The sequence below is a fragment of the Clupea harengus genome, chromosome 14 (assembly GCF_900700415.2).
Source record: "Clupea harengus chromosome 14, Ch_v2.0.2, whole genome shotgun sequence".
Lineage (NCBI taxonomy): Eukaryota > Metazoa > Chordata > Actinopteri > Clupeiformes > Clupeidae > Clupea > Clupea harengus.
Genome location: NC_045165.1, coordinates 26,950,653 through 27,077,109, shown reverse-complemented (window position 1 = coordinate 27,077,109; position 126,457 = coordinate 26,950,653). Strand labels below are relative to the sequence as shown.

General features: G+C 43.9%; 5 protein-coding genes across 5 annotated transcripts; 2 read left to right on the top strand and 3 right to left on the bottom strand.

Moving 5' to 3' along the window:
• Nucleotides 1-22,040: 22,040 nt before the first annotated feature.
• LOC105909435 (kelch-like protein 29) lies at nucleotides 22,041-101,276 on the bottom strand. Its single transcript, XM_012838063.3, has 14 exons — nucleotides 100,914-101,276; nucleotides 96,301-96,369; nucleotides 78,279-78,647; nucleotides 69,453-69,600; nucleotides 67,787-68,308; nucleotides 61,588-61,726; nucleotides 55,998-56,194; nucleotides 51,760-52,019; nucleotides 43,708-43,906; nucleotides 39,692-39,874; nucleotides 38,473-38,653; nucleotides 30,709-30,902; nucleotides 26,405-26,549; nucleotides 22,041-25,141 (listed from the first exon to the last, which is right to left on the bottom strand). The coding sequence occupies exons 3-14, from the start codon at nucleotides 78,582-78,584 to the stop codon at nucleotides 24,958-24,960; spliced, it is 2,658 nt and encodes an 885-aa protein (XP_012693517.2). The 5' UTR covers nucleotides 78,585-78,647; nucleotides 96,301-96,369; nucleotides 100,914-101,276; the 3' UTR covers nucleotides 22,041-24,957.
• Nucleotides 78,627-103,547, bottom strand: LOC105909483 (tribbles homolog 2-like). Its single transcript, XM_012838118.2, has 4 exons — nucleotides 103,407-103,547; nucleotides 102,964-103,256; nucleotides 102,371-102,797; nucleotides 78,627-78,647 (listed from the first exon to the last, which is right to left on the bottom strand). The coding sequence occupies exons 1-4, from the start codon at nucleotides 103,545-103,547 to the stop codon at nucleotides 78,627-78,629; spliced, it is 882 nt and encodes a 293-aa protein (XP_012693572.2).
• A 363-nt stretch (nucleotides 103,548-103,910) lies between these two features.
• On the bottom strand, nucleotides 103,911-109,861 carry napba (N-ethylmaleimide-sensitive factor attachment protein, beta a). Its single transcript, XM_012838056.3, has 11 exons — nucleotides 109,665-109,861; nucleotides 109,146-109,225; nucleotides 108,938-109,054; nucleotides 108,565-108,611; nucleotides 108,080-108,157; nucleotides 107,937-107,992; nucleotides 107,758-107,842; nucleotides 107,550-107,654; nucleotides 107,061-107,129; nucleotides 105,579-105,629; nucleotides 103,911-105,236 (listed from the first exon to the last, which is right to left on the bottom strand). The coding sequence occupies exons 1-11, from the start codon at nucleotides 109,760-109,762 to the stop codon at nucleotides 105,135-105,137; spliced, it is 888 nt and encodes a 295-aa protein (XP_012693510.1). The 5' UTR covers nucleotides 109,763-109,861; the 3' UTR covers nucleotides 103,911-105,134.
• A 257-nt stretch (nucleotides 109,862-110,118) lies between these two features.
• mcm8 (minichromosome maintenance 8 homologous recombination repair factor) lies at nucleotides 110,119-116,982 on the top strand. The gene is made up of 19 exons (XM_012838106.3): nucleotides 110,119-110,182; nucleotides 110,643-110,805; nucleotides 110,934-111,026; nucleotides 111,119-111,201; nucleotides 111,299-111,448; nucleotides 111,609-111,712; nucleotides 111,986-112,184; nucleotides 112,289-112,374; nucleotides 112,654-112,802; nucleotides 113,242-113,440; nucleotides 113,561-113,591; nucleotides 113,697-113,837; nucleotides 113,928-114,069; nucleotides 114,416-114,611; nucleotides 115,305-115,524; nucleotides 115,979-116,188; nucleotides 116,304-116,380; nucleotides 116,481-116,670; nucleotides 116,772-116,982. Exons 2-19 carry the CDS (start codon nucleotides 110,643-110,645, stop codon nucleotides 116,862-116,864), a joined length of 2,526 nt encoding a protein of 841 aa, XP_012693560.1. The 5' UTR covers nucleotides 110,119-110,182; the 3' UTR covers nucleotides 116,865-116,982.
• A 280-nt stretch (nucleotides 116,983-117,262) lies between these two features.
• crls1 (cardiolipin synthase 1) lies at nucleotides 117,263-123,206 on the top strand. Its single transcript, XM_012838111.3, has 7 exons — nucleotides 117,263-118,280; nucleotides 118,445-118,582; nucleotides 118,694-118,823; nucleotides 119,094-119,179; nucleotides 119,838-119,906; nucleotides 122,377-122,468; nucleotides 122,584-123,206. The coding sequence occupies exons 1-7, from the start codon at nucleotides 117,645-117,647 to the stop codon at nucleotides 122,672-122,674; spliced, it is 1,242 nt and encodes a 413-aa protein (XP_012693565.1). The 5' UTR covers nucleotides 117,263-117,644; the 3' UTR covers nucleotides 122,675-123,206.
• The last annotated feature ends 3,251 nt before the right edge of the window (nucleotides 123,207-126,457 follow it).

Below are 126,457 nucleotides of genomic sequence, written 5' to 3'. Positions count from 1 at the left end.
GCACCACTGTATCGTCCATTAGTTGGCAGGTGCTTATGCAATTTCCTGTGGCTGCCCCTGGCTGGAGATAGATGGCCCTGGCTGACATTGCGTGGCCTTGTGAGATTTCGCTCTCAGATGAAAGACCCCTCCCCATCCCTACACCCCCCCCCCTCCACACACACACACACACACACACACACACACACACACACCTCCCCCGCCCCTCTTCGCTCTGATTGCCAGCTCTGGCGTAGAAATGGGATGTGCTGGGCCGTGTGACACGACTCGTGTGGCCTCTTTAATCCCCTCTCCTCCTTCTTTTCCTCTCATCTCCCAGAGGACTGAAGCATTAAAGGGGGATCAATGCAGAGCAACCAGACGTTTAGGGCCTCTCCCCAGCCTGGGGGATGGACCCCCGCCCCCCCCCGGCCCCCCTCTCCCTCGGCCTGGATCCTAATGGAACACTTAAGAGCCACGCCATCTCAAAACTCCTTTATTCAGAGGTGCACCCATATTTCTGACTCCTGTCAAGGGATCAATGGCGTGGCAATTGACCACCCTGAAAATGAGGTGAGAAGGGAGTACCTGGAGTCCAGTGTTCACTCTTCCACTCGCAGTTTTGTTTTCCCTCTCAGATTGAATTCAGTATCGACTATTAGTGCATTCTGGCTAATGGTGCCTTTCCACGTGAGTGCAGTGTGAAGGGGGAGGAGTACAACCCACTCCCCTGCATTCAGCCGAAGTGGAGAGCAGAACCAGGAGAGCATTGACATTCTATAATATTGACCTGTGGGTTTTTACAACACTCCGAGCACCTAACCATCGTTTGTCTAATGCCCACCTGTTCTGCATGTCCGCGCCAGCCCAATTTAAACCATAGATTAGCGTTGTTCTCTCCGTGCTTCAGCACGCTCCTATGCATTATTAAGGGCCTGGATATGACAACTCATTTCCTCAGCTCTTCATTTGACCTCTGTTCTCCGCCCCCCCCACCCCACCCCACACCCATCTCCACCATCACCCACCTCCCCACAATAGATGTGATTACATTGAATGCACTGAGTCACTTTTAACAGCGAAGCTAAATTGACCACAAGAGCAACCAAACCCCTCATGATTAAATCATGATCTGGAGCACCTATTCCTCTCTCTTTTTTTCCCATGCTGGCAGCGGCTGCATTTGATTTAAAGCGTGTGATTCTAATATTATTGCACTGGTATGTGTAGAAGCTTCACTAAAACAGCCGCTACTCCCACCCCCCACCCCGCCCAACTCTAAGCTTCTGCAGCACATGCCTCAGATGTCTCCCCTTAAATTGTGTGCGTTGGAGGATGACTGTCTGAGCACAGGGAGTATGTGCGGTGTGGTGTGGTGTGTGTGTTTGTGTGTATGTGTGTGAGTATGCGTGGTGTGGTGTGTGTGTGCGTATGTGTTTGTGTGTATGTGCGGCTTCCGAGAGTGTACATTAAAATTCACTGTGTGGGATGCCACCCTATTTGCCTTTTGTTTTCATCAGTTTCGCGGCACTAGCAGCTCCTGCTGCTCCTTGGTTCTGTGCGAGCGAGCCAGCCACCTATGGAAGATATTAATCACCACGGAGATGAGCAACTGCTGTGCCTAAACAGAACACCAGTACACAAACACACACACTCACACACACTCACACACAAATGCACACACTCACACACACACACAGAGCCACCAACACAAAAACATAAACCCACCCACGCAAAAACATCCAAGTCTGTATAGTAACAGTAATAACGCATGCTGCCAAGGCAATAGAAAGGTTGGCATAACAATTAAGCACCACTTGCCAAAGTGCGGCTATGAATAATGGCTTGATTCTTCAAGGTGACATTTGGGAGTGAGTCCGTGTGTGGAGAGGGCACCCAGAGAAGCGGGTGAGAAAGGAAGGGCAGCTGGGCCGCTGAAGGGCCAGGAGAGACAGGACGCCAACAGGACGCCAACATGCCAGATACACCCTCATCCCTCAAAAGGGCCGTGCCCGTCCCCTTCCCTCTCCCTCTCCCCCCGCTGACAAGATAAGCCCAGCATGTGTGCGTGTCTCCACTGGTGCTGAACAAAGCCAACAGTAAGGCGATGATGTTGATGGGACGCTCCCGCTATGCGCTCCGAAGCAACGGTGGCAAGGGCCAGAATGCGCACGCAGGTGCCGGTGCAGGTGCAGGAGAGTGGGGTCCGTCGGTGGAAACGGATTGATTCAGTCATCCGGAGAGATCACTGCAGTGGCTGTGACGAGTGTTCCGCCCGCGCGCGCGTGCGTGTGTGTGTGTGTGGTTAAAACAGGGACGGGAGGCATCAGTCATGCATTGTTCTCTTTGTGTGTCGGGGCACGGGGCGAGACAGGGGAGGGTAGGGGGGGCATTTAGTAATGATAAATGGTTAAGCATAATAATTACACAAAGAGGGCTAATTATAATCTCACAATTAGCAGTCACTCTGAGCTGGACTCACATTCATTAGGCCAGTACAGGTTCTGATAAGGACCTGTCGTTTCTTGTCTCTCCTGGATAAAAGACACTTTGTGAGATGTTATAACATGCATGATTTGCCTTGTGAACTACAGCACATAAGAAGTGCACAGTTGATGAGTGGAGACACATGTCACCAAGCAATGCTGTGACTACATCGATGAACCGCAGTCATGTATACCTCACATATTAGCAGCTCAGACTGAAGGGCATCAGTGCCACGGTATACATACTCTGACCTTCACTGGGGTTTATTGTTACTCACACAATGCTCATAATCAATAAATTAAGCTGTCAAATACATTGGGTGATCGATGGATGATTAATTAATGACAATGACAACAATGTTTCCATTATAAATAGAAGGGTGCATTTTCTTTGGATGACATTTTAATGTGTCTTTCCAAGGACAGACTAAATTTATGCACACCAGATCTTCAATATGTTGATCCTTTGTGCAATTCAGTCACTTGGAAGAAAACGTGTATGTGTGTGTGTGTGTGTGTGTATGTGTGTGTGTGTGTGGGGGGGGGGGGTAAAGAGTTGTGTGTAACCGTGTTGTGTCTGTCAGACTAGTCAGTGTAAGCTGTGAACACTGTGAACTGTGATGCATGTTTTTTCTTGGTTCTTTCTAAATAGGCCTGACCCCTTCCCTCATGACAAAGTGACATGCCAGCCTCTCCCACTCTCAGATGTGACTCGGTCCATGAAGATTGCTTTGTCAAAATGGCTGAGTTTTTGGAGGGTGGCAATTTGTTTGTGACGATTTTGCTTATCTATGCTCCCCTTCACCTATCCATTTTCTTTTGTAATCAATGCATGGACATATTTCTCCACATGAAGCCATCTCTCTCTCTCTCTCTCTCTCTCTCTCTCTCTCTCTCCTTCTCTCCTGCTCTCTCTCTCTCTCTCTCCTTCTCTCCTGCTCTCTCTCTCTCTCTCTCTCTCTCTCCTTCTCTCCTGCTCTCTCTCTCTCTCTCTCCTTCTCTCCTGCTCTCTCTCTCTCTCTCTCTCTCTCTCTCTCTCTCTCTCTCCTTCTCTCCTGCTCTCTCAATTTTCAATTTCAATTTTCAATTTTCAATGGCTTTATTGGCATGAATGTATGGTACACTGTTGCCAAAGCACTTAAACAATAAGAACAATAATAATAACAACAATAATAACAACAATGGTAATACAGGAACAGATAAGTTAATTAAATAATAAAAAAAATAAAAAAATACATAAAATAAAAATGCTTAAATAAAAAACATTACAATTATAATAATTACGTAAAGAAAAAACATAGACAGATAAGAATAGATACAAAAAAAAAAAAAAAAAAAAAAAAACACTATGAGTTCAGGCCTATGTTTATTGGTGGTATGGCCTGCTCTCGGAGGATGTGGCAGGACTGCACATATTCGGAGGCTAAAATGTTACAGGTCTCTATTTCCCCCAGGAGGAATGGTAGTTTTTGTTGGTTCGTTAGGTTTATGAAACCTGGGTGGATGTATTCAAATTGTTTGTAATATGCACTTCTTATATTGTGGTATTTTGTACATTCCGTCAGAAAATGAGGCTCATTTTCGACAGCGTTAATATTGCAGTGGACGCATAGTCTCCCTTCGGGAGCCACCCAGCATTGTCTGTGTCGCCCCTTTTCTACTGCAAGACTATGGTCGCTGAGCCTGTACTTTGTTAATAGAATTCTTTGTTTATAATTTTTTATTTGGATTAAGTATGGTGCCAATTTGCAGTCCTTTTTTAATGTTCTGTATACATTTAGCTTGCTGGATTCTTTCATTTGATTCTTCCAGCAGTTAGTGTAATTTTCTATACAGCTTTCTTTTAACTGTTTTAGTTTTGAGGCAATGCTTAAGTCTTTCTTGCTGAGCCCATGTTTTTGGACAAGGTAGTTGAAGGGGTCTCTCTCTGGGTGTCCATCCCTCAGTTGGGCAGCAGTGTGGTGGTGCCTGTCTGGTTTGCTTATTTGCAGATGGTTCCAGAATTTTGCTGCTCTCTTTTGTATGTCTAGAAGGAGTGGGTATCTTCCCAACTCTGCTCTACACGCTATGTTAGGGCAACTCCTGTTTACACCCAGTATATTTTTGCAGAATTCCAAGTGGAATAGTTCGGGGTGGCTTTTGTCCCATGTGTCCAATTTATTTTTAAATTTAGTTCCCCAAACTTCACTCCCATACAGTAATATTGGTTTCAGTATTGAATCAAAAAGTTTTAGCCAGAGTTTTATGGGGGGGTTATATTTTAGTAGTGATTTCCTGAGCATGTAATAGGTTTTTCTTGCCTTTTCCGTTAGATCTGTTATTGCTCCATCAAAAAGTCCAGTTGAAGAAATCGTTAGTCCTAAATAACAATATTTTTTACTTGTTCCAGTTTTTCTTCGCCAATTGTGAAGCTGTAATAATTATTGTGTTTGGAATGTCTTTTTTGGAATACAATGATTTTGGATTTATCCAGGTTAATTGGAAGGGCCCATGTTATACTGTATTCGTTGATAATATTCAGACTTTCCTGAAGCGCCTCTGGACTCGGGGAGAGTAGGAGGAGATCATCGGCAAAAAGCAGGCATTTAATTTCTTTATTTAGAAGTTTAAGACCTGGGGACGAAGATCTTTCAATTTTTGTGGCCAAATCATTAATATATATATTGAATAAGGTTGGACTTAAGCAACAGCCTTGTCGAACTCCTTTTGTCTGATCAAAATAATCTGTTAGTCTGTTGTGAATTTTTACACAGCATCTATTGTTTTTATACATATCTTTAATGATGTCATACGTTTTGCCTCCAATTCCACTATCAATTAATTTCAACATAAGTCCATCGTGCCATACTGAGTCTCTCTCTCTCTCTCCTTCTCTCCTGCTCTCTCTCTCTCTCTCTCTCTCTCTCTCCTCTCCTGCTCTCTCTCTCTCTCTCCTTCTCTCTCTCTCTCTCTCTCTCCTTCTCTCTCTCTCACTCTCTCTCTCTCCTTCTCTCCTGCTCGCATAAATATAGTCCATTCCCTATTTCCTGGGACTCAATCTGTACATGGCTGCCTTTTTATTATGTATAGAGGGCTCTTAGCACAACACAATCAATTTCTTGGGGTGGAGAGAGAGAGAGAGAGAGAGAGAGAGAGAGCGAGAGAGAGAGAGAGAGAGAGAGAGAGGGAGCGAGAGTGAGAGAGAGGGAGCGAGAGTGAGAGAGAGAGAGAGAGAGAGAGAGAGAGGGAGAGAGAGCGAGAGTGAGAGAGAGGGAGCGAGAGTGAGAGAGAGACAGAGGGAGAGAGAGCGAGAGTGAGAGAGAGGGAGCGAGAGTGAAAGAGAGAGAGAGAGAGAGAGAGAGAGAGAGGGAGAGAGAGTGAGAGAGAGACAGAGGGAGTGAGAGAGAGAGAGACAGAGGGAGAGAGCGCGAGAGTGAGAGAGAGGGAGCGAGAGTGAAAGAGAGAGAGAGAGAGAGAGAGAGAGAGAGAGAGAGACAGAGGGAGAGAGAGCGAGAGTGAGAGAGAGGGAGCGAGAGTGAGAGAGAGACAGAGGGAGTGAGAGAAAGTATGACATTTGAATGGCAGAAAGGTCTGTGTCGAATAGCTCACTTGACAATTGGGGACCTTAATATACCTACAGCCCTCAAGCTGTAAACACACAAATAAACAAGCGCACGCACACAACCAAGCTAACTAACAAACAAACTGTAACTAGCAAATACATGTTGACTTATTGCACCCATCCATGGTGCATTCCAGACAGGGGCGAGTGTGCTGCATAAATGCAAGGCATTTTTCATCCTCCACATTATCCCCGACACAAATCCCCCGCTCCCCAACCCATTCATTCTCCCCATTGTAATAAATTTGGTCATTTTTCTGCCTCGACTGGGCTACACAGAACGCTTTGAGACGGGGACAGTGAAAGGCAATTAGACAGTTGAATGTGACAGTAAGAATATTTGCAGAGGGGCCCCTCTTGATGGCTGACTGTGACAGCTCTTGAAAGTGAGGCATTAATCTCTGCTGCTTTCAAGAGCACGATTTAGTGCCCATCTTAGGTTTAATGTAGGCAGTATGGGGATAGTCTGTCTCTACAAAGTTAAGAGTAAGTTGTTATTGCTATTGTTATTGTTGTTGTTGTTGTTGTTGTTGCTGTTGCTGTTGCTGTTGCTGTTGCTGTTGCTGTTGCTGTTACTTGACTGAGCTCAATATATTGAGCAGTTGGATTCATAGCATAATGGATAAAACATTCATATCATTCTCAAGACAAGAGTTAACACTAAAAACAAATGAAGAGGACTCAGAATTGTGACTAATGAAGACTTTGTATGTTTTGAGAAACACATCAGCTCTAATCTACAGAGGATTGTGGGTGGGTATTCAGATTGAGACATGCAAAGTGAGTTAGGGCTCTAGTAAAACTAGAACAGCAGTTCATCTAACTTGCAAATGGCCCCTGCAGGAATACATAACATTTAGATCCTCCATGTCTGTTTGTAGATGGCAAACATACCCCCATGCCTTTTCCTTTGTGTGTTTCTTTCTCTTTTTTTGGTTGTTGCCATGCTCCCCTCAGAGCTTCTTTACTCCCATATTCTTCTTCCTCTTCCCAGGCTGCCTCTTGCTTTGAAACCTCCCCATTAATTTAGCAGCTAGTGCAGTACCATCTGTGACAAGCCCATAGGCATCACTCCGGCTTGATTTATGACTGCATGGCCCAAATCATAAAGCGGCCAGCCGCACACAGGCACTGAGCTAGTCGGCGATTTCTCTCCTCCAATTTACACACGCCATGGGTAAATCATGGCCAGCCAAACACCGTACAGTCAGTCTTGCTCGGGAACCTCTCCCCGCAACCTTCATGAATCACATTACGGCGATGACGGCAAATGTCTCCGCCTGTTTGTTTTAACCAGAGGTGCTGGAGGACTTGCTATCAGTGATGGATGAGCCGTGCATCGGAGGGGGTGATAACCGCTGATTGCGGTGTCAGAGCAGCAGGTGCAAGGTAATAGATTAAGACTGGTCACAAATGTGCCCCCCTCCCCCGAAAACACACCCCACCGTTACTGGGATGGGGCCTTGAAACAAAATGGAGTCTACTTAAGGACAACTATTGGACAGCTTCGGTGGATGGAGGAGATAGACTTGGAGTTGGAGTGTCAAAGGAGTGTCTTTGAAGTTAAAGCTAAAATCACACTTCAGTCTTTGAAACGATTTTACTGTCCTTGGAAGCGATTGGTTGTGTTTGTTTTAAACTATACATCATACCACCAAAATGCAACCACCTGAAACATAATGTTTCCTATATTAGGTGCTTTGTAGCACATGATATACAAAGCAGTACATTTTAGGTGAAAATGATTACCTCTCTACATATTCCACTGTACCAGACTGTTTTCCTTTCACTGGCTATAATTGAGGTGTTATATGTTTTTTACATACAGATGCACCACACACACAGAGAGCTCCCAGCTCAGCTGAATAGATAAGCCATCATCTCTACACTCTCCATTTTCAAACAGGGAGAAGTTCAGTTTAAGAGGAAGTTTTATAGAAGACACCCTCCTTCCCCTTACCTTCCCTCACCAGTGTTTGTCCTGATGTTCCACACTCTCAGCAGCAGACAGACAGACAGACAGACAGACAGACAGACAGACAGACAGACAGGGGAATATGTATCTATATCTATCAAGACAAAAGAAGAGCAGGAGTTTACTTTCACCGTCACGCTGCCTCAACTCTGGTGTGGATCTGACCGGTGACCTGGGTGACCCACAGTAAGGGCACTAACATAAGTGGCACGGTGCAGAGGATTGCCCCATAACTCTGCCACCCAACACCTAGACTGTGAATGACTGTAGCTGACCTTTGGTACCTGGTGCGCAATGACACAAAGTTGGCTTCATTATTGTGAATCCATCCCCTGTCCACAATGGTAGAAACTTGGTTTTACCAGTAATGGCTAAGGCCGTGTTCACACCTGACTTATTTTTTCTAGAAAAAAGCGCTGCCTTCAGCGCCTTTTGAGCACCTTTTGAGGCTGCGCTTTTTTAAAAGTTTTTAAAAGGCGTCCGCCTTTTTCCTTTTCCCATAGGGTTGCATGTTAAAAAGGCACTGGCAGTTGAAAAAAAGAAGTCAAGTGTGAACACGGCCTAACATGTCAGTGGCACTAATATAATCTAGAGTTCTAGAACTACAGGCCATTACACAATGTATTTGCTTATCACCCCATTCAAAAGAAAACAGATAATCAAAGCTGCACATGTAGCAGTCTCTCACAAAAAGGCTTTGGTGAATCACAGTTTTTCAGAAACATCTGTAATGTTGAACAGTCAGAACACTCACTGAACTGAACTGAAAATAATAATAATAAATAAAAAATGTAGAAGTTACCTTGACTATTCACATCACCTCTCCAAATTCAGAGTTTCTTTAGAGTCAGGTCAGAGAGTGTTGGCCTGGTGCCGCTCATGGCTCTGATAAATCTCAGTCAGAGCGTTCAGCGGTGGAGGAATGAAACACGGCATCTTTGCAGCTTTGTTGTAAGGAAAGGGGGAGATGCTGCAGTCAACCTTGAAATGCTCTTCTCTGGGTTTTAATGGGCACACTGAATGCACTTAGAGCAATGGAAGTGGAGGACAAGTTATTGTTCCTGCGGGGTCTGAAACAAAACCCTACCCAACAGAGTCTTGTTTAAAAGTGTATGAAGAGAACTTGGCTCCTCTCTGCGATAGTAAAAGGGCCGTTCACACTCTCATTTCAAATTTTGCCATTGATTTTTATGTGCTTCATTGTTGAAAATGTCAAGGGCTTGCACAAGAGAAGTTTCATGAAATATACAACAGACTCATAAACTATGTAAGTCATATAGTCGGTAGAGAAGAAACGGTATAGACATTCATGATTGCTTCTCCAAAGGGAAAACTTACAGCTACACTGACAAATCTAATAGGAACCCCCCTATTGAAAAATAGAGGTGATATCGAGTCTTTCACACAAGCACAGATCACCAGCTTACTGTGAGGTGCAAAATCCTCTTACCCACTGAGTTCGTTCTCTGTTGTGCTAAACACGCAGCCTATTGCACTTGTGTGAAATCATATGATTGAGTGGATTTGTGGATCTCGAGGATTTCACAATACAAGTGATTATGGGACAGAATATTCATGGGCTTAGCACATAAACACCATCTGGGACTCCGAGCCCTGTTCAGGTAGAGACGTGTCTTTTTTTTTTGGAGGATCACCCCCCCTCCCAACCAGTTCAATAACACATAGACTGGTCCCTTCCTCCTCCTCCTCCTCCTCTTCGTCCTCCTCTCTAAGCCACTCGTGTGTTGTGCTGGAGACTCTGAAGAGCCCAAAGGTCATCTCACTCATCAGCATCAGCGACACTGGAACATTCTTCAGACGTGTGGACTCAGATTACCATGTCAACCACTCAGCTCGTTTCCAACCAAACGTGGGAACACTTGACCGCCTCCTGTTAATGGATACACAGGACTGGAGCCCATACAGTGGCTGCGATCAATAAGCCGTCTGCGTAAGGCATCTCTATTGACTCTGTGTAATTGTTTGGTTACACTGAGACAAGAGCAACCTCCCATGATTTAAGACTGAAGAAATGCACGGATGCTGGGTTGAGCTAAGGTAACGTACTGAAGCAACTGCAAGCCCCTGACATTGCGTCTCAGAGATCATTCCATCGAGACAACCATACAATACAATTATTTATAGTTATAGATACTCATTCATCTGAATTGTAAGAATGAAAACCCATAACGGGACTCGATGGCGTGATTCTGACACATGCTTGCAGGCAACACGGTTTCTTTCACATATCCTGTTCTTTAACATGTTCTTCAGGCTAACACTGAGGCCAGTATCATTGCAGATTTGACACTTGCACAGGATTTGAGGTAACAGTATACCTTGTTTTTACAAATTTAATATGACATTAAAGCCTTATGAGAGCTTCTCATTAAAAAAATACAATCATCATTCAAAATGTAAAGTGACATTTTGCAACCCCAGCTTGTGTTCTGCAAAATGTATGACTTCCAGTTCCAAGTGGTGACCCCTTTTCCCCGTCATGAGACACACACTGTATTGTGATTGGAACAACACAATAATTGATCTCATCTACACCTCACCTCTATCTCCCTCTCTCTCAGCTTCTCTCTGTCCATTTTATTGCCTCTCTTGCGAGTTGGGAAGAGGTTTGTAGACGAAAGTCAACATTTATGGTCAGCAGTTTTTTTTTTCTTTTATTCTTTTAACTAAAAAAAGACCTGCAGCAAAATATGTGAGAGGTGTCATTTTTTTCATGTTTTCTTAACTGGCTGCTTTTCAAAAAGAAAATCTCAGGGAGACAAATGACTGACCATACACAGTTAAAGCATCAGTCTATCACAACCCACAAGTTTGGCAAAAAATCCCCATCTCTCTCTCTGTCTCTCTCATTTCAGATGAACAGAGATGTGCACTCCAAGGGCCAAATGTATTAAGGGTGTTTAGCCTGCATGCCCTCATTCTGTTGGGTGAGACAGACGTGTACGGTACGGCCTTTCTGCGCTCAGATTGTGTGAGAACCGTTAGAAGCCTAGACTGCTGATGACGAGACGTCGCCAACATGTCCGAAAATACGTTTTGATAATAATAATAATTTATACATTTTAAAATGTTATAAGGCTCAGAAGCCAGTTTGGAAATCCTATATGGCATGCAATTTGTATCACTAAGCTCTTGAAACAGATCGCTCCTACCAGTGAATATTCTGAATCCCCGTTGGCGGCGATGATGTTTTTCCTCTTGGATAATCATTCTTTGTAATTTGGTGATTCATTTTGAACATCTTGATCATCATGTGATTACATAGATTCATAGATTTGGCCTCTGATTTCTCTCTACTTGACTATAGTATTCCCCCCGTCGACCATGGTGAAATCATGGTGTTGTGCACCACGTACGTATGTGCTTGAGGCGTATGTCTCCTAAAGGATTCTGCAGAGATGATCTTCTGTCACTTTTTCTATCACTGTTCTATCATGCGCACACATATTCTGCACATGCAACACCTTGCGATAACAGCGCTGTCACTTTGCAGACCTCAGACACAGACCACGAGTAACGCTATCTCTGTGATCTGAATCTATTGAACTGATATATGCACATATATTTGAACTGTCATACAGTCGTACATACAGACAACAGCAAACAAGCCTACCCGCTGGTGTTGTTGGCGCTAGGTCAAACAAATGTCAATACTTGCTATTTGTTACATATTGTCCTGATTGCTTAATAGTTCATATTTCACGTTAAGTATGCTTCAAGATAGATGACCTAGATAACACACAAGACAACACAGGCCTTCCAACAGACTGCTGTGGATCTGCAGGTTCCTGTTTCTATGTCTATGACTGCACATAGATATACTGTTTTTCTTCCAAAGGGTTTCATTGATTGCATTTGAATGAAACTCTTGCCTTGTCTGCAGCTCTTTAGACGACAAGTTCAGGTACAATGTCAAGGACCAGAATCAAAGAGTATTGATCTGATGCGCAGTGATCTACATGAGGATGTAGTGAGAGCCCACAATCCGAGAGTGAGTCTGAAAAGCCAGCCATTGGTAGCTCCTATAGTCCAACAACAACCTTTGCGATGGGAACTAGTGAGTTTGTATTGCATGCAGGCCTCCCTTGGCAAGCAGTCTCAGGTACTGTAGCCACTGATCCTGGAACAGCTCGGGTCCTGATGTGCTGCAGATCTATCAGCCATTACCTTGGGCGGCTCTTTAATTTTATATCCTTTAATAAAAGCAGAGCCGCAGTGAGCTACATAATGGAGGCTGTTCTGACACAGCGTTCACATTCATACGCTGCCTGGAATATAGATCTTGTTTATGGAACAGAGCATCCATTGGCAGGGAGGTAATTAGAGGCGATTCAGTGATACATGGAAAGGTCACTGAAAGGTTTTAAATTACAGTCAAGCAGAAGAACCCATGAAAACAGTGGCGTAAGCAACACAAGCATCAAAACAGTACTCTGCAGAAACTAGATTAGGCTTGTGTAAAAATGCACATGAAGGTAGATAAAAAAAGACAATATAGGGAGGCAATTTGAGAAAAGAAAAGTATGCTAAATAGCTTCTGTATACCGTATGATCTCTGCAAAGCAGTTGCTTGATGGCAGATGGATTTAAAGATGGAGATGAGCGCCATTTTAATTTCATTGCATCAATACAATCATGGCTATATTCTAAGAAGAAGGAGCTTGGGTGTGGGCCGAACCTAAATAAGCAGAGCTTGTTTGTTTGCAGTGTCTGAGGGAGAAACATGCTGCTGTGATTAAATAATTACAGGAGTGGATAGCATTCAGACTGTCCTCCTAAGGAAGACAATGAATCTTCCCAAGGCCCAGCTGAGGCGACTTTACAGAACCCATACCCCCTCCACAAGCCAATTACCATCACTTGTGAAAGAAAAACGTCAACTAGGCACATTAGCGGTGCTTGTACCTGGGGAACTAATGGGAAAACAGGTTCAGCTCTGGACACCACATGAAAAGGCTTCCTTGAAACACACAATAGTTTAATAGGCTTTGCAGTTTGTATTTCTACAGTCTATATAACCACATCACAAGAGGGAACAGAGTAAGCTGTCATGTTCTAAATAACAGTCTTTGGTACTTGTCATCATACTTTATTCTGCATCATACTGTCTTCTTTTTCTTCTTCTTCTTTCAATGCATTTGATGCGAGCTGCTTGAACATCTTTGCTATTTGCTATATCTCGTTCTACAACCTGCAACCTTAAAATGGTTAGAGTTTCTTATTTGGCAATTCCAGCCACCACAATCGGTCCCCTAACCTCTCAGATGGGTAAATCCCCTGGCTTCCTATCTTTTCGTTTTTGTCTTTTTCATTCTCCTCTTTCGGCCAGGCCCATACAGTACTCTCTGGCACCGCTTTTAATCTTACTCTATTCCCTCTTGAGTTTCCATTCATCTCTCTTATCTTCTTTCCAATAGAACCAGCGCTCATGCAGTCCTATCCTTCGCTGCCCATATCATCTATTCCCAGTACCAGTTTTTCGCACCCAGTTTTAACTTGTATTTAGCCTTCAGCGGTTCTGCTGTGCACACAACTCTACTGAGGAATCCCCCATGTGCAGCCCTTCTACAGCCGTGCTGCTGATGCAACCCCATCATCGTTTGTCCTAGCGCAGGGGCAGGCCTGTGAGTCATAAGCTGCCCAGAGGTCTGTCATCATTAAAGGTCCCCAACAGTTCTCCCTTCACAATGCTCTGGCAAGGAACGCCTGCTTGACCTTAGCAAATATATGATCAATTCTTAGGTCCCATTTCATTTTTACTAGCACGTTCTTGAGTTCACTGACTATCAGAGATGCTTATAAGTCTTTTTTTTTTTTGCAAGTCTAAGTCAAATCTCAAGTCTCCGGTCAGAAGTCTAAGTCAAGTCTCAAGTCTCTTGGTTGTAGTGAGCATTCTATCATCTGCTGAATGCTCATTTATCTATTTCCACATAATATCAGCATAGATTAGCTGTTTGGTACATGATCATTTTAAACAGGGTATTGCAATGCAATATGAAAAACGTAGTCATAAGATGCAGATTGATTGAATGAGTTGTCTAGATTGATGAGGATTGATGTTTGTTGAAAGGGAAAACATGAGTGTCCTTCATAGGCCAACAAGCCCAGAGCGGGAAAAAATATGAAATGTCTATGATCATCACAACTTGATAGCTTTACTTGTATCTTGGCATGCAAGACTGTCCCTTTGTTTTGCAACAGGTTGTATTTGTTGCTATACTGTCTAAAACGGATCTTCTGCCCCCCTGCTACATTATTCACTTGGAGCCTCGTTGAACTGAAATTGTTGACATGAAATTCAACTTGCTAGTTGCTTGCTAGTTAGTTGGAAACATGCCATAACCTGGTATGGTGATGAATTATTGTGAGTGAAAGAGACTTTCAGGATTCTTCCTTTTTTTTCTTGATGTTTTGTCTCTATGGCGACATATTCCTTGACAAATCCACTGTCGCATGTCTCTACACAAGTGTAGTGTTCGATTGGTTGAACATTTGTTGGACGTTCTTTATTTGTTTCCTCGGGCAAGAGGGGACCAATGGCGGAAGACATGGATGCCGTTCGCCGCTGCCTCAACCTGAGAACATCTCTTGGCACAGCTCATGTTTACATTTAAAAAAATCTTTCTTGGTATACACTCAAGGACAGTTCATGTGGTAATTGGTATCAACATATTAAATGTTGCTTTGAGTAGCATGCTAATTATCGAGAAAAACAGAATTGTGGCACAAGCATTGACACTATTGACACTAAGCATTGAACCTTTTCAGGAGTGATTTAATGTTGATGTCTTAATTCAGGCTTTACATAAGAAGAGGTCCTGCTAATGCTGGATCAGAGTGACTGTGATGCCAGCCTGGCTGAATTGGAGGACAGTGATGTGAGTGGAAGTGACAGTGACAGTGAGGTCCCGCCAACAGAACAGGAAGTGGTCATTTACATTTAAATTTAAAAACGTTTTGCCTGAGAAGGGAAGGGAGGAGAAAGGGAGGGGAGAGAATCAGAAACATGGCAGATGAATTCATACACAAATCAGAATAAGCATTCTAGTGGTAAATGAACACGATACATACCAACATAAGATACAGTATATACATGATACATTCACAATTGATAGTGGCATAGTGGGTATATAGTGTGCTTGTAAGGTTACTTTTGCAAGGGTAAGTAGAGGAATGAAACAGAAAACTATGTTGACGGTGGCAATTATTTACATTAGGGGTAAATAGGCTAGCACAGAATATGTAGATGTATCATGAGCGGGGTAGAATTGATGCATGACAGTGGGGTGGGGGTGAGGAGGTGTAGGCAGAGGGTTTCTGCCAGTAGATCAGGTGGAGAGACTACAGCAGCATCCCAGAGTGGAGCCAGTCTAGACTAGGAGGGGAGAATAAGAGACATGTTTAATACGTGCATATGTACTTAATGGTTATGAGGAACAATGCTTTCACAGCCATCAGCATTAGTGGGCAATTGCCACATTATAAGAGAGAGAAGATTTAGTTAGTAAACATCACTTTGATAAAGAGATACATGCAGGCAAACAATTAACAGTAGGTAATATGGCCACTTTATCCGTATTAATGCCTTAGCATAATATGTTGTAGAAGGAGATGAAGAGGGAGAGGCTGCCGGGCATGGTGTCATGGTGTTTTTGTTTACGTTTAGTCTTGTTGAGTTATGTTTAGTTATGGTTGGCTGACCTGGTGCATGAGAATATTAGCGTAGCGTAGTAGCGTTGCGCCAGGGCGGCCTTTTTACAGGTTGCTCCGGCTCCGTGCACAACATAGACATTGACACATGCCTGCTCGAGATTTTCACTGTGGGAGCTGAAGGATTGGGAAGGAGGAGGATGAGGAGGAGGAGGAGGAAGAGGGGGGAAGCCTCAACCCCGCGGGCCTCTGTCAAGAGACGCAGCTCAAACGCTTTGACCACAAACCCTGCTTCAGGCGTCATCATTCCATATTCAGCTTTTTCAAAAACCCCTTTTTGTGGGACCTGCTTTTTCAGCCGGGCAACCCACATCTTGGATCCAAGATGGAATGGGTGGTACTTCAATTAGGAAAAGCCCCACCCACCCCACATGCGCACCAAAAGTGAAGCATGAGAGACTGAAGCATAGGCTAGCAAATGGACAGTAATCATGTCTCTGTGTTAATCATGTCCTAAACAGCTTACTTAGAATAAACATACTTAACATACTTACATGCTGGACCTGGTGGTGCATAACATTCACTCACATAATTACCATTACAGGTTGATTTTCAAGTGGCTAATGTTATTTCTATTTCAACTAAGCTTTGATTTGTCCTTGTGAGAAATATGGTGCTTGTATCACAAAGCGAATGATTCTGCCAGAATATGCACTTAGCTCCCCCACTATGAATGTGTGTGTTTTATCCTAATAACTTCCTGTGTAATTTCTCATGCGTGATGCAGATTTTTGATATCTGGTTGGAAGACCTAATTGCAGGGCGATTGTTGTTTCCGGTTGAAAGCTCAGCAGTGAGGCGGTGATGAGACCAAACAGAGGCGCAGAGACAGGAGAGGCACACTCCAGCTGTGGAGGGGCACATCTGCCAGAGGGATGAGACCGTCTCGGAGACCCTCCCGAGTGATCCTCAGAGACACCTTCTCTTTCCGCCGAGCACTAGTCCTCTCATCATGTATTCAGTCGACATACTCACTGGGATGTCCATTATGTTGGATTAGATTTGAATGCTGCCATTCCCGAGACTTAATTTGAAGCCTGTCTTGACATTTTCACACCTTTAGTCTATTAGCGGTAATCCTGCTCTTTTTTCCTCGCTATTAATTCGTAATTCACTTCATACGGCATTCAACTGCAGCTGTCATTAAATTCCCTCTCTCCCTCTCTTTCTTTCTCTTTCTTTCTCTCTCTCCCTCTCCCTCTCCCTCTCCCTCTCCCTCTCCCTCTCCTCTCTCTCTCTCTCTCTCTCTCTCTCTCTCTCTCTCTCTCTCTCTCTCTCTCTCTCTCTCTCTCTCTCTCTCTCTCTCTCTCTCTCTCTCTCTCTCTCCCCTTCAGTTTGGCATTTGCAAAACTAATTTCCTGTGCTGGACCTACGCAAGTGGCAAACAAATCCAAACAAAAGGGGGGTGTAACACTGATGCCTGTGAGTGATATTTGTTGAAAAGACAGAGCTGTCAGACGAGGAAACAGCAACAACCTTCAACATTTCATCAACACAACAAGAGGGTGCATCAGAGCTTGTCAGACAATCGGGTGGAGAGAGAGAGAGAGAGAGAGAGAAACAAAAAATGAGACAGATGTTGTTGTATGTTGTGACACCGTACGCTTCCCTGGCCTCTGTGTGCTGAAGTGGTGATGGTTCCCTTTTCTGTCCATTCTGTGAGGGGCCACACACCTGGGAAATGCCAAGATTTAACGTGTGAAAAATCACTGCAATGGTTCTCTCTCAGACCACACCTGATCCCCCATCAGATGTGCTCAAACTGCACACACGCACCACAGCCAAGGCCCAGCTCTCACACACATCTCCTCCTGTCTCAGTGATCCTCCAGTCAAGCTGCACTTTGGCTGATTTGGCAGAGTCCATCAAGTGTTCTTGAGCACGATGCAACAACACAGGCTTCATTTGAATCAATGTCTATAAGCAGTGGAAGCTCATTTAAACAATCCTCTGCAGGTTGTTATTTTTTTCTTTATGGTTCATTTTCTTAACCAAGTAAGTGGCTCAACAGAGGGACGTGGAAGCTTTCTACTAATGAAGGTGTTTTGAAATATTAATGTCTAAGCTCAACGGAGGATGTCTGGAAAATCACTGACAGTTCCTCCAACTCTTGCTATGTTGTTCACGTCTTAGCCTTTCTCTTCCACTGTGACCCAGATGACCGCAGAGTCAAAAGCTGACCGCTATGAGCCAGCGATGCCGAGAGTTTCGTCCGCCTTTATAAACGGCCCCTGTCAGAGGGAGTAAGTTATTTACTGTGCCTAAAATTCAAACGAGCCACAGTAGAACTGAAAAAAAAATGGCCTCTCGGAGACACCGGTGGCCTGGTGCATGCATCAATACAAATGATCCTCTGCGGGGTTGGCTGGGGGCTGTCACCATCTGCTCCCTGGTCCTGGCTGATCCGCGTGCCGGTGCAGAGAAAACACTTGTCCAGAGGAGGAAATTGGAAGCATCTCTGTCAGCGCAGCTGGACTCCAGAGAGCATCTGTGCAACACATGCTAAAATTATGGCTGGGGGAAAAAAAAAACGTGGCTTAGATAAACTACAATGACACTTTTCTATTCTTGGCGGTATCTGATGCAATTGTCTAGTGCCTTTTACAGGAAAATAATGCCATTTGTGTGTTTTTGGGGACGAAAAAATATTTAACACCTATGAATTCAACACAGCTTTGGAAAAAAAATCTTTTGAGCAAAGAGAAACGAAAATCTGATGACACATTTGTCACAACAGCAGGCGTTGCATTCACACAGTTTACCTGATCGTCTGTCTCAGCAGTGGGTCTCGCTGTGGTAGGAGGCAGCTTCTCCACTTCTCTCTACTTCTCTCCCCTCCACTCCCCTCCTCTCCCCTCCCCTCCCCTCCACTCCTCTCTACTCCACTCCCCTTGCCAACTCCCACGGAGTGCAGCTAGATTGGCAGGCTGTGAGTGACGGGGTTGTGCTCGGGCCTCCTCCTCTGCCGCCCTTGGGTGCCCTGTCCCGTCCTGAGTGAGGGGGGTGAGAGACAGTGCGCGAATGCCACCGATGCCCCAGGGCTCCGAGCTCACCGTGCTGGCAGGGGAGGTGAGGGTGCAGCTGGGCAAAGGTCAGCCACTGACTGGAGGCTTTATCTACCCGCCGCTGAAGGTCACCTCCTCTCAGTGGATAGGCCGCCCACAGCCATTTTTCCTCCTGTCTCTCTCTCTCTCTCACTCTCTTTCTCCCCCCCTTCTCTGTTGGAAGCTACACTTTTGCTATCGGCTTCATTCTTTTTTTTTTTTTACTGTAATTGGATCAGTGGATAACCAAGGTGAAGACTACTGTAAATGATGAGAAATAAAGACAGAATTGGTGGGTAGTTAAAACTGACCTTTTCGGGGTTCGGTAATGAGCACTGGAGACTGTCAACTTCCTGTGAAGCCTTTGAGGTCTTGTGTGCTCACCTCACTTGTTCCTATCTGAATGTTTAAGCACACCTAGTGGGGAGCAGTCAATCACCGAACAGATCTCTAGAATCATCTGTTTAAGGACAGCAACCATCAGTATCCAGCTCCTACATCATATCACATATTCATACTTGATTGGCATACTGTGGCCTTGACAATGGATGTATTTTCCATAGGCCCTTGGTACAGTCTAGAACACTATTATGATGGGTCTCTCCTCCTTTTTACAACCAGCGGGGGGAAAAACTAAAAAAAACTAAAAGCATCCATCCACATCACTCTACACCCCTGGAGTGCCTGGTTCATGCATTTCACTAATAGTACATTTCTGACTCCTGCTGTGGGTACAACTGCAGATTAAACGTAAGTAGGTCCTTGGCAGAGGGAGGGTGGGGGTCCCAACTGTGCACCCAGTGGCATTGAAAGGGAAGAGATAGTTGAGGCTGGATTTGTGGCCAGTGGATGATAGCGTTAATGAATTCCCACAGGCCTTAACGAGAGCTGCCGCCGCGGCCGCAAAATCGAATCGAATTTCATCGATTCATACAGCACTCGCGGTTAATGTTACGTGACAGACTGCAGATTAACTGCAGCTCCAGGTGTGCCAAGGCAAGACGGGAAACGGAAGCGGGCGAACCCGCTGTGTGCTACAAGCTTTACAGGGGGACACAAAGAGAGAGTTGACTGACAAAGCATCTAAGACTCCTGGATCCTTCCCCCTCTCATCAGCCCCAGAAATCTCTGTCATCCACCTGCCGCCTGGCTTCGCCAATGAATTCAGCAGACAGCAGCTCCTTAACTAACACTGCCTGCATCAATGACACATCAAGCCGCGTTTTCCCCCCTGCACTCCCCACCTAATTACTGTCAGGCTATCCAACTGCAAGTGAAGTCGGGCAAAGTGAAGAAAAACAAGATGAGTAAACACAGACGTCGAGCTCCCTCCCCCAAGGCACGGAACAGGTGACGCATTTAGCGACACCAAGCAGCTATCCATTTAAAATCCACAAACAGTGAAAGAAGTGGAGTGGCTAAACTGTAATTTTCTCTGAAGGTCCCATTACCAGCATCCAACTGGACCTTTTCTCCATCAGTAAGTATATCTAAATGAGGCTGTGTCATTTCGGAACATTCTGTCTCTGTCATTAGCACCTGTTCAAGTAGCTGGAAGAGAGACGCTTATTCTAGGAATGACATTTTTCGGAATGAGGGTACAGTTTGAGGTCTATTGCCATTTCTAAGATACATACACTTCACTCATCATTGGAATACAGGTGGCTCTGACGTGTCACTCCCTGTCCAAATCATTTTCTCCCTCCCCTTTAATCATACATACACACCAGTATGTTGATGTTCCCAGTCCGTTGTTCACTCGCCTGCTGTTGGGGAGTAGCTGGATTTCATGGAGTGAATAATGAAAAAGGATAACTAAAGGGTTTCCTAGATAATGGTTCTGAGGAAGTCATGCAATATTTGACCATTTTCATACACATTTTAGACAGGATTTAGAGAGATGAGACCTTGTGAGGTGTTTAAAAATATCAATATAATTTTAGGCTAGAACATACCATTAGTCTGGAACTATCAGGACCTATTAGCTGAAATGATTTCTTCTCATAAACATCCACCATTTTAGGATATAATTTGCTCCTCTATATGAGATCCTTAGCTCCTTTAGTTCACATTGCTGATAATTGGAAAATAATGACTTATTAGACCTTAATGATGTCCACAATACTGGCTCTTCAGAGATCTCCATTTACTGCTGATGACTGAGCAAAATGTTAACAATGTACAATAGCCAGGCAGAGGTCATACTTATTCAATTACTGATTTTGAACCATGCCAAAAAAAAGTCATAATTGAAAATTAAACAAGATGAGTTAAGTCAATTATTTTCAGAAGATGAGCGCACTCCTTTCTTCCATGCGATTAACAAAGCCTGTCTTTCAGACTGAATGGCGATGGGTTGTGTGGGCTAATTGCTTGTAGATCTCAGATGACTTGATTTTCTGAGGCACAAAGTAGTCTAGACATATAAGTACCTAAAAGAACATTTGGACAGGAGTAACCCTGGCCAATACATCAGAAGTGACATATAATTACTGATAAAAGTGCAAGGCCAGATTTATCCCCAGGTTGGAACCGTATCCTAAAGCCTGAGTCTTTGTAATTATACAATGCAAATGTATATCAAATATGGCAGGTCTATACAATGTGTGATTCAGAGCAAATTATTTTTTAATGCAATCCTTCAATGGGGAGCCTCTTCATCACGAAAGTACAACTGTATCATTTCAGACATTATGCCTAATACCATGGCAATTAATGTCACTATGACAGCAGTTGAACTGAGATTAACTGCATATATTTTACTGTTGTAGAAGGTCCAGTCCAGTAAAGAGACCGTACGGAGTGTCTATGAAGGGAGAGAGTGTAAAATGGTAAGAATGACTTGTGAAAAAGAAGCTCCTTGCCTTACTTCCTCACTAGTGGCTAATTCAAAGTGGGCGCACACTCCAATTGAACCAGGGGGTCATGCATATTCATGTGTTTGAGGAGCACCCTATAAAGCACAGCACAGGGGTGTGAAGGCTATTAAATATCAAACCACTGCGTAATGTTCCAAATACCAGACCAGCTGCTTACAAGCTAACTGTCCTCACATCACCACACTGTGGCTTACCGTACCAAAACAGAATGAACCATAAAGTTTATATTGCAAGCGAGAGTTCCCTGGCCACACTTAGCACTCGCACCACGGAGCATGAGACATGAATACTAGCCTGGTTTATTTAAATGCCAGCAGGGGTTTGATATATGAATATGATTGATGGGACACTGATACACTATATGAGGGCGAGATAACGGGTGGTGTGCGAGGGGGAGGGGTGGAGTGGGGAAGATGGAACTTGACAGGTGGTGCGGCTGGAAGATGCAGACGGTCTTGGTGGCCTTGGCAGCCTGAGCCTGCTAGGTTGAGTCATTTTAATGTCAATTAGATGTCTCCATCACCCTCCAGGACAGCTCGGGGAAGACATGGGGGGAAACTAGAATAATAATCATGTTTTGAAGACCCGGGTACGAAATTACTTTGACTGCAACCAGTAATATCCCCAGTCATATCATGTCTATGAGCGAACAGCAAGAAGGTTTCCACAACACGGCTCATCTTGGAAAAACTCAAATTTCCCTTTTGTCATGATGAGCACCCAATCATCACTATTTTACACCAGACTTGGTAACCCTTTATCTGAAGGGGTGTGCAGAAGACTGACATGACACAGTCATAACCATGACATGTCACTGGTCATGAACATGAGGGAGTCTTTATGAATGTGTCATTCGGTCAATTATATCATTTGTAATGCAAAGTTGACATTGTTTGGGATGTCTGTTGTTGTTGTTGTTGTGACAACTTGACATAAGACAACATTATAACGTCATAAACATGCCCTAGAAGGGCTAATTATCAAACTTAGAGTGGATGTATAGGAGGCTGACGTAGGACCATCCTAAATTGATTAAATTCATGTTTGAGTTTAAAAACATTGAAAATACAGTCAAAGCCATGTGTGGCAGTTCATAAGAATGTGTTAATGTGAATTCATGTATTGTGTATAGATATATACTTCTGTAAGGAAGGTGTCTGCCAATCAGGGTGGAGGTGCTGACAGCCAATGAGATTACTTTAATTTGTTTTCTATGAGAGTTTGTTGCAGAAGAAGTTATGGTTCTTTATTTTCTCAGTGGGACTGTATGTTTGGAAAGAACTATACAGAAATTAAGCTGGGGAGTTAGTAGTAAGGCTAAAGCTAGCTAACTCTAAAGGGCTACTTGTCTGCAGCCACTTGATTGCGCTAGCTTGATTAGTGAACTATCTGTGTAACGAACGTGGCCGTTCATCATTAAAATGTTACTCCAGTCTTTTCCTGAGCATTGTGCTTCTGAGATCAAACTGATAGTAATAATTTTGGATTCTGTTTGCGTCTTCTTCTGCTTAAAAACCCTAGCAATATACTGACTTTAATTGGAGTAAATTACTTTGACTCATGTTAATGAAAGTGATTTTAAATCAGTAACCTTGAAAACTTCACTTAACCCCATTTGGTAATAAGTAGTTCTGCATAAAAACAGACCTCAGTGAGACAAGCAAAACGCATCTATACAAGGATACGCATCTTCCCTCTATAATGTAGTGTAAAGTAAGAGACAAAGAAATAAAACAACTTTTCAGGTCATGAATTTTGTAGTTATAATTTTTTCACAGTCATCACTGTTGTCATTAATGACACTCCATCATTAATCAAACAATAACAGCTATTGATGATCAGCTTTCTCTGTTTTTTTTTTGGTACAGGATATTTTTTCCAACTATCTGTTTTTCTAAAAACAATCATCACTTTTGAGTTCCTAAAATAAACATATTTTCTTCTCCCAATAATTTACAGAGACTCCCTCCCTCATTACCCCAGCAGTCCAGTGGAACAATGTCCCAATCCCCCAGGGTCCCTGGGCAACACAGATGCAACAAACGCAACAAAGAAAAAAGGCATACTGGAGCGCGTCTGCTTGGGAGCCGTTACGGGTCTTGTGCTTTGGCTGAGTGCAAGTAGAGAGGCTGTTTCGAGAGAGAGTCCGTTGGCAGCCATCTTGTGTCTCGCTCCTCGGATATGGATGAGTTGGCTTCCAGGCCCCCTGCTCCTTGCTGTGGGCGTATAAAGTCACAGGATTGGGGCAGTGTTACCCCAGAGCATGGGCGGGAGCCTGGCTTCAGCGCCAGCAGCAGCAGCAGTGTTGACTTTGTGACGAGCGTTGTAAATCACTCAAGGGTTTCCGAGGAATGACTTTCACATTCAAGATATGTGCACTTCCTTGCTGATTTTGTACAGAGCCTATTGGTGAAGTGAAGGTTAGCGATTGCCCCAGATGTGGCGCCTGGACAAATCTATAAACGGCAAATTGCTAACATTGATAAGGTAGCTCCTTTGTGAAACATGAAACATAAAGGGAGCATGTCGGGTCCTACTCACGGCATAAATACAGTGACAATCTCTGCAATGAAACAAACTAAATAAAAAAATGATTAACAGAGCAAAGCGTTACACTGATCAGCTAAGACTGAGCCAGTTCACAAGTCTACATTATAAATGAAACAAACAACAACAACAATAGCAACACAAAAAATAAACAACAGACAAGGGAAAATCAGTGCAAATGTCCTTATGAAAACATAAGCTGAAGCAGTAAGAAAAGAAATCCCCCCAGCTGTAACTTGACCAGTGGAAAAACACACGAACACATGCGCACACACACGCACAAAAACACACACACACACACACACACTCGCGCTTGAATCAACCCGACAACGATAGTGTTAAGGCTAGTGCCACTACAAACAACTAGATCAAGCGCCACAAGGTGGGATCGGTTACACGATGTCACACTGCTGAGGCGCTGGCCCTGTTTGCACTGAACGGTGAAGATTAACTTCTACATTCTGTGGAGGAGACTCTACAGGAGGGGGGGGGGGTGAGAGCATAACAGAGAGGGCAAGGGGAGAGGGAGAGGTGTGTGTGTGTATGTATGTATGTGAGAGTCTGTCAGTGTGTGTGAGCAGGGAGGGGGGGGGGGGTGAACAGGGTGTGTGTGGGGGGATTCACGCCAGGCATCAATGTCACCACTGCTAATCCTGGGGGCGGATGTGTGTGCACGGCGGTGAGGCGCGTGGGTGCGGGCTCATGTTCGCCCGCGTCAGCCGCTCTGGATGTACTTCTTGATGACCACGCAGCCGTGTCTGAAGAGCGGGCACGGCAGGCTCTGCTGCAGCTTCCAGGCGTTGGCACACGGGTCAAAGGCCTCCATGTTGCTCAGCGCCGGCCCCTCGCTGCTCACGATCCCACCTGTGGCGTAGATCTTCCCGTCCAGGATGGCAGCGCTAAGGACCACAACAAACAAACAAACAAACAAACAACAACCATGACAACACCATCATCACCACCACCATCAGCATACGGCTTAGTCACAAGCGCTCCACCCACTCAGTGGAGGCTCCTCGGTGAGACTGTCTGGGTAGCGAATGCCAAGGGCAGAGCAGGCTAACTTCCAGTGTGTACGTGTTTAAGAGCCATATGCAGACAGAGAGCATGCCGCATATCCTATTGTGCACCAACCACGCTTCATCTGCCTCGGAGCTAATTACCTTCTCTGCTGTGAATACAAATAACTCTGGCAGACAGATGAAGCCTGAAGCTCAACCCAGGGGATGACAAATGATCACTTATAAAATGTGTCGCTTTGGCGCCAATGGCTTTATCTTAAGCGGCAATATTTTCCCTTTCTCTCTGCGTTGTTATCGATGACAATGTGTTGACTTTTCACACTGCACTGATGAAGGACGCTACAGTGAGCTCACATATGTCAGGGCGAACATGTGAAAAAAGATTGCTGCACATGCAGATTCCACAGAAAATACAGGAAACAGAAAATATGGGAAACAAAATGATCTACTATTATTATTGAGGTCACAATTCCTAATTTAGCTAACAATGATTATAATATTCTATATATATAAATAAACAAATTATGAAATTATGATGCTGATTTGATTAGTAATTGTTGTATGTCTTTGAATGCGGCTTTTCTGGGGAGCCCTGATTGCACGATGTGTGGTCGTGGTAAGGCTGTTGAGAACAGGCTCGGCTGATCGTACTACAGAGAGCTTACAAGAACTACAGTGATGCCATGATTAAAGAAGAGGAAGTAGAAAGAAAGAAAAAACAGACTACAATTACGAGTGAACTGAAAGTATAGTGAAACATCTTCAAAGTAATCAAGTACCACTACACATTCCCTTATGCATATTAATGTTACTCAGCCTTCAGGAGAGAAAAGCAAAGCTATGAGCTAGCCTTTCCTCAGACTAAAGCCCCAGACATGTGACAAGCCCATACAGTATACAGTTAACGTTATAACAAGGGCTAAACGGACTCAAGAGGACCTAGAGGGGGTGGGAGCAGTGTTGAGGCAATGTATGCAATTGAGTTAAGTTCCAGCGTGTATTAAATCAGTGTTCCTCGTCCTGCTGATTCATGCATTATGATAAAGAGCACACATAGCAGGAAAGGTATAAATAGAAGGCTAATGCTAATGACGTTCATGTGTTGATGGCCGTGGTGGAGGAGGATGGATGAGGTCTTACCTGCAGAACTGCCTGGAGTGGTTCATGTTGGGTCCGGCTTTTATGTTGCCCTTCTCGGGGTCGTAGATGGTGGTGGCCCGGGCGTAGGCCCCACCCAGAATGAAGATAAAGCCATTGAGAGTGACAGCCGGAGCGTATTTGTTATCTGCATCAGAAAGGCATATAACAAGTGCATGAAAATCACTGTACGATTGAATTGTATGAAATTATATATTGAACCTACAGCTACATAATGCATAGAATTCATGCACTACACAACACGTAAGTGGAACGTGTACGCTTGTGATCTGATTAGCTCTCTGATGAGTCATTGGGCGCTGCTGCAGACACAATGGACGTGAAACATTTCCTCCGCGCTGAAATAGTGTATTAATCACGGATAACAAGCTTGTGATGATTCATTTACTCATTACCATCGTTACAAAAGGTGTGGATGCAACCAGTGTAAAAGCGCAGGTCAACAGCTTGCCCCTGCGTATTGATTACCTATATCTCAGCTCGCGTCCATTATGCAGCTCTGAATGCGATTTACTCCTTCTTGTATGAGTAATTAAGCAGGAGCGGGCATGCATAATAAAGAAGATGGAGAGGGTGTGGGGAGGAAAAGGAAAGGGGGAGGGGTGGGCTGAAAACATAATGAATCACGGCAGTGAGCTCTCAACGTTTGTGTTCCTCTCATACATTGAAGAGAAACGTCCATGTAAAGTTAATTAAATTTGGGATTGCGAGCGGCAGCGACGCACGATGTGCTGAGGAGATAAGGACAGGTGATGGTGATGGTGATGGTGATTGAGGCCAGGCCTGGTGAGCGCACGGCCCAGTGATGGTGAACGGCCTGAGCTCCACTCTTTGATTTAATCTCCTCTCTACAACTTTGACATATTGCTCTCTGCTTGACCACACATTTTTTGGGAGATTGTGAAATAAAGGGGTAGGTGTGTGTGTGTGTGTGTGTGTGTGTGTGTGTGTGTGTGTGTGTGTGTGTGTGTGTGTGTGTGTGTGTGTGTGTGTGTGTGTGTGTGTGTGTGTGTGTGTGTGTGTGTGTGAGAGAGAGAGTGTGTGTGTCTGCGCGCGTGTGTGGTGTGGGGGGGTTAGAGCCCCCAACCACATGCTCTACTGCCACCCCCCCTGCTGGGTGCTGAAGTGTCAATCTGCCATTCTCAGTGGGAGAGCATGATGGTTAAAAAGACTCTTCAAGGAGCGTAAGACCCAAGCTTACACACACACACACACACACACACACACACACACACACACACTATTACAAAGTTTAGAGTAGTCCAATAAAAGAAGAAAAGGAAAAAGTGAGAAAAACAAGAGGAAAAAGGGAATGAACTCTGGGGATTGTTTTCTTCTCTGGTCCCCCTGGTGTGTGAGAGTGTGTGTGCCAGCTCCAGCTCCACTCCGCTGCGAGTTTATTTACATGTTAAACGCCCAACATTAGGCCGCGCCGCATGGGCACATCCTCCAGCATTTCCTGCCTGTCGAGCACAATAAAGGCCCCAGCGGGGGGTGCGGCTGGTCGGGCAAGGCGATGGCTGGGGCTGGGAACACTTTCTGTGTGTGTGCGTGTGTGTCTGTCTGTGTGTGTGTGTCTGTGTGTGTGTGTGTGTGTGTGTGTGTGTGTGCGTGGTGTTGGGGGGGCTGAGATGATTCAGTGCGCACTGAACATTAAGCAGATCACTGGGCGAGGCCCTCTGGAGTGACTGTCAGCCGTGACGGCAGACTCTGGTGGCTGGGGGGGTTTGAGTGAGTGAGTGTGTGTGTGTGTGTGTGTGTGTGTGTGTGTGTGTGTGTGTGTGTGTGTGTGTGTGTGTGTGTGTATGTGTGTGTATGTGTGTGTATGTATGTGTGTGTATGTGCTCGTGAAATGGCTTTTTGAGCTCATGAGACACCCTGGACTGGACTGTCATCTGCACCCCTAATTACGTGTTTTCCCCGACTGCACTTGTTTTCTCTTGAACAGCCCTCTACCTGTACTATGAGCTGCACAGCACCAGCAATATTCCCACAAATGTCCCCAAACGCTCCTATGCGGCTTAAAAAGAGCCTCCCCAATTATGTGTGTGTCTGGCTGGCTGCTGGCTGAGTAAATGTTGCGCAACATACCTGACATCCTTTTCCAGAGAGAAAATGCTTAAGGTAAACACTCCTGCCAAACACATTAGTGCTTCCTTCCTGTACTGTAGCCATGACTGCGCGCGCTGAGGGGCGAGAGAGACTGAACGCAGCGTCGTACACCAACACAAGCAATGTGACCGAAGTGGGCCCGAGGCTTCTCCCTGACACAGATAATCGATGGAGGGAAGAGGAATGTGGCGAGGACGACCAGTAATGATGGGATAGAGCAGGTGTAGCAGGTACAGCCCAGCAGAGCCAGCCAAAGCCCTGGCACACTTCATTATCTGTCCGCTCGAGCATACCTTTAGCACTTGACATCACGGGGCCCTTTCTGGTTCACTCAACCCTTTTAGGATAATCAGTGGAGCGTGCCCGCCCGCCCGCTCGCATACAAAAAAATGCACTCGGCCGGGAAGGGTTCAGACAGAGGGACGTTAAGCCGACCTTGGACTTTCAAAGCTTGAACAATCAGCTACCCATGTATAGATCCCTCCAACAATCCAATCCTCTGCTTGTAATTTACTAAGTGACATGTTGGTGACAGCGATGTGTCCGTGTCTTACAACTAATGATGGCTACGTGTGAAATGGATGTGCTGAAGAGAGGGGCAATACTGCCTGAGGCACACAAAGCCGTGTCAGTTTTTCACTGGTTTATTCAAATAATGCACCGTATATTTATGTGTGTGTGTGTGTGTGTGTGTGTGTGTGTGTGTGTGTGTACATAAAACTATTTATATGCATGTGTATGGGTATGTGTCAGTACTGTGTCTCTACTGTGGCTTGTCGCTTCTGGGTGACCGCATTTTTTAACGAGCGTAACTTAACCCCGGCTGCTCTAACCTTTGCCAGGACCTTGTGTGACCTGTTTTTGGTAGTCTCATTATTTATGTCGTAACCGTCATACAAACATCATTAATCAATTCATTAGAGGTTCCAGTTCTGAGAGGCCGGGAGCACAGACTAATATTACATTAGGATCAGGTTCCATTTTGACAGATACGGTCACACATACCATGAATTGCCCAAGCATTAAGACCTTCATGAGTGCTATCTCCCAAAGCTGCCATACACAAGAAACAGAACACTTGATAAAATGTCTCTCTCAGGACATAAAAAAATAACGTCATACATATTTAATCAACCGTAGGAAAAAAAGGGGGGGGGCAATCTGAACATACTCTGAACATAAAAGAAAAATCACTGCCACAATTCAATGCCTGGAAAAGGGGGAAAAAGGGGAAGGATGCTTTTACCATACTATAAATTATTTTATGTATTGCGTGCGCATCGACTTGCATGGTGGGAGAAGTGCTAAAATGTGTGTATTCCTTTATAATGAATGATTTGCTTGGCTGCGTTTCACATCAAGCCCAGCATGTCCCCCAGCAGGAGAGCTGTTGCCCAGAGAAGACACCAGAGGAAGGACAGCGAGCTCCAGATAAAACAGAAAGACAAAAAGGGAAAAAAAAATCTTGTGCATTTCCTGTTCCATTGCTGTTAGGGAGACAGAAAGAGGGGGAGGCCTAATAATATTATTGGACCATTAAGCGGGTCGGTTGTCAGGTTTGGAGATCTGCGGTTATTATTCTTCCCTAATGGGACGATGGCTGCCTCGGCAAGTTGTAATGAAACGCCTCTCCTCCACTCCTGCTGCCTGCCTCCCTCTGGGGCCTGCCTCCGTCACAGGTGGTGGGGTTGAACAGCCATCCACACCGCTGCTCACCCCCCCCCACCCCCCCACCCAACACCCCCCAGGTGTCGTTCTCACCAGGCGTGATGGCTTGATCTGGGCCTGCTCATTCATACTGTTAATGATGCGTTTGCAGCCAATTTCTACACCTGTTGTCAGCTGGCAAATGAGAATGCCGGGGCGATGACACCTGAGAGATCGTTCCCAACAGCCGCCATAATTGGGACGCGATGAAACCCTCATAACTCCGGTATGGAGGTGTGTCTGCGATTAACAATCTCTGTTTTACGGTGATAGTTTAATCACTGTGCATTTCATCTCTCTTTTACCATTGCAGTGACACAGAGTCAGGGGAATGCTCCCCCTTTTGTTTCTATACTGAGATCACGGCCTTGGGAGGTACCATAATGCACCACTGTAAACAGCACAGGAACACACAGGACACAGAGGATACAGAACAGGAAACAGTCAGACATAAAGAAGGGGCTTACCGATCATGGGCGACTCGATGAAGCTCCAGGTGTTGGTCTGGGGCATGTAGGACTGCAGTACTCCTGCGGAGCGGCCGGCCTCGTTCACGCCCCCGAACACGTAAATCTTGCCCCCGCAGACGGTGGCCGCCGCCGAGTGCACCGGCTTGGGGAGGGGTGACACCGTCTCCCACTGATTTGTGATGGTGTCGTACCTGGAGAGGGTCAGAGCCCGGTTAACACCAGATAACACCGGACACAATTCACTCCGTCTGTGGTGCACACTGGGAGATTGGGAGGCTGATTCAGGTGCAGACATAACTCTAGGAGAGATGATGACATGGTTGCTTACATCATTTTTCTGATTTTTGTTTTGCAAAATTAGTGTATGACAGTCAATTATGACTTGCTACAATATGTATAGAGCAAAATCCATGTGTGTATTTTTAACTGCTAGGAATCATCATCGCTGATCTCCTCAAACAATTTTTGGTAAACATATCCTCAGCTGTACATCATAGAGGAATACATGTCCTTAGGTAAAGATATATTAATCACCGCAAGGTTAAGAAATGTTGATAAAAATGTAGCTGCTTTAAATAGGTGCATAAACACCTCTAAATCAAGGTCTGTCCCAGCACCTACAAGCAATGCTGTTGTGGAGAAAAACAAATCTAACATAAATATATAAAAGAATAAACAATATTTTCCCCATGTATTTCAATATGAAGCATGTGTGAAGTGTTTGTATTTGTAGATTTGCATGAACTATCTTCCTGTTTAAATGGAGTTTTGGCTAAATGTCTTTGCTCTAGGGGCTTCTAGGGCTCTGTAATGCGTTTTCTGACTATGTCTATTGTTATGGTGCTTTATAAATTAATCAAATTGAAACTTGAAATTGAAGATTGAAGCACTAGAGCCTGCCTGCCTAAACACCAGCACTTCCTCCTGTCATTTAACCAACCCCCCCGGGCTACGAGTCATGCTCTCACCATTGTAATGGTCACCTGAATGGAAGAAAAGGTCTTAGATGCTGGTGACATCTTGCCCTGCAAGTTACAGTCATTAAATTTCACCCCCAGCCTGCCTCTTATCTGGTGCGGGAGCACACCCCCCCACAGGTCAGTGCGGATGTGATAGTGCAATGTGATAGCAGAGCCTCTGATTGAGGGCTCCGTAACCCAGATTCCAAATCCAGATCCAACACTCCATCCTGGAGGAAGCCCTACAGGGAGCACTGAGATGGCCGCTGAGATTGGCTGTTAGTGGGCTGAAAATTGAGCAGGGAATGGAGTTGAATGAGGCTCACTGAATCAGTCTATGATGGGCTTTAATAGGTGCACAGCAAGCCTAGTTCTAGGCCTGCATTTTCCTGCCCACAGGGCAATTGGTTAAAAAAGGAAATGGACACCTATTAAATGGAAAATACAACAGGAAAAAAAAAAAACCTTTTGCATTTCCTCCCCCGCGACAGGCACAGCAGTTCAGAACCATATCAGAACTAACAGCATTATTCACCCTCGCCTTGAAACAGCAAGCTACTATATGATGCTAATTTATGAGTGATTGCTATGGACCCTCATTCCATTACAAACGCCACTGAAACTAGAACCCAACCCAGATGGCGTGCAACGACCATGATTCACTTTCCCATGGTACTCCTTCAAACATGCTAGAGCTTCGTTGCCAGTGTAACAGCACTTGTCCGCGGACATTCATCGCAAAGCGCGCCAGCTGCTCCATCAGCTCCTGCCTCTCTCCTCCACAGGGGCTGCGTGCTCAAAGGACTTATTTACGTACATTTTGGGAACCGGGCTGCCATCCTCCCCACTGGCTGCCCAAGCGGCAGGTCACAACATGATCCAACACGGGAAATATTAACTACTGACAACTGGGCTCCTCCTAGACAAATGTTGGATGCGTTGCAAAACGGACTAATAAAAAGCATTAGTTACATGAGCTGGGTTTTAAGCGATTGTTACAATACGTAGCGACATTGGTTCCAGCCTCATTAATAAAACGAGCGTTTGAACTTGCCCAATGGAAGATAGAAATGTTCAAGACAGTGCGACTGTTATTAAAGAGCATAACTTAAAAAGCAACTGGTACATCGAAACACTGTGCTGACCCAGATAGCTTACTTCTAAAGTCATGAATGTGGAACACTCCGTGAATGAAGAGAGTGACTGCCCCGTGCTAATCCCTTAGAGTGACACCTGTCCGCCACTCAGCACACTCCTTACCACCCAACACAGCCTCGCAGACTCTAAGCCACAGCCCGCTCGCAAACATACTTATTAAAAAAGCAGGGACACATTCACAGGCACATTTACAGGTCCACATGAGACGCCAGGCAAGTAGTTAGGGAACTCAGCACAGAACAAAGAGCCAAGACAGCTGGCCCAAGATGCCTGAGGCCTGGGATCAGAGGGGCACGTGGGAAGGGGGCCTGGTTCCCGCTAGGATATCGGGTGAGGATGTCTGCGCTGGGTACGCGGGGGGCGCGCGCTTGCCTGTCATCTCACAAATCTCGGTGGTTAAGATTGAACGCACTCGTGACTCCGTGTATGGCATATGTTAATATACCATGTCTTAACCTTCTGCTTCGAGCCAAGGAACTTCAAAATATCGGGTTGACCTTAAAAGCTATTTAGCCGAGCAAGCTGCAACAAGTTCCCCCCAGGAGGTTGTACATTATAAAATTAGCAGAAAAGGCCTTCCACAGAGGTTTCATCTTCATCAAGCGTTAATTAGAAAAGTGGGACAGGCGGGCATGTTAATAGCGTTTATCATCGATTCAAGCACAGCCATCTATCCGAGCGCTCGAACAAACATCTTTATAGGCTCCAGATACATCATGTGCAAACAAACAAAATTTGCTTTCATCAACAGCAGTAAATTGAGTCCCTGTCCCTGAGCTGCAGCGCTAACACAATGAGCCCGGTGCCACGGGAGAGGGTACACACGCACTGTTTGCTCTGCAGCCGAAACAAACAAAGCTGCCGTGGACCGACAGGGGCAAGATACCAAGGCAGCGCACAGAACAGGAATACATCATCCAAACACAGGTTAGCCTTCTGGTCCTGCAAACAAAAGGTATAGACCATAGACTATGGAACATACTGGTCGTATCCCAACACACTATGGAACATGCTGGTCGTATCCCAACACACTATAGCACATACTGGTCGTATCCCAATACACTATGGCACATGCTGATTGTATCCCCATCCTGTTGGAGTGGGATTCCAGCTGGAAGCTTTTTTTTAGTGCTCCCCAAATCATTTCTATTCCCTGCACAGACAATATTTGGACACAAGCAATGACGCACCTAATTGAATCACAGTCCGGCGCTGCCTGCATGACACTTGTACCATCGTTCATGGGAGCGAATGCGCCATCCTCTCGCAGGCGGGCACGGAGTGCTGCACAGCACAGAGACACAACCAATGTCCCTGCCATGCAGACAAACTGGGCCAAGGTTGCCACACAATAACTCCGGTAAACAAACTCCTTCTGTCCAGCCATCCCACGGCCACACATATGGAGGGGGGGGAGGGAGGGGGAGCGACGGGCCGCTGCTTTTGTCCAAGAGAAAAGAAAAGAGGGCACCTTGAAAAGCTGTGGAAAGAGTGAGTGAGAGAGAGAGGAAGAGAAAGATGGAGAGAGAGCGAGAGAGAGGAAGAGAAAGATGGAGAGAGAGAGAGAGAGAGAGAGAAGGTAGAGGTGGATGGGGAGGGCTGTCACACAGAGAGGCCCTGCTCACGTCTCTGGGCTAATTGGATTTGTATATTCCTCTTTTAAAGCGGGGGGCATTAGTATGTGCTGCTGCTGCTCCGTGCAGAGGCTGTGGGCAGCGGCTGCCACTGACACGACGCTGACACGCGGTGGCTCTGGCCTCATTACCAGGCTAAGGGCCCGTCCGTCCGTCCGTCTGTCCGTCAGTGTGAGATAGGATTATGGAATCACGCCAGCTCGGGTTGAAGTCTGCGCCACCACCACAAAGATACAGTCAGCAGGCAGGGACCTTTCTATAAATACACACCCAACCTGGGCAGCAGACGTTGTGCTTTTTTTTCTTCTTCTCTTTTTTTCTCGCTCTCTCTCTGTGTCAAGGTTAGAACATCCATTCTTTCTCCACAATCTTTCCCTCGTTAACAAAAAAAAGGCCAGGTACCTGCCCCTGGGAATCAGTGATCGATACCTTTCCATCCTAATCCATTATAGCTGCACTCCAAATACATAATAAATGTTGCTCTCCCTGTCAGTGCCGCTCGTCTCCATGACGAGGAGGAGAAAACTGTGTGAGGATGCTGCGTGAGCACGGAAAACCTCGGAAAAAAAAAGCCTCACCCTTCATCGTGTCCAATAATTCATCGCCACACTGCTAATACAACTCACTAATCTGTGTGGCACCACAGGCGAAACTTAAAGTCGACCATTAGAGGCACTTTCTTAAGCATTAAATGCAATTAAATATTAACCATCTACACTTAATCTGCATCCAATTAGAATGTCTAATGGGCTTGATTTCATTGAGGCTAATTCACATCAGTGGCAGAGCAGTCAGTCATGTGGATATCTAGCCCACCCTGCATGCATTGATTTGCCATTATGAAAAAAAACAACACTTTGCTGCTGTTAATAAAAACAACAAACGATCAATTTCTTATTGATGGGTGGGTATGGGGTGTGCAATATGAATAGGTGGGAATGTTAAGAGAGGTTAAATCAACATAATTTAAGCTGTAGCATGTTTCTGAAGCAGGCCCTGGATGTTCATCACTTGCTTAGAGCCAGAGGGCCTTTCATTAAGGCCATCACCAGAAGCAATTATGCACCTCACAAGCTCATATCATACTTCTCCCACTTCGGCTGTGTGTGGATGGGGATCAGCCCACCCCACCAGACACACATACACACACACACACACACACAAACCCATCTAAACCCACTCCAGATTTTGGGAGGAACAAATGGTTGTTGAGGTCTGAGCGTTTTCAGGAGTGGTAAATAGATCGGCGGAACATTGTGCTGTTTTCCTCCAGAGCTTCATTGATGCACGCGAGGAGGACGCCCCACAGAGTGGGCTGTGTTCAGACCTGCTATTAAACACCAGCTGTGGCCAAGGCTCAGGCACGACAGTCAGTTAAAAGTACCGGGTCCCACAGAGACACGGAGACAGAGATACACAGAGAAACACAGAGAGTGAGAGAAAAACAAGAAGAATGTGTGTGTGTGGGGGAGGGGGAGGGGGTGGGGGTGGGAAAGAGAGAGAGGGAGAGATGGAAAGGGATAGTGGACCAATCACAAGCTTCTGAGTCCCTGAGCCGCTGCCAAAATCTTCCTGTTTGGGGATGCCATTTAACGTCTTTGATTCAGCAACTAAACAACTGACTTGGTGTCGGCTCCGATAAAAATATGAAATGTTGTGTAGGGAAGGGAGAGTTATCCGCCAGGCAGAAGCGCAGAAAAATAGTCAGACGGACAGTCATGCAGACAGAAATAGAGAGAGAGAGAGAGCGAGAGAGAGAGAGAGAGAGAGAGAGAGAGAGAGAGAGAGAAAGCAGAGGCGAGAGGGAGAAGAATAGATAGGGGAAGGGGAATGCAGGAAGATGAAGGAGCAGGAGGCTGCTGAATGATCAGCTTCTTTAATCCCATGGCGCGTCGGCCGGGGCTCAGCAGGGGCCAGCCTGCACAGCGGGCCGCAGTGGGAGAGCTTTGGCGGTCAGCGGGGGCGAGGCGAGTCCCTGCACGCTACCTGTGCTTCACAGGGGCCCCCTCTTAATGATTCATTCGCCAGGGCTGGGCCAGAAAGGCCGGCCCGTTTCTTCTCAGTCCTCCTCGGGGCAAGAGGCTGATACCGGAGAGCCTCTGCGAGACAGGGCCAGCAGCCATCACTGCAGCACAGCGCCGGGTAATGAGCAGCTCTGACAGCCATCTCATATAATGACCGCTGTGCACATGCAGTCGGATGGCTTCTCCTCTGGACACTAAACAGCCACTATCATTACTGGGACCAGTGGGCTTTGCCTGGTGACCATAAGCAGAAACAGAAAAGCTTTTTTTTATTCCAGTTTTTTGCCTCTGTCAACATTTTTTGCATTAAAGATATGTGACAGTACCTTCTGCTCCAACAGCAGTGTTGTGGAAGGGTTAAAAATGGACAGAGAGGAGAGATAGAGAAAGAGAGAGAGAGAGAGAGAGAGAGAGAGAGAGAGAGAAAGAAAGAAGGGGGGAGACACTGCTTGAAGAGCATGCAGTGCTCCTGGCTGATGCTGAGATTGAGCCACACTGGGGCTTTCTGACCAAAACTCCCGTCTTAAAAGACCAATTAAGGAGCCCGCTTTGGTGCAGAAAACACTGCAGTGGGCAGCATCCTGAGAAAAAGCCGGCGCATGTGCTTAAGCCACAAGATAAGCCTCAAGGGGTGTGGCATTTCAAAATGGCACAAAGGTTGGGAGTCCTTGAAAAAGGCTTGGAATTCAGTCAGTGACTGTGATTAGAGCAGCATTAGAGAAAGCAGGGGGGTGATTTATGACTGTTTTAGCATAAACCATGGGCATATTTCTGGTGCAGTCCTCTGTGGAATATGCTGGGAATATGTTTGTGAGTTAGGATTCAGCAGGACGCTCGATTCGCGCCGCTGGCTATCTGTACTTTAGCTAAATGCACACGGAACAGTTAACACCTCCGATGATGTCCTTGGTGAGCATTTGCACCTACAGGATGATGGATCAGTGTTGCTGGTGTTGGTGGATGAGAAAGGGGAGGGGACGGGGGGACTGGGCCTGCATGGCTTGATTAGAGTTACAGTTCTCTCGGAGCAGCAGGAGATAGCGGCCTTGACAAACAGCCTGATTGAGGACATCATTCTGAACGTAGGAGATTTCATGGTTAGAAGCATGAAACTGAAGGAGAGATGGATGGGCCTCCACAAATTAGGCCTGGACTAGGTGGAGAGGAGTGGAGGGCGGTGGAGGGGAGTGGAGGCTGGGTGGTGCAGGCCTCCGCCTGGCAGCCTTGAATGGAAAACGGACCGGAGCTCTGTAAACAATGATCCTCACGGCGTGCTGTCAATCACTCGCTGACTCATGCAAATCCACAAGCACTCAAATCCAGTCGAGGAGCATCAGACCTGCTCCGTCTCTCCACCTGGCATCCAGTCAGATCACCCAGACACACTCTCTCTCTGCAGCTCTCCCTTTCCAGTCAGCACAATAAGACAAAATGCCAACCGCAAAAATAAATAAATGGAAATGTAAGAAACGAAAAGTATAATATGGAAATGTAAGGAAGAATATGCTCGGAATGCAAACAGGAGAGGCCAATGATGATCATAAATGTCTTAAAGCTACCCAACGGCTCTTCCAATTCCTAATAACTTGAATTCAACGGCTCGAATGGAGATGACGATGTGCAGTAAACAAAACTTGAATTCAAATGGCTTAAAGGCAACTTAAAAAGATTCCCATTAATTGGCTACTCCTATGAAGCCTGGAAGTGTGTTGTGACTTGTGGGATGTATTCATGTGGGTTTAAAACCCTATGCATGCTGCTGGGCTCAATGCAAAGCCTCCACCCTCATATGCCACTGAAATACTAGCCTGCCGTGATCTCTATGGCAGAGATTTAATTAGGAGATTACCTCACAGCACTGCGGGGACCGATCTCTCACCTCCCCATTCCCTCTCCTTCCAAAACACACCACCACTTCCAACCAGATGTTTCACACAGACAACAAAGCATCCTCTTTCATTCTCTCTCTTTTTTTTTCTTTCTTACCTCTCGACGTTATCCAGGTTCCCCGCCACGCCGAGGCCGCCGATTGCGTAGAGCTTGCCGTCGTAGACCACGCTGTTGTGCCGACACCGGGACACTGTCATCCGGGACACCAGGTTCCAATTATCGAGCAGGGACATGTAGCACCACACGTCTGACAGAGTGACTCCTGACTCCATTCCACCTGCAAGAAGGTGCAGAAGCCAGACGCCCGTGAGTGCTGAAGGCTCAATTTACACCCAATCTGCCATCAGCACAAATTAGAACCAAGCTTTTGACACAGAGACGTGCTGGAAAATCTGTTTGCGTGGAAAATGACAGCTAGAGCAGGCTTTCATGGGCTTTCGTGAGCTATTCCAGTTCTGCAGGTGGGGGAAAAACGAAGAAATGGAGGCTCAATTTGGGAGTATAACAGGGTGGTATTTAGATGCTAATGAGTTGGATGTGCAGGTTCGCACTGCCTGAGTTTAAGTATAGTCCATTTCAAATGGTGAACAATATGACTGAGTTACTTTATGCATTACTACGGCATCATTTCAAGTGATGACTGCTGACAGCAGCTAGTTCCGGTAGTTCTCCTTTATGAGCCACACATTACAGCACTTTCTCAGTGCTTTTGCTTTAAACAAATACCCAAGTGCATTAACTCCCATTGAAAAATAGCTTCAGTGATACATTTTTACATTTTATGAAACCCTCATTCACATGTGTAATATCAATGAGTAGGTCTGCACCTCTTCAAAGGAACACCTATGGGAAATACTGCACTGACACCACACTTATTACCGCTGTGCAACGTATAAGAAGGCACTGATCATACCAGCCAAAGGAAATACATGATGACAAATGACGCTAAATAAAACAGTATATTATATTTGTATTTCATATTCTCATTATATGTTTTTTTTGTATTCATATTCGGCAAAAATACTTAACTTACTTTTTAGAGTTACACTGTTTAAATGCATGATGGTATAGCAATCAATGTATTTAATAACATCTCTTACATACAATATCCAAAATCCACCCACATCCATTCACACACACACACACACACACACACACCTACACACACACACACCTACACACCTACACACACCTACACACATAAAACCAATTTCCTACCCTTGAGTGCACCTAGGTGAGGGAGTTACTAAAAATAAAGGAGTGTCGTCCGTGGGAGGCGTGCATGCTGCGAGTGACACATGGAAGGCCTGATTACCTGACAGGTAGATATTATCCCCTGCTGAAATGACGGAGAAGAACTCGCGGTCGTAGAAGGGAAGGCTGGCCAGGGGGTACCACTTGTTGTTCTGCGGGTTGAAGCAGGTGACGGCTGTCAGGGACCGATGGTTCATGCCAATGACCTGCCGACCCCCCACCAGCACAATCACCTCGGCAACACCTGCAGAGAGAGAGAGAGAGAGAGAGAGAGAGAGAGAGAGAGAGAGAGAGAGAGAGAAGGAGAGAGAGAGAGGGAGATAACAGGAAAAAAGGGGTTTCTAGCTTCATTCACAATGGGATTGCAATCTCTAGAGTGAGTATTTACTATCTGACCTATTTCATTTAAGGTGTTTGTGGTAAGGCACAGAAGATTCTTTATTTTAGATAGATTCTTTTTCTGACTAAAATAATAAAAAGGTCCCCACCCCGTTTAGATTTCTTTCACTATTAGACACAAAATGAAAAATGTAAGCATTGTCATCATAAAGTTGCTCGTAGCTTGATTGTTCTCTCCCTTGTACGTCGCTTTGGACAAAAGCGTCTGCTAAATGACTAAATGTAAATGTAAATGTGAATGTAAAGTGTACATCATACACTGTATAAGCACAGAGAAGTGTTACTGTGTGCAATAAATCCAGCTCCTCCTCTGTGCTATTTTATCCTTGTTGTCATTACACTAGCACCTAGCTTTGATTCCTTATTTTAAAGACACAAAAATAGAACAAAATAAAAAACGAATTGCATAATGGCCATGGGGACTGGACTGAATTAACTCATGAAACATTATGAACAAAAGGTAGTCTTCGCGCTGTCACACTGTCAGATCAGGCATCTGAAAAAAGCTCCTTATCCCCCAGACACAAACACAGCCTCACTCCGCTCGCCTTCCCAGGGACAAACACATAATGCAGTGTCACCGCCGCATAACCTCCACACCAGAGGAAACAAATAACATATACTGTACTGCACGTCTTTGTCTGCAGTCTGAGACGTCTGCAGCTCAACAAAGCCTGCTGCCTGAGCGAAGATATATAAAACCTGTGCTGATGTAGGGAGCGATAAAGCGGCAGATTCTCATCGAGAGTGAAATGAAAAGAGAAGCGGCGCCTCAGTCTGTGTGCTCTGGGCCGCTGACATTTGGTGCCAGGAAAGAGGCTCCAGCGCAAGATTTTATCCCAAAACCATGTGGATTAAAATTCATGACATACACTCTACCCACACAGTCAGCTAGGGTAGGGTGGAGATGGCCAGCCTTCAGCTATGACCACTCTAAATGAAACGTCAAACTTTCTCTGCTTGTTTGGAACAAGAAAAGCTACTGAAATATGCCTCCAGCAAGGTTTAATAATGAGGAAATCAATGAAAATGATGTAGGAATGTATCGGTCTGCTTTGGCATGGCTTCCACCATAAAGTCAATGCCTTTCTTCCTCCTCCTGCCAGAAGAAGCGCTCACCTCAGACACCAGCAGTATATTACCATGTGAAGCACAAACTGCCAACAAAATGAGTTTCAGAGTTCGGGGGAAGATGGAAAAAACGATTTAAAAAAAATGTGACCGTGTGAAAGTCCGATTCTCCTAACTCGGCCAGGACAGAGACAGCTCCACAAAACCCAGCTGATTAAACTCCCTCTGTAAGCCAGTGAGGCACACTGCCACAGGGGCAGTAGGGCACATGGAAACTGGGGCTTGAACAACAGCCAGCCTCCCCCTGGTCCGCCGCTGCCAGAGCCTCCCTGCTCCTGTCCCAAACCGCCCCATTTCCCAGCAGGCCTGGGGACACGCTTCCATTCACAAACATCAGAGCGGGCAGGTCATCCATCACCTGTCCCCTACGTGCCCTCCACCGCCTCGCCACCTGACCGCTGGTTTCTCTCTCTCCATCTCTCCTCTCCTCTCCTCTGCTATGTAATCCTTCCTGCTAGTTCTTTCCCAGCATGCTAATAGAGGATGACTGGGATCAGGGCTTAAGGGCCCGTGTCCTTCCCGTGGGTTCAGAGCCCCTGCTGAGAGGCAGAGAGGCCCTGCCGGTGCCGGGGAGCCGCCGCCGGTGACAAACCCGAGCAGACAGGCATTAGGGACGGCCAGCAGGGGGTCTGTTCTGCCTGGTCACCTTGCATGATTGGATGGTCGGATTACAATTTATTAAAGAGGCGAAAGTTGTGGGTCCCACGCAGAGCCCAGGAATGCTATGAGCTCTCTCATAACATGGGGTTAAGAATGTACTCCTTTTTTTGCGCCTCTGTGGCCACCGTACTGAGAACATCATTACAGCGCAGAGCAGGCGCTCTCGTAAACAGCTGAGCATAGCAGTAAATGTGTGTGGAGGAAGCTGGAGCAAGAGATTGCTTTTAAGTGCGCTGGTTTGATTGTGTGGGCTTTTTACAGGCGCCACTTGATACATGGCCCTGGAGGGGGAGGTGGTGTTACTGTATATGCACCTTGGCTCTGCACAAGACCAACACATTTAGATCCTCATTCATTTTGAATGGAGGGGGGGTATTTTTAACCCAGACTGTCATGTAAATGCTGTGGCCCTATAAACACTAATGCATGTTAAAATGTCCTGAACACAAACTGCTACATTTTATGCATGAAGCATTTTAAAAATAAACACGTAAAACAAGCAGCAAAAAAAAGAAGGAAGAGTTCTGGAAAATAGTGGGTTGGCTGGCAAACCCTGAGCCACAGCTGTAGCTCAGCTCCGAGATGACCTTTTGCCTGGGTTCATGTGTACCGACGATTTCTCCCTCTACTGGTGTGTAAACACAGGTGAAATTTACCGCCATATTTATGAGCTGGATGAAAGTGTGGGGTTGGGGGTGGGGGGTGGGCATGTGGCAGGCGGTGCCGCTCGCAGGTGCTCTGCTACCCGCTGTTGACAGTTTGTTTGCCAGGCGGTGTGATCTGGCCCTGGCCGTCCTTCTGGGTCATTCTTTAACTTCATTAAAATGAAGGGGCAGGAATAAAAGATGGAGATGGCTCTCAGAGGAGACATCACGGCCAGCTGACAGGCTGAAATATCTCCAGCTCCTTGCACCGGCCCTTTTGATCTGGCTCTGATACCTTTTTGTGTTTTTTTTTATTGAAGGTGATGTTATGTATAAAGTGTGTGTGTGTGTGTGTCTGTCTGTCTGTGTGTATATACATATATACGTATATATATATATACACACACACACACATTTTATTTTATTTTGAATTATTATTTGAAATAGAAATTCTTCCTCTAAGCTAAGCCACATCTTTAAGTAGCTTTTTAAAATCTGCTTTATTCTAATTTTGGGAAATAATTTTTTTCCAAGCACAACAACACAAAAATCAACTCTGCTGCTTTCCCATTGAGCCGTCTTTCAATCATGTCCTACAGTAATATCCTGAAGACATTCAAGAGCCTGACAATGTGACAGATGTTTAACTGTTGGAATAAACCTTAACCAAACAGGAGCTTTTGTGCTGAAGCACTGACTGGTTCATTTAACACTCAATGTTGCAAAGAAAGTAATCTTGCAGCCATCAACAACGTAATATTTGAAAGAGATTAAACTTTATGTCTGGGAATGACAAAAAGATTAACTGGCATACAAAATTGTTGACAGTTTTTCTACAAGAATATGAAGGTGTGCAAAATAATATAAACATCTTTGTCTTGACTTTGTACAGATTAATCATAGTAGCAGAATTTGAGAAAATATCGATCAAATGTAATGACCTTAACATATAATATCTCAGCACGCTAAAAAGCACCAATAAAAGGAGAACTATGTACGCCTCGTCTGTGTTGTTTGCTGTTGATAATCAGCAGATAATAAAAGTCATGGATTCCCAGCGCAGTCTGCACATTCCCACCAGTGCCAGATGCTATGCATAAAATTGTTTTGGTAATTGAATGTAAAATGCAAATAGAACAGTATAACCAGCAAACAGAAGAACACATGAATATACAAATGTGTTTGGTGGCTTTTGCACTCGGCACGGTCACTGTGGGCGGCGACAGGTGGGCGAGCGGCTCACCTGCCGACAGCCGGGGCCTGGTGCGTGGCGTCTGCATCTCCTGGCGCGCGTGCGGCAGCATGTGGTAGCGCTTGGCCTCGTTGACCAGGTCACGGCAGGCCTCTGAGGACTTGATGAGCTCCTCGTTGTCCACCACATTCAGCAGGTAGCTGGGGTGGATGAAGGGCAGACGCACCACGGCCAGTAACTCTGACAAGTGCTGAGAGAGTCAGAGAGAGAGAGAGAGAGAGAGAGAGAGAGTTTCAGCAAAATCAATTCATTTAACATAATTGATTAAAAACCCATAAAAAATTAACAACATATGGGAGCAGGATCGCAGATGCACTCGTGAATAGCAAGCAATCCTTCAAATAAACAAACACATAAACTGCATAAAATACAGCTGGGCTGGTGCTCGCATGTTCATAACCATCTGAACCGCCGTAAATTGGCGGGCCCTTTCGCCGGGCTGCCTCCTCCCGGCTGAGAATAATTTTAAAGAAAAGTGGCATTCATTTCTTACGGCCTTGCTGCCAGCCGGGGCTCGTCGGTAAACCCCTCATGATGAACTCCAGTACCAATTAAGGGGTAATCAAATACGCTATCACAGCCTGTCGTCTTCTCGTGGAGCCTGTTGGATGGTAATAAGTAGGCAGAACGGCCTGTGGCACAGGTGAGCCAAAAAACTCTGTGTTCACCACACGACGAGGGGAGAGGGAGGGGAGCTTAGGGAGAGAGGAAGGAGGTTGCCATGGTGAGCAATCCCATCACCGAAATCGCTCCTTGTTCCAGTACATCTCCATCGAGGCCTTTTGTCCACATCGGGGGCACTTGTAAACACAATGCGAGGTGGCCAGCAGCTGGTGTGGCTTTTTCATGCCTCTTCTTTCTGCTCTCCTTGGCATTAGATTTCAGGAGACCTGCCAGAGATGTGGCCACACCGCCAGGGAGAGACAGAGAGAGAGAGAGAGAGAGAGAGAGACGGAGAGAGGGAGGAAGAGAGAGAGAGCAGCTTGAAATAACTCCCGCTGGCTGCCGGCCCACTTCCTGATTGGGCGGCGGGTGCAGGGCACCTGTGGGCAGTCGAGACGGAGGTGCGGCCAGTGAAGACGGAGAGAAAAAAAATAAAACAGGTCACGCTTGGGGGAAACGCCAGCGGCATTTAATAACAGGCCCGGGTGGGAGGATGTCTTCCGCCATTTGCACCAGAATACCACGGTAGTTTATCAATGTGGCATTTGGGGAAGGCAGGGTCAGTGAGTAAAGCAGACGCCACATGCTTCCACCAGCCCTCTGCTCCAGCTCCCACACCCCTCACGTCATAGGATATCTAACGCTGCGTAGGTGCTACAAAATATGAAAATCCAAAGCCAGCACTTCCTGAACTGAAAATCCCATTGGATTGCACCCATTCCGTCCTCTGCCTAGGCAATCAAGGCTTATCGACTGCATGATCTGGGAATCTGAATGCAGCTCAGCTCCTGCCTTGACTGAGCATATCTGCAATAATGTCATGGCATCAGGGACTTGGTGCTATGGTACAATGAATATGCGATCAAGAAGTGCCACACAGCTGAAATCCGTTTTTATCCTTAGTAGGAAAAAAACCTGACTCTTTTAGCAAGCTTAGAAATGCTGACATCTGCACCCTATTTGGAGACGTCTTCCATCATGGTCGTCACATCCCTGTAGCGCACCACTGTAGCGATAGAGCCATGTGCTGTTTGAACCAGTGCTACAATGAGCATTCCCTTCCTTCTCAGACAACTTCTGCTACAGTACTTCTGATTTCTTTTCATTAACATTTACCACAGCATTTCCTCTATGGTGTTCAACAAAAAAGTAATTCTGGTCGTTAAGAAGTTCAGTTAAATGACTGCAGAAACCTTCATTCATGCTCATATGAGAGAGAGCTTTTCAACTGATTGTTGCCATTAGGAATTCTGACAATGAAAAGCTTCTAAGGCTTCTAAATTAAAGACAGTGGCTAAAACACGGGTCATAAACTCCAACCAATGTAGGAGAGTAGTATAGGAGAGAGAGAGAGAGAGAGAGAGACATAGAAAGAGAGATGGAGAGAGAGAGAGAGAGAGAGAGAGAGAGAGAGAGAGAGAGAGAGAGACAGACAGACACAGACAGACAGACAGACAGATAGACAGATAGATAGATAGATAGATAGATAGATAGATAGATATACTAACATGGATGCAGACTTGCTGTTGGAGGGTTTTATAACCCACTTCCACTCCCTGTTCCATAAACTGATTTTGGATGGTACTTAATATGGCGGACCCTGCATATGAACGCGCACACGGAGTGGGAGTGAGTAGGGAGAGGTTGTAGGGGCTGGTTTTTTAGAAATGCCCTTCTTCTCTCCTCTCAACTCCCTCCAAAATCTGGTTCACCCACAACTCTAAAAAGCAGTATGGGAAATGTAGTCTATACTAACAATGAACCATATTTAGAAACGGACCCATTTTCAGTTCTTCCACTAGCATTACGTGATTAACGAGTACTCAACGTTAATGTAGAAACTCGAGTATTGATGTAACTACTCAAGTACTCTGTGCAACCCACACACGCATGCGCTCACACACACACACACACACGTAAATGTGCAATACGCACATACGTAAATAAACTTGTGGCGCTAATAATTTATTCATGGATTAAACAACCTCTAATGTATGCTCTCTGGCAGCCGCACAGCTCAGCTAAAAATCAGTGAGAGGCCAATTACTGCAGTTAGCTGCAGAACCTTAAATCAGGCCGTGTAATGAGCAGCTCATGGTTTTTGTTCACGGAAGCCCTCCTGATATCACCCTATTGTTTGTCCTATTTTATGGCCAGACACACTTGCTGAGCTTCCATTCCACATGATTTGGAGAAGTCATTATGAAAAGCACATATCTGTCCCACAATATGTAAACACATTTAATATAATTTAGGCAGAGATAATAATGGACTATGAGAAGAATGATTTCCCATCTGTTTCAAGGCACTTGGCGTAAACAAGGTGTTTCGTTTTTATGGCGGCAATGCAGAGCCATGAGAGGGAAGACGCACATGATCTATGCTGTGCAACCGCCTATCGAAAACGCCCGCAAACCCATCCAAACATGCTAATTCTAGCAGACGCTGGTGCTGAGCTGTCTCCCTAGCTACAGCTTGATTGATGGGTAGCAAGGAGCTGCTGAAAAGGAGACAGATGAAGCATGGTCGCCGCACGGCCCTCTCTCTGTGATAGAGAACCAGCGTCTGCACTTCACCACGGTGCAGAAAAGGAGCTTAGCATACCGACCGCTGTCAGTGGTATTGAGCATATGGGTCTCGATATGCTTGATTCATATTAAATATGGCTGCTTGCCTCCACATTGAAAAATGACTTGCAGAGAGAGGATCAGTTGCAGTCGCTGCTGATTGCATCTAATAGTAAAGCTGGGTCTATGCGGAGGTCAGAGGCAAATAATTGTCTCTAAAGAGGGGGAGAGGAGGGATGAGGGAGGGAGGGAGAAATCAATCAATCAGGGGTTGGGGTGGGTGGGGTGGCACAGAGCTGGAGAGAAGCAGGATACAGGATCCCTGATGGAGAGCTATCTTCAAACAAACCAGGTAGACAATGAGCCAAATGTCACAGGGGTCTTTACAAAACAGCATTTAAATGCACAAACACATACACACAGTCTGAGACACGAGACCCATTACTGTTCCTTTGACAAACTCAGGGTACACGATAATGACAGGTCTGCGGTAATAAGTCTATTTTAATATTGCTGCCACTGCATTTGGTTAGTGATTTATCAGAATTACATACGAAGAGCATTCTGCAAACTTCTACTCTAAGTGCCCTACGGTAATAGCTCTGGGACCAAGTGAAGACTCACATTAATATCCAACACAGACTGGATGACAACAGCACGAGCACAATAAAATAAGAATTTGCCATTCCATCCATGCTGTGCAGAGAATCCATCCTCTCTCAGATAAGAGCTACATCGCAATAAAAACAAATGTGATCCCATCTGATGGGACAAAATGCAACACTATATATTATTCATGCAGATTAGGTAGGCTAAAGGTTGGCCTTTGATCACATGTCCTTTAGAAAGCAAGCTTTGCCAATTCACTAATCCCCATCTCTTACTTTTCAGATATAACACACCGAATGTCATGCTTCTCACCTTACAACAAGAATGTCACACTACAACTGCTTGATCAGAGCACAACACACAACCATTTAGGTTCTTTTCTACCTATAACAACAGACAGCAAGGGACATTTTTTTGTTTATTAATCAGATGTTCTTTCTTTCTGTCTCTCTCTCTCTCTCTCTCTGATTACAGTCCCTAGCTTTTTTTTATTGCCTGGTCTTATCAGATGATTACACATCATAATAAGATAACAAGCAGGCTTTGAAGTAGGCTGAACTCCATCAGAGTAGAACTCATTTTTTTCTGAGTGCATTGTGCTGAACTAAAGGCTGGCTTCATATATACATATATACACACACACACACACACAGACACACACACACACACACACACACACACACACACACACATTTTTGACACACAAGTCTGCATACTACACAGCCGAACGCAGCACACCGAAGAAGTCCTGCAGGGTAAAGAAAGAGATTCCTGATTTGCTGTATATATCTACCCACTCCATCAAATTGGACTGAGATAGTCTGAAACCTGGAATACAAACCTGAAGTGGAGCGAGACAGAGACTTCGGAGAGACGGAGAGAGAACCCGAACGAGGGAACAAATACAAATAAAATAAATAAATAAATGAACAGAAAGAGAAAAAGAGAGAGAGAGTGTGTGTGTGTTCTTCCTCCCAGTTCTGCATCAGTGCCACGCTGGATTTGTGATTTCATAGGCTGAGGGCCCCACGGGACTGCAACCAAGGGACCGAGCTCATTTTCAGCCGAATTCAGATTGATTTCCTCTCTTCGCTCTTTCTCAATGGAGTCTGTCCTGGGCCAAATAAACATAAGGTCACTGCATCAATCTCCATTGCTTCTCTTTCATGCCATCTGAGCTTGTTTCACAGCAGAGTTTCACACTCTCCCAACAGCACGCTCCAATGGCTCCCACCACTCCGCCTTGGTCGCCGCACCGAGCGTGATTGACAGGTGCGGCTGATTCTCGTGAGGCCTCCGACATGGAGACATATGTACACGTGTCACAGTGTCCGTTTTTGACACTATGTCAGAAAAACAGAGTGCGATAATTGGCAGAGCTGTATTGACCCAAATTCAAGGAATACAAGGACAAATACATGAGTAAAACAAGCAACTCAAAAAGGCAGATTCATTTTTAATGAATGCGACTATATGGTAGTGGTGGTGGTGGTGGTGGTGGTGGGTTCTTGGCTTCTTATTCTTCATTTGGAACTTCGACCCACCTGATTTTCCACTTTCCCACACGTTTTCCAAGGCTCAGCAAGCATAGCAGAGGGGCCTCTGAGCCGACCTTGGCCTCCTGGCCGCTCAAACACTTGGAGGCTGTATATTTCACTTGACACGGGCCTCTGCGGCCGACAAAAGCGCGCTCGCCCTCTTTGACCTTCAGAAGTCACTGGCTTTTGATTCAGTGCTCCTGCAGCCTATTTCTGGACGACCAGTGGTGGATTTAGAGCTTTATTTATTGTCGGTGTGGGCCCAGAAGAGAGGTGGCCATCACGGATCCCCCGTTCCGACTCGACTGGAACTCTGCGCCGCAAATCTGGTCGGGTTCTATTTTCACTTTCACCTCCGCACCTGCACAGCCCAATCAACCTCCACACGCTGACCTCTGCAGACCAGCGGCTTTTCAGCAGCAGTAAATTAAAACAAACGTGCTCTCCTGCAAAGAACCGGGGGAGAGGCAGAACTTGTCCCCAGTGACTGCGCTTATACGTGCTACCACTTTCAAATGAAATGTTAGGCATGATATAAAATGGTGCTTCAGAGTTTTAAAACCCATTTTGTGTCCCTGGCACAGTAGCTTAATTTCCATAACTTTTTGGATGTTCTTATACAATCAACCACAGCAGGAATGAATAAACTGGTTGGCAAAACGCTGATTTAATCTGGAACCTAGTAAATTCTGATTGCAATGATGATAAGAAAAATTATTTTTTAAGCATATGCGCATTTAAAAAAAAAATAAAAAAAGCAAATTGCTGCAAACGGATTCGCTGCTGCCACAGACATGCTTATCAAAACCTTGCAGTTATCATCATCGGCCAGAAAACTGAATTGCTGAGAGAATACCTAGTTTGGTCTTTAAACAATGAGGATTTCAGAGCAGAGAGTTGGAAGACTTTTTCACTCCCTTCCCATATTCCCCCAGCCGAGTGGGATAGAGGATTGAAGCCAGAGCCCTGATGTTTGAGATAAGGTGTCTGCTAAAGCTGCTGGCTTTGGGAGGAAAGACCTGGTGTAAATTCCAGCTTGCCCTCAGAATTGCTCAACTGGTGTCAGATGTGTAACCGCACTGCCTCGCTTGAGCCGTGGTATGTGTACACACTGGCGAGACGTGAGGGGGAACAGAGACCCAAACAGACGGGGAAAGAATCAAAAGAAAGGCATTAAGTATCCTCTTGTGCATCGGCTGCCAGCTAACAGCCTTCTGCCTAAGGATCTGTGGGGTGGCGGAGTCACTGGGAGAGGAGCGTTTGGTGTGCCAGGAGGAACTGGACTCACACAATAGTCACATGATTTTCTTCAGTGGCATCTTTAACCACCCATGCCTGTTTTCAGAAAATGGAAGACTACAGGGAATATCACAATCTGCCTTCCACTCCTTAAAAGTCGGTTTGTTTGTAGTCATTTCTTCTCGCTGATGAAAAGGACTGAAACTTCAAGACCACCCTTGGGGGAATTCTGTACTTTACATCTCACACCAATTTAATAAAAAAACAAACAAACCGAAACACACTGTAAACAATACAAATAAAAAAAGACATTTATATCATCAGCACACCGTGCATAAGCAAAAATGACTCCATTTTCTAAATGATCAAGCAACACTGAAACAGTTCTCTGGTGCACAGTCATTCTTTCTGGCCATATCCTCTATACGAGACACTGTAGCCCTGCTGTACTGTGGAGATAATGTCTGCTCCACTCCACCAGTCTCCTGCCAAAGCACAGGGAAGGTTTACAAGCCCATGTTTTTCACAAGCTAAAAGCAGCTAATAAGTCAATATGACATCTGCACAACTGGGTACTATGACCTAATCATATGGTAAGAAAATGATAACACAATTATGTTATGCGATAACAAGGTCACTGGCTTTTATCTATGGTGCATGGCCAACAGGGATCTGAAATTGCACTCAAATCTAAATCCATATGGGGTCCCTACCAGCTCCGACAGGCTCTGGCTGGGAAAAGAATCACACAATTAGCGGTTTATTCCCAAGAGGCAATTACATAATGCAACACATCAAAAACTAAAGGCAGTAAACACGAAGGGATATGTGAATGCGACAGGATTAGCTCTGTAACAGCTGGATGGGAAGAGAGCATAGAAACTGCCTTTCTTTAACGATCTCTGGTTTTGGAGGACACTTAGGTCAGAATACACTCGAACAGCTCAAGGGGTAAATGAGCGACACGTGTGCATATCTTCTTTCAGACCTTTCAGCACAGAGATGCCTTGATCCCATTAGTCATCCCTGCCCTCCTGTGCATATGTAGTTGTCAGACTGTTGAATTGACTAGACTCTGACATTACAGGTAGAAATTAATATCAGTGTCAAAATGAAATTCATTTTCATCAAAGGACAGCCTGTTTCTGTCTGTCTCACTGTTTTGTCTAGCAGGCTTACATAGAGTTAAGTCCTTCATTTTGATTTCATTTCACTTCATCTGTTTTAATCTCGCCTATTCATTTTTTACAGCCCTTCCATCTGCAGCTCATTTGTGGCAATGGATTCATCAGTGTGAAATGAAATGTCAGGACTGTGTGACAGGCACCATCTAAAAAGGCCTGAGGGACGGTGAAGGCACAGGTCTCTACCTGTACTCTGAGTTTCTGCCCCAGTGAAATGGGAGGGGGGGAGAGAGAGGTCTCTACCTGTACTCTGCTGCCAGGCTCCTTCCTGATCCACTTGATGACCGTCTCGTAGACCAGTTCCTCGGCCTTGGTGTTGAGGCTGTCATTGGACATGTAGCTGACCAGGTCGTCTTTGGAGATGCTGAGGATCTCGTCCTGGCTGGCCACCTCCGGAAAGTTCTGCAGGGCAAAGGCCTTGGCCATGTTGTGGAGCTCCGTGCACTGCATTGCCTCGGCCATAGCTAGCACCCCCAGGCAGTTACTGGCCGTCAGCTGCTTCTCTGATAGACAGAAGACACATGGGCAAACACACACACACACACACGCCCACACACACACACACACACACACACACACACACACACACACACACACACACACACACACACACACACACACACAAACACACAGATAAACACACAGATAAACACACATAAGGACAAACACATAGAGCATTAACAATCAGAGAGTGTGGGCCTTGTGTTTATTGGATTAAATGTATCTGGGTGGCTTGCACTGGAGCAAGGAGGGCACAACATCTCAAACAGCTGGCGGACGGGCGGGGGTGGAGGGTGCAGAGAGCCCAGAGGGCAAATCGATTGGACACAGGAGAGGTCTGCTCGGGGGTCCCTTTGATCAGTGGAGACAGATACAGACCTTTTTCATGGCACTGAAAGGTCAGCTAAATAACTCCCAAAAAACCAATAGCTTTGAATCTCTGAGATCTCCAAGCCTCTTTGCTGCTCTTAAAGAAACATGTGTATGCTATCAAATTCAGATAGAGTGATGTGTTTCCTTTCAACCATTGCTAGTCTGAGTCAGATGATCCATAAATCAAACAGTGTAATAAACAGACACTGTTGCATATTATTGTAGCAGACTATATGCTTCAGTGCACAAAAAAAGAAAACAGAATACATACTATAGTGTGTACAATTAGGCAATGGAAGAGATTATCAAGATCATTAAACTATCATCTCTTCAGCAATTTCATTTTCCACTGTTAATGACAAGTAATTTGAGCAAAGGCATCTTATGTAAGTTCCACTCTGTCTCTCCAAACTGCTGTTAAATGAGCTGTTTGGTCTGAGGGCTCTGCATAGAATTACACCAGAACTACAGCAGTGCCAAGACGGTAGCTCGGCTTTGTAAACAGCCAGGGGGGCCACGCTGAAATACAATTCCCTCTGATTCTTATTAACTTTAATAAGGCATTTAAAAGGCAGTGCTTATTTTGGCCACAGTGCCCCAGTCTAGATCAGTGCGGAGATTTGTTTTCTTCCGCTCAAACCCACCAAAAGTCTGAAAATAAAGCCTTGAACGCGGGCCAACCCATCGCTGCTGCGGTGTGAAGTTCCTTTCCCAGAGATTTACTGGAGATGTTCAACATCTATGCTAATCACCAACTAAGTGGAGAGGATGCAAGGCAGTCTGACACCTCTCAGCTTTTTATCATATGCTTGCATATATTGAGCTGGTCACACTGCAGCGGAGAATCCCTAAAGGAATAAATGTCATTTCATACCCAGTCAGGCATTCATGGATTATTAAATGGCAGTTCCCTGAGGTGGGATCTGACAGGAATACTGGAAGACAAAACCCCAACCTCAGCGGTCAGAAACCAACTGAGGAATCTTTTTGAAGTGGTGAACGGATTTCACAAAAAGGCACGTCAACTTCCATTCACGGGTTTCAGCCTGATCTGCTCTCTCTCCTCTCTCTCTCTCTCTCTCTCTTTCTTTGTCTGAAATTCGCTGCTGTACTCCACAAAAAAAAGGCAGAATGGTTCAACTCGCGCGTTCTATAGTGGCACACGTACGGTGACATTTGGTGCTGAAAGAACAGCCCTTCCTGTGGCACTGGGTCATTAAGGCTTCATTAAAGAGAAGGTCCTGGCTTCACTACATGTGACAGGGGCCATGCATAAACAATGGCGTAGCCTGTGGAAATGACACCGCAGCTGCCGCCGCCGCTGTCACCGCTGCCATCGAGCATCAGGCTGGGATTGCTGAAAAATGTATAGCCCGGCCCGCGACACGGCGCTTCACTGACTTGGAGAGTAGGAGCTGTGTGGTGTTCTCCCCCCTTGAGCTGTTATGATCAGTGGGTTTTTATCTTTCAGGATCTCGGACACAAATCATCAGCCGGGGCCCTGATGCAGCCAAACGATGCTCGCTGGACTAATCTCCAGGTCCAGTGCTGTCAAAAGCCACGGCTGGTGCTACGGCAATAATAAGTGCATTAATCATCGTCTGGTGTTTACACTGGAGTATACTGTGGACATCTATTAATCAGCTCTGGTGCGGTGAATCCACTGATGCCGAGAGCCAGAGAGAAAAAGATAGAGTGAGAGAGAAAAAAAAAAAGAGAGAGAGAGAGAGAGAGAGAGAGGGAGGGAGAGAGAGAATGAGAGAGATAAGAAAAGGAGAGAGTAAGCGAGAGAAGAAGAAAAACGGAGAGAGGAGGGAGAGATTTGTCTAACACTGTTGGGACTCTCTGGCAGCCTGATCAGACTCAGTGACAGGATCTCCCCGAGACCCTCACCACAACACACCCAGACCCTCACCAACCCAGACCCTCACCACAACACCAGCCCAGAACCTCACCACAAAACACCCAGACCCTCACCACAACACCAACCCAGACCCTCACCACAACACCAAGCCAGACCCTCACCAACCCAGACCCTCACCACAACACACCCAGACCCTCACCACAACACCAACCCAGACCCTCACCAACCCAGACCCTCACCAACCCAGACCCTCACCACACACCAACCCAGACCCTCACCAACCCAGACCCTCACCACAACACCAACCCAGACCCTCACCAACCCAGACCCTCACCAACCCAGACCCTCACCACACACCAACCCAGACCCTCACCAACCCAGACCCTCACCACACACCAACCCAGACCCTCACCACAACACCAAGCCAGACCCTCACCAACCCAGACCCTCACCACAACACACCCAGACCATAATGGGGTACTGAAGCAAGAACCAGAGAGGGGGATAGCAGAGATCTGTGGTGCTAGCTGGAGGTGACAACACACCACTGAGTACATCTGGAGGCTTGCTTGAGTGAGACTGGACTCCAAAAGCGATCACGAAGAAACAGCCCACCCTACAGTGGCAGACCTGCCAACCTTGAAGAACGTTTTTGAGTACCAGGGGAGTTTCAGTTTGGCAGGGGCTTTGCATACGGTCAATTCCCCACTCACCGCCATATCATCCAGTTATTCAACATAATAAATCAGCGACGAAGAAAACAATACAATCATATTTTCTTGACAAGAATTCCATAAATGAAAATAGATCTTTACATTTTGCATCATTTAGCACTTCTAAAGAATATATATATAGAATATATATATATATTTTTTTTTTTAAAGCTCCTATTAAAAGTATCCATCTATCTACTTCCAGTGGCACTTGCTCTTGACTGCTTTGCCTCATAGCTTGGCGACTTGGCCTTTTTGAGCAGAGCATCACTGAAGCCTTCCATGTGACAGACAGTCCCCTTTGCATTCATGCTTACCTTTCTTGTCACCAAAGCGCTTATCATGTCAGTGCTCAGGGTTGCTCTGTATTGGGTCTTGTTTTTGGTAACGAGACTGAAAATTGTCATCTGACGTCATGATTATTTTATACCTGCAAGGCTGGTCGGTTGACTGGCTGCAATAGTAGGAATTATTTGCTACGTTAGCAGTCTGTAGTCAAACACCTTTGCAATGGTCACTTTGCCCCAACAGAGCGATTCAAAGTTAGAACAGTCTCAGTGGCGTTTGAGTTAACGTTACTGCAGCTAAATTGCTAGCTACTACGGCTAACTTTTTACACAAATTTATCTGAAGGATATACCCCTTGAAATGCATCATCTCGTTAAGGTACCGTACACATGTTTTAACATTCTGTATGCTAACATTACGGTCACATTTATGTGCTTGATTATAAAGTAGCAGTGTAGTGTAGTTGATAATAAAGTAGCAGTGTAGTAGTATCAGTGGATGTTGAGTGAGTGAGAGTACTATTGCGGGTCGGGTCGGTTACAGAACCACAGGCACAAGGTCGTAGCATCTTGTCCAATCTGAGGGATGTAGTTTAAATAAATGTACGGTATAGGTTTGTATTGATTGATTTTTTTTTTTTGCGTAGTTTCAGCTGGCATTTCGTACCTGCGTATTTTGAGAAAGAATTGCGTGGTTGGTACACAAAATGCGTGCAGGTTGGCAGGTCTGCAGTGGGTGCTTACCAAGGAAGGAGACGCAGACTTTGCAGAAGGTGTTGAACTGGAACTTGTTGGCGGCCTCCAGCAGGGTCTTGGCGTTGGCGGAGTGGATGATGAGCGAGCCGGTGTAGACGAACTCCAGCAGCAGCTCCAGCACGTCGGCGCTCAGGTTGCTCATGATCAACCGCAGCTTCTCGCCGCTCCGGCTCTCCCCCGACAACCTGCGCACAGCAGCAACACCACGGTCACATCACAGAGCTGACCCACATGTTCACCCACTCAACTTTAGCTATCAACACAGCTGGTGTTATAGTAGTGTGTGTGTGTGTGTGTGTGTATATGTGTGTATGTGTGTGTGTGTGTGTGAACGAGGTGGTGGTGGTGAGGGGAGGGCAGGAAATCACGATGTGATCATTAAGACACAGCATGCAGCAAAGACCCAATCTGCTGGATGTTTAATTGTACATTCAACATTGCTCTTTTTTTCCCTCAAGACTACACTACACCGAAGCTAATCTGTGGAGACTGTCTCTGACTGTTGAGAAGGATGCATCTCCCAGGCTGAGCTCAAGGGGAGAAAAGGCAAAATTCTGCAGTTGTACATTATCATGCATAGCACACATTAAAATTCATCCAGGAGCAGAGCAGACTGGAGCAAGGAGCCATGTCTCGTTCTGGGAGAGAGGGCAGAAAGCCAGCCAGATTTTTCTGCCGCTTAGCAGCTTGTTGAGGTAGCGGCGCTGGCGAATGGTGGCTTCTATTGTTTTCTTTTTCGAGGGGAGGGTGTGAAGAGGGGATGGGGGTGTTTTTTTTTTAAGGGGCTACAGTGGGCCTACAACCCTCCATTATATGGGCGGGTTTCTGGGTGCCAAGCTTCTCCATGCTGCCTCTACATACAGTCACTGCGGCTGATAACACTCTAATGAAGGGCAAGGCAGTAATGGGAAAGCGGGGACCAGCTGAGCAATGGACTCTCGCCCCAAGGCACTGACAAGGAAATAGCTGTAATGTTTCCTGCCTCCATTTCCTACACCCTCTCCATTTGCAATGGACCCAGACAAACATCGGCACCAGCTGATGTTTTGTCAAATGGTGGCTAATGTCAGTAGTGGCTTTGTGTGTGTGTGTGTGTGTGTGTGTGTGTGTGTGTGTGTGTGTGTGTGTGTGTGTGTGAGATGTTTTTCATTCCAACTGTTGAATATTGTTATTGAAAAGTGTAATTTTGCATAAAGGTACAGACAGATGGACATGTCTTGGTGATGGACAGAATGATTAGAAGGATGGGAAGGAAGGAAAAGGGGGGAGGATGGGAGAAGAGAAGAGAGAAAATCAGCTCTGCCACAGGTAGCCAGCAGCCATTCGTCTCTGGGCGGGGGCCGTTCCATGACTGGGACCTGGGTATAGTCTCACTAAACAAAAGACCCTTCAGCTGCTGCCGAAACAAAAAACCAAACGAAAAGGAACACTTCACCATGGCCTGTGTACAAACTGATGTATTAGTTGATGTGTTAAGTCTGACTAGGGGGGAGAAGGCAAAGGCAAGAGACTATGAGGTGAGGGTGGAATTCTCTGGAAGGGGCTGAAAAATCAAGTGTGTTACTCCTGAAAAGAAAAACAAAAATCCAATGTTTATTACTGTCAGTTGGAACTGGGTGTGAAGTGGTATTAACCAACAAAATGCAAAGTAAATCCACCATTAGCAGGAAGGTGTGAGAGTGAAGGTGTGTGAGAAGAAAAAACAGAAGAAAGAAAATAATAATGTACCTTCAAAAAAAGGACCCAAAACCAAAAACCCATTCCTTGCCTCAGACCACTTAGTTATCCCAAACTGATTTGACAGCGACAGACACTCACTCGCTCGCTCTCTCTCTCTCTCTCTCTCTCTAGACACTTATGCTCTGGCAATTTTTTTTTAAGGGTGGCAAGCAGTCCTTGCATTTGATTGCAAGCCTTGTTTCAGACTAGAAGGAGAGAAAAGGCGGTTATCGAAATGCCGCTCTCCCCCCACAGCCACTGGAACCATTATCTTGATTATACTGGCAAAGTGAGGAAAGGAAAAAAAAGCCAATTGGCACAGAATAGATTAATTCTACTTTTGTTTCAGGAAATGAATCTGACAGTGGAAAACCGAGGGACTCTAATCTCCAATAGTCCTCGCTATATATTTGCAATGCATGCACATGACATATTTTCTATGTATTAAACACATGCATATGATGGCATCGCCCCTCCATCTGATTTCAGCAGTGACTGGGGAATAGACAGCACCAAACACAAGAACAACACAATTCACTGACAATGTCTAGCCACTTGAGTGAGTCCCACTGTTCTAGTTCAGAGGAATATATCAAGCAGACTGTTAAAAGAGAACCTGCTTTATTCTCCCTCTTTGCTGAGTTTGTCTACCTTTGGTCTGATTCATTAATCTTTCTTGAAGGAGCAAATCGGCAGAGTGTATGAAGGATGCATATGAGGGCCCCCCGATCAAGATGTTTGTGTGTCTTGGGATCTGTGCTGCAAAGGCAACTGGTTGTGAGTACAAGGGGTACAAGGAGACAGAGGGGGATGGTGTGTGCTCTTTTTCGTTCAACATCCAATGAAATCTCTTCCAAACACAGGCACCCCCCCCCCCCCCCCCCTCCACACACACACACACACATACACACTCACACACACACTCACACACACAAATGTCTGGAGTCACAGGATGAGACCTGCAGCAGTGTATCTTTTGTGTGAGAGAGGGGCAGGCAGCGTGTGTTCGACAGTGGGCTCTCCTTCGAGGGATGGAATTCTGATGCAAGTGGCTCACCTCTGCGTCAATGGATATTAAAAACTCCACAACAATATATTGCTTTAGAAGGGACTTTCGCGATGCTGTTGTGTAAGGGCACGTCTATGCTTGCGTGTGTATATGGGACAGAGGGAGAGAGAGAAAGGAGAGAGAGAGTGTTAACAGGAGAGAGGGAGAGAGAGGGGAGAGAGAGAGAGTGTTAACAGGAGAGAGGGAGAGAGAAAGGAGAGAGAGAGAGAGAGAGAGAGAGAGTGACACATGTCGAGGTTCTGTATGAAGAAGAATGGAGCAGCGTGAGCCTTTGGCAGATTATTAGATAGCTTTAAATGTGTTCTTCTGCGTCAAATAAAAGATAGATAAGTCAGAGAATTCTCTTTAAAATCCTAGCCCCATTTATGCAATCCCCCATAAAAGGTCTGACAGCCATCTCCGATATTAAATTTCGATTACAGCCGAATGAAAGTATCTCCTGAAACATCAATGATTCGTTCAGATTTGACATAAGGGACAAATGGGGCCTTCTCAAAGCAATGACAAAAAAAAGATATCAATCTCAGCAAATACATGACCTGAAATGGAACATGGGCAAATGGTTGACATTTCCACATACAGAAATATGCCTGTGTACCTTTGACAGTGTCTGGCATTGACCAGTGTTCCCTGTTCTCGTGTGATAAGATCAAACTAGATACACTCATATTGGCTTCACAGACTAGGGCAGCACAACAGAAGATTCATGGGATTTTGGTTCTGGAAAAGAAAAAAGAAAAAACCTCCAGAACAGAATGCTGTGAGCATCGATGAAGGCTTAGTTGCAGATCTTATGTGTGTGTGTGTGTGTGTGTGTGTGTGTGTGTGTGTGTGTGTGTGTGTGTGTGTGTGTGTGTGAAGGGCGTAGAAGGGAAACTGTGAAGGATCACATACACTAATCTCTGATCCAGCCTGAGCTCCCTGTGACCAGTGAATGGCAGGGACCTGGATTTGGACGTTAAAAACAGGATTGCCTTTTTATAGCCCTGCAAAGTGCTTTTCCCTATCCAGGGAAATGATGGAGAGTTTGGACAGCAGGGAAGCGGGGAGAGGACGGAGCACGCTCACACACAGCAGGCCCCAGCTCCAGCTCCAGCTCCAGGCCCAGCCCCTGTCCTATTCACCCTTCCAGCAGCACAGGGACTCTGATAGCATTGAGAGGTGCATCAGCACATTTCTTGCTCCACTGACGTTGGTGTCAGATCCGCACTCAATGTTACAGCCCCTAATGCCGTTTTCATTGCTGCCACTTCCAAGATAGCCCAGCGAGGCCCAGGCCAAATTTACAATCAAGTGGAGGCAGAGCTCCAATCCCCCTCCAAAAATGTCCTTGCTGCCTCGGGACACTTGGAGTGTGATATATTAGATGTCTGTCGACTCCATTCCTGATACCGAGAACATTAACGGTGGGCAAAAGTCTCAAACTGTGTTCTGTGATCTGTAGAATATTTTTCTCTTATTTTACGGGATTATGAAACGCTTAACAGGGATCAAAGGATTGTCAGTAACGACTGATACCCTACTAATCCCAGACTACAAAGTACAAACATTAAGTGCAAAATGCATCAAAAAATAAATGATAGAAACTCATTTGTTTAACAACAAACAGAAACGCAGACAAAACAAATTAACGACTAAAAGCACAACACTGCATGTTTAGACAGTAGCTCCAATTTAATAGCACAAGCGAGACTGAAAATCCCCATGACCGCGGGGGCACCTTAAAAAACTTCCCTCTGCACAAACACAGACACCAATCACTGTGTCTATGAGTTAATGAAAGCTCCACAAGGCTCCCCTTTTCCCGACAGAACAAAAAAAAAAGGAGACCTTTTCACGCTGTGTGTTTGTCTGGCATTGCTTCAGGACATCGGGATACTTCCCAGAGTTCAGGCGACATCCACCTGATACACACCTGAGGGACTTGTCAGATGTCGACAACCTGTGATACTCTAATTTTGGCTCTTGGGGCAGGAGGGGGGGAGATGCAAACACACACTGCCGGAGAAGGGTGAAAGGAATGAGAAGAAGGAAAATAAACCCTGACGTGCAGCAGTGGCCCAGCGTGGCTGGAGGCATCGCCCCGCCGTCAGGCGATCTGAGAAAAGCAAAGCCATGTTGGGGAGGTGGGGAGGGTGGGGTGGGGAGCGCCAGGCGGGGGGCTAGAGGTCTGACAGCAGCACAGAGAGGGTCAAACTAAGGCCAGTCATCCATCTCTGCTGTGGCCGGCCCGAACCACGGACGCTACACCTCCAGAACACACAGGCAGTGTTGAGAGGGGAGTAGTCTAGCTCTGGGAGTAGTGTCGTTATGTGGGCTAAAAAACTAGGGTGGTCAGTTTATGTGATTTTTTTTTTTTTTTCATTGAGATTTCATGAGCAGTGCATAATGTATTTGGCATGTTACCTCTCGCACGGGAACATATGCAGGAAAGGAAAAGCCCAGGAGATGAACTGATTAGAAATGCCAGATGCCTTGCTAATATTTTCTACTATTTGCTTCTGACATTTAGAATAAAAACGGAAAAAAAAAAACCCAGTCATGGAACTTTTTGCCCATTAAAATGTAAATTTGCTCATTTAGTTTAAGGAGATGAAAGGGTAGGATAAGTGTTGACCTTTTCCCCCAAAGAGAAATACATTCATTTGAGTGATAGAGGGAATGGCTACTGGCCCTGTGGTAGGCACCTCTGTCTTCACACCTGCAAGAGAGAGGGGGAGGGAAAAGAAGCGACACAAATGCACCCTACAAAAAGAACAGATCAGATCAACAGCTGGAGGAAAGGCAAACCTTTTAACCATGTCCTTGAAATATAAGCTGCAGGAAGCTAGAACATTTTGGTGGACTTCAAATTCTTTGCCTTCAACAATAATTTTCAGGTCTGTAAACTCTTTCGCTTGCCGCTGCTGGTTCAATTCCTTCAACATCTCTGTAGAATGGAAAAGAAAAAGAAGAAGAAAGAACACGAAGAAACAGAAGAGAGCAATATTCTTATTTTGATGAATTCACAGTGACAGTGCAAACAACACTTAGTTTCATTAAGCCTTTAAAGAGGAATAGAGAGAAAGAAAGAAAGCAAGAAAGAAAGGAGGAAAAGAAAAGACAATGAGAAAGGAAGAAAGGAGGAAGAAAGGAGGGAAGGCAAAGAGATAGACCAAGAGAAAGAAAGCACATACAGTAATAATGTTCTTTATATTCAAAGTGGAAGAGTATATATCTAAATGACTTAAAAAACACAGTGTAGCATAGAGATACAGGGTGACACAGCCATTGGGGGAGAAGAGCAGCATATGCAAGCTTGAAGAATACAGGCTATTAAGATCTTTGACAATATATGGCTCCAAACATGCAGCTGATCACTCTCTGTGGTGATGTATTATAATGTATGGGTGAAATAATGAGGCAACAAGAAGGGAATACAAATCAACTGCGTAATTGGCCAGGAGAGTCAGCTCCTGCTATAGCCAGCAGCAGTCCACTGTCTAAAGCTTGCTATGACATTTTTGTGAAACATGGTCAAGACTGCAACCCGATTACCCGCATGGCATAAAGCAACGCAGCATTCCGCGCTAAATAAATAGCACATAACTAATACCTCTATATTCCTAAATTACTGGAGGCATCACATTGAAACTGAGCCAGTAACAACTTCCTTGTTTAAATAAGATTGAGCCATCAGGTTGTATAGGTTAGGAAAATCAAATAAAGAGAACACTGGAATGTCGTAATGTATGCTGTCTGAAAAATAAAACATTTATGCGCTGTGTTACTTTCTAGAGGCTGAAAGAGTTCCATTTCTGATGTGATACAGTGAAGATGCGTCAGTAGCCTAAAGCCTAGTCTTGATACGGCTGACCAGGGAGTCTTTATCCTCTGTTGTTTCATCTGGACAACGCTCTCACCACACAAGCCCTTGTGTGCAGAGTGTGCTTTCAGATAACTATAATGAGGAACTGTTCCAGGAGCCAATTAAATGGCCCGCTAGAATTTTAAAACCGCGAGTCCTGTTCTAAAATGAGAATGAGTTCTTCAAACTGTGATGGCAGCCACACCGCCAACTGCAATTCATGCTCTGACATTTCTACGGCTCCTCTGGCCTTGACCCTTCACAGTGTTGACACGCCGACACGTATGACTGAGCCGCGATACGTCCAAACTGTCCTCATATATAAAATGAAAAGTCCCCTTAGCTTGTGAATGGGGACCGCTGCAAATGGATGGGCTGCAAATGGCCTCTTTAGGCATAGAAGGATGGCCTCCTCTGAGACGGCCTCTTTAGACAGTGGTGGAGCACCTCTAATATGACTTGAAATTGCACTGTGCTTGGATGCATGCCAGCGCTGATGAATTAGAATGGCGAGACCGAGGTACGAGCACCTTGGCTCTCTTATTGGCCGCGTTTCCCAAAGTGGTGACAGAACATTGCCGGAAATGACATTGGTTATCCTACGGCACATTTTATGGCGTATGCTCCTGGAAGCCATTCATATGCATTAATGTGGGTGCTGTTCACTGAAATGCTCTCTGAGATTTTAGCATGCACCCTTGGCAGCTAATTATTCTCAATTTACTCTAAGTGGGTCAGTGTTCTCAGGAGGGGGACCCGACAAGACAAGGCACAGGTGGACACTTTGCCGAGGCAGGGAGAGAGGGAAATATCCTCAGCCTCAACAAATATGCCTAAGCTAGTTATTACAACATTCCCAAATGCTGGCAGCCTCAAATCCGGGCTAATTCCACGAAGAGAGTGAAAGGAATTTGATAGGCCTTCCTTCGCTTTGTATCGTTGGTGTGAATTTGAGCAAATACACACAGTTCCCCAAACGCTGCCTTAAGACCGCCTTGGATCATCCTAAGAACAGCCTACAGAGGCTTCTGTACAAGAAAGCACCGAGGCTCATGGAGGTTTTTTTCTTGTTTTGGCACAAAGGGGCTGTGAATCGATAACAATGTAAGTGCAGATATGAGATGAAAAGTTCTCAAACGCACCCCGACTGGTGTGGGTTCACACAGGGATAAGGTCAGAATACATGCATATAAAGTTCCTTCACTGACAATGGGGTCTACAGACCACTGAAAAAGACCATTCATTTCGCGCTGCCTCAATTAAAACACAGATGGACTTGAAACTACAATGGATAATAGCAATCATGCTTTAACAAAGGCATTATCGAGAATGCTTTGTGGAGAGCCTCGAGTTTTTATATCCCTCCAAGGTCAACAAATAAAATCTGTGCTCCCTTCTCTTCTTGAAATATAATAACAGTCGTCCGGAAAATGTTGGAGTGGAAGATTTTGCTCTGAGCAAGGGAAGAGATTTAGTCTCGTACAGTTATTTTGCTTTTATGTTTTTTGCTTGTGCGGCATGTCTTTTTCTTTTTGACAAAACAAAATGAGCAATGTTTCGCCTTCTTGGAAATCAGCTGAGGATAACGTCAGGGTTTTTATTGAGGTTTTTTTCAGTAAGATGTGCCAAACTAAACAAGAATCTTCCATGTCAGATTTTGATGCTTGGTGCTGCATTAACAAATCTGTATATTTTAGAGGATCCTAGCAGATTACATGCAAAATCAGTTGAGGATTACAGTAAATGTGGGTGAAGGTACATTTTAGAAAGGGATGAAGTCCTCATGACAAAACAAGAAATTATGCTAATGACAGCAGCTAAATTGGGCAAATTCCAGCATTCCCACTGCTGCTCGCTATGACTATGACACAGATCTCAGGCAAGAGATGCACTCCAAGTATGTGCTGTGCATAATTCATGTGATCTGTACAGACAAGCAGTCCAAATATCTAAATAACTTCCAAACTGAGCTCTTTATCAAAGCGTTTCCTGTTTGCTACTGGAAGGTGGCCTGTCGTTGGCTTCAAAGCTTTTGCTGCCTTCAGCTGCATGCGTCGAGAATAATGTTGCATAAGCAAATCTAATGTTCAGACATTAAATCTCTTAAGAAGCGAGGCATGTTCACATGGCACTACCAATGCCATGCATTCAGTGGCAGGTCCTGGCTGAACAGCCATCAGCGGTCTTTGGGTTGATGCTGACCTACATCCAAATGCTTAGGACATTGTTTTAAATGCACTCAAACCACACATTCCAGCAGAGACCGCACTGGCACTGGAGTACACAATTAATCTCATCCATTTCAGAAGGAAAATATGGATTTAGGCTTTTGGAGCCGAATTCTGATGTTAAATCAACCAGTTGAATGAGGGAATAAAAACATGGTATAATATTTCAAACCCCACTGAGCCACTGACATCCAAGATATTTGAATATGAATCATTTCTGGGTCACAGTTCAGCAGTCATATCTCTTGATTCAGCAAAGGGAAAATTCAATGTAATGTCTCACTCCTTTGTAATGGGGGGTGGGGGGGCTGTTTGCCTGTGTTGAACAACAACATCTGCTGTCATCAGAAGGCAAATGTCCAGTGTGTCCTCAGGTGCTTTTAGAGTGCTAATCCACTCCAATCTCCCCGCCACCAGTCGCACTAATCACTCCTCTGCCAGGCGAGAGGCGGTCACTCCGTGACTGACGTCTCCCTTGTTCTCGCGCAGAAAGGGGGGGGTTGGGTGAAAGAGGGAGGCTGAATTCTAAATGGCTCACTCAGTCCCCGGTGTACGCTGCTGCTTCTGCTGCTGCTATTTCTGCCAGAGAGACTCGGGCTACTTGGTTATGATAATTTGCAGCAAGATGGACCTGTCAGAGGTTGGACTGCGTCACGTTACAAGGGGAAATCGTTAATGAAAAGCAGGGGAGCCTCCATGAAGGAGGTGGATGGTGAATTATCAAAATTAATGAGGTGGCTGCTTTCTCTATATTAATTACAGGGAGAAATAATGATGCCGGTGTCAGAGGGCCGTTCGCTATGTACGGGCGGAAGTAGCTCAGCAGGCTGGCCACAGGCAACTTTCATTAATATCTTAGGGGCTCACAAAGCCCTGTCATCTTTTATCTATTTTTATTAGCTGCTGTACCCGTTTAATTATATGCAAGTCTCAATTCAAATTAAAATGAGTAAGAGCAATAATACGTGAGCCAGATTAAAACAAAGTAAGTCCGGAGTAAAATAATCAGATATGCATATGTTGAAATCATTATTTTACCGCCATGCAAAGGAGCGGCTGCTGGGGCAGAGTTAATCACAAGGGTGCCTACATATGTTCCCAATGTTGTTGGGGGGCTGAGGAGATGGGGGACCATGCCCTGAGCAAACCAACTCTGTGGGGATGTTTTTTCATGAATGGACTTTGCAATCTCAATTACAAGCAGTTAACTGGCGAAGAGAGCTGGTGCAGCAGTTCGTATGTTCCTTCCCTCATAGATTAATATTTCTGGTGATGCAACATGACATGCAATTTAAGCGAGAGGCAGTGGAACAGATTCCTTGCCTGTAGCTTGATCGAATATTTGAGGGATTTCTGCTGCTGACAAAAAAACTATACACAATGCAATCTTGCCCCTGGTACTCGCAGAACCGACTCATTTTTATTTGGAATATTTTGGGGGACATGATTAAATACCTGACTTCAGAACAGCCAAGAGGCAGAGCACAAAACCATCATTCTTTTTCATGAAAATTGCCATCATTGGACTACAACAGATATTTACATACGCCTGAGCATATGCGTACTGTATGACCCCATACGCCTGAAATAGGCATGGAAATAGCTTTAGAGATTTATACTTCTAGAAAATAACACTCTTTCAACATGGGTGTTTCCGCGGCTGCTTCATGTGTTATTAGTGTTATGAATGACAACTGGTAATCATAACCCGAGAACACACGAGTGGCCAACAGAGCCATGCTCACGCTCACGCTCACCGCCTTGATGTTCCACATTTCTCATTATCTAAATGCTGCACAATGTCTGTGCCACTATATACTTTTCTAGAAACCTCTCTAATTGGTACAGCCGGGTGTTTTTGGCAACAGTGTTCCACCTAGGCTACTGCTCCCTTTAGAGGAGGCGGCCGAGGTGTTGATTTGGCCCTCGGAGGTGCAGCTACCAGTGGGGACCTGAGACCCTGGTGGACTATTCCTCACACCGCACCTAGCTGGATCTCAGGCACACTCAACCGGCTGGTGACACTTCAGACAGACAGCAGCAGCAGCTTTTGAAGCTAAATAAAAATGTGTGTATTTGAGTTTGTGTGTGTGTGTGTGTGTGTGTGTGTGTGTCTACTGGGGGCTGAGTATGTCTTCATGTTTCTAACACTGTCGGGAACTGTCGATTTGAATATTCTTCTGCGCATGGCTAAATGGAAGGCTCCCTGGGGTTATGCAGAGCTTTTGTAATGTCACCCCAAATTTAAATAGCAGCAAAGACATAAGCTTTACAATATGAATCTCATAACTGAAAATCACATCCACAGTGCAACTCTGCACTTTATTAAAAATGTCTCCAAGTTTTTCATATTTTCTCAAGCATATTGCGAAGTGTCAGTACACCTAACCTTCCGAACTTCATAAAGTTATCATGAGCCTTTACTGCTAGGAAGAAAATGGAAAAACAAACAAAAAAGTAAACCAATCCACTAGGCACTTGTCCACATGGTGGAACAGACGGATGAGTGTTTTTATTGAAGCTGAAAGTTGGGAACAAAATAAATGTGTTCTAGTCCATCAGCAGAGAGACAGATAGAGAGAGGGAGAGAGAGATTGGAATAGAGAGACAGATAGAGAGAGGGAGAGACAGATTGGAATGGAGAGACAGATAGAGAGAGGGACGAAATGAAAAAAAGAAAAAAAAAGTGAGGAGAGGGAGTGGGAGTGAAAAGAGAACTTGAGAACTTGAGAGAGAAAAAGAACTTGCTGGAAACTATATGAAGCAGAAATAATATTGCTTCAGCTCTGTTTTCAGAGGAGAAGAATGCCTAGAAGTTAAGAAAGACAACATTTTCAACGCCCTGGAGAGTCAGTGGAGTAGTAGAATTATGTTATGTTTCCTCATTTGTTTTTACATTTTTAATGGGACTTACCTTTGGGATGCCAGGGGTCGGTGAACTCATACTTCCCCATGCCCACAGTCCGAAGCATCTGCAGGCCCTTACTCCCCTCTGCAGGGGGGGGTGGCACGGGCGGGGCGGGGGGCTGCAACGCCGCCTGGCCGTTGGTGAGTAGGGTGGCGGTGGGCATGCAGGAGGCAGGCGGCACCATGGGGTTGGGCATGTGGCCGTTGCCAACCACGGTGTGAACGGGGTGGGCCACCTGACAGACGCCCGTCATGGGGGACATGGTGATGGGCGGCAGGCCGGCGACGCCCAGCGGCTGGTTGTGCGCGTTGAGCACCATGTTGGCCAGGGGCTGCCCCGGATGATGGGGCATCTGGTAGTGGGCGCTCATGAGCGGGTGAGGCGGGGGCACCGGCAGCGTGGGAGTCACCCCGATGATGGGGGCCTGCACCGTCACACCCTGGCTGTAGGCCGGGGCGTGGGGCATCCCGTAGGAGTGGCCCAGGAGGCTGGGCTGGCTCACCGTGACCACTGGGGGCCAGAGAGGCCCTGGGGGAGGAGAGAGGAAGAGAGGAAGAGAGGAAGAGAGGAAGAGGGGGGATCATCACCACAGCACCTAACCAGGGCCACAGACTGAGATAAATAAACAAAACACTCAAGATGATAAGAGCTCAACAATATACCATTCAGCGGTGATATGAGCCCATATATTATGCATGCCGACCCTTGTATTTGCATTTTCAACATAATACTCCATTTCTACGCTATCACATCATATGACCTCCAGAGCTGCACTGTTCCCCATGTGAGCGGTGAACGCATTCAATCTAAAAATAACCATCGACTGTGGATGTATTGCCTTAGACGTGGTTGACCCTGAAGGTCTTCATCGAAATCAACTGCGGCTTACAGATTCAGTGAACCAGTAATGTTAGCCTAGCACTTTGTCTGAGTTCATTTGCAAATGCTTGTGAGTACGCCTGTGCGTGTATACCTCACTCTGAATGTGTGTGTGTGTGTGTGTGTGTATGTGTATGTGTGTGTGTGTGTGTGTATGTGTGTGTATGTGTGTGCGTGTATGTATGTATGTATGTGAATGTGTATGTGTATGTGTATGTATGTGTATGTGTGTGCGTGTATGCCTGTAGGAATGCCAGGAGCTGAAGAATCATTACTGATGAGTGCTTCCTAATGGGAATTCGGCCGCATTACGGAGGGAAAGCCAACTATTCATATCAACAAGCAGCCATATTGAACTCTTGCCCTCACTTTTCTTAAGGCCCATAATGCTTTCCTCTGTGAAAAATAAAATGGCAGAAATAATTTCTTTTTCAATGTCAACCAATTAATGACAATGCATTAGGAGTGAAATGACACATCCATTGTCAAGCAGTGGTCCAGGCTGTCTGGCTGGCAGTAAACTGCAGATGTGGCTGTTCAGGCTCCACAGACAACAGTGCAAACAGATTGCAGCACAGGCCATAATATAATAATGCTTGACTACGAGTGAACAGCAATGCACTCTGTAATAGGTAGAGAAAGCTACAGAAATGGCTGCATTCAAAATCTACACTTACAAAACAGCATGGGATCCAAAAAAAGTGCTCTTATACTTCTTCAACAAACCACCATTTCATTTTCACAAGCCACAGCTAACAGCCATCTTGAATCTCCCCGTGTATGTGTGTGGTACCTGTGAGGTCCTTCTCCCGCATCTGTTTGATGGGGGGCTCGTCCGTCTCCCACGGCGTGGACTGGTTGATGGGCGTCTGCCCCCACCGCACCCCGGAGCCCAGGACCTGCCCTTGAGCCTGGCTCTCCCCCGCGGGCAGCCCGGGCACCTGAGGGAACATGAGAAGAGTGAGCAGGGTAAACATCACAGAGCATGTTTTAAATTACAAGCCACACCACCAGCTCCTCTCCTCTCCTCTCCTCTCCTCTCCTCTCCTCTCCTCTCCTCTCCTCTCCGACGCCAGACACTGGTACATCATTTAGCTTTGTTAATATTCTCTTCCACTCTGTCTTTTAATTACGCCGCCTGTTCCAGATTAGTGCCATCAATAATGTACACAAACCCAAGGTCGGCACTCGGCACTCTGACTTGGCGAAAGAAAGGCTGATCTAAATAGAGAGCATTTTACTAATTAATTCTTATCTGCCTCACATTGACTGTAAATCAAGGGGGAACAGTAATCTCAAAAAAGTACAGGAGGGAAAAAAAAAAGTAATTTCCAAATGACTGGAGGCAAGTTAACAGAAAAGAGAAAAAGTTATTTTGCCCTTATTGCCGGAGATACCACAAAGGAGCGTTCTACAATAAGCCGAGAGAAATTGTGTTACTGGGATAGCAGAGCTCTGTTCAAGAATAGCGATAAGGACGCCACAGCTGTGTGCAGTGTGACTTTAGCTTCCTCATATCAAGGAATAACATCCATGCAATATCCCAACTATTAAGAATGTTCATGTTTCATAATTGCCAGCAAAACATTTCCATCCCGGCCTACTGTACTATTCTTCACCTAAATTGGCTGGTAAAGTCATGCATTGCCGTTATCTATGTCCACAAAACACACAAGAATTTCTCTTCTGTTCTGTTCTGTTCTGGCAGTTTGGGTGAAACAGACTGATGCTGAAACAATGAAAAGTCCATTGAGCATTCATTGTGGCCAGGCTGAAGACTCCATTAGCTTGTTTTCTAGTCAAATGCCTGTAAGGAGCCTTTGGCGTCTCACAGGAATGGCTGGGTGCATTTGAAACTCTTTCTGATGGATTGGTGAAAGGCAGTGTCAGGCAAGGCTGCTGGAGCCGGCAGGCTGTTCAACATGCACCCAAACCTTAGCGACTTATCAGAGACTAAAAGGGGGACTGGATGTCTGGAAGAACAATAGCGGAGCACCAGTAGAGCCGATAGGAAATAGCTTTATGGGTAAAAGTGCTGGCAATCGTTTTTAAGAGAAGCCACCGGAAGACTGCTCTGACAGGAGAAATCCACTGCAGCCACCTCGGGAGACGCACTTCACGTTATCTCACTCCAGAGGAAGCTTTGTCACCGCCGAGACGCGCGCGGCTGCCACCGAGAGCCCCGTCTCCGTTTGTTTGGGAAAGCAAGAAACCCCACATTCAAGGCCAGCTGTTAAGTGTGTGCTTTACAGGCAGAGTGAGCAAATCCGTCCTACATACCCTCGCCTCTTTTCTCTCCCAATGCTCATTTGCAAGCCGTGCAGATGTGGCTCTGGTGTGACAAAAGCATCAAACCCATGGGAATAAACACTGGCTGAGGCAAGAATACATTGTGCATGGGCTTCTCTGGGATTTGGGAGCATAGTGCATGAAAGTAACATCTGAGGTAAATACTGGTTTGGATTCTGTGATTACTGACAAGGTGACGTGATCTGAAAAAGTGAAGTAAGGAATGCTAATATAAAACCACTGAGGCAGTCACTGAAAAACAGCTCGCTGCACTACAAGACTTAATTAAAAATGTGTGTGTGAATAGATATGAACTCATTTAAATGTGCTGATTGCTCAAGCGGTTTACGATTGCACAGCATTGCAGCCGCAATTGAAGGCTAATGCATGTGAATGTATATGTCCTACTGCAAAAAACACCTTCAGGAGACGATGGTTGAAATATGAGCCAGAGGAGAAAAGAGGAGCCATCTTAAGATCCTTTGTGTGGAAGCAAAAATAACCAACAATAACAAAACAGGCAAGCTGATTAATTGCAATAATTACAGTTCCTGTGTTAACAATGCCTAAGGACACTGAAGTCACATTGTCACAAAAAATTGAAACATAAAATGACAAAAGAGTATGAAAGTGTGGTAAAGTGGAACAGCTAATAATGGCCTTTAGCAAAGTCTGTGACATGAGCAATGGGTCATGATTGCACTAGTGAAGCACAGGGATGAACAAGCTGTCCTGCATCGTGCAAGACTTATTATTAAGGTATTTTCATTGCCTAATTTTCACACATTTGGGGCTGAGGGCCACACATTCTAAGGCAATTACGGTTCCATCCTCCAGGCGTTACAAAGAAGAGTGAAGATCAGTTAATACAGGGACAATAAGCTTTACATCAGTTCTGAGGGGAAAACTGGCCTAAACTTTTAGGTGGAATCTACTTTTCTTTTCTATTCTACAAAAAATAAAACTTTGAGGATATTTCCCTGGCTTCCTCCCCACAGAATTATTTACTGATGATGAAGTTGCTTTTCAATATATTCTCTGAAAAGTGCCAAAGAGCAACACGCTGCAGTCAGTCAGAATATTGCTTCTCATAACATTCAATGCAAAAGTAAAAAAAGTAAGAGGCTAAACCTTCAGAGTAGCACTTCACCGACAAATCACAACAGCAATTTCAAGCTAATTGCTGTTTAAAAGCGAGGGAGTTTGTTTTGATGGGACCCTCACTGTGTGAGATGCTGTTGTTGTCTGTCGCTCGGGCCCCAACAGGAAGAGGGCGGCGCTAGTGATGGGAGATTAAAGTGCCGGCTGGCGTAGCGAGCGGATGAATATTCAGCGGGCAGACAAACAGAGTCTCTCCGCCCGCCTCCATCACCTCTGCATCTTAATGGCCCAAGACAGGAGGGGCACTCAGCGCAGTCCGCTGGCGTCTGGGTCAACTACGGTCAACGCAGCAGATTAAACAGGCAGCCGCCCCACTCTCCTCCGGCTCACATACACAGCTTCCAGCTGTCCCAGATTTTTTTTTTTTTTTTACCCCCTTCTCTTGCTTTGGATTGGCTTATATCTCCCTCTCCATCTCTTCCTGACTCTCTCCTTCTTTCACGCTTTCACTTCCTCCTTTGTCTTCCCAACCCCCCCCCCAGACTTTTCAATCGGCATCACCCACCCACACACGCACATCATGAACGCCTCATGGAGCAGCTACCTGCTTTGATAATTGAAATCACGTGGGGAAGAAAATGAGTTGACTTCAGCAAAATATTCACAGTCACAGCATTCTGGGTCTGTCTTCCGTTTCAGTGTGGTCCTGATGAAGCTCACGAGTTGCTCTTCCAAAAGAGACATGAGTGCCATTCTCCTACCGAAACAGTGCCCGTTCAGTGGATTCTGGTTAATGTGTCATGGTGGAGCATTTGCTATGTAAATGCTACCTTTTGCGCAGAGAAATATTCATGATCTGCAGCGGTGTTTAAAATTCTGCCACGCGTCCTCGTCCTGCCAGTGCTGTCAAATGAAGCATGGCAGGCAGCAGCTGATCAGCGCGCGTTTCTCCATCTTTAATGGAGCGTCTCTGAAGGTGATGGACAAAAAAGCCGTGTGATATTCAACGTCAATACCACTCGCAGGAGTAGGAGTAGCACCGAGGGGAATACGCCTGGCAGGTGGCAGGGGGCGTGACAAGAGGGGGAGGAAAAAGAAGACAAACGAGAGCGAGAGAGAGAGAGAGAGAGAGAGAGAGAGAGAGGGAGAGAGAGAGAGAGAGGGAGAGAATTTCAGGCATGAACTTGAGAAGGGCTTGTGCCATTGTGTTAATGAAGAGCAAAGGCCTTGACATCTGGGCTGCTGGGGCCGGTGGAGATTCCAGATGCCGTCCCCGCAGAGCGTAATGAAGACGCCGCAGCTGAGCGCTGTCTGCGGTTAACCCCTTGATGACTTCATCTGCTACGGCACCGAGCTGATGTGATGACGAGGATGACAGCAGGGCTCATGACACGGGCAACACACACAGGCCCAGAAGAGGGACACGCTGAGAGCAGAGGCTGGAGCTCTTCTTCGCTCCAGAGGTACTGTGGGCTGGACTGAGAGCAGGGCTGGTGTCTACTGATGGAGGACACAGAACATTGGGTCTTAGTTTAGCCAGTGAACCTCCCTGGGGAAAACCCTTCTTTGTTTGCAATAGCCATTTGTTCCCACTCAGATCTATTGCTAATCTGATTTACATACAGAAATGTGTGTGCATTCAATGTTTTTTTTTCATTCTTTTCTCTCTGACAGTGTCCATAACCTAGTATTTGCAAGTCAAATGTGTACATCAGAACACTCCTGAAATGATTGGTTGGTTGGTTTGCGAGAGCAATATGTTTCCCCGGGCTAAAAGAAGTCATCTTTCCCACCAGAGAGAGTAGGTGGTTGCATTACTGCAGCTGACCTGCTGTGGGCTTAGAACAAGCGTCCGAGAAACAGCAAGAAATAAAAGGAAAAGGAAGGAAAAGGAAAAAACAAAGTGACAACTAAAATGGACACAATTCACTACAGAATCCCTGTGGCTGACCCGCTCGCTTTCAATTCACTCCTGCTTTACCCGCGGTGAAAGCGTAATGGCAAATATCCCTTCCTTCATTTCAGAGCTGTCCAGCAGTGTGCATTACAAGCTTGACATTTGGACATTTTCTGCCCAGGTTAACTCTAGGCGGAATGCCATGTATGAAAATGTATTCATGAGGTTACTTGCATATGTGCTCACCATCAAGGGCAATCCAAAAGCAAGCGGTATAGCAACCATTGGAAAACGGGTACAGATGAATGGCAAATTTGCATACATCATTTGCGCCATGCGCTGAGACGCGGTATTTGTCCTTGAGAGCCGTCTGCTGTATCAGTGATTTTATACATCAGACGATATTTCAAAGTCTCATGTTTGTCTTCCTCGTATTGACTGCTGTTGTGCTTTCTGTTCAATCATGCCCTTGTTTCAGTCTCAAGAGGACCGCTCTATTTGCAACAGTAAGTTGCATTTCTTTAATTAATGTTTGTCTTGCCCATAATGTGTTCAGCACAAGGGCGTCTCTTTTCGTCGGAAAAACCTTCAGCAATGAGTGGCACTTGTTTCTGGTGATAACTCCGACCACTCCAAGCTAATAAAGCAGGCAGCCAGATGTGAGCCAAAAGCTTTTCCTTCTAATCCATCTGATTTCAGAAAAGGTAACAATTTTCGCCCGAAAAAAAACAAACACAAGGTGTGTTGCCGTGCACACATACAGCCAGTCTTATTTGCCCCCCCCCCCGACATCCTTCACAATCTCTCCACAGACCCCCTCCCCCCATCTCTCCACAGACACCCCCTCCCCCCTCTCTGTCTTCAGAAAGGCCTGGGCCTCCGGTGAGCGACTGAAAAGAAAATGTTGATCCATCATCTTTCCAGAGAAGCTCCTTTTGTTGAGAGGTCTCAGGGCCTCATCGCGGTCTCCTGGCCTCCCACAAAACCACGGCAGCAGAACCTTCCCTTTTCATTACTGTACTGTAGAGGGCTTACCGACAGAGATAGAGAGAGAGGAGGGGGGGGGGGAGAAAAGAGAAAGAGAAAGAGAAAGGACAAATGAGCAGGGCCCTCCTGTCAGAGACAGTGGCTCTGCTCTTATGCGTGGTCAGGTTTTCACACAGAGCTCAAGCCCTTTTTTTGGCCCTCATCTTGCGCTCCTTTGCTGACTTTCTCCATCTGAATCTGATGTCATAGAGGCTCCCAATCCCCTCCACCTTTTCAAATCCCCAACAAGCCTTAGGAGTCTCCAAACACCAGCCCACATCCAGGAATGACTGCTTGCTTATCCAGTTTCTTGTACTTTCCATCACATTAGCACATCAATAACTGGTGAGAAATACATATACCCCAGAATTCAACAAAAAGGTACGAGACGAAAATCCACAAAGTCGACATCTGATTTCAAACATTCTCTTATCTATGCATGAGGGACCTTACTGATGGAAAAAATGCTTATTATGATGCTCCTCTATTTGGGCCATGCAAAGTGCTCAGCAAATGGCGTGTGACGATCTGAAATTCAAAACATGGCTTTGTTGTTTGTCTTTTGGCTGAGTCTCAGTGCTTGTGCTGCCTGGTGCAGCTCTAGTAAATTGCGAGGAGGAAGCACTTTGCTGACGGACGGCGGCACTCTGCGAGCTGCCAGAGAGGAGGAGTGGCAGCAGACAGGACACTCGCCCAGATACTTGATGAGCTCTCAGCCAGGTCCAAAGACCCGACAACAAGCAGAAGGCATGATGAAGGAGCACATTTACAAGGCGCAAGGGTAACAAGTGTGTGTGTGTGTGTGTGTGTGTATGTGTATGTGTGTGCCTGCGTGCGTGCGTGCGTGTGTGTGTGTGTGAGCCTGCATGCGTGCATGCATACGCGCGTGTGTGTGTGTGTGTGTGTGTGTGTGTGTGTGTGTGTGTATGTGTTTTCTGAGTGCAGACAATCTGTATGTCATGTTCTCAAGAGTCCTTAAGGTGCTTGCAGTGTGCATCAAATGAAGAAGTAGTCAGGCCAGAGTGATGAGATTCTGCTTTAACAATGTTCAAAATGCATTTCAAATATGATACATTTCATTAGAACCAGAATAAGGCCCTGTTACAGTGTTGTGCTGGGCGCTCTTTATGGGCATATGATTGTCTGCTAGTCACATACAAAAATTGAGGATAGGAGTTCCATTTGATGAGGAGATTCTTTAAAAGGTGACAATAAATGCCACTTCCTTCCCCTTACATTCGACAGATTCTGAGGCAGAGCGAGAGACTCATCTACATCATGTTTTCATGAGAAAAAAAAAACACTGATTAGAGGGAAAACATTCCCAGTTCCCAAGCCAGCTGCATAGCAAACTGATCCATACATCACTTGAATCACCCATCCAACAATGTCTCAACATTCCCATCCCCAGAGCCTATTCACACAGCTCAGACTTCTCCTACAGAGGATTTTCACAACGCTAGAACACCCCCACAACACAGCCGCTGGGTTCTGATGATGTGCGCTCTTTTTCTATATGGCCAAGCATAATAGTAAACATACCTATTCCCCCGGCAGCCAAATAACCTTGCAACATCAGGTGTTATTGAAACATTTCCTGCCATTTGAAAGCACTGATTGGAAAAAGAAGGGTACCTACTCCGAAGGCAAAGACATGGGCAAATGTCATATGCAAATCAATGAGTCATTCGGAGCTCTCACAGCTATCATTAAAACGAGTTCAAAAATATTTGCACCGACTGCACAATATCCCACTGATCCTGTTCAAAAGCTAATGTCAATACAGCACGCAGAGAAATCGTCTCGGGCAGTCTAACATAATATTACAACAGAGAAGCGCGCGTGTGTGTGTGTGTGTGTGTGTGTGTGTGTGTGTGGAGGCACCATTGTATGCACATGACTCAAAGACTCGAAAAGGAGAGATTCCAAATTAAGAATAACAATCCGTTGGTCCCCTAAGCTATTCATAATTTAGCATATATATTAATGACATCATTTGGCAGTAAAATGCCTCAGCAGAATGACTGACTTGTGTTGACTGAGAGCCATGCAGCCCTCAAAACCTTCCCGTCGAGGTCTGTCATATCACAAAATGCATAGTTAACCCACCTCTGATTTTACCACTACAGCCCTGCGTGGGATAACTGTTAGTGTGATGTTTGAGTGTGCGCCAGAGAGGCGTTGTCTCTGCACATTCCTCCTCTTCGTGACACCACAGCTTGGTCATCATCATGTACATCAAACTGGCCAACAGATCATGTATGATACCATACAATGTAGTGGCTGTGACCAAATTCTTTAGTGCACAATTGAACTGAATTGGTTAGCTTGTGGTTTCTTAAGGCTAACTACTAAATCAATGCATTGCTGAAACTACATTCCTACATCAGAATACAAGACAACATTGTGTTTTTTTTCACCCCAACAAGAAAACACAATGTTCTTGTTATGCTTTCCAGCAAGTACTTACGTTACTACTGCTCATATATTTTAATTGAGCAAAAAACTGTTAATACCTAGAGTAGCTCGGCACGACGTGCTCTGGATCATTCTATCTGACATTTTCTCCAGGCAACTACTAAAGCCTGCTTCCGTAGCACGGTGTGGAGGAGTTGCTTCTTGGACACAAATCAATAATCAGACTTTGCTATTCTTTATCAAGAGATGACTCGCGGGGATATGATACAGGAAGGCCTTCAGCTGCAGGGCTTGTGTGCTAGTGGGCAGAGGAGCTGACCCGCGGCGGGCGGCACAACAAAACAGACCTTGTCGGTGTCATCCAAAGAAAAGAGCGAACACGGCATATAAACACCTAATAGACTTTCTTTGCGACAAAGGTGCTACAGCCAAGTGATTACTTATGGTTACGGTTTTGAAGGTCACCGATCTCCACTAAATAAATGCAAGGAGGGCATGACTGATTTGGCAATCACACAGAAAGTCAGTGTTGGAGAACACTGGTGGACCTTGGAGCTGAATTACACTCAATCCTGAGACATACAACCAGAGACGGCATGGCGTGGATGTTGCTCATAGTTACAAACTAAACAGAAAATACAGAGATGAACATGCCAAACACCCACACACAATTAACACAAAACAACAGATACATCTCTCGCTACAAAAAGGCCAGTGACCTTCCCTCTGGCCATTTATTAAAACACAAGCCATGCAGAATGGAACACAATGAAACAACCAACACAGAAAGCAGAACTCTGGTGTTTTCACGCCATGGAGGAGGCTGCAGTGAGGAGCGGAGCGGAGAGCGGTGTGTGTCCGTGGCCATCTCTCTGGCGCTGCTATTACCTTTGAGTTGGAGCTGGTGGGGGGTGGGACGAGGCGCTTGCAGGCCAGCTCGCTGCTGGAGGTGGTGGTCGCCACGGTGACCGGCGTGGGCAGCAGGGACGGGATGATGGGCAGGGGGAGGAGTCCTGGGCGGTTGTTGCCGCCGCTGGGCACCGAGACTCCGCCTCCTGCGCAGCCATTGGCCAGGCCACCGTTGTTGTTGTTGTTGTTGCCGGGGGCGGCACCGGCCAGGGAGACGAAGCGCTCACGCCGCTCCCATGTGCCGCGGAAGTCCCTCTCGAAGCGCTGGTTGTGCCGCGACATCATCCACACAGAGAAAGAGAGAGAGGCAGGGCTGGAGGCAGCTTCTCAGGAGGAACCAGGCTTTGCCTGAAACACAGACACACAACACAGGCAGAAAGTAAGCAGAGTGTGAATACAAAGACATGACATTGCACATACATAGACATCCATGCATTTAGAGAAATATTTAGCCTACAGAGGAAGGTTAGAGCTAGAGGCTCGAGGAAGAGGAAATCAGGCCATTATCTCAGACAAGTAGAAACGACTGGTCGGTTTCTAAATACATTGTGGGTACATTTGAAGCCTTTGATGTGAACAAAAGACTACCAAGGTCACGCGTATTTATTTCGGGCCCAATACCACTGATGTTGAGCGTGCTGTTGATAAGCCTCTCTCACTCTCCAGCAGCACAACCCATGACAGGCTTGAAAGGCGGACATGAAAAGCAATGAAAGCACTGTGGACTGTGAGGCCACCACTCAGAGAGAGAGAGAGAGAGAGAGAGAGAGAGAGAGAGAGAAAGAGAGAGAGAAATGTGAGAGTAATGCATTGACAATTGAAAAAAAAACATAACCATGTATGATGACTCAGAGATCTATTGTCTTTGGGACTGTACACAACATACAAATACTCACATATGAATCCTCCATCATCATAAATGAAATATACTCTGAACACAATGAAGATAGAGTGGCTGGAAGATGACCATGAACCAAAGCCAAAAAAACTGGAATGATAACAACAATTAACGGCTCTTCTTCAAAGGTCATTGAACATTATCGCTTAACAGCAGAGGGATCAGACTCAACAACCCCCCTCAGGGAGTTTGGAATGCTACTGGAACTAGCGCAGTCCAGAGGCTGTGCAAAGTGCAACAAAAGTCCCTTCCATGATTAGATGAGTCAATTAGACTCGAGCAATAGGGAAGCTTCTGAGATAAGAGGCTCCCAAGGACAGTCAGCAATATTTTATTGTGGACGTTTTTGGATGGATGTGATGAACTTGGAGCTGCTTATGCAATCTGTCCTCCTCCACAGGTGTTTCAGAGTCACAGAGCTGAGATTGGCAGAAGCCTTACTGTCTGTCAGCTGAAGAAGGAGATCGCTGTGATTTAGTGGCTGCACAGCTGACAGAGATAAAACAATGAGTTAGCAATTGGAGTGGAATGAAAGCCATGTGATCCATTAGAGACACAGAATAGTTAACACAGAGAGGAAATTAACACACGTGCATGGTCAGGCACAAGCTAGTGAGTGTGCACACACACATAGCTACACACACAAACACACACACACACACACACACACACACACACACACACACACACACACACACACACACACACACACATCCATCCATTAGTCAGTTCTTCCTTTCTCACATCTGAAGTGGTAAAATAGAAAGGAAGATATTTTTAGATCCACTTCAGTTAGACCAAAATCTAAAAAAAAATACAAAGCCTGGTATATTCAGGTGTCTTCTCTCGTTACCTCAGTGCAGTTACAGATTCATATGAAGAACAAATATAGAATCTCTTCAAGGTTGTGGCTAGAGGATAAGGTACGGTGCTATCGAGTATTGTTTATTTAAGACACCCAGGAGATCTCTGAATCTATTGAATCTAATACACATGGCCCAGAAAGGAAAATAATTGCCATGAATGAGTGGACAAGGGGAGGCCCAATTATAAATAGCTAGAAGACAAGTCATCTCCAGGCCCAGCCCACACATCTGTGCCGGTGCATAGAATACAGCGTGTGTGTGGAGCAGTGAAATTAAATCTACTGGAAGGAAGGAGCTGAGGGGGGTATGGAACATGGTTCTGTACATGGCAAATAAACTCCTCAGGGACTCCATATGCAAGTGAGTCTCAGGGCCCTCTCCTGCATTCGGCTTTTCTTTTACTCAATCTCTCTTTTCTGACTTTTTTTTTTCCTTTTCTTTTCTTTTTACAACCCCGTAGTGTTTTATCCAACAATCCAAATTACCCAATGGCATGCGCTCACGCCTGAGCGAGCGCACCCGTGATGCATGGAGATCAGATCGCGCGCACAGCGGAGGTGGCATCCCATTTGCACTCCAGATCGCTGGGCCTCCTAATAGGGAGCCGTTTGTACACTGGAAATAAAGAAATACAGCTATGTGCGTGTCAGACGCCCTGTAGAATAGGCTCTTGTTCTCAGCTTTGAATGCGTACAGGCATAGAATGCATAGCACCAACCCACTGGAACCTTATCTGGTTTGTGCATGCTACATCTAGTTCACAGTTGAACAGCGGAACAATGCAATCCTCTGTTTTGCACTTTTAATGGGCACAGTTGGGAGAGTCCACACTTTCGTCTAGCCCTGCCTGCTTGCTGAGGTGTTATGTGTGAGGGCTTAGAAGTGAGGTGACCCGCGACCGCAAACAAAGAATATTCTGGAGAAAAATGAAAAAAGTGGAACACACAGTAATGGTTCATAAGCCTTTAACTGAAAACTGGGACCAAGGACATTATTTTCTGTGTTGGCTACAGATAAGGCAAAAACCAATCAAGTGAGGACAGATATGTTTCTGTGGTACTAGTTCACTCGCCTGTGTTCACCACACATGTATCTGATGATATTCTCTGTTCAGCTTACAGTCTAAGGCCAATTCATATGGCTGTAGGAAACCACTAAATAATTTATGAATGTTCTTGGAAAACACAAGAAAAGTCCACAACAATGTGCTTGAACAACAATTTTTCTATTTTGACACAAACGTTAATGAAAATCTCGGGGGAAAAAAACATGTTCACAAAAGGAGAACATATCCCACAGACTGAATAAGGGGGGAAAAAAAGGTGGGCGAATTGGAAAGATAAAGTAATCCCGCTTCTCTACTCTTCACTTACTCCCAGAGAAATGGTGATGATGTCTGATTCCTTTCCCTGCGGTGCACAAAGCACGCTTGGCCAAACTCCCAATTTATTATTGGGATTCAACATCCCCCGCCGCTCCTCACGGGCACATTCATCCCTTCAGCTGGTCTGCAGAGAATCGGGCGGGGAGACGCGTGGAGAGGCATAGTGGCTCTCCGCCACCGATTACAATAAACTCTGGGGAGAGGGTGGGGGATCGTCTGGCTTCCGCTGGAGAAGATCCACATCATCTGCAGGCCCGGCTGATGGTTTTAGACGAAGAGCCCGCCGCCAGGATCTCCACCTCATCCTGATGTCTGACGGCCGAGGAGCAGACGCCTCATCAAGAGCCACAGGTGCGGGAGTGAGCACTGGGGCTGATGGAAGCAGACCAAACTGCCCACTGAATCCCTATTCCTCTTCATTACATTCAATAGCATTAAGAGCCTGAGCAGAGATCACATGATGGATCTTCATGAGAGAGCGTTAAATGGCCTCGTTGAAGCGTGTGAGTGATAAATGCACTGAAGATCAGAACTCAAAACTGGGCAAGACAGTAAAGAAGGCTGAGGCTGAAATGGCCAGACCATGAGGAGAAGTATGGGGAGGGGGGGGGGGGGGGGGGCCTTAATCCAGACTTCTAATTGAAAGGTACATAAACATGCAACACTGCAAACAGACCAGAATGCCCAATACGGAGCTAAAAGCATGAGGAGGGCAACTGAAACGCAAAAAGGGAGCTAACTCCCGTCACATCCTTTTACAGTTCCATTTAAGTGTTTTTTCCCCTTCCTCTAAATGCTGCCATTAGCTGTGCAAGGGGATTTTTACCCCCAGAGCAATCAGGTCCATTACTACAAATGAAAACTGAGTGACAGAAAATGTTCTGTGAATTTTTGCGATTCATCTACAGATCTTTGAAGTCGACGCAATTCCATCTACAACACCAAGATAACGGCATGGGAGAGAGAAAATGAGATTGCATTAGCTGACACTGTGGAATTACATTCATTCCAAAGATGGGTCTGAGAAAAAAGGGCCAACTAAATGGGGATGGAATTAAAGGCGAGCCGTGCCGCAATAACATTTTATTGTGCTTATCTTGCAGTAGATGTTGGTTGGAGCTGGGTGGATGGGGGAGGCTTGCTGAACTTTTCCTCTGCTTGCCTCTTGGGGAGGAGAGTTTATCGACATGTCCTCATCTGACGGCGCGAGCGAGGCAGTTCCCGGCCACTGGAGACCCGGTGCGAGTGAGCCAGCCAGAATGGAGGGAGAACGCAGCCAAACCCGCCACTCCTCCAGGGAATGAAAATGCTAAGCTAGCCATTTGCCCGAAACCATCAGTGGCACCTCACGCTTCAGACCAAAGCAATCAAAGTCACTCTAGATTTCTCCCCCTGCGCACCCCGAAAGGCATGAAATCTTGGGATCAGGTAAGACATGCGCTGATTGCATGAGAGGAGATGGTGGTGGTGAGGGGGGGTGGTGTTAAATTCACTCTATTCGTGAGAAATGTCTGGAAATTGAAAAGGCTTCCAGGAGTGTGTGCCTAGATGATAAAGCTGCTAGGCCAGCCTCTGAAACTGAGGACACAAGCAGAAAATACAGTCATCAGCATATCAGCATTTCATTTTTTTTCATGAAACCTGTTTCACTCTCTATTTTTTAGGAGTTGGATGACCTATGCCATAATACCTTCCAAATACACACACAACCATCTCATCTCATAGTCAGAGAAACCCCTTCACCATCCAGAGAGGTTTTTGCCAGATGCAGATTTAATGGTGACAGGTGGGGGTGTTAATCTTTTACAGCACGGGCCAGTTGTGATGCATGGTTGGCATTAGAGAGAGCACAGAGGAAACATCTTCAGCCTCCCTGAAGACAGGAACAGTCCTGCTGCACTCAGAATGACCCCAGCACTCACGGACAACCCCCCAGCAGAGCAGTGCACAAAACCATGAATGTGTTACAGCAATTAGGTCCCTCCTGTCCATGTGATATGATGCTACCACTCTCACAACAGTGCCTGCTCAGTCCTTCACTCAGCACAAGGCTGCATGGCAAATAGTAAAGCACTCACTTCTCCTCCTACGTCCACTGGTCCACACAAACACACACGCACACACACACACACACACACACACACACACACACACACACACACACACACACACACACACACACACACACACACACACACACACACACACACACACACACACACACACACACACACACATTCATCAACGCCTCCTGGCGTGACTTTCTAATAGCTTGGCATTTACACATATAACTAGGTTAGTAAACATGCCAGGTACGCTAGGCGTCGGTCGCGCTGGCCTTTTTGAGGACGGTACAGTTTCTTCCCTTGGAACAAAGCCCACGCTGCTGCTGCTCGGCCTTCAGGAACCAAAAGAGCTGCGCACATTTCTGTCTGATGGGCTTAACAATAATGGAGGAAATAAGGCATCAGCTGGCCTGACATTATCTGACAAATATTTACACCAGCAAATGAGCCGAACACTTTAGACAAGTCCACATTCAACACAGGCAGGCTCCAGGAGGCCATAGATCCAAATGTACGCCTGCTGCTAAATATTTCAGGGCTGAATTTTCATCTGCAGAATAAGCCAAGTAGTGAGTGGCTCAGAGCGCAGATACACTAGGAATTCAAATATGCGTCCACACACACACACACACACACACACACACACACACACACACACACACACACACACGCACGCACGCACACACACACACACACACGCACACGCACACGCACACACGCACACACGCACACACACACACGCACACAACTGCTGATATCCTGGCTCCTACATAATCACCACTGATTTTTAAGTAGGGCTGTTCCACCTACATTACACTTACATAATTGCACATTTTAGTTTCTGGTCTGAAAGGACCAGGCTGTTTATGCAAAATATCAGAAATTCTCAGACAAAAGGGAAGCTTAATTTTAAAAGGCAAGAGTGCGAGAGCACAATAGAGAGAGAGAGAGAGAGAGAGAGAGAGAGAGAGAGAGAGAGAGGGAGAGAGCGAGCAAGTGAGAGAGCAGAGACCAAAATAACCCTATTGTTATTTGTGAGCATGTCAGGACTGAGCCAGGGCAATGGCTTCACACCTCCATCATGGATTTATGAACTAGCTGGCTCACCAGCCCTATGGGATTGCTCATTAAATGTGTTAAGGGGCCCTCTTTGGTCAAATAATCAGCTGATAATTCACAGGCCTGTGATGTGAGGGAAAGCAACATTGAGAACAACAGATTGAGCTTTGCAGCTCTTTGCTCGTTGCGAGTGAGGAGAATGCGGAAGCCAATGGAACAGATTTACTGCTAATAGAAGGAAAACAGCCTTCTGACCTAAATATTTCTATAGTGGCTTAAGCATCTGCTGCTCAGCCGGTACGCAGTGACATTGTGGGAGGCTTGCTGGGGGCTGCACTGGACTCTGTGGGACTAGTCTTTGGCATGCTGAACACTAATGAGCCCTAACGCGGCACCATGGCATCCAGACATAAAGAAAGTGACAGCCATGCAGGGGAAATAGCAAAACGATTGGACTTGCTGCTACGCAACATACAGCCAGCAACACCTGTCCAGCTGGCCAGCCAGCAAGGCACTATTATCACAGTGTCAGCTTTCATCAGCATCCTAGTCAGCAAAGAGGCTTGGCCAAGCTGATACTGAAGCAGGGTGATTGTGCGCGTTGCATGAATCCCAACCCGAAGGCGTCGTCTTATCTGAACAAGCTCGGCCCGTCGGAAAAGCAGACGGCTGTACACAATGTTCAATCGTCTCAGCATTGTCCATTTCTTTTGTCTGGCTGGGGAGAAATGCAAAGCAGAAGCCATCCTGGAGTTTTCCAGGGGCCGTTCATAAAGTAGCATTTATGAGAATCCTTTTAAAATGCCAGAATGTAGAGTGTGAGTAATAAATGCAATCTGAACATCCAGCCACTTTGTACACTGGTGGTCTGCTCATCAACATGCTGTTAGCTGAAGGCTCGTGTGGATTCATGGAATTCAAAAGAAAAGGGAAACGGGACCAAATATAGAAAGCAATTACGGCTCGTATACCAGGTTGGCCAAAAAACATGGGTGGTGAGGGGTACTTGGCAGATCTGGCAGGGATACAGGAACTCCTAATTGCACTGCCTTTCGGCAATGTGTTGGTCCGAAGACTGAGAGCTCGTTGTCCAAAACAATTAACAGTGAGATCATCCTCTGGACACATTATATAAGACAATGCATGTCCCAAGGGGTTCTGATTGGTGGTTGCTTCGCTTAGTTATGCTTTAGGTGTTTAATCAGCACTTTCTGGCCATACGTAGGGTCATAAGAATCTTAATCATATCTTCACTTTTAATTCTGCTTAAGTGTAGTCCTAATGCAATATATATCAACCATTTTATCAAACATTTTGATGGTTTCGTTTTTACAACCTTTCAGGTAAAACAGAAGTGAAAAAAGACATCTCTAATACTGTACAACTGAATGAATGAGAGGATAAATAAATAAAACAAAATAGTTTAAGGCCATATCCATTATTAAACAGAGCTGAATATAGAACAACATTCAAGAACGTTTTCAAAACGATGCTCTTTATGTTATTTTCCTTTAGCAAAGTCCTTAAAGAGGCATCTCTTCTTTCAAAAAAGATACTCATTCTAATTTTCCCTTCCTCCCCCACCCCCCTAAAGTGCAAAACACCCAAATACCAAAGCAGTATTCACCAGAGCATGAGCAACTAAGTGTGAACAGAACATATCCAAAATAACCATCAAGGCTGCGCTATTTTAAGGACGATGCTAATAAAGAGTACCGGGGGCAGAGAGAGCAAGCGTCTCAAAGTTTGGAATAAATGAAACTTAATTGGAATTAAACTTGTGGAAGTGCCACCACACACAGGCTGCAACCTTTTTGAAATGAGGCCCTGCGGGGGTGACTCGTCGTCGGGGCAGAGCCGGGGGTAAGAGATGCTGTTAGAGGTCATGGAAATCTGTTCGCTGCTTCTCGCACCTGGCAGATCTGATCAGCAGGACCCTGCTGGTGTAACGATGCTGTGGCCAGCCTCCGTCTCCCCTGCCACAGACGCTTAAGCGCTTGTGGCCTAATGGCGCGAGACGAGCTGACTGGTGGCACCACTGGTGTGCTACCAGACCAGCCTCAACAGCCTTTGCATAATCCCTTATCTGCTCCTGTCACATTTCTCATTGGAGACTTTTTTTAACGTAATTTGAACGCTATTGCACCTGCATCTAAAAATAAAATAAGAAACTGAGACACTCTTGGTCATCTACAAAATTCATTAAAGACTTTGGCCTAGGCAAGCTTCAAAAGGAAAACCCTTAGTAGGTGGAAAATGTGTGCTGTTATTTTGCACAGAATAATGGCTACCACCTGGGATTTAGCTGGCATACTGGGGAGATAAGGTGTTGAGGGTGATTGCAGAGGGGGATACTTCGGAGTTACTTGTAGACTTCTGTAGACCTGCTGTGGGATTGAAGGAGTGGGAGTCATTTGATGTGAGACGGAGCGTTTCACACACATTCAGAAAAGCATGACTAGAACTCCCCAATCCAGATGAAAATACAAATTCATTTGATACCCATTTTGCCTCCAATTCTAAATGCCTACTTGTATTTAGATCAATATGTCCATAGCTGTATGTGCTATATGGTGAAACCAAATAATATCAGCATTAATCCATTTGCTCAGCACCAAAGAAATAATCTTCCCATTCCACTGGTATGTATACACTTTGATACTGTAACAATAGAACATGCCATAAAAAACAGGGTTCTCTAAGCACATTTTGCTGAGAGCTACCAGATGTTTTCTTTGAAAAATAAAGACCTGAGAGACGTTATACTACACTTTCTCTCTCACAGAAAAGAATTGAGGAAAACACTGAGAGATGCACTGAGCGATGCAGAGGACAGGGTTAGTCTACTACACCTAAACAGACACAGACATCAAACCTGCCTTCAACATGGAGGGCTCCCCAAACGCCTTAAATATTTCATTAAGAAATCATGTCGCTTTGCGGTTGGTTACCCATCTTGAGTCATCTCGGGGTCAGACAGAGTGCAGTGCACGGCAAGGTTATTAGCCCAGTTCAGCGCCAGGGCACAACACTCTCACGGCTTTAACCCTTCATCTCCCACCACCTGCCGAGAGCTCACAGACCTGAGCCAGGTGGCACAACCAATGAAACAAAAGCACTGTTTGTACTCGTGAAATATAGTATCAGCAAAAAAAACGCAGAATTGTCTCAAAAGCAGAAACTGAGTCTGTGAATTTTAGGCTAATAGTGAAAATGACAAAAAGATTGTATGCAGAAAGTAAAAATGTCTCCAACAGTTTGGGGGAAATTATCCATATTTCATTGTCAAGTCTGGTCTGGTTTTTATGCCTCAGTGGTTTCAAACCTTTTTTACTATAAGAAATTCTTCTTACAAGTGAAAACATATGGGCTGAGAATGTGTTAACAAATTCCATCACCCCTACAAAGCTATACCATTGAACCAGTGAAGAAGTGAGAAACCTTGACACACTACTGAACTCATAAACAGTGAGAATACTTTCATTACCCCTCAAGACTCTTCCAGCTCTTTCTCTTTTTTGCCAATGCTCACTACCAGGCCCAGCATTATGGCATAATGTATTTTCACAGCTTCAACCCATTCCATTTTCAAAATCCATGCAATGTTTCAGCTATTAGGCCGACTGTGAATACACTTATGTTAAGACTCTGAGATATCATTGCATGTTAAACAGTCAGTCCTCTGTTGTGGTAGTGCATTCAATCAAAATGAAATTACCTCGCCAGCTATAAACTGTCTGTACACAAAGCTGAGCTCGCATTTACTTTTTTTGATTTGTCTGATGGGTAAATATTGCGCCCAGCCGCCCAGCTCTGATTGATTTTCATTCACAATTGGCCAATTTTACGCAACGGTGAAGCCAGACACACAACAGTCCCAGTCTGCTAACGGTCTATTAGTGTGCTCGTCATCCTGTCCTATTAAAAAAGAGAAGTAAACAAATTGCGGAGAGGTATAAGTCTCGCATCAGAAAGATAGGAGAGCATATCAGCTGTAGCAGTCTCTCCGGTGGAAGGAAATAGCAGGGTAGGAACCAGAGCAAAGTAATCAAAGTAATCAAAAAGCCTGCATACTATTGATCAGGCCATGACAGATTGAAGGTATTTCTTTGACAGACCACAAGGCCATAGACACATTCTTTCGATTAAATTGACTGACCAGAGCAAACCAGTCCAGGTAATAGTTATTATGGCCCTGGTACGACAGCAGGGGGAACTGTCTCGGTCAACAGCGAGACAATCATTTCAGTTATACTGCAAATACAATGAGTTTCTTCAACATAACTGATTTTATTTAAAAAATACTTAAAACCACAGAAATCTGAAAATCCTTTTTTTTCCCAACCTACAACATAACAACATATCAAGGAAATCCAGAAACGGGATGATGATGTCCAGATTTGAAACATATGCTTCACCCAGACAGAATTTCTTTTACAGCCATCTCTAAAACACTTTTCACTAGTTCACCCATCAGGATGCTTAATTTAGAATACTATTAATAAGCATGTTTGGCTTGTAGCTGGCCATGGTCCAGGGATCCCTATAATGGAGATGGCTATAGGGATAGGGATGAGGGCTAATGTTCTAATGGCTAACTTCAAGCTACTAGTGAAATGAAGGAGAAAGGGGAGGAGGTGGGAACATGATATTAAACTTGTTACATATGGTTAAGTATATCTGTTTATTCAGCCTTTCGTCTTGCACAGAGATGGCATTTCAAAATAAAAGCCATGCATAGGTTTATTGATAGGTAATTTAAGTGAGAAGAACACTGGCGAAGTAAGGCCAGGAATGGTCAACACATTTTTAATAATCATATTTTTAGTTCAATTTCCTTTAAACAATAGAACAGGATTGCTCCTGATTACTGTTCAGAATATTAACCAGAACTTGAAATAGTCCAAAGGTTAAAATCAAGGCATGACATTTTTTTTCAACTTTATTTCAATAACATTGTAGTAGTATGGTTGTGAAAGTTCTCAGACATTTCTGCAGTCATTTGATCTAAATGGTCTTATGTCTCAACTGCATGAAATTAAGTACTATTACACAACATACTAATATATACTGTATATATATATATATATATATTATATATATAAAACTAAAAATCAAACCACATTCTTCATGGAAGTTTGCTTTCAATGTTTTTTTTTTTTTTATCAGCTACTTGTACTACTATCATTATTTTACATTGCTTTGGGTTGCTTTGAAAAAAAGTCAGATAACTAAATGTAAGTGTAATGTGTGAGTGTACAGTTTTATAGATTCTCCCATTAGAGATTTAGAGCTTTAGAGATATATGAATTATAAAACTGTGCAGCATTATCCATGAGTTGTTAAACAAACTTTGAGCCTTTACACAGTGCTAAAATAAGAGTGTAAAAAATGAACTATACTTATTTCACAACTTCAGTATGCGAGAGGTAATCAGTCCTTTAAAGTCCACCACACTAAATTAATGCTATTTATGAAAGCCTTTGTATTAAGGGCACATGTTTTACTATTTGGCTGGATGAGTAACTTGTTGAACTGTACCTATGTCTACACTGATAGGATAACAATACGCCTTTAGATATGTTCTCAGCTGATGATTACCCTTTTACTGCCCTTTTAGATCATGTTCATACCAAAGTAGATGCATATGTGTGTGTGAGAGTGTGGTGGGTGATTGTTTAGCCTATGGTCTGAACACTTTGAATGAATAGTTAAAGATTAAATATGATGAAGAATATTAAAAAATAGCTTTATTTGCACCATACTGCTGCTGAACCACTGTGCAACTGTTGCTGGTATATGAAGACATACACTGATTATTAGGGGTGCGCAGTGGAAAAGTGTGTCTAATCTGAACCAGGGCTTTAATACTTATGGAATAAGTTTCGGTGGTGGTTGCCAGTCCTTCTGTACTTGCACCAAACCACGTCCACATTTGCCTACACCAAAACCTTCTTAAAGAACATTTACCGTGGGCCCATAGTAAGTCAGTATTCATATTCATCCTTCATACCTCAATGTTCACTACCACTTAACCTCACAATTTGTCCTGGTGATTACTTGTCAAATATCAGTGACATGGACAGCAAAAGCTCTCAAGACACCTGAATAATTAAGACAAAATCCTTGCCATCAATCTATGAGTTTGCCCTCGCAGGTTTGTCATCACACATAGTCCTGCAAACAGAATCTTTTTTTTTGGCTCCACGTCATCGTCAGCACATAAAATGAATAATTGATAGCCCCTAGGCAATGGCGTCTGCAGACTGAGGGAACTCCATCTACTGATAGCGTTCTTTTAGTGCTGAGGAGGAGAGCAAATGATGTGTGGCACCTTTCGCTCAATCTCGTCTGGAATGAAGTTCGGAACAGCTGACTTCACAAAGGGTTGCCTGCTCAAGCGCTGAGCGTGACCCACTTTGAGAAGGAGCTTCAATAACATTAGCAAAGCAATTAACCTTTACCCAGGAGCTCTTGCTCCGAGACCAGATCCAATCCTGGGCTCCGGAATTCACACCAAATTTGCAATTCTAAATTCACAAGAATGTGAGGAACAAAGAAGAAATAATGGTGCAACAGTTGTCAATTGAATTGCACACTGGGAGCATAACAGGACAACCAAGACAATAACTACCCTTGAAAACAATATAAGGGGTTTATGGAGGGAATGTCAGCAATGCAATTCAGCATCAGGGTGGCGTGCATTAGGTTCACAGGTGGTGCCAAACGCTTCCGTCATGCTGTGAGACATTAAAAACCAATGGCCATGAGACATTCTAAACCAATCTAATGTCTTGCGAAAGCATAGCCTAAAGAAGCGGAAAACTGCAATGGTCAGTTGTTCTTTTATCAAGTTACGGATGGGTTTTAGAAGGGAGCTCAGCATTATTAGTCTCGTAGAATGGCTACCAACACCACATTTTCAACGAGTTGTCTGCAGACCTGCACTCTCATCATGAAGTGGCACGGTCACATCTAGCCCCACGAGACTCGCAATCTACTGACAGCCTGAAAAAGACATCTGTAAATGTATCAGAGATAAATGTATGCAGTTTGCCTCAAGAAGTCAAATCAGTTTGCCTAACTTTCTTTTTCTCCTCAGCAAATAAAGTTTAGGAAGCTTGAATCTCATTTAAAAACGTATTTAAGTGTCACACCAGCTTAGGGGCCAACCCTGCAGTGCAATGATGCATCCAACAGCCAGGAGCACAACTGACACCCCATTCCCTTAAAGCCTTCACATGAGCAAGGAATCTTAGCACATGCCAGCTCAATACCAGGACTGACTGCACAAGACACAAAACGTACTTTTTTTTGCGCACGTTAAATTTGTCATAGTTGTGTTCTTTTTAGAAAATGAGGAATTTCTCAAGTGTACAATTGTGGTCATCCTTACAGGTGAATAATTCAAAGAAGTAAGGGGACTTTAAGAAACCTACCAAACTTAGGGTGTACTTTGTCATATCATGAACCTGCGCCTCAGATGGATGAAACACTGCTCATCAGAGAAAATATGCTTACCATCTCAGTACAGGGTAGTACAGGGTACTACAGATGCTCACCTGAAAGGCCACTTTGGTATAAGCGGATTTTGGTGGATTTTCTGACTGAAAATAGTCATTTGGAATTCATCTGAGGAGCAGCTAGATGGCAGTGGAAAATCATGACACAGATTAATTTACATATGAGTAACTACAAAGTATAAGTAAGGCCACTATAAATTATACTTTGGGAATGTGGTTGTGTAGTCACAATGTCCTAGGCTTCATCGGATGATGGTTATAGACATCAGTAGGATGCAGTGCATATACAGGATAGGAAATGATAACTGTAATATATCATATATTAAACTACAACTAATTGAGGAAATGTTTATGTGGGATTCTTAATTCATGATGCGTGATAAACAACACAAAATGTTTTCGTTTATATGAATATTTGTGGGTTATTACTAAATCACTGAAAGGAGTTTATGTCTAAAACTAGCAAGCTAACAGCCAATAGGCCTGCCTTGGAAAGACCAAGAACCATGACGTTGCCAGTGAAAAAACAAGCTAACTAGCTTACTAATGAATTTCAGTGATAAATCTAGCTGTAAAGGCTGTTGTGACATTTTTGTTTCCAACAGGAAGTACAAAACAACGGTTTGTAGTAGTAGTAGTGAATAGCCTAGGCAGTTAGTGGAAATTACACCTGTCTTTAGGCAATATTGTTGGTGATGTCGTGCTTTTCTTACATTTTTTAAGGGTGTCCTGAACCACAAAACTACATAGAACGACAGGTGTGTTTATCTGTCCTTCACATGACCAAATTCCATAAAAATTAATTTGAAGATTATACGAAAAGTAATTGGACAACTTGACAAAACCCTACCTCTCATTTGGTGTGACAGGCTATGTGTAACATAACTGAATACATAATCAACCAATCTTCCATTAAATGTCAGATGCCTTTGCCTGTTAGCTACTATATAGCCTATGCTAGTGTAGTGCTGTACCTAATAACATAATTGCACTAGGTCTATCTACACAGCCATATGCTGAAAACATATGTTAAATGGCGCTTATCTGTATAAAATCCATAAGAATAGCTGTAAAACTTCCACTTATGGAGTAGCAAACATAAAAGTCTCTCAACTGAAGAATCACAATATTTAACATGTGTTGCTGCTTTTAACAGTGCTTTTGTCCATTCAAATTCATGTGGATTTCAGGGTGGTTTCAGGGTTAGTTAATGGACTGCACCTTGTCTAACCACCATGCATTCAAACAGTAGTTTATTTCACACAGAGCTGCACAAACAAATGCTGTGTTTACTGGCGTATACACAGGAGTACTTTATCTGCATATGGTTCAATAGCCATATGGTATGGTTAAATAAGTAATGTAAGTGTAATTGTATCAAGAAGCATTGCGATAAACACACACCAAAATTGTTGTGCACTTGCCTAAAATTGCACACAGTTCATCGGTCTTGTCATATGGACCAATATGGCTTCCTATGGTTTGTTTATTTCACTTTTGACACAAATCAAAGCAAAAGTTGAACTGCAGCCTGAAAAAGACCACACTATGCACAAAGAGAAGCTCTACCCTATGTTAGTTAATGTCTTTTTGTTTTGTTGCATAGTCCATGGATGAGTTTTCACTCTGATGCCCGAATCTCTCGATATCCAACAGATTTTGGTGGGTTATTCAGTATTTGAATAACTTTGTTTATTCATAGAAAAACTGAAGGACAATCTGCCAGGACAAATACTATGTTGAAATAAGCATACATCAACATGTGATACAAGCTGACACCGAAGGACTCTCAAGCTCTTTGTAATTTCCAAAGCAGCTGAGCTGTGAATCAATTCTGACAGCAGGTTATCTCTGAGGAAAGATCCAAAAATAACTACATAAAACCCTCTCCTTTTATCAATAAGGTGCATTTGACAGGCTGACATGACAATCTGTGTGCATGTGTGTGAATGCTTATGTCTACGCGTTCTGCCGTTAAGCTGCCTCATTGATGCAGAAGAATTCTTCTTTCTCCATTTTGCCACTGAGATACTCCAGATATATCCAATATTCATGTCATACTATCGCCCTTATGGAAATCTGATTGGTGACAGATGGACATGGACATGTCTGTTAAATCTGCCTGGAAATATATTTTAAATATCTTTTTAAATATCACTCACACTATTATTACTGATTTTAGTCCTTTCTTCCAATCTTAAACTTCTAATCGGAGTTGTCAGCACTGGAGGGACTAATTTGAATAAAATGCCTCAAGTCATGGCCAAAAATATTAGGATTCTGATTCACTGTTGACATATGGCTAAATATACTGTACCTTGTTAGATCAGACAATACAAATAGAACGTACTGACAGCCCACATTTAACAGCAGACACATCAGTTAAAGCAAATAAATCAAGCACTTCACATAGCCACTGAACTTTCAGATTTTGCTTCATGCAAAAAAGCTCATCTTACCCCACTTAAATGTGCTGTGAGTGTTTTAAGACTTCACTAAAAGGTTTCAATGGGATTCAGGATTCACTTATTGCCGTCTCCTTCATAATGACCAGTGTTTTAAGACTTCACTAAAAGGTTTCAGTGGGATTCAGGATTCACTCATTGCCGTCTCCTTCATAATGACCAGTGTTTTGCCTGGCAGCGTCACCCAGAGCTGAGGAAGGTGACAACATAGTCCTGTGTGTCGAAAGGTGAGGCTGAACCTATGTGGCAGTTGATCGAAGTGCTTGTGTTGTCTTGCAAGGTCACTGAAGAAGCACGTCACTTGCTTGGCCTTGACTATTCAAAATGTATTCAGAAAAAATATGCAAATCTTATCTTATGAATGTCAAAGCTGGCAAACTTTATCTAATTTCAGCGAAGATTAACAGTATTTTAATATGGAAAATACAGATAAGGCTACTTTTGAATATTTGGTGTAGAATTTGATTCATTTCAAAGTCCATCTTGTAGCAACATTTGTGTGCATGTCTTTTTCATTTCTGGAGTAGTTTGAAATGAGGTTTGACAGTAATGGATTACATCTTGACAGTCTTTTTAATGCAGACCAGCAAGGCAGAATGTCAATGATATTGTTGATTTCTAAGTGCTCTGTCACAAACACTGAAGCCTATCACTTTTTTACCAATAAATTCCATTAGCCTGAGGGGGTCAAAGCTAGCCAGGCTCCATCATTTACAAACAAAAATAGCTTGACGTAATTAGTACCAAAAACCTATTTGCACATCACTCTTCCTAATAACCACCTGACTACAAATAAAGAGGTGACTTTGTGCCAGTTTATATAAACAACTGACCCTTGGACAAAAATATCTAAAATATCAATTTTTCAATCATATGTCTCGAACAATACACATGCGACAATGCAAGGACCAACAACATACATTTTTGATTCAAGATCTCCAGACCCATTTGCATCTTAACCATAGTGGAGGGCATGAAATACATCCCACGGAAATCTGGAAACACTGGCATTTCCTTAAACACCCAACACATTTCACTTTGGGCTAGATGCGCCCTGCAATCTGTGTCCATACATGGTGACACACAGTAATTAAGCTGTCTTAAGATGAGGCAAAGAGGTTGCAACCCCCAGGGGTCCTCCAGCACAGCAGGGGTCACAGCATGATAGCTCGCCCCGTAATACTTAGCTCCAACACCTCCCGAATAACAGAGTCGTAGACTGCCAGTTTAGGCACTGGCTTTGGCACTGTGATTTCAAACACAACAATCCACTACGAGGCCTCAGAAACTGCTAAATGAAAAGGTCTTTCTGCGGTGGGCTAGGGGGAGCTCAGGGAACAGTCCTGCTTATTCCATTAGCCAAATCAGCCAGACAGGGACTTCCTGAACCGTTTTACACATTAAACATCATCAGCGTCTCGCTGCATAGGAGTCCTCACCTCACTACAGCGGTACCATCCGCTGGTAGTTGTAATCAGCATTAACAGCAAATTGTGTCTGCATTTGTCATATCTGGGTGGAAAGGAAATGGAGCAACTAGCAGTAGCCTGCGCTACTGTGGCCAATTTAGCTAAACTGATCCTTCCACCTTTACTGTTATCACCTAAAGCTTCATGATTCCAGTCAAGGGCTGGGCAAGGCCAATATTTTGGGCATAATGATCGACTGAAGAAATGAATCAGTTAATCTCGACTGAGGGTGATAATACTTTAGTTCTAATTAGTCATCTGAGATACTCACCGAATGAAGTCTCTAGTGGAATCACATTACAATTAAAGGTGATTCTTCTTTCCCCCAAATCAACCTTTCCTGTTGAAATAGAAAAAGTCAAAATTCAAGAGGGGAACCTAGTAATACTTCATTACTTAATTAATTACATCATGTATTAAATTAAAATATGATTTGATTACAATTACTAATAGAACACTACAAAACATAATTAAATACAAAAGACCAATCCTTAAAAATAAAATTGATGTATTTAATTAAAACTGCTATGAGTGAAATCAAAACAAATACAGTTTTCTGAATTAATTTGGATTAAAAACTCTTAAAAATACAGAGATGATTACATGCTTCAGAGGGTCTGTTAGTTACATTATTTTTCTTTTAGTCAGATGCAGCTACTCCGTCTCCGCTACATGCTATTTTCCAAGCATTTGACATTTTCATAACAAAGATGTGAGAACACATAATCATTCAAAAAAAAAAACCATTACAAGGTTTCATACAGACTAAGGCAACTTTCACCAAACGGTATTGGTGAATGAAATTTCAAGCTTAGCTTTTAGCATTAAAAAACAGAATTATTCCAGACTTTGTTCAATTCAAACTAAAGCTATAACCTACTGCCAGCAATCGATGCACTTTTAAGTCCCAGTCTAAAGTGACTGCAATACAGTTGTTTGCACAAAGTGACCAGTCTTTCCTTTCCATCCTTGTGCCAAGGAGACGAGCTGCACGGTAGATCCATCAGATGTGGCTGGATCGACAACTCCGACTAAGGGAGAACTAATGGCTGTACCGTTCTAGTCAGCAGTGAGAAGCTTGGTCTAATTAAGGCCCTCCTTAGAACACTTTTGGAAAGGGATCTCATTATTTACATTTTAAAGGCTTTTTGGAAGTCATTCTGGCAGAGGAGTCTGCATTTGGACTACGCAGAAGCTTAAGCCATGAAAGAATAGTTCAAATAAAAAAGTTTATTATAAAGTTCATCTTAAAATTGTTTAGAAATAACTGGTTTCTCATCACTTTTCATTCTGCTTACAAACATTTGATTTCTCAAACGATAAAAAAACGTTTAAAAAACGTTTTACCATTTTGTACATTCTGACCACAAAAAACAAATAATAATGTATATATTCCTTTTTTTAAGGCCAGTACCTTCACATGGATAACCTCAACAGTTCATGTATGTCTTTGTTTCTATGAGCAGTGCACAATTATTCATACCTGTACCATATTATTGCAGATGGAATACTAGTATACCTGAAAAGGTCTCAGTACTGAAAACCACATGGTCCTGCTGTTTATTATTTTATTTTCAGAAACTGGTAGAGAATGATTTAAGATTATTCAAGATTTGTTCAACTAAATTTCAACTGCAACCTGTCCGGTATCACAGATAATATTCCAACACTTACTGAGCTATCCACAACAGTGCACTTTTCAACTCCAAACACACTTATTTTATAATGTTTTAAACCACAATCATTAAGTAACTCAAGTATACTTCAATCCATTATAGTTCTACTCTACCAATGTGTGGACAGATAGATAAATGTCTCCATACACCACTGAATTTGTCTAAACACAATAGAATTAGCTCAAAGCTAGAATGACATTTTACAGTGTTGTTGACATTAGAATGAAATATTCTTCTACCCTTTTGGTTATATGGTTATATGCTGGGTTGTTAAGGTGGTTGGTTTAAAACAACTTTATATTGTGATAAATTGAAATGTTCATAGCACTGGGTGCTTAGCCTCTATTCCGAGTATCCTTTGTGTCAACATCTGTTCTATTCAGCTTTAACTACAAGGATATGGGACACATTTTTTGTCTGTGGTAATTGACAGTTCTGTACTGATGTGACAGACAGAGATTAAGCTGAAAAATATATATCCAGTAGGCCTACATTATTTTATCTAAATCCAGTGCAGCAATCATTATCTTCTGAGCGGCCACCTAGCAGAGCCACCACAGATACAGTTATCCCTCCAAAAGTAAGTCCCAAGTAGTGCTTGAAAGAGGTCCATTTAAAAAGCAGCTGGATGTATGACTTGTGTAAGGAAGCCCAGCTTGGTTTATGGGGCACCACAGCAGAAAACTGATGGTCAATCACACAGTCCTGCTCTTTGGTGTGTGTGTGTGTGTGTGCGTGCGTGTGTGTGTGTATGTGTGTGTGTGCGTGTCTTGTGGGGGATGAGCAGAACCAAACATCCAGGAAATTAGTCTACTGCGCTGTCTAGCTTTCATTTAAAGCATGACCTATTCAAGTTCATCTGATTTATTTACATTTTAACATTGCGTATTCCGATGCTCATAATCTGAATTCCTCTAACTATAAATAATGTTTATAAATAATGTTTATGCTATTTAACACAAGCTACCATCCATGTACATATTATGATACACCAATGGCTCATGAACAAAAACTGTAATATATATATATATATATATACTTTCATTTTTAAATTTACAATTTCTTCAGGAGTTTATTTGATGGCATGGCAAAAATAAAGGCAAGACAACTGGTCATATTAATACCATTTTATAAAAGTATTGGACATAAATTCAATTATTGTGTTATGTAATGTGAACTAAACTGAATTTAATGTAATATGCTTTTAAAATATATATATATATATATATGCCTCCATTCATTTCTCTTTGTTTGTTTGTTTGTGTTGGAGGTGGCCTAATCTATGTATAGAGCAAGGACCTGTTATTGTAAGAAGTGTGACCAAGAGGTGATCCCACAGATGCATTTATGAGACACAAAACCACCACACTGTCACCACACAATCATACTATTTTGATGACATGTTTTCTGCAGCAAGATGTGTTCTCACATCCCATAGTATTGTGTAGCACAAACTCCAGCTAGCTTTTGGTACAAACACATATTCCCAAATTGTCTCACATCATCACAAAACATGAGCAAAGACCTAGCTAGCAGAACGTCAAAGTGTAAATGTTTGTGACATCACAATATTTGATTTGCTTTCCAGAACTCTCTAGGCAAAACCCTAAAAGCCATAATTAAATAGTAGACTAGGAGTCTCATTTGAGAGTCAGAATTGAAACAAGCAGTTTCCAATCTTTTTAATGTAGACTGGTTTCTCACCCATCAGTAATGGCATAGAGAAATGCCTTTGTTTTGAAGCCATCATCTAAGGAAGTGTGACTATATCCCTGCAGACATGGACTACCCTGATATGTTAATATTTGTGTGGCCCTGTCCTTTCCTCTGGCCAGAATTAACATAAATGTCCCCTCTCAAGGATGGCCTTAACCTTCTTGGGTGAAAAATGCTGCGCTCATAAATGACCATAAATGAAAGACTGACAATCACATTTCACACAGAATCGCTATAGGTCCCCTCCCCTGCAGTTGTGGCCGGTGAATAATGAACTCAAAGCACCTGAGCAGCTGGGGAGAGGGACAAAGGTGCAGCTCCTTCAGCATCGTAGTGTTCACAGAGCTCTTGACAGAGCCGCGCCGAGTGTGACCAGGACGGCCAAGATCCTTTGTTCTATCTACACAGGGAAGCAAACTGTGCCCACTTCTGACTTCTCAAGAGCGGTGATCTGATTACTGTGCAGCACAACTGAACCTCACAAACAATTCATGGTCATGCCCCAACGTAAAGCACGGGGACACTATCAATTTCTGGTAGGCTACCGCTGGTGAATGGAATACGAATAGCCTATGTCAACTCAAACGTAAATAAATAGCCTACAATCTTCAGTCAGATCAAAATGTTGTTCGTGTAATTTAAAGCGCAATACATTTTTGTAGCTAGTGTTAGAAGACACATGTTAACAGTAGACAGTAGACAGTAAACTCCATTAGTCTGCCTACAGCACGGGGTAGGCTAATAGTATGACAGTGTTAACGCTACATTACTGGCCTACTTTCTGTAGTACAAATACCCATTAACCTGACTAGCAAGTCAGTCAGTCAAGACTACAGTCGGTCATGTCAGCTCAAAATTAAATGTCATGGTCATGTTTAAATGAGTGTCATGACACTGGTGGCCATGGGGTCTTTTAGCCTACTGGCGAAGTTGATAACATAGCGACAAAATGTTTAACAAAATAAACAACAATCACCAACATAACTGCATATAAAACAACGATTCTTACTAAACGAGAATGCTCAGGCTTACCAAATTAATTGAAAGAAAATGTGAACGCATAGTCTATAATTTAACAGAAAGTGGTGGCAACAGAAAGTGGTGGCAACAGAAAGTAGTGGCAAACAGAATCTGGAAACACCTGCTGGTAGACTGCATTTGTTTCATGCACTTGTATGGTTTTTAAACCTGCCAGCCATTTCTTCATGATACTTCCAGAAGTAGACCACACTGTGTTAGTTGGACACGATCGTCCCCTTTGCCAGGACCTCTCTCCTGAAAAGGTTTAAGCCTAAGCGCTTGCGCGCACACAGAGCAGACGCACACACAGAATAAAGCTTTTAAAGAGGGGATAATACAAGTTACGTTAGCGCAGTAGAAACACCTGGTCCCTCATGACGATAATTATGTAAAATCGTCAAATACGTAGATGGTAGCCTAAGTCACACATTGTAGCAGCTCTATTCATTGTTATTAACTGCATTTCTCTTACCTCTTAAATTACAGATCCAGTGTCCTTGTGTTTTCCGTGGCGTTTTAAGTGGAATGTTCCCCTTGACACATTGCACGCTTTTGTTTCATTGTCAGTCTAAACTAACGTTACGTAGCTAGCATGAGACGATAGCACGGCTTCTGTCACTTTGTATGCCCATTCAAATGCACACAGCTACTTCGTTTGAGTAATGAATTGTCCGCGAAGTGAATGCTGTTGGCAGATGCTACTGAGCTCTCCAATTCCCACTGTTTTCTCAGCCTCGGCGTATGGGAGCGGGCGACAGGCTGGCCACACATACACACACGTACTCAACACACACAGCGTACAGCGGCTTCTTGCCTGGTCCGCTCCTCCCCTTTTACTGTTAATGACACGCAGTCTCATAGCGCCCCACACCGCCCACATACGGAACTTATTGAAACCTCTCTTCACTCAGGAGCCTGGCCTATTGCTCGGCCAATACAGTTGCTTTTCAGTGTTTGGATTTTAACATCTGCTTTTCGGTGTTTGGATTTTAACATCTGCTGTACGACTCTTTTTGGTATGGCTTATGTGTACCGAAATCGGGTTGACAACCGAATATGCGGTGAAATGCTAAAACGACAACAACAACAACAACTACTACTACTACTTATAACATTAATAATAATGGTAATAATAATTTCTTGTTATTAGGCTACTGTTACACTCCATGCGTGGCCTACCATATTTAACTGAATCTATTTAGATCTTACCCATATGCCTTTAATCTATATGCCCCTGCTGAAGTTTAGGCCAACAAATAAATAGTCTGATGTTTACAAAATCTTTTTATTTGTATTCATCCATTTTCATCATAACAAAATATTTAAACAAACAAAGCATTTAAGCATTAAACAAAATCAAGCAGATGGTCTCTTCTTGAAAACCAGTCTCCATCACGCACATTATCTAGGCTACACTGCACAAGGTGGGTCATTTCAACATGCCTTTCCTCTCATATGCAAACATTCTGGACCTGAGTTAGAAGGCCTACAGTCCAAAATGGTTTCAATTGCAGTAGAAATATGCTTTGTCCAAATAATATCAGAAAATATTAGACATTGTACTTTCACCCGATAAGTGTGCATGGTAACTCCAATGTATTGTCCTTAGAGTGTATTTATAGTGCCATCTACTGGTTATAGGCCTACTAGTGCTCTCATGTGCTGCCAAGTTGTTCACAGGTGTCACTCTTATGTATTCTTGGTAGCATGCTTGACTGTTAATCAGGCTATATGTGAAATAACCTTAGTTCAATCAAACATTTACACATGCGTATGTGCGAGACTAGTGAGGGCAAGAGCAACCCTTTCAAAAATGGGGCACACAATAGGGGCATAGGGGCACACAATTTCAGATATAGGCTACTAGCTTTAGTACACTTCAGTTTCCCCAGATGTAGCTTTCCCCAGTCAGCAAAATAGGTTTGGTACCATCTGATCGCAACACTCTTTATCAGATATGTCCCCTCCCATGTTTCCAGTCCAATTATTGGAAGAAAACCAAGGATGATCCAATATTTCTCTGGCTGTTAGTCGTTCCACGGGATCTGGTCGAAGGATGTTATGGATGAGGCACTTGGCTTTGGGAGACAGTATGTCTGGAAGACTAAATTTACAACGTTTGATCTTCTGTAAGAGGGAACTGAGGTCAATGGCATTAAAAGGATAGTGTCCCACCAAGATGGTGTAAAGCATGACTCCCAAGCACCACACATCTGAAGCTTTCCCTGAGGATCTGCTCTCTGCTTCAAGGACCTCAGGGCTTATGTAAGCAGGGCATCCGTGTTTTCTGGGAAGAGAGTCAACTCCCTGCTCCATAAGGTATGCATCCTCCAAAGTGTCAAGCTTTAAGTAAGACCTGTACAAATATATAATGTACAAATCAACAGTAAAGTGACAATGAGCTGTACACTATAATACTGTAAAAGTCAGGAAATCAGACCAAAGTTATGTTTGTATATTTTCTATCAGCTTGGATAGTAAGCCTACACAGAAACATAATCTGAGGAGCAGTCAAGCCTCACCTGTCTTTATCCTTGAAGACAAATCTTTTCAACTTAAGGTCCCTCATAATAACACCATTATCATGACAATGTGCAACAGCTGAAACTATCTGATGGAATAGTCTGGCAGCTTCATCCTCTCGAAATTTTCTCAAGGACCTCAGACAAGAGTGTAGATCTCCATAGCTGTATTCAAAGAATACATAGGCCATCGTGTCCCCAATAACTGTGTCAATAATTTGGTTTAGATTTGTGTGAGCTGGAACTTGAAAGTAGGCGGCTAATGATTCCCAATAACGAGTGATGTGAAACACCTGCAGGAAAGAGACCAGTATAAGAAACATGAGCTTATAAATGTTTAGTGTAGCCTAATTGCATGCTGTTTACGTTAACATAGCTAGATACTTCTCATAATGAAACATTATCATTATCGTTTAGCTTCTGTAATTTAAACTGTCTTTTACCTTGCATATCACTTCCTTTCCGGTGTCCAAGTTTGCGGCTCTAAAAATATTACTTCCGAGAAAATCCAATATTACATATTTCCCCATACAAGGCAACTTTGTATTCCTGAACGTTTCCGCCGCAAACTTCGCATGTCCCATGTTAACGCAGGTAACTTGGCTTATTTATTTCCCCCTCTTATTTATAAATCTAGCTGTATTAATCAGCGTAATGGACCAACTCTTGGAGTTACATTAGGGTACAATCAAGCGGAATCCAACTGCTGATGACTTACCGATACATTGTTACAACTCTTGCTCCACTAACGTTCTAATATCAAAAAATGCCATTTTACAAAAGGCAACTATAGAACGCAGAGTCTGATACTGAGGATGGACAATGACAGACTTTTATTTTGGTTTCAGTTTTTGGGGCTAAATGTCTCTTAGCTATCCATGGGGATATATGTCTGCTATGACTATGGTCCAGAAGATTGGTGCAGAAAAGTTCAGTCAGCTCAGGTCTAGAGTTTTATTCTCATTTATTCTGTTCATCACATCATACAATCATGGAACACGTTTGAATACTTCATAACAGTAGCCAAGACTACTTCAAGAGGAGATGCTGAAATGTCAGATCTGATATGCTTTGAGTTCCGCAACCTTCAAATGTTAACAATACATAGATTTTCTCACAACTGACACACTTATGATCAGGGCTCTAGTCAACTCTCTGGTGATATCTCTTAAGGGATTACCTACTTCATTTTAACATGGATAAAAACTTGTAAGATTTGGAAGTCAATCACAAGGGGATCCACAGAGGATGAGCGCTACAAGAGTATGGGGGTATTCATTGATCACGCTACTGATTGCAAACCAATACGAATATTTCATTCATAATCTTGATTAACAACACAACCACTCTTATAGATCATAAATAAAGACAAAAATATTAGAGGAGAACAGAAAAATAGAGGAAGTTATTAAATGTTAAGTATTACATACAGTGTGTATCTGTTATATGATCTCAATAAGAATGGATATATTGCACAAGCATGCCCTGTGACTGACACGTCACTAAATCACTAAAAGTCACTTCACTAAAGAAGTTTCATTATTTCACCAAAATAAAACATTTGAATTGTTAACCTGTCATCTCATTTAAACAGTGAATGCAAACATTTAAGACAACTAGGAAGCTATTTCTTTACAGCATTTGTTTTCCCCATAGATATATGAACCCGTGATGCAGTAAGGGCACGAAATAAATTAAAATGGCACAACAAGAGAAAATGAAAATAAAGGCGACTTAGAAGTTACATTAGACACATAGAATCTTTTAGTTAACATTTTAAAAGACAAATGCACACCATGCAAGACTTTATTGAGTACATGACACTTATGACCATTGGTAACAGTTATTACACAGCAATAACAGTGATAACGGCAAAAAGGTCCCAAGATTTTAAAGGTTAAATGCATCCCTTAGATGGATGAGGGTACCGAGAACAACACTAGCTGTGCAAACTATAACAATTGAGGATCATGGCTTTACCTCTAGGCTACTGACAATGGATATTCTCAAAGTATAGATGCTTGTCTGTTTCAGCATTAACCAGCTACGATGCTGAGTAATCCTGAAACACAGTCATCCACAAAATTCTTATTTGATTAGCATTGAGGATCGCCACACGTAAACAACATGATGAGTTTGTGGAAATGGCACTGTGCAATGTGTATGGCGCTTCACTTCAGGTCACCAGCATCTCCCTGAATGGTCTTCTTGATACGCAGTAGCATAGTGGTCAGCCACTGGTCAATACGAGAGATGGAGTCATAGTCCTTAACCTGAGGATACATTATTGAGGATGAAGTATTGCACTGTAGGTGTTATAAAAATCTAAGATTAGTAGATGTAATATTTTAAATATGCAATGCTATAATCAAATCAGCTTCCTTGTACTCTCTCAGATAAGAGAAACTTGCTAAAAATATATAAGTGCCCACCAAACCATTCCCTGTAAAGCAGTGGTGAGAGACGCCATTGTGGTAAAACCGGCAAGAGATGCACGTCACAAACAGATAAGTCAGGGAACCACTTAAACCATAAATGCACCCCATGATAACATGTTCAAATAGCAAGTATTCAAACCAAAACTACTGTATGATGGCCAATGGCTTGTCACTTACAGCCTCGGTGAAAGCTTCAGCGTTTTGCTCTTCATGAGCATCGAAGAGTTTCTGAAATAGAAGATGAAGGTGATTTTGAAATCATGTCAACCGGACACTTGTATGAACACATTCATTCTTTAACCGCTTGCCTGAGTGACATCAACCAATTTTGAATTTTTTGTCTAAAACCAGGGAGCAAACTAGCTAAAAGACAACAGACTAGCCTCGCAAACACCAACAACAGCATAGTTGGCGCTGATAAAAGCTAATTAGCTTGCCAACTGGTGAATTCAGTGTTATACAAAGGTCCTACTGTAAAGCTGTTCATATATTTTTATATATTCACAGCCTGGTGAATAGCCTGGGAGACAACAATGTAAGAAAGGCTTTCACAGCACGACATTGCCAGCTGTGTGTTGCTAGTTTGCCAGTCAGCATGTTAGCAACTTACAAATGAGCTGTTAGTGATGTTTGCAAAATTGGGCCTGCCTTTTAGGTAGTTAGCTCACTTGTTTTAGACAAAAACTCCTTACTGCTGCTTTAACATAGACATCACCAATCCAAACTCCTCCTCAAGATGGGGCAAGAGGGAGGTTGAAAATTCTGCGCAATGCAGAAGTTAGAGGTTTCCTCTTAGAGGAAACGCTGGAAAGCATAGCCTTGACAGTGTTCATTTTCAATGCTCTTCTAATCCACAATTTTAACGAGTTGTCTCCAGACTGTAAAGTCTTGTGATGTGGTGGCCTATGAGACAAGTAACTCGGTAACTGGGGTAATTTTAGTAACTAGATATTTTTGATGAATTACGCAGTAGTCCCATGGCACATTTGTGACAATTCTCTCTGATGAGAGCTTTGGGAATTCAACTTGAAACAGTGTTTGAAATGTAGGGCATCAACCATTTCCTGTCCATTCAGGACTAGATAAACATTCATGTCAAATCCTTCATGTCAAATCGAACAGACTTGATATCACACTGTCTTCCAGGTTTTGACTGTTAGGTGTAAAAATGTAGGTATGTAGAATCAAATAGGCTATACACAGTACTACTACGTCAATGCATTTGTGTTCTATTAGATGAGATTCAACTTTTAATATCATAGATGGATTTTCTTTGCTTTCCTTTGACAGAGTGTCATCTCCTCCATTGTCAGACATTTTTGTTACAAACTACTCTTGTGGATTGTACTCAAATGTACGAAAGCCACTGTAAATAACCTACACTTGACAGCATCACATTTAAAAGGGGTACATAGGTAAGGTGAAACCCCAAAATTAATTTAAAATCAATTTCTACCTCTTCCCCGTGGCTGTGTAGAAGAAATATGCCAGGCATCTGTGTGTTACACATTTGCTGTCGGTCAAGGGGACTCAAACTGAGGCTGCCATGTGTTAATAGTCACCAAGTACAATACACATGTAGAAACTGATGTAGAGACCCGTTCAGGGTTCAAGCAGTCCCACCGCTACAGACAATCTGTTCAAAACATACTTGTTTACCTTCAAAAGCTTGCATTCTCTGGAGTCAGCGAACGCTGGGAACATCCCTTCATACCTTTCAATAGCAAGCTGTAAAAGAAACAAGTGACATTAAACCTAATGCAACATTTTTGTGTTTCACATGTCTCTGGGAAATATTATGTACTTTCATGGTTTCCAGTGTGTTCTTATTCCAGTTCTTTCAAAGTTGACCAATTGCAACAGAATTTCTGCAATTTACTATTTGACTTATTTCCCAATACAGCATTTCAATATAAAAGTAAAACCAAGTGCTTATCTTTATCTGTATCAGGTTGTTATGAACTTATGGGTAATAATGTAAGTCGTCCTAGTTTAAAACCACAAATGATCACTAGGCCAGTCAGTTTGATAATGACACTGATTAAAATTATCACTTTAGGTAATGATGTATCTGAGTGGTTAACTTTGTAATCCTTTTTTTTGTAGTTCATTGGCAAATACCCTGTGATTGTGAATCTACGCATCTACCTTTGCATTTAATTCATCAACAATGAAGTGACACAGAGCAGCCTTGAAGAAGTACTCCTTGGCATTATACTTCAGTAATGGGTTGTCCATTGTGTTGGTTGCAACCTGGGGGGAAAAAAGAAGGATTTTCAACACTAACAAACAGTGAAAATAAACTCACAAATTAAAAACTGGAATGAATTACAGAGAATCCTCATCATATACAAACCTGCTCATATATTTCAATGGCTTTGGGGTACTGCTCAAGTTGGGCAGAATACAGCGAAACTTTCAGTAGACACTTGTTGGCAGAGCTGCACACAAGAAAAATCATACATCAAGTGTTTTAGAAATATATTCATTTGATTTATAAACAAACACATACAAATAGCATCAAAGATTGTTCACCTGTTAGACTCTTCCCCCTTGTAATAGTCTGCCGCCTGCTCATAATGTGCAATTGCCTGCAAAAAAACAGTGTCTTTCATCAATTCATCAAATACATGGAAGAGATATAAAAATGACATATTTATACATACAGAACCACATACCTTCTCAATGTCTACAAGCTCAGCCTCGTATATCTCTGCAATAGTCATGTGGTGCTTGGCAGCAATCGTAAATCGGCCCTATAGGATAGCAAAATGCAAAACTATAGTGTGTATCGATAATAACACCAAATATATACAACGCCAAACATGTCCCAGGTGAATATATTCAAATATTATTATTTTTTTAAATAAAATACAAAAACTGCATTCAACTCAATTAACATTCATTACTTGACACATTGTACAATGTATTTAATTCATTTCATTTTGCGTTTGATGATTGATTTTTGAACAGAGCTGAACACAGACAAGTTCACCGAATAACTGCTTGATACATTTTTTTTTAAATAAATAAACAAATTCCAGACTTGCACCAGGAACATGCTCTATTAACCTGTGTACAAACCGAATATAAAAGGCATTTTTGATAACAAATATTCACTCGACAGCCTTCTCAAAGGGTCAACTCCACAAAGGAGTCTTACCATATCTGTATAAATATCGATGGCTTGATTTAAACAGTTGATAGCCTCTTTTGATTGCATTGGGGAAAGGAAAAAGACTGTTATTCATGTAACAACCAACTCTCCTGAGCAGGTGGATGTAGTGTCAGGTCTGATGCCATTTAATACTGCTGTAATCATGAAGCAGGTTAACATTTAGTCATTTAGCAGACGCTTATCCAAAGCGGTTTTTATCCAAATATAAACTACTATGATGTTTCAAGTACCCTTCATAAAACATTCTAATCAATCTGGAGGACGCCTTTAAAAAGCGAAACATATTGCTCAACAACAGTACAGTAACCAATGAATGACCGTCTGCAGCTAATGACAACATTATTTGGCCCTCTCTCACCTTGCGGGTCAGATTTTTTGTAAGCGTTGCCAGCATCAACAAAACTGGTGGCCGAGTCGAGCTTGTTCTGCATTTGCATATGAAGGCGTGCGGCCTGACAGAAAGCGCTCCCTGCAGCTGGGCGTTGATGCGAAACAAAATAATGCATTATCATCCCGACAGGACATATACATAGCCGCATATACCCTATTATAATAAATATTCTTACCAGTCCAGTTTTTGGCCATTTTGAACATGTTGGCTGCTCTAGCATACATTTCGCATGCATCTTCAACCTTATGGTTTCCCCTGTCGAAAAAAAAATTAAATAAATAAAAAACACCAAAGCAAATGTGACAATCCTTGTTAAAGTGAACAGTAATTTCAATAGACAGAATTGCTTGCTATTTCAATTAGATATGAAGATAGCATGGATTTAAGGTTATAGTCTGTCTGTGCAATAGATGTGCTGTGCTCTGACATTGGACATCACCATTCATCTTAGCCACTGGCAAGAAATGTACCCGACGCAATGCAATGCTAACCAGAAGCCCAAGCACTAAGGGATGACAGATATCATGCATCAACGTAGCAACCCTGTACATTTATAAAGCAAGTGTATCTAGTTTGCCAATGGGTTCATACACTGGTTACGATGTCAAATCGTGAGTATGGTACGTGGGCGATGTTTGAGTACATGAACACAGTTAGCAAGGTAGCTACATAGGTACAGCAAAAAGAAGCTCACCCAAACATTCCTCCCAGGAATGAACCAGATGACTTTACTTTTTTATCGGCTTCAGCCATGAGTTGCATGGCCTCCTTTTCTTTTCCAGAGGTATCCATCTTTATATCTGATAAAATGCGGAAAATATGTTCGTAGATAGCGACGTTGGAAATGCAGCAAGGATGAAGGATGCTGTGATGACCGTCCTCTCTCCTCGCTTCTCCAGTATTTGCATGTATTTACGAGTCTTCAACGCCACCTACTGTCGTACATGGGCTGTGCAAACTCACTCTGACGAAATGGCAAATCTGCATTTCACGAGTAACCTTTACACAGTATCGAAACGAAATATTGCCTCTGCCACTGTCTCTAACGCCCTAGAAACTCATGTGTTAGATTATTTTGATTACACGGTTTGGTAACGTAATGGTAGATTTTCTCCATCGCCAATATCAAAATGCGCATTAAAAGCGGAAGTGACGACATTATAGCGCCAACGTTGAAAGATATACAGAGGCTCTGGCAGAAGAGTTTTGAAGGTAAGTAACGTCAGTTTTCATTGTAGGTTCATTTTTTCACCAACTTCTGTCATTTGAAGTTAACACAAGAGTTAACAGCTATTTACACTGAAGTTGCCATTAACGGTCAAACATTCATCTAGAAACGTTAGCTTAACACTGGCTAGCTAGGTAATTACTGTCACTGTTTATGTAGTAACAAGTTACTAGTTATCTGTGTTCGGACTATCAAGTTATTCATCACAGTGGTTTAGGAAATTAATGTTGGTAAGATGGTAATGTTAGGCAGTTGATCAGCTGTTTTAGTCCAATACACACCGACGTTCATAGTCATAAGTAAATATTATCTTGCTAACAACTAAACAAAAGCCTGCGCGAGAGTGTTGATATACCATGTATCCTTAAATCACTGAATCCGGTGTTACTATCGCTGTAACAATAAATATGAGCTAACTAACATCTCTGCATTTTATGCGAGGAGATGAGAGGCCAGGGTGGAGGTTACTCGAGAGGAGGTTCTGCGGGAGGCTCCGGGGCTTGGACAGGTAGGAGAGGGGGATGGAATTCTGGACAGAACCGTTCCTGGAGGGGGCGACCTTGGAGCAGAGGACACATCAACTCGACAGCAAGCCACTCGCAACGAGGTAAACAATCTTCTTGCCATTTAATAAGTGAACTATAACTCCTCTAAAATATCGTAATGTATAACCTTAAAACAGAGAGTACCTCCTGTTTCAGTGTTGTGTTTTAATTTGTTTTTGTTCTTACACAGGCCCAGGGCATGTGCCACAACAGCCTCAGGTGATACAAGCGACCCTTGACATAACATGCCCCTACAAAGGGTGGACACTCTATTTTTCCCAAGGTGAGTGGTGTAGTTAATTATTGTGTATTATTATGCTCCCAGTCACCTATCAACTGACATGACAGATTTGAAAGATCTTTTCCTACTTCCAGGTTTTGTTGAGAGCGGTCCATACATTGAAAAGATAAAGGCATTTGAACAATACTTCCTATCACAAATAGAGCTTTATGACAAGGTACATCATGTGGGGAATCAAACACATTTTTTTGCGACTACAACTGTGATATTTGCTTTGTGATACATGCTACTCTCTTGGCCTTCCCCTTGAATAGGATGAAATTGAAAACAAAGGCAGCATCTTGGTGGACTTCAAAGACTGCCTTCAGAATAAGCAGCTCTCTAGTGCTTTGCCTGATTTAGCCAAAGAGCTCAGAGAGATGCCTGATAAAACCCTAGACTGCCTAGGCCTTGCCATACATCAAGTGAGTGTTTCAGTGTACCGAAGTCACGTTCATTGGGAACCTATCATCATTTTCTGCAGTGAGACAGTGAAACCATAGTTTGTCTCACAACTGTTTGTTTACATTTTCTGTAAAGAAAAATGTCCTCCTTTTGTGTACTTGTATTCTTTTGCTGTGTCAGGTCTTGACAAAGGACCTGGAGAGACATGCTGCTGAATTAAAGAGCCAGGAAGGAATGCCCAGTGATGCTACGCCAATCATTAACATACCACATATCAGTGCTAGGTACAGCGATAGTAGCTCTCACAAAGAATAGGCCTCCCTACACTCTTAAGGTCTATAAAAACTCTCATACCAGACCATCTGGTACAAACGAGTCCAAATCATTTTAGGTTTTTATGTAGACATCATTTCAAAATGTACTTGACTCATTAATATGAAACGAAACACAGTTCAACACCTGGAATCATCTAATCATCACATGTGCAAATGTATTCTGGAAAGGAATTCTGAATGGGACATGTACTTAGAGGATGATATGCTTCTGCTGTTCATCAGGGTGTATAACTATGAGCCGCTCACTCCACTGAGGACACTAAGGGCCAACCTGTATGGAAAGTATGTTGCCATCAGGGGCACAGTAGTGCGGGTCAGCAACATCAGGCCAATCTGCACCAAACTGGCCTTTACCTGCAACAACTGTGGTGACACCCAGAGCCTGCACTTGCCTGATGGGAAGTTCACTACACCCACAAAGGTTCCTTTTAGAAAAATATTTTGTTAAATTGTGAATCACACATTTTATATTTATGTGTAATTTATTTATTTTGTGAACTGATTATGTATCATTATCATTTGCAGTGTTTGCAGTATGAATGTCGAGGCCGATCTTTCACTCCAAACCGAAGTTCACCCCTGACCCTTACAGTAGACTGGCAATCCATAAAGTAACTCAGACTGATACGCATTATTATGTCAGATTTATGTGTTTTATACTGTGTTACAGATTTATTAGAATGACACTGCACAGTACAGATATCATTTGTAATTTTACTAATTGTTTTGAATAAGAACACCAAGTTATTTTTTCAATTTATAAAAAAAGATGTCAGGTTGTTCTTATATGTTATAGACATCCAGCAGGTCATCTTGTACAGGTGTATTAATAGACGATTTTAGGTATTTCATTTATTTGTTCCAAGCTTTTTCATTTGTGCATGCCCTAGGGTTCAGGAGCTGATCTCCGGTGACCAGAGGGAGTCCGGCCGGATCCCACGAACCGTCGAGTGTGAGCTGACTCAGGACCTGGTGGACAGCTGTGTGCCTGGAGACATGGTCACCATCACTGGCGTGGTCAAAGTTTCCAGTGATGAAGGTAAGGCATGCATGCAAAACCTGATTCCACCCCAGACCTCAGTGACCACACAAACACACAGCATCCCTAAGATAGATCAGGTCTCTGATGAATCAGCAGTGGGAGAGTTAAGTTGGGAGACCTACTCAGCCCAGCAGGTCATTTGAGTTGAGCCGACTATTTTAAGAGAGCAGAGGCAGCCAAGATGGTGGCCAGGCCCATCTTGGTCGACATCAGCTTGTGGCCCGTGGTCTGACATATGCCACCTGCTGGACTCAGTCCAGTAACCCTGTGGTATCATACTCACTCCACATGAAGACGTAGCTCTGGCTGCCAATATGTTGCCATAATTAGATGGTGAAGATTTATTCAAATTCAAATTCATGTTCATAAACCATAATCCATTTTCATAACCACCTCAAGAAGAAGCTAATCACATTCCCTTTGGCTTCTGTGGCAGGAGCCGGGAGGAACAAAAAGGACAAGTGCATGTTCCTGTTGTACATTGAGGCAAACTCTGTCAGTAACTCCAAGGGTCAGAAGTCAAAGGTCAGCTCTGAGCCGGAATGCCAGGGTACATCGATGGAGTTTTCTCTCAAGGATCTCTACGCTATCCAGGAGATCCAAGCCCAAGAGGATCTACTCAAACTAATTGTCAAGTAAAAATCAGCCACAGTGTGTTGTGTACCAACTTGTCCTGACTTATCCAATCATTTGAACATTGGGTGTTGGATTAGTCATCTTTTGGTGTAACTTTTGGTTTATGTGTTCTTTTGCAGTTCCCTCTGCCCAGCCATATATGGGCATTTGGTGAGTCTGAACGCCATATTACACGACAGGCATCTGTTACATTTGAAGTGTTTTTAAGTATTTTTACTTTTTGGCATTATGGATTTTTATTATTGCATTGTACAGTCGGTGAAAGCAGGACTGGCTCTGGCCTTATTTGGTGGCTGTCAAAAATATGTTGATGACAAGAACCGAATCCCTATCAGAGGAGACCCCCATATGCTGATTGTTGGTGATCCAGGTCTTGGCAAAAGTCAGATGTTACAGGTACATCTCCGTGTCAAAACAAGACGCATATGATGAGAAGTGGTCTTTATAAATGTATAACTGAACAATGGTCCATTTGTGTACCTACAGGCTGTGTGCAAGGTTGCTCCACGTGGCATCTATGTGTGTGGGAACACCACCACTACCGCTGGGTTGACCGTGTCTTTGTCCAGAGACAGTGGCACTGGAGACTATGCGTTAGAGGCTGGGGCTTTGGTGTTGGGAGATCAAGGTGATGACACATGGCTTCTACTGTTTAGTCACAGCTCCATGTCATGTCCTGATTGATAATAACAGTACAATTTCAAAACGGCAGCCGCTACAGTTGATGTCGCTGTTGTCTTTGATTGTGTCTGGAGTAGCTTTACAGCATCTTAACTCCACCCAGCTACTATCACACCCTTAAGGCTTATACATGGGTTTGATTTTGTAATCTTTATTTCTGTCTTGAAAATAAATGATTTTAGACCTCTAGGTAGCAGACGCAGACACTCACAGTTCCACATTCTCTTTTGGGTTCATCTGTGGAAGCAATCTCAGTGGCTAATTGACCCATTAATATATGTGTGTTGCTGCAGGTATCTGTTGCATTGATGAGTTTGACAAAATGGGCAGTCAGCACCAGGCCCTTTTGGAAGCTATGGAGCAACAGAGCATCAGTCTGGCCAAAGCGGGGATTGTGTGCACACTTCCTGCCCGGACATCGATCATCGCCGCTGCCAACCCAGTGGGAGGTCACTATAATAAGGCCAAGACTGTCTCGGAGAACCTCAAGTAAGTTCCTCTTTTACCTGATAACCCAGTGATCAAATGTAGTGTTTCTTGTTTTTCCATTTGGATCGATTTGAACAATTTAGTTACCTTAGGCTCATAAATAACTTGAACTTAAAGGTACAGTGTGTAGTTTTTGTTGGCATCTAGTAATAGAAATGAAATATAGTATTCATAATCATGTTTTCATTAGTGTATAATTACCTGTAGCTATGAATCGCTGAGTTCTCGTTAGCTTAGAATGAGCCCCTTCGTATCTACATAGGGAGCGGGTCCTCTTCCACAGAGCCCGCCATGTTGCACCTAGCTTTTCTCCTGTTTTCATACATGCAGCCAAACACAGCCATGTCCTAGCTCAGCTCTTAGCATAGCAACTCCAAAGTCAACAAACAGTGTGGAAACTGGAGGTGTAATTAGGGCCAGTTTAATGTTGATAGCTCGCCCGGGAGGTCAGATAAGAAATCATGCACATATCATAAAGAAGGAGGCGAAAATAGGAGGAAAAATAACTATCAAGGCCTCACCCAACCTTTACCATATCAAAAGTCAGTCAGTTAGGAGCAGGTGCTTCTATCAGAAGAAACTTGTCATACAAATAAACAGACATCTATCATTAAATTGATAAACACCAAACTGTTGACCTTTGGTGCTCTACCAACTTGAGTAAGGTCATGAGTTAAACTCCACTTCCCTCAGGATGGGGAGCGCCCTGCTCTCCAGGTTTGACCTGGTCTTCATCCTTCTGGACACGCCCAATGAAGACCACGACCACATGCTGTCGGAGCACGTCATGGCTATGCGCTCAGGCAGGAAGGGCACACTCAGCAGTGCCTCAGTGAGCCGCTGCAGCACCCAGGACTCCAACATCTCCATCCTGGAGATCCCCTCCGACAAACCCCTCTCTGATAGGCTTAAGGTAAGGACGCTGGAGTCCCTTAGAGTACTCATGGGTTTCTTAAAGGTGCAGTCTGCGATTTTAATCCAATACACTTTTAGTTAAATGCAGCGAATTGCTCCTCACCATCCTCTAGATGTTCGTACACAGTTCTGGCTCTGTAAATGGGAAACAAACATATAGGCTTGGACCAACCGAGACAAAATTCCAGCCAATCAACATGTTGCTTCAGAAGCACGGCGGGGAGGGGTGTAATTTGATTGGCTGTTGAGCTAAAATCTAAAAAAAAAACTTTTGCTGCTTACTGTACCTTTTAAAGATCAGGATAAGGTCCACTACAAGTCTGTAAGGTGCTATGATATTACTGTAGGTACTTCACTTTTAAAGTAGTGCCCAGTAGGTATCAAATGGAAAACACTAGCTCAACAGAAAATGACCTTATGATAAAATGTTGTTTTTTTTCCTTGACTCACAGGTGACACCTGGTGAAAACTTTGACCCCATCCCTCACCAGCTACTGAGGAAGTACGTGAGCTATGCCCGCCACTACGTCCACCCCACCTTGTCAGCTGAGGCTGCGCAGGTGCTGCAGGACTTCTACCTGGAGCTGCGGAGACAGAACCACGGGACCGACAGCACGCCCATCACCACCCGCCAGCTGGAGTCTCTCATACGACTCACAGAGGTGCCACACACACACACTTCACAGAATGCCTGTCCAGCATGGGAAATGATAGTTCACACTAAATAATAGTTTTTGTTTGGTTGTTTGTTTGTTGTTTTTTTCTGTTGGTTTAAAGGCGAGGGCCCGACTAGAGCTTCGGGAGAAAGCCACTCAAGCTGATGCTGAGGATGTGGTGGAGATTATGAAGCACAGGTACTTCACCCACACTGGCTCTGACCATCCTTGTTTAAATATCAGAATGCTCTGGTAAAGCGCTCTCTCTCTTTCTTTCATTCTCTCTTTTCACTGCTAGCCTAACGGACACTTTCTCGGATGAGTTCGGGCGTTTGGACTTTGAGCGTTCTCAGCTGGGCTCAGGGATGAGCAACAGGTCAAAGGTGAAGAGGTTTGTGGCTGCACTCAATCAGGTGGCTGAGCGCATGCACAAAACCACCTTTGAATATCAGCAGTTGCGGCAGCTGGCAAAGGAACTGAACATTCAGGTAAGAGCCTTTTGCAAAGCTGGACATAAAAAACAGTCTTTGCTGATTATTATGCAGCAGCTACACAGTGTTTGCAATTACAATCCTGAATTTGTTTCCAGGTTATGGATTTTGAGGGTTTTGTCAGTACCCTGAATGAACAGGGCTACCTCTTGAAGAAAGGAAACAAACTTTACCAACTACAGACCATCTGACATTGAAGTGTCACCAGTGCCTTGCCCAAATGTACAGTTTAATGTATATTGAGTACATTTTGAAATTATTTGTTAAACCTGTTTATTTTTGTTCACTACTTTTCTTTATGTTAAATAAATAAATACATTCTTGTTGAATGAAACAATATATTGGAAAGCTATTTAATTAATTGCATACCCATCATTAATTTACAGCTACGGATCTAACTAGAAATTGTTGTTATAATAATTCCTTTCCCATTATCAATTACATTAACAAGTAGTGCAGCTGTGCTATTTATTGTGTACATTTCGAGGAGCGTGCGTGTGTGCTTGTTTGTGTGGGGGGTGGCTTATGTAAGGATATAACGCACGTAGCGCCATTGGGCAGGTGCAGTCTACGTGCTAGTACATGTGCGCATGCGTATGACGGACGCCCTCTAACGAAATGCTGAAGGAAATCAGCAATTGCCAAACGTGTTCATAAATAGTCAAAAAGCCCGACGTAATTACTTGTATTGTTTCCATTATTAATTGTGGATTTACAGCATAAATTACACCCCTTAAACTGGTGTTGAAGGGTTAAACTTGTCATCATGAAATAATGCACTGTCGCAAACGCGAACGACCCGGAATACGGCAAGATGGAACACGTTGAGTGGTGCGGTTGATGGTCCACGGATTCTACCAAATATGAAGAAATTGTGCAATTGTGTCACACTTTTCAGATAAGTAGTGAAGGGAAACTATATCAATGAAGTTTGGTCAGTTGCTCGACTGGCAGCTGGATAAGAATTGGATATGTTTTTGGCAGTTCGCAAAAATAATTTGTTCATCTGTGTGAGAGGGCACATACCTAGCCTCAACTGTAGTAATGTTGCTGCCATTCGATGCCCAAAAGTGTGGAAGGGTGCGGCATGGTGTCAAAAAACACCCTCGAAGACGACCAGAACAGAGCTGAATTGGCACCAGCGTTTAAAACAAAAAGTTTGCTCTCTTGGACAATGGCCCAGGTTGGCGCACAATGGCAGACTGCATGACCGTAAGTCAACTTTCAACGCCGAGGTTATTAGTGGTCACTGCCTGGGCCACCCTCAGCCTGTCTCATTTACACCGCTGCCAAAAAATCAGGAAAGTTGTTTAGTATTAAACGAAAGGACAAATAATCTCACGCCTTCGATCTGGCGGTCCAAACCTCCAGCGTGTAACTATAACCTTCAAGTTTTCGATTCCACTCGTGTTTTAAGAGTCCGAGTTCCGCTTGCAAGTTTATCCGTTCACTCTGGAGTAAGAGGTTTTTGTTGCCCCAGTCCAAAGAAACACCTTTCGGGCGAAGAGCCGAGCTCATTGCCACAGGATTTAAGGGAAAGTGTATCTTGTCAGCAAGATGCTAAGGCACCGGCACCTCACCATGAACATTTTCAGTTCAAAGAGTTGGTAAGTGAAGTGTCAGCTATTGTTTTACATCTCAGTCACAGCATTGGCGGTAAATTGTTCGCTAGCCCTTAAAAGTGTCCTTTTAGGTTGTCAAAACAGATAGTTTGAAGTTATATAGTGCTTAGGCCACACACTGTAATCCTATTTCTTTTTTTCCCTTTTAGTATGAAAATCCATGGACAATACCCAACTTTCTGTGTATGGCCAGGATTGTGCTGGCCCCAGTTTTGGGTTACTTGATAATTGAGCGGTACTTTCACTTATCACTTGGCCTTTTCGTTTTAGCTGGAGCTACTGATCTGGTAGGTTGAATTAAGTCAAAATATACTAGGTTGGTACTCTACAACCGAGTAAGCTTGATGCATTTCATGTACATTACCAGTATTTGCTGCTTGCTGTGTGTAAATTGACAGTTGGATGGCTGGATCGCACGCAATTGGCCTAGTCAGAAGTCTGCTTTGGGTAGTGCTCTGGACCCTCTGGCTGACAAGATCCTCATCAGTGCGCTCTATGTCAGCCTGACCTATGCCAACCTCATCCCAGGTATGTTCGCTTTGCTTTATCCACAGGTGTGAAGGAAGACCACCCCTGATTATAAGTCCCTTAAAGTCATCTCCATTAAACACAGGATTTTCAAAACAGTCATTCAGTAGTTGTTATGTTTTTACTGAACAAGGATGGTGGTCAATTAAATCCTTTCTTGAACTTGTTTGTTTAGCTCTTTTTTGTGTATAATGTAGCTTGCTTAACACATCCTATTTGCTGTGGACTTTGATCTGATGTCTTAAGGGTTCTTTTTCTTTCTTTTAACAGCCCCCCTTACTGCTCTGATCATCTCCAGGGATGTTGCCCTGATAGCTGCTGTTTTCTATGTCCGCTACAAGACTGTGCCACCCCCAGTAAGTAGAAATGACCCAATGCCTGATCTGCCCCCTTAGCAGGCATGGTATCTTACCATATCTCGAAAAATGAGAGGTCATCCAGTTTACCTACACTGTTCATTTCAACATTGTTAATATATGTGTGTTAGAAATATGGTTATATGACACAAAAAATTCCAACAACTTTTCCCAGACTTGACCACAATTTCAGCGCACTCATTCCCCTTAGTGTTCTGTGCACAGACAATCCTTAACCAGTTTAAGGGGCTAGAATGTGGATTTGGATTGAGTGTCCCAGCAGACGCTTGGATAGCTCCATGTCATTTACGTGCATTCACTGAGAGTAGAAGGCAATGCTGGTGAATCAGTTGGTAAACCTCTGTTTGCATCTGGTCATGCTAGCAATGTGTCTGACTAAAAATAGCAGCTTCGTAGCCTTATTGTACAATTGTGCATTACCCTACACATATTTCTGTAAGCATGACGGTTATGAGGTTGCCTTTGCATGACAACAGTGTACAGTAGCCTTCTACAAAAATGGGCAATTCAACATACCTGCCTGTTTTGTTCAAGAAGAACCATATATTGCCAAGATTTCTGTTCTTACGGATGTATGCACTTTTTTATATTGTTCCATAACAATGAAAGGAGATTCATTACAGCACTGTTTCACCAGGTAACTCTAAGCAAGTTCTTCAACCCATGCTACACCACAGCCCAGTTAAAGCCAACTTCCATAAGCAAGGTAGGACCCTTGTTCCTCACATTGTTTTATTGAAAATGGATGAAGCTTAAGTGAACATTTTTAAACATTTCAAGAGGTATTAGTTAAAGGTGCAGTTTGTAGGATTTAGTGGTATCTAGCAGTGAGGTTGCACATTTTCAACCAACTGAATACATCCTATGGTGGCCTTCAGGTGCCATTAGCTACTTAAAAAAATGATGTCACTTTCTACGACTGCGTGGAGTAGCCGTAATATGTCAAGTGAGGAGGTTACTTTAGATATTTAGAGATTGCTAACGTTATATTTTTATTGGCATTTGGCAATAATTTCAAGCAGCTGTGGGATGGTCTCGGTAACATCACCGGGTCTTTTTGGTCCAAATAACAAAGATAAATTCTAGTTTTGTGTTTCTAGTTACTTGTGTTGGTAACAATGCCCATGACCTATGCTCTAGCTTAAGCTATCGAACAACAGATTGCATTTAGATTGGAAGGCTAAATAACCTGTTCAGCAGGAAATAGTCAACTTCTGGGTCTTCTGAAAACATTTGTCCTTCACCAGTGATTTCCCAGTCCTCGTTCTCAGCCGTTGCCTGTCCCGATTTTGTTTTGCTTTTCATGTTTTTGCTTCTTTGGTGACAAGGACTCACGCTCTTTCGCTTTTCTTGTGCTCAATAATAAGTGTAATCCTCCATTTGTCAACTTGGGTTCTCAAACTTCTCCAAGCACAAAGTAGTTAGCCAGTAGCAGCAGATTCTTCTTCTGCCTTCTTCGTCTTCTATAGCGGCACAAAATTCAAGCTACCACTTCAACCTAAAAATGCCAAAGGCCCTCTCCAGAGCCTGTGTTTTGATTTGTCCATTCTGGGCTACTGTGGCAGCGCAACATGCTGTCCATTCTGGGCTACTGTGGCAGCACAACATGGTGTCCTCTGTGTCCATTCTGGGCTACTGTGGCAGCACAACATGGTGTCCTCTGTGTCCATTCTGGGCTACTGTGGCAGCGCAACATGGTGTCCTCTGTTTTTTTTGACTGGGACTTGCTTCTTTATTTGTTGTTTTGATCACTTCACTCTTTCCACACTGCAGTGTCGACTGTGTCTGGACATTACTTCAGCACTTCAGTCAATGTCCTCACTTGTCCATTCATTGGTCTTTTTACTTGATCGTCTTGGCCGCTGTGTTCTCGTGTCTTGACACCTGTACTATGATCTGTCTGGCCACTATGACGATTACATTTTCCTTTGGGGATTAATAAAGTCATCTGAGTCTGTCTGTCTCTCATCCATCCATTCAAAATGAGTTGGACTTGTTCTCATTCACATCCATTATAAAACCTGCCATAGCTGTAGTTTCTTCAATCATGGGGCTAGAGATCTTTTTTGTTTTTGTTTTTGTTTTGTTGCTTTGTTAGTCCTCTCTCCAGTAACATTGACATTACACATTTTTAATGAAGTTGACATATTCACAGTCTTACCTAAAACATGGATTAATTGTGTTGTGGGTCTTGTTTATTGTATTGCATGAAGTCGTACCTTCAGTTAGGCTATGCACCTTTCCCATAGATTTGTGGGCTAACTTATCTGTTAACAGACAAACATTAGGCTACATGTCATTGTTGATATGACAAAGTTGTGTTGGTAGCCTTCTTATTTATGAAGGTGTGAGCCATGACGTAACCTATGCCTTTCCAGACCCCTGCAGAGCAAGTTATAGATTTGATTGGTTTAGACATCCTGTCCCTTTGCAAATAGACTTTAGCGAACCCTCTGGGGAACCCTTGAACATGTCCTCTGAAGGTGTAGTGTGCACACAGAGCAGAGAGGCTACACATAGCACTGGACTGTGTTGATTGGCGATAGCTCAGCAGCACTGTGGAAGGCCAACTCAAGCCTATAGTCGTCGTGACGGGTGCCCCCTTTGACATTTAGCGCCCTAGGCAACCCCCTATGCCAGGGGCCTCCCCTGAATTTATAGAAATGAATGATGTATTTTTAGTGCTAGAACTTAATGGTTACAGGGGAAAAGAAAGATTTAAGAACATGATTGGACGGCTGTTATGATTTTTATAATAAAATCTGAATTAAGTTAAAGGTGGAATTGCAGGAAATCTTAGAAGCTTTCTGGATGAAATGGCAAGCAGCAACATGTATTTCCCCATGCCCCCATGGCATACTTAATCATACTAGTGAAACATCTGAATGAACTTCGAATAGCCGTATATGTGTTACAGTAAACGTGGCTCATAACACAACTGGTTCAACGACTCATTTAAGGCCTTAGATTCAAATAGTATTTTGTAGTTTGTATTTCTTTATAATATTTTAATTTGATTCATTTCTATTGGGCTCATTTAATTGTATCTACTTTAGCTGATAATGCATGATACACAAAACCCCCACAGAATTCAGAAAACAATACAGAAAATGTGGAATCTAGGATAAAAAAAAAGGCCCAATGACTGTAATCAAACTTAATCTTGCCTCTTGCAGGTGAACACTGCGATTCAGCTGTTTTTGGTGGCAGTGTCTCTGGCTTCCCCAGTCTTTCACTACACAGACAGTATGCTGCTTCAGTCTCTGTGGTAAGTGAAACCCTGACCTGTCAAATGCACTCGCATTTACTTACTCGATGGTTGGTGTGTTGGTACGAGGGCTTTAAATAAGTGTACTTATTTTAAACTTTGTCATTGTTCACAGGTACATCACCGCTTTGACAACTACAGCATCTGGTTACAGCTACTACCATTATGGTAGAAAAACTGTTAAAATATTGAATAACAGAAAGTAATTGTATTGTCATGGAGACAACTTTTAAGCAACAGCAGCTGGAAAAACATTTGGATAACCAGGCTGAGAAAGTACTTGGAAGAGAAGACGCCTTTGTCTTTCACCCTTGAAGATCCCTGTAGGTCTTTTTATAGTCCAAATTGATCTGCTTACTGCAGAAAATGTAATCATTTTGTCAGTGTGACATCTAGAAACTGTCAATCTGACTTGAATAATGCACGGTCTGCTGCTCATTTTAAAAATGTTGTTGTTTGGATCACCAATGGAAATGTTTTCTGATTAAAAAAAAAACTGACGAAAAATTAACACAAATTATGTCTTGCTTAAAACTGTCATTGACCTGTTTATGTACACCATGCAGTCAATGGTACGAAAACAAATTGTGTAATGGAATTCTTGGAGTCATTCATTTAGGAAGGCAGCATGAGAACAATGACAATGAAAATCTGATCTCAGGAACACTGAACTTCAAGACGACCTATTCAAAGAAAGGAATATATAATTTTGGGTAATAAAAGATGAAAACCCATAAACATTTGTCAGCGAGTACTTCAGTCTTCAAAATGCATACACAGGAATACACATAAACGAAAAGTGTCAAATATGAAGGTAATGCTAAACTCTTGAGTGTGCAGCCCTTTTTAAGCATTTGGGTTCTGCATAAGGATTGCTGCATACAAGCCAGTCGATCTCCATGTGCTCTGGGAGGCAGAGAAAGTTCTGTATAGCGTCCAGCAGTAGATGTTCCATGCACTAGTCCAACTTGATCCTATTTTCGTAAAAGGTTTATTGGCATGACATGGGACCGAGACAGGACTCCTCTCCTTCAGTGAAGAGGGATGAACCATGCCATCTTTACCTTTTTAGTTTCTCACCTATTTTCCTTTTTCTTCTTTCAAAGTGGTAGAGCATGGACTCCATGCAGGTGCAGGTTTTGATGCATCATTCTCAGCATAGGGTGGTATTGGCACTTCCCGGGTCTCTTGGTCAACTGTCATCATTCAATCCTCTGAATGTCGTATGTGTGTTGTGTCTGAGACTCGTGTGTGTGTGTGTGTGTCTGAGACTCGTGTGTGTGTTGTGTCTGAGACTCAGATCAGGAGTGAACTGCATTAGCCCTGTAGCTTTTTTTGTTTGTCTTTTAGCTTTGTTGAAGTTGATGGAGGTTTGATCAGAAGTTTTGTCTTTGCTCCATTTTTACTGGAAGTGACTAAAAAGAGCTTAGCTCTGCCAAATTACCAGTGGGTCATCATTTTAAAGTAACACTATGCAACAATTTGACACTTTATGAGGTGTGGTTTTATAGGCAACTAGTTTTGGTACCATCCTCAAATTCATTTTGATAGCATAAACACTATAAACATAAACACCTGTGTCTTTCCCCCTAGCCATTCAGGATATGTATGTAGTTCTGTGTACCGGGCTGGAATACCGTGTAAAAATGGAAGAAAAGCTTTCACAGCATGACATTGTCCGCTATACTGCCAAAAGATACCAGTTAGAGTGCTAGCAAGCAGTGTCAACTGGGCTGTTGGTGGTGTTTGCAAAGTTTTTGCAAACCTAAGTAGTTAGCTTGCTAGTTTTGGAACAGAACTCCTTATTGCTGCTTTAAATATGTTTATATTCATATGATGACGAAGAAGCATTTCCATTTTCAGATGTCCACTCAAGAGTTTTTGGATTTTAGAAATTGTTTTTAGAACATAACTGCCATGTATGATCTTTCTTATTATGTGTATGACATGGGATTCAAAGTAATGTGGTAATTGTTGAATAGCTGAAGATTTGGAAACATGTAGATTGATCAAGAATGGATGTAACATTGATAGAACTTACTTTCGAACACAATCACTTCCTGATGTGAGAGGCAAAGTGTAGGAGATTTTAATTCCACTGGGCACGGCTGCATGGTACTGCATGTGTGCACTGACTGACTTCAGTATGCTTTTACTCACTTTATAATGATGGCTTACCCAGCAGTCTTCAGTGGAGAGATCTGTGGAAAGCAGACATCAACTATGGCATTGAAGGTATTGAACATAAAAATTCAAAAGTATAGGAAAAACCACTCTGTTAGCTCTTCACTAGCATTCGTCTGTTCCTCCTGGCTAAGAGGAACAACATCCACATGATCTTCCTGTCGGCCCGACCCAGCCTATCCCCTTTCCTCACCCCTGCGAGCTCCTCTCAGGTGGGGGTGAAGCACCACAGAGGGCCCACACTCTGCCAGCGGCTCCATCCGCTGCAGGAGCCAGCATGTGGCCAGGGCCTCTCAAATCACCGCTCTCATCAGGTATTCATTTCATTTGCTATGGAGTTATTCAAGTTAATTTTGCTCAGTAGTTGTTCAACGTTGATTGGTAATTATGTACAGTGTGGAAGACAGTTACCCCCAATATGCATAACAACATATGTACATACATACATGGCAAAACACAACAAGCCATATAACCATTAATATCTGTTATTAACGATTTTGCACAATGTGTTGGATCCCAAGATGTACCTTCCATCATGTACACTTAAAGGATAAGAAACATTTATTTACTAAAAACAATTAACATTTTCAAGCCGGTATATAAATGACATTAGACTTAAATGTTTTGTTTCCTGAGTTGTCCGTTTGATTGAACTTCTGTACTGAATCTTAGGCACATTGGGAGTTAAGCTGATCCTGAATCAGTGACCGACTGATCAGTCTGCCAGGACAGGATGAGTTCCAACTCTCATTGGCCTTGCGTAAACAGGGTAGGCCTATGTAAATGTGGGGATGTATTTGAGGAAAGTGTTTTTTGGTTTATACAGGTATGAATGTTTTAAATGTTTAAGAATTAAAAAAAAAGAATAGAACTGTGCATAGTCATGGCATCCATTGTAATCTATACATCAGATGTACTGTATTAAAGACTGTTTGTAGATGTGAAAATACCCATTCAAATTAACCACATCAAAAACATATAGTGACATCTCAAGGCATGCATAGAATATCACACATTACTGTTATTTTCAATGACAAATCCTTATTAAGCACTAAGTAAAGATCAATGCAGATTAACAATTAAACCATTTCTACTCACACATTTCTGAACCAGTTAACTGATTACATATGTCTGTAATCTAAAATCTGTAATCTTTAATCTGTAATCTTTGATTTGCTTAATGTAAAATCATAAACGGTGTTTGATGATTGCATATAGGGTCATTTGTAAGTGCCACCACCAGGGGGCACCTGGTTTAACAAAATGTCGTAGTGCGTTGATAGTAAGTGTAGTGAATTCCTCCTATAACCCCCAAGAACAGCTTTAACAGATGCTTTAGTCTTCATGGGCGCACCAGTTTTCATATAGGGATCATCACCAGTTGTGTAAAATTACTTTTAATTGAAAAGGATTTCATTATCCAACTGTGAGTGGAAGATATTTCTGTGCTGTCTGCCTTTAGGGAACAAGTCAGACACTCTTCGTGCTGTTTGGAACTAGGTAGGGTGCAAGGAAGCCCGACCTGCAAGGGAGTGCAGGACAGGCATTTAGGAGGCTCTGTGCACAGGTGAGTGGGTTTGTTGATTCATTGTCCTGAGGATAGCATTTCGTCCTGGCAAATCACACATGAAATCATTATCTCTTGCATCTGTTAAAGGAGCCCTCAGAACAATTTTTTCACTACTACAGTTCAGCGTCTTCATATCTTAATAGTTTTAATGATACGGTATTGAACATTTCGGTACTCAGAGCGCAAAATGCTCCAGGACATATTTTTTTCCACAAATGCCTCCCCCGTTGACTTC

Excerpts from the sequence above, each read along its gene's own strand:
- LOC105909435 (XM_012838063.3), bottom strand. The coding sequence starts at position 78,584 with ATGATGTCGCGGCACAACCAGCGCTTCGAGAGGGACTTCCGCGGCACA. Across the intron at positions 43,907-51,759 it reads AGCCTGGCAGCAGAGTACAG|CACTTGTCAGAGTTACTGGC; the intron begins GTAGAGACCTCT and ends TGACTCTCTCAG. Across the intron at positions 39,875-43,707 it reads CAGGCCCCGGCTGTCGGCAG|GTGTTGCCGAGGTGATTGTG; the intron begins GTGAGCCGCTCG and ends CTCTCTCTGCAG.
- LOC105909483 (XM_012838118.2), bottom strand. The coding sequence starts at position 103,547 with ATGGGACATGCGAAGTTTGCGGCGGAAACGTTCAGGAATACAAAGTTG. Across the intron at positions 103,257-103,406 it reads GAAAGGAAGTGATATGCAAG|GTGTTTCACATCACTCGTTA; the intron begins GTAAAAGACAGT and ends TCTTTCCTGCAG. Across the intron at positions 102,798-102,963 it reads GTCTTCAAGGATAAAGACAG|GTCTTACTTAAAGCTTGACA; the intron begins GTGAGGCTTGAC and ends ATATTTGTACAG.
- napba (XM_012838056.3), bottom strand. The coding sequence starts at position 109,762 with ATGGATACCTCTGGAAAAGAAAAGGAGGCCATGCAACTCATGGCTGAA. Across the intron at positions 109,055-109,145 it reads AATGGCCAAAAACTGGACTG|CTGCAGGGAGCGCTTTCTGT; the intron begins GTAAGAATATTT and ends ATCAACGCCCAG. Across the intron at positions 107,655-107,757 it reads CCATTGAAATATATGAGCAG|GTTGCAACCAACACAATGGA; the intron begins GTTTGTATATGA and ends TTTTCCCCCCAG.
- mcm8 (XM_012838106.3), top strand. The coding sequence starts at position 110,643 with ATGAGAGGCCAGGGTGGAGGTTACTCGAGAGGAGGTTCTGCGGGAGGC. Across the intron at positions 112,803-113,241 it reads CAAAGTTTCCAGTGATGAAG|GAGCCGGGAGGAACAAAAAG; the intron begins GTAAGGCATGCA and ends CTTCTGTGGCAG. Across the intron at positions 116,381-116,480 it reads GTGGAGATTATGAAGCACAG|CCTAACGGACACTTTCTCGG; the intron begins GTACTTCACCCA and ends TTTCACTGCTAG.
- crls1 (XM_012838111.3), top strand. The coding sequence starts at position 117,645 with ATGTTTTTGGCAGTTCGCAAAAATAATTTGTTCATCTGTGTGAGAGGG. Across the intron at positions 118,281-118,444 it reads ATTTTCAGTTCAAAGAGTTG|TATGAAAATCCATGGACAAT; the intron begins GTAAGTGAAGTG and ends TTTCCCTTTTAG. Across the intron at positions 119,180-119,837 it reads ACAAGACTGTGCCACCCCCA|GTAACTCTAAGCAAGTTCTT; the intron begins GTAAGTAGAAAT and ends CTGTTTCACCAG.